The sequence below is a fragment of the Antechinus flavipes genome, chromosome 3 (assembly GCF_016432865.1).
Source record: "Antechinus flavipes isolate AdamAnt ecotype Samford, QLD, Australia chromosome 3, AdamAnt_v2, whole genome shotgun sequence".
Classification (NCBI taxonomy): Eukaryota; Metazoa; Chordata; class Mammalia; order Dasyuromorphia; family Dasyuridae; genus Antechinus; species Antechinus flavipes.
In genome coordinates, this window is record NC_067400.1 from 315,140,815 (window position 1) to 315,284,993 (window position 144,179).

The following is a 144,179-nucleotide window of genomic DNA, read 5'->3' on the forward strand; positions in this document are numbered from 1 at the left end:
GAGCTACCCTTCCAGCTTGAGCAAAATTAGGAACTTAGACTCAAAAAACCAAAACAAAACGAAACCTTAGGTATGGCTTTTGTCCAGGATTACCCTGAAATGCAAATAATAGGGTCTTTCCTCACAAAGATGCTTAATGCACAATATGGATATCAAATGAAAGACATATTTTTAAAAATTTCCTCCACCACACAAGGTACATCAGATGTAAAGTTTGAAAAGTTATGTATGGCTATATACAGATAACTTAAATCACACCAATTATTCTCACTATACTCCCCTCTCAAGAAAGGGGAGTACTCCCTAAGATTCATTTGTTAGAGTTTCCTTCATTGATCTGTGCTTAGAGAAGGAAACAGAAAGAGGAAGAGGGTGATAGCAATTGCAAGGTCTAGAAGTTTTCATCTTCATGCTACATGCAAGTATGTTTCATATGGCCATATGAATGAATGAATAAGTATTTATTAAGAGCTTACTGTGCACAAAGAAGTATTCTACATGCCAGAGATGCAAATTAAAAAGAGGGGATAGTCTCTTCTCTCAAGGGCTCACATAATGATGGGAGAGACACAACAAATCAAAGATTTTAGCTGAAAGTCAAACAGAATGGTCCTAATGGTTCAGCGGCAAAATAGATGATGATATTTCTTTATTGTCACTTGACTGATAAAATCATATCAGTTTGAGAATGCCAAGGACTTTGGTAGCAAGAATTTTCTTTTCTAAAGTAGTAGCTGTGGCTATAGCACCTCCAGGATTAATTGATAAACTTGGATTACTTCCTGGAATGATGGCCAGTGGGGCTGGATTGGAAGAAGGACTGGGGCTCTTTGAGGCTGCTGCCTCTTACAGAGTTCTTTGGGTATGTAAACCTGTCAATAGAACTAGTCAATAGTTGATATTTGTGGTGGTAAAGAAGGTGGCTCCTTCTCATAGTGATTATTCCTCTCAATGATGACTATGGAGTTTGGGCTGGAAACAGGATTTGTGGTTTGAGGGGGCATTGTACTTCCAAAGCTCTTGGGTTCAGGGTCCTTGATTATCTCCATCAGGGTGTGGAGGGAGATGATGGTTAGGGTAGTAGTAGTGATTTGACTTGCTTTTGATTTGATTTGACTTTAATGCTTTAGGCTGATTTGCCTGCCCCAAAAATTGCAATTGATAATATTGCTTGACCTCTTCTCCACAAGGATCATTCACCTCAATGATGGCTGCTAAGTCTAGCTATGAAGTAAGGTGAGGACAATTCCCAAGGCTCTTGTGGTTCAGGATCCTGGGATGTTCCAATAGGGCTTAGAGGAGATTTAACTTTCCTGTTATTTCAAGGTACCTTGCTACTTCTGTTATAAGTGATTATTTTTTGGCAGAAGGAGGAGAATTCATATATATATACACACATGCACACAGATTTTTTGCTGCAATTCCAAAGTCAGCAAGACCTCAGAAAGGAAAAATGATGCAAAAGTAATGGGTAGAGCCATTTTTCCTTGGATTTTTTATAGGCTATGGGGAGAGGTTCTTCCCACAAAACTTCATCTTCTTGTACCTCAGTTAACCAAATCAGAGGAGACAATTATATCTTTGGAAACCAATCAAAGGAGCTCACTATGTCATTACAGCAAGACTCCATTAAAGGTCCATCTCCTTTAACGTTATCATCTAGATTAGAGAGACCATCTTGTTCCAACAAGTTCTCTTGCCCCATCCCCTTGCTTCCTATAATCCACTTTTGAAGTGAACCTTTTTTTTTTCCAAGGAATTTTGAAGGTTTTACATATGTTTGAAGGAATGAATGACTTAGGTTGGGCAGTTTCTTTTGGAACATTTTCCCAGAGACCAGCAAGCCTGAATGTCCTCTGAATGTTCAAACCTATCATGTTACTTTTAATGTCTGAGCCATTTGGAGCCAATGCTTATTTAATTATTCTTAGCATTTGCTTCCAATCAAATATAGAGTGGCTGTTTTTAACTCCAGTTGGGTCCTAGAAGGGAGAATTGAAGTAATTCCATGGTTCTATGACTGAACTGTCAGCTCCACAATGGCAGGGACATTATCTAAACTATATGTTTCACTCAGTGTTGCACACATTTATATTATTCGGTAGGAGCTTAATTTTAAGTAAACAAAAGAATGAATTAATAAATAAATGTGCATACTTCCACGTATCTATATGTTAATTTATGATTTATTAGATTGTGAGCTCTCTCTCCCTATTTCCTTTTCTCCCTTCTTCCTTCTTTCCCTCCTTTCCTCCTCTTCAACCTTCTTTTCTTCCCTCTTTTTTATTTCTTCCCTCCTTCCCTTCCTCCCTTCCCCTTTCTCTTCATTTCCTTCCTTCCTTCTTTTCCTTCCTTCCTTCCTTCCTTTCTTCTTTCCTTACTTCTTTCATTCTTTCCTTCCTTCTTTTATATTAAGTGTTTATATACTTACATTCTTGCCCTGACTTTAATTGTGCTGCCTCTTCCTTAACAAAATCCAAAGAGGGCTAGCAATCATTTGTTTATAAGAAATTTTGAGTCCATGAAGTATTATATCAGAAGTTATTCTTGAGCCTAGAAAAATACTGCACATTGCATAAGGAAAGCATCATGGTACAGTATAAAGTCTTGTAAGCCTGTTTCTAGGCTTACAAGACCTGGATTCATATCTCTCCCTCAATACTTGCTGGAAATTTGGAGAACTGTTGGTTACTGATATGGATCTCCCCAATCCCTTCTTCAGGATCATTGTGATCATTTTGACTAAAGTTCTCTCTTGCAAAAGCAGATGTTCTGTCTTTCCCCATGGGATGCTTTGAGGATGTCTTCCTTTCCGGTGATGATCATCAGCATACTTCTGCTCATTCAGCATGCAGGTGAGTCAGTTTACAAAAAGGATTGTGAGTATTCCCTTGACTAGCTTTCTTTATCTGAGAATGGAATAGTTTCATTCTTTATTCTACTTGTTTTTGAGAAACCCATCTGGACTATCATGTACTATCATAGGGCTTCATATTGTAGCAATCTCAAACACACACACATACAACCCACAATGAAAAACTTTAAATTGCAGTGGACATATTTTCTAAACCCCAAATTTGGACGAACAGCCTAACAAGCATTATTATATTCTTTAGAAAGCTTTATTAAAACTATAAAAATAAATAACACAGCTGTAGAAGACTGAGACCCATTCTTGCATAGATAGATGGTTAATAACCGGAGTTGGAATTTTTTTAAAATAGGTCTGCCCTGGAAAATCCCATCTGTGGTCAACATACTATACCTAAAAACCATGGTTGGGGTAATTCAACCAACTGATCTAACCTGTCAACAATCCTCAGGCCCACAAATACTCTCTATGACTTCCAATAATTCTTCTTCTCTCTCCAAGGTTATGGAAACTAGATCCAACCCCAGGCCCACTCTAGTTTAAATAAAGCAGATCTACACTTTTCTTTAATGCAGGGACAGAAAAGGATTACTCAAGTGCACACATAAAATGGGAGTAGGAAGTAGCTAACCCATATAAGGAGAGTCAGAGAAAAGCCAACTAATTATAATTTGTGGTATCCTTTATATGGATCTGGTCCAATCTCGAGACCTGCCCTCAAAACATCATTCACTCTTCAGTTTGTTTTTCCTATCCAGAATTCTCTCTGGGAAATTTCAGATTAGCGTTCAACAAATATGACTAATAGAGTCCCCAAATCCGATACAAAAAGTGATAATAACTATACATATGTTGATCATATGACATAGGATTATATTTCAGAAAATATAATCGCAAGATAAATAGTTGTCCTTGAGCAGCTGGGTGATCTGAGTTCAAATTTAACCTCAGATAACTTAATTACTAGTATGATTATGAGCAATTAACCTCTGTTTACTCAATTAACTAATCTGTAAAAATGGCTGGAAAAGGAAATGAAGTCAGGAAGAGTCCTACTTAATGGAACAGCATAGTAGCCCATAACAATCAACAACAATTTCTTCCTCTTTTATGGGTTCTATCTTTCTTCCAGGTCCTAAAGTACTCCAAGCTAATAGTATTATAAGCTTGTGGTTTTAAATTTCCTTTAAAGAAAAGCAAACATGGAATTTCTGGAAAGGAATTACCACAAAATATCAGTGATTTCACTTTCCTCCAAAGACTTGTACACACATATCCTGAGTATCTGGACATACCCACAAGAAAAATAAACTTTGATGTGCTTAGAGGCATCCTTGCTGTATTCTTGTGGATATGACTTAAGGAAAAACGTCTTAAATTTCATATTCTTTGGCTCAGCCTTAAAGAGGCAATGGTATAACTTCTCAGTTTGAGAGACCATAGGTCTATGGACCAAATAGCTAAGTGGTGAATTTCTGAATCTCAGACTCCTGAACATAGGAAAGAAAAGTTCCTAGGAAGTTAAATCTTGGAATATAGCTTTCTAATGAGAGAAGGATAGATTTCCTGGCCAGGTCCATTCTTTCAGACTGTCAGCAACCACAAACTAAGAAATTTCAGAGTTTAGCTTCCTATCTAGAGAAAGGGAAAATTTTTGATGTTGGAAGATGATATTATAAAAAGAAATTAGAGGAGTAGCAAGGAACTTGGATAAATATTTAATAAATGCTTTTTTGGACTGATTTTTACCTTCCACTATTTGTTTTGAGTTATTCAGGCCTTATAAGTCCTTTGGAAAGGGGTTGTTCCTCTAGCAGGAGAGAACTCTGGGTGAAGACCACATGAGATAAAGAATGAAAAAAAGGGAGGTCATAACCCTCCTAGTCAGTCCTGGTGCATATAAATTCAAAATTTGGAATATTATACCATGGGTTGTATATTCCCAGCTTGGGAGAACTAACTACAATTTTTCAGTGTAAAATTTTCATTGTGAACATTTGTATTTTGTAAATCTGCAAATGCTACAAATAAGGACTTGATTTATCATTTTGTTGATTGTCTAGACTGAGAAAGTGATGGAGAAAAGGTTAATAATGAAGATTAAACTTAACAGTGTGTCCCATCGCTTTTTGGAAAGTCAGCTGTTAAACATTTACCAGCATTTCTTGTTACTTAACAAATGAGAGATTAGAGTATGGTTGTCAGTAGGTGAAGAGAGTATTATAATCACATTATAGGGATGCCAAAAGTTATTATGAGAAAAAGATTAAATATACTAATAGCTAAGATTTATATAACATGTATTATGTGCCAAACTTTGTGCATTTTTACAATTATTATCTCATTTCATCCTTACATCAACTCTGGGAAGTAGATGTTATTATTTTATAAAATTTTTTACCAATATTTTTACAAAAATTTGTTTTGTATTTTACAAATGAGAAAACTGGGGTATATAGAGGGCATATCTTGCCCATACAGATAATATAAAGATGTGAAATTAGATTTGAACTCAGGTCTTTGTACTGTAGGCCCAGTGCTTTATCTACTTTGCTACCTAGTTGTCTAATTATCCTCAAATATCTTTACTGAAAGTCTAGCTTCTTAGAATTTGTACAAAATTGTGTCTGCTTCTGTGGAATCTTACTTTTCTTAATGACCGAGTTCCACTTACAAAAAGCAAATGAAATTTCATGTGTCTGCAGAATTTCTCCTTAAAAGCTCTTTTTAGCCTTTTCTCAGATGAGAGATGAGCTGGATCTTTCCCACTGCCAGTAAGTCATCACTATAAAGTGGAGGCACAGTGTCATGGAAAAAGTATAGTGTCACAGAGAAGGAAGGGTTCTTGATTCTTCAACATTTACTAGCTATATGACTTAGGAGCAAATCACGGCACTCTTTTGACCTCATTTTTATCATCAATAAAATGGGAATGTTGGTTTAAATTCTTTCTAAGATTTCTTCCTTCTTAGATTTCCTCATGATCTATTTTTACTTTTTTATTTTTAGTCCAATTAGACATGTCACCCATAACCTCAAACTAGCCAGATCTTCCTTGCATCTCCTTGGGACACTTGTTCCTTACTTTCCCATTCTTTCCATTAAAAAAAGGGGGGCTCCCTTCTTTTATGAATCCCCATATTCACAATATGCAGACTCTACTCTTCTACCAAATGAAATATAGTAATCTTTGAGATCATAAAGTTTGGCAACCAGTAAGTGTCCTTTTTAGTTCCACAAGCCTGAATTCTAAGTTCAGCTTTGTCATTTACTATCTAGGTCATTTTATTTCCTTTCTTTGGGTGATGGGAGGGTTAGGGAGAAAGAAAAGGAGGGGTTTGAATGAAACATTTCTAATTCTAAAATTTCAATGCATTTCATCTGAAATTCTGTTTAGTGACATAAAGCCAGACCTCTGAGTTCCTGTAACCATTAGTCCTTGTAGAGCTACTATGTCCAGAGAAATTCAGAATCATTCATTTTGTGGGCATTTTACTTAACTTTATCTCCATTTCTGATGTTCCCAGTGGCTATCGATGAATTAAGAGTCCACCCTTACACTGATGTTACCTTGCCTTGCCATTTCTCCTTCGTGAAAGGCACAGACAACCTTGAGTTTTACTGGGAAAGAGAAGACATCGAGGAGGAATTTGAGGTGGAAGATGACAATGATTATTACCGTTTCTTCAGGTTCTATGATTTTTTTGAGATGTTCACAAAAGTGGTTTACCAGTTTAAAAATGACAAGGAACAAGTGGAGGAACAGAACTCCATGTATGAGAAAAGAGTTTCTGTGGATCTTGAAGAAATTTCTGAAGGAAGCTTATCTCTTTTGTTAAAAAATGTGAATTTCCAGGATCAAGCAATCTACAAGTGCTTTGCTAGCTCTCCAACTGGGCGGGGTGAAAGTAAAATTAAGCTAATTGTAGAAGGTAAGGGAATTACTTGGAGCTGTATCTGCAAACCCTAATATTTAAATAGTGCTTTAAAAATTACAAAGTGCTTTTCCTATGTTATTTAACTTGATCCTTATAATATATATAATGTACATTATATATCATATAATATTTAATCCTTATAATATATAATGTTAGATGGTACATATAATTGTTATCCACATTTTGCAGATGGGATAACCAAGGCTAAGAAAAATTACAGTCACACAGTAAGTGTTTGAGGCTGAATTTGAACTCAGATCTGCCTTACTCCACATTCATCACTATCTATTATATCACCTAACTGCTTTTAGAGAATTTCTGAATACTTGTCTCAGATTCATATTTTAGTTATGTTGTCAATTCATCAGTATACCTGAGATTCTAGAACTAAAAATAGAGGCTACTTGGTGCAACCCTCATTTTATGATTGCAGAGTTATTAAACTTGCCCAAAGCTTCAGTTTTTGCCAGTTAACAGCAGAATTGCAGGTAGAATCTCTTTTCTCCTACAGTTTGAACCATTTAATGCCTCTTCACAAAATCTTCCATACAGAAATCTTTTCAGTTTATATCTCTAACCCCCAACTTTCTCCTGTGATTAAGAGAGCTATCTCAAACAGAACTTTTGGAAGATGCTTTCCACTATTCATTTGAGTTATTCAGGCTCAATAAGTCCTTTAGAAAAGGGTTTTTCCTCTAGCAGGAGAGAACTCTGAGTGAGGAGTTCTTCCTGTATATTTCAAAATCAGTTTGGCTTAAATAAACTCAAGCTAAAATATTTTCCCCCAGTCTTGTTCCTCTGTAATATTTCTCTTTTTCTGATAGTGACACCACTATTCATTGAGTTATGAACATGGTCAGGTTAATGGATTTTCTTTAACTTTTCCATGATGGAACATGCCATGCGTAAGTTAGGTAATGAATTTAGAGTGCAGAATGAGTCATCTATTTTTACATATAGCCTTTGTGGGCATTTGCTTTGCTGTCCATATTTGTTATAACACTTTTTTTTTTTAATGAGATGGGAAGTGGAAGGGAAGAAAAATGGATTTCTGTTACCTTTCACATCTAATCAGTTATAAGATCTTGTGAATTCATTTATTAAAGCAGCTGTTAAATGCCTTCTATATGCCAGACATTGTGCTAGGTTGTGTAGCCTCCATTGACTATTTTGGATAGAGTGCTTGGTCAGGAATAAGGAAAACTCCTCTTTATTAATTCAAATCTAGCCTCAGACACTTACTAGTTATGTAACCCTGTTTTCCTTAGCTTCTTCATGTGAAGAAGCGAACTAGAGAGGGATATGATCAACCCCAACCCCTCTAGTATCTTTGCCAAGAAAATCCCAAATAGAGTCACAAAAAATTGGACAACTGAAAACTACTGAATAACAATGAATATATTGTTCTAGTATATTCCTTTATTGTCAACTGCCTGGAATATTGCAATAATCTCTTCACTTTTCTCCTCATCCACATTTTTCCAAACTCCATCCAACCAATCAAAAAGCATTTATTAAAGACTTACTATATGCTGGGCATTGTGCTAGGACAGGCACTGGAATTGTATGAATGAGATAAATTCCTAGTCTAAGAGAGTTTATATTCTAATAGGAAAGACAAAAATAATATATAAAAACCAATACAGTATAAATATAAAGTTAATATATTTTTGAGTAATGCCCAACTCTTTGTGACCCTATTTCAGTTTTTTTTGGCAAAGATACTGGGGTGGTATGCCCTATCTTTCCCCAGTTCATTTTACAATTGAGGAACCTGAGGCAAACAGTTAATGACAAATAGGAACTAGAACAGAATTTTGGAGCTAAAAAAGTCCGCTTGTTGGTTCCAAAACTGAGACAGAACAGTTAAGTATTAAATATTTGAGGTTAGATTTGAACTCAGGGAGATGTCTTCCTGATTCCATGTTTGGCATTCTATCTGTTCTAGGTGCCCTACTAATGCGTACAAAGTGTGTGGAATTTGTTCTAGTGATTGCAATTCCTAAGAATTGAGGCCTGAGAGAGGCAAGTGCCCTGACTTCAGTAATCAGCATATATCAGAGATAAGCCTTGAGTACAGGTCTTCTTGATTTTGAGTTAACGCTCTACTTTCTACGTGTATATTTTTCTATGCAGGGCTTGAAATGAAATCACAGATCCAGACCAAAACAGCAATAGATACAATAGAGATAGATGGCATTGTTACAAGATCAGTGGTTTTTTCCATTATGTTTCTACTCCCAGGAAGTCACACAGCACAAGGGGTTAACTTGAAAGTCAGCCCAAGATTCCTGCTTATCCCAGAGCACTCAAGGGCAGTTATCACTGGGGCTAAAATCAGAAAGCTAGTAATTGTTTTGTTATTTTGTATAATTAGATTCTGAAGAACCCCGAGTGGAATTCAAGGAAATCGATGATGAAACTGTGGCCACCTGCGTCTCTTCAGGCTGGTACTACTTGCCAAATGTGACTTGGCTGGACCGGGGAGAGAGGGATTTGTCCAATTACAGCACCGTGGAGATCTTCGAGGAGCAGATGAATGGTGCATATAGAGTGTATTCTGTCCTGAGATACCCGGTCAAACTCAATGAGAAATATGTTTGTCGCATAATAGAGACCGATGTGAATTTCCAACCATTTAGGACTATTCGAAAGTACCCTAGTAAGTGAAATTCATACTTAAAGAGACAGTGAAGCAATTCACCATTAAAAAAAAAAATCGTCATTAATGATAATTAACTGAATGTCTCTGTTGGGAATTCCTAGTTACTTTGACTGGAGAAAGGGGAGAATGAAAATTTTAAGAAAAAAGGAGAAAATGTTTATTATTTGAGGAAAATGGAAGATGGTGAGTTAAGGAATGAAAGAAAAGTATTTCTGAATATTTCTGAGACATATAGATTAGGCACAGTGCTCAGGATCTACTAAGTGTTTAATAATTTACAGACCCATCTGTAAATAAATCCAAGCTGTACTAGCACAGGTAAGAGTCACCTACTTATATTCTAAGTAAAATTTTTGAATTAGTAATCATTTATTAAGTATCTATTGTGTGTTAGGCATTATGGTAAATATTGTGAACATAAAAGCAAAATGAAAAATAAGTCTTACTCTCAGAAGACATTCATTCTACTGGAGACATACAACATTTCCATAGATAAGTAAGTGCTTAAGGATTTGAGAAGGAAGAGAACACTAATGACAAGGGCTTTAAGTAGGTGAAAGCTCCATGTTTTAACCTTATAGTTAAATATTTTAAGAAGTGGAGATAAGGAGGAGTACATTGGAACAGCATATGAAAAGGTGAGGAAGGGGGAAATGGAATGGAGAATATAGCTATCAGCCAGTTGGTCACTTTGTCTGGAATTCAGGGGAGTACCATAATGTAAGTCACAATGACTGTATCTGTTAAATGAAGTCTGACCACTCTGAGTGTTCCTGTTAGCACTTGTTCTCACCGTGTTCTATGAAAGTCTTAATATCATCATTGTTTTTGTTGAGTTGTTTCAGGTGGTCTGATTCTTTATCAGAGGTTTTCTTGGCAAAGATATTGAAGTGCTTTGTCATTCTCTTCTCCAGCTCGTTTGACAGATGAGGAAACTGAGGCAAATAGAATTAAGTGACTCGCCCAGAATTACCCAGCTAGTAAATGCCTAAAAACAGATTTGAGCTTGTTAGATAAGTCTTCCCAACTCCAGGCCTTGTATTCACTGAGCCACAACTGCCCTAAAATGTCATTAGACATTGTTTATATATATATTTTGAGACCTCTACAAAAATCCCCCTGCAATGTCTCTTGGTGTCATGGAAGTGACCTTGGGTTCTCAGAGATTATGCCAGTGATACACAAAGTTTAGCAGGCTCAACACAGCTGGAAAAACTAAAAGAGGGATTTGATGACAGACAGAATATTTAATTATCTAAGACCAACCTGGTTAAATCTTGGAGGCTGCATCATGGTGACTTTTTAAACCACAGAAAGTCTTAGTTTTTTTCCCTTTTAGGGATTATATCCAATATCATCAAAATGTTGAAATTTGCATTAGTGAATTAAATCTTTGTGGAATTGAAGTCAAGTCCTATGTACATACAAAATCCTGATAGAGCTGCAAAGCTTAGATAAACCATAGTATTTGTTCTCATGAAGTTTATATTCAATTCAGACAATTATATTAACTAAGTAATATGATGAATGAAAAATTCCAAGAGACAGAGTTTCTGGACAATCAATAGTCATTTTATTAATTAGGATAGCCAATAATCAATAAATCGATGGTTAGTGGTTTCACAATTAAAGACAAAAGATGTGGAAAGCCTGAAAGTTTTAAATAATACTTAAAAGTATTTAGGGAAGTAATACTTAAAAGTAATTAGGGAATATCCTAACTCTAAGATACAGACTTTTATATCTTGGATCTGCTTAATTAGAAGAGATTCCTTCAGTTTAGAATGTAAACAAAATCTAGTTTTTATGTGGGAGGGAAGCCCCTATTCCCTCAATTAGAGTTTATGTTGACCAGCTCATGAAGGAGAAAACTAACCAGAGCCATCTTGATGGAAATGGATTATCCTGTTTAGATTGCTGGAGGTGGCTGAGCCTTATGATCAAGCACATTAAAAAATTCCCTTTTAAGTTGTCCCTTGACAACTGAAAACCAAACCTAAATGGAGGAGTTGGGCTAGAAGTCTTCACTTACTCCTGCTGAGAATGTGCTTGATCATAAGGCTCAGCCACCTCCAGCAATCTAAACAGGATAATCCATTTCCATCAAGATGGCTCTGGTTAGTTTTCTCCTTCATGAGCTGGTCAACATAAACTCTAATTGAGGGAATAGGGGGCTTCCCTCCCACATAAAAACTAGATTTTGTTTACATTCTAAACTGAAGGAATCTCTTCTAATTAAGCAGATCCAAGATATAAAAGTCTGTATCTTAGAGTTAGGATATCATCTATCAAACACATTCTTCAGAGACTAACTTCTTACTGGAGCTGGACTTTAAATGAGGAAATAAAGGAAGAAAGTCTGGAACCCAATTGCTTATTAATATGATAGTTAAATATTTTAAGAAGTGGAGATAAGGAGGAGTACATTGGAACAGCATATGAAAAGGTGAGGAAGGGGGAAATGGAATGGAGAATATAGCTATCAGCCAGTTGGTCACTTTGTCTGGAATTCAGGGGAGTACCATAATGTAAGTCACAATGACTGTATCTGTTAAATGAAGTCTGACCACTCTGAGTGTTCCTGTTAGCACTTGTTCTCACCGTGTTCTATGAAAGTCTTAATATCATCATTGTTTTTGTTGAGTTGTTTCAGGTGGTCTGATTCTTTATCAGAGGTTTTCTTGGCAAAGATATTGAAGTGCTTTGTCATTCTCTTCTCCAGCTCGTTTGACAGATGAGGAAACTGAGGCAAATAGAATTAAGTGACTCGCCCAGAATTACCCAGCTAGTAAATGCCTAAAAACAGATTTGAGCTTGTTAGATAAGTCTTCCCAACTCCAGGCCTTGTATTCACTGAGCCACAACTGCCCTAAAATGTCATTAGACATTGTTTATATATATATTTTGAGACCTCTACAAAAATCCCCCTGCAATGTCTCTTGGTGTCATGGAAGTGACCTTGGGTTCTCAGAGATTATGCCAGTGATACACAAAGTTTAGCAGGCTCAACACAGCTGGAAAAACTAAAAGAGGGATTTGATGACAGACAGAATATTTAATTATCTAAGACCAACCTGGTTAAATCTTGGAGGCTGCATCATGGTGACTTTTTAAACCACAGAAAGTCTTAGTTTTTTTCCCTTTTAGGGATTATATCCAATATCATCAAAATGTTGAAATTTGCATTAGTGAATTAAATCTTTGTGGAATTGAAGTCAAGTCCTATGTACATACAAAATCCTGATAGAGCTGCAAAGCTTAGATAAACCATAGTATTTGTTCTCATGAAGTTTATATTCAATTCAGACAATTATATTAACTAAGTAATATGATGAATGAAAAATTCCAAGAGACAGAGTTTCTGGACAATCAATAGTCATTTTATTAATTAGGATAGCCAATAATCAATAAATCGATGGTTAGTGGTTTCACAATTAAAGACAAAAGATGTGGAAAGCCTGAAAGTTTTAAATAATACTTAAAAGTATTTAGGGAAGTAATACTTAAAAGTAATTAGGGAATATCCTAACTCTAAGATACAGACTTTTATATCTTGGATCTGCTTAATTAGAAGAGATTCCTTCAGTTTAGAATGTAAACAAAATCTAGTTTTTATGTGGGAGGGAAGCCCCTATTCCCTCAATTAGAGTTTATGTTGACCAGCTCATGAAGGAGAAAACTAACCAGAGCCATCTTGATGGAAATGGATTATCCTGTTTAGATTGCTGGAGGTGGCTGAGCCTTATGATCAAGCACATTAAAAAATTCCCTTTTAAGTTGTCCCTTGACAACTGAAAACCAAACCTAAATGGAGGAGTTGGGCTAGAAGTCTTCACTTACTCCTGCTGAGAATGTGCTTGATCATAAGGCTCAGCCACCTCCAGCAATCTAAACAGGATAATCCATTTCCATCAAGATGGCTCTGGTTAGTTTTCTCCTTCATGAGCTGGTCAACATAAACTCTAATTGAGGGAATAGGGGGCTTCCCTCCCACATAAAAACTAGATTTTGTTTACATTCTAAACTGAAGGAATCTCTTCTAATTAAGCAGATCCAAGATATAAAAGTCTGTATCTTAGAGTTAGGATATCATCTATCAAACACATTCTTCAGAGACTAACTTCTTACTGGAGCTGGACTTTAAATGAGGAAATAAAGGAAGAAAGTCTGGAACCCAATTGCTTATTAATATGATAGTAAAATAACTTCCCTCATTAATAATAGTAAATACCATATATTAGAAAATTAAAATACAAAATTCTATGCCAAGTCTGAGGATGAAGACAGTTGGAGCTAATAGGGAAGCCTTCAGAGAGGAAGTGGTAATTTAATTGAATTTTGAAAAATAGGCTAAAGTACTGGCATTTTGAAGAATGTATGATTAAATGTGTAATACTGGGGAAAGCAGAAAACTGAGTGAGCTTTCAGCTGTCCAACGTATAGTGCATTATCACATCATTGCATTCTAACCCATTTCTCAGCTGTACTGTCTCACTTCTAAATGGAGCTGTGCAGATGGGATTGGAGTGGGGAATGGATTCTGATAAAGACATTTTATAAAGTCAAGGAATGAGTATGTGTGTCTGAACTTGTTGAAACTCACATTCCTCCTCAGTCTCTACTTGATTTCACCCTCAAGATTGAAATATAAAATAAACTGGCAAATGTACAATTTTTGACAAATTTGCAAGTTGCCATCAATTATTTTCTAGTGTGCGTACTAGCAGTACATATTGGATGGGGAGAAAAGGATTGGTAAGACATATTATTTTGTGATCACTCCATTAGTTCTGGGCTCTGGTCCAGCATCAGATCAGGGGTGAGGTCCTGGGGCATGAAGAACAAAACACAGTGTTCCACAGCTCCTAAATAAGTTTTTGCTTGATAATTCACTCTTTCCTCTCTGTTGCTTACTTCCAATTTGTCCTCTATATGCTTTCTATATAGTTGTTTTATGTTTTCTCCTTCATTAAACTATGGCCCCTTGAGAACAGGAAATGTAAATGTAATGTAATGTTTTTATTTTTCTTTATGTCCCTGGCACTTAGCACAGTGTCTGGCACACAGTAGGTACTTCATAGCTTATTGAATGAGTCACTCTCTCAAAACAGCACATTTCACTTTTAGATACTTCTAATCACTACAAAGTTTTCCTTATATCAAATTTAAATCTTCCTCCCTGCAATTCTGGTTCCTACTTCTCTCCTCTGAGATCAAGCGAACCAATTCTAATCCTCACTATGGCAATGTCTCCCCTAAATCTCTTTTCTAGGTTGTCTCCCCTGTTTTTTTCAATTAATTCTCATATGATAATGATTTTGAGGTCCTTAACTACTCTTGTTAGTCTCTTTTGGATTCTGTCCAGTTTCTCAATGTCCTTCATAACTTTTGATACTTTGAACTGAACATAGTACACCAGGTATGTTCTGACCAGGGCACAATGTTCTCAGACCATTACTGGATTGGCCCTGTGCCCCATGTCTCTCCTCAAGCAGCAAAGATTGTAGCATCTTTGGTTGTCATATTACCATGGATGACTCACACTGAACTTGTAGTCCAATGAAATGCCCAGATCATTTTCTAGTAACACTTCTCTAGCTCTGTCCTATCCTTTTTCAAAGGGAAACAAAAAGAACCATTTTAAGGTCATTTATTCTTTGTCTACATGTTCTTCCCCACAAACTTGGAAATAACTAAGCACTTAGAGACATCATATAGCCTTTTGGACATCACCAAGGAACTATATGATTCTATCCCAGGGAAAGTTAAATATAGCTGGCTCTACTTTCTGTCAGTTTGACTTTCATTGATATGCTTATCAGCTAGTAGTCAGCAAATTCTATCACTAGCCTCTCTACCATCTACTAATTTATTGGTTCCAACCACTAATTTGTCATTTTTAATCAATGGTTCATCAATTTCCACTATTCTTTCTTTCTTCCTTATTGATACCCCCACAAATTTAGGCAGCATCTTGCCTTACAAACTCAAAAGAACCACTTTAAAAAGAAGAGGGCTTTTCACTATAAAATATCTATTTAAAAAGTTTCACTTTTCACCCTTCTGATTTTTCTATATGGTCTCTAGAGATCTATTCAGATGAGAAGTAGGGATTGCCTCTACTACCAAACTCCTTTTCCCTAAGTTTTTCTTTTTCCTTCTCCAGGAAGAAAGTTTCATCACACGTATGATCACTATTAACGACCTGAAGAAGAACCACAACCTTATCCTGCTGGCAGCCAACCTGGTTTCCTTTTCTCAGAGGCAACAATATTCACTACTGACACAGCTCTCCAGCTTCCTTACCAGCTGCCTTCCCAAGCTCAAGAAATCTCTCCTCCAGGCTTCTAATCAGTTACTATCTACTCCAACTTTTTAAAAGAGGGACTTGATCCACACTTCACATTATTCCCAGGACTTGTCTTGTGACTTTCTCTCAACCCTTGCCTCCACATTCCAGCTCACCTTTATATACCATCTTCCCTCATTAGAATACAAGCTTCTAAAGGTTAGAGACTGTCTTGCTTATTTGTACTTGTATTAAGAGTGCCTGGCACACATTAAATACCTAAGAAATGCTCTATTTGTCTGTCTGTCTACCTACTTATAGAGCAGCTAAATGGCTTAGAGTGCCAGGTCTCAAGTCAAATTTGTAAGTTCAGATCTGGGCTCAGATACTTCCTTGCTGTGTGATCCTGGCCAAATCACTTAATTCTATTTGCCTCTGTTTCCTCATCTATAAAATAAGCCGGAGAAGAAAATGGCAAACTACTATAGTATCTTTGTTAAGAAAACCCCAAATGGGATCACAAGAGTCAGACACGACTAAACAACAATCTAGCTAACAATCAATCAATCTAATCTAATTGATTTGTCTGTCATACAAAGAAGTAAACTGGCAGTAGGTACAATATTCACATTTGTGGTTTTATTATTTAGTGCCTCTGCATTTAATTATAATATACCTTTGTGTTCCTCCTTACACATGTAATTAATTCCTCAAGTAAAACTTAAAAGTCTTAAATGGGAAGAAATTGAATGATAATTAAAAATGTGGGAAGCTATCAATTTTGCATGTATTTCTTTTATTGAGACTTATATGCTCTGTTGACTGGGCACTTAAAGCAGAATAGTCTGATGGAGAGATGCCTGGATTTGGAATCAGACTAGTGGGAGTGAATGAAGGCCAGCTCTGCTGCAACTTGTCCAAGTATTCTCAGACAGGTCACTTCATTTCCCTGGGCCTGAGTTTTTACCTCCATAAACTAAAGGAGATGAACTAAATGAATCCCAAGGTCCCTTTATGCGATGATTTTATGATCCTATGTATGGTGCAGGAAACTTTTGAGGACTATAAAGAGCACTATAGAAGGAGGGGCATCTTCCTAAAAAGGAGTGAATGGTTGGGAAATGGTAATGCAGAACATACCAGTGTTTTATAGCATCATATATATAGAATCAGAAGGGATCTTAGACGTCATGGAGACAGGTTCTCTCATTTTATAGATGAAAAAACAGGCCCAGAGAGTTAGGTCACACAGCTAGTAAATGTGAGGTGGAATTTGAAGTCAAATCTTACTGACTCCAAGTCTGGTTCTCTATCGTATCATATTACCTCTCAGCTACAAAACACTGAATAGCTTTAATTGGCTAAAATCTAACCTTTTAAAATTTCTCCTACCTTTTAAAAATTTCATTTCTCCAAATTCTCTTGGCTCCTAGTCTTTTTCTATCCTTTCTTCTACCATCTCTCAGGCTAACATTCATGTAGAGACTCCAACTACCCATCTTTTTTTTTTTCATCTCATAGGGAATAATATTATGTATATGTGTATGTGTGTATATACATGTACATATATTCTTGCATACACACATATATACATTTGTTTTGGACTTGTAACTGGATTTAAATGAGGTAGAGTTGCATGAAGTTATTGGCTTCACTCTCTATATGAATATATACATATATTTATTTATGTCTAAATCTATTTTTATCATCTATCTATCTGTCTGTCTAGCTAGCTATCCTTTCTGTGCCCAGCCTGGCTATAATATAGAAACTTCTGATATTCAGTGAACTCAAGTGATGATATTTCTACTAGCACCTGAAAGAACATCACAAGTTCAAGGACACTGTGTTTTTTTTTTTTGTTGTTGTTGTTTTTCTGCCCCCATACTTGGTGTAGTCATTTATACACAAGAAGTACTTAATTTAACAAATGCTCTATGTTGCTATGTCTGTCTGTCTGTCTATATCTATCTATCTGTCTATTTATCTATCTATCTATCTTCTATCTTTCTGTCTATCTAGCTAGCTATCCTTTCCATATCAACTTGGATAATTGTTTACAGTAGCTTCTAATATTCAGTGATCTCAGGTGATGATATTTCTACTGGTTAAATATGAAAACCTTAACTTAAAAAGACCAAGATCTCCCATTGCATCCTGGGCCATCTCCAGTCATCCTGAGCTATAGCTGGCCACTGGACCCAGATGGCTCTGGAGGGGAACGTGAGCCAGGTGCCTTTGCATAGCCCTCTCTCCCTCCCTTAAATCCAGTTCACTTGCATGTTGTAGCATCTCCTCCCTGATAATCTCCTGGAGAATGAAGGTCAAACAACAACAACCTCTCATCCTAACACCTCTACAAAAGGCAAAAAGGAAAACCAGGAAGCAGGTCTCATGGGATTGGAGTAAACGATCCAGCCCATGCATTCTCTGACTGGGAAACAAGGATGCTTGGAGCAAAACAGATGTTTCCCTTGCCACATTCCTGAGGTCAGCCTTATTCAGCCCAAACCTCTGGAGCAGGGGAGGGGAGAAGACTGGGAAAGAGATTTGAGACTAATCTAGGCCAATTGGCCTTCAGGAAATTAACTCATTCCTGAAGCAGCAGCTCAGATGGCCAGAAGTGACTCCTACAAGCAACCAGCTTGGGGGGGTGGGGTGGATGGAGATTGGGTTGATTTAGCAGTTTATTGTTCATAGGATCTTGATACTGAAAAGCAAACTGGGCCCATATAACTTGTTAGGGAAACTAGAACCCCCTCCTGGATCCTGGAGCCAGCCCAATTGCACCAAGGTCCCACTCCAAAGTAACTGTTTTCTTTGGAAAGGGTTGCCATTTTAGGTTTCTGTTTCCAGAGCACTAAAGCAAATGTCTTTCCCATAATGAAGCATTCTCTTCTTCTCTGGAAGGAAAATAAATAAAAGTAAAAATGAAGTTGGCAAAAGACTGTGGAAATAAGGTAGGCTTGGGAAACATTAGAGCATTCACTTTTCTTTTTCCCACTTCTTCAAATCATCCTACAACCTCTGATGAAGAAAAAAAAATGAATTTGAAGTCAAGAGAAAGCAAATTAAGGGAAAAAGAATGAAATTCCATACATTAACAACCTTCCTTGTGTTTATTATGGTCATCTTCCAGGCCAAAGTACCTGCCACCTTACCTCCATCCCTAAGAATCCCTATTTTCTTTTAAGGCTCAGGTTAAGTGCCTCATTCAGCATTTAACATTTTCTGATCCCCCAGTGCTACTGCTTCTTATCCAAATCATCTTGTATCTCACAAATTTAAAGACCCAGAGCAGGAAGGGATCTTAGAGACCATTAAGTTCAAACCCCTTTTACATGCTGGGTAACTGAGGCACAGAAAGTTTAATGCTTTGCCTTTGTTTCCTTGGTGCTGGGACACTGCCTAGTGTATAGTAGATATTTAATAAGTGCTTTATTGATTGATTATATCCTAAAATGGCAAGTGACATCATGATCACTCCTTGGCTCAGATCTAATTATTTGGAGATGTAAAGAAGTCCCCAGACTTTAACTCATTTCTCTTGATGAATATCATGGCATTTTAAAATGATTTCTGCAATATCTACAAGTCTTCGTAGAAAGTCCATGGATAACAGGATGATATCCTTCCATGGATACCAAGATGGAATGCAAAGTGAAAGAAGCATGAAAAACTGGCACAGAATCCAAAAACTAGGGCATGATGAGTAGGACTTTGCCAAAGGGCACTTGCATTTCACTGGGCAGAACAGAAATAAGTCTATCACTTTGCACATAAACTGTGCAAAGGTTCAGAGATAGAAATATAGAGTCACATGTGAGAAATAGCAAGAAAGTCAGTTTGACAGGAATTTAAAAATGAAGGGTGAGGAATATAACTAGAAATAAGTAATAGAAATAAATAAATAGAAAAAAATAGATTGGCATTAGATTTTGGAAGTCTTTAAAAGCAAAGCATTGGAAAACAACAGCAAGCAGCAGCACACATACATATACATACACACATGTGCACACATGCACACACATACAGATACATACCTGAAGCTTGGGATAGTACCTGTCTACTCCCAGGTATATAATATTCAAAGTCAAAAATAGAAAGGAATAATAATCAATAAACAAAAAAATAAAAAAGGAAGGTCAATCATTTTTAGTTGTGTCTGACTGGGACACCATTTAGAGTTTTCTTTAAAAAGATACTGCAGTGGTTTTTATTTCTTCTCCAGTTTATTTTCCAGATAAGAAAACTTATGCAAAGAGGCTAAATGACTTGTTCAAGGTATCACAGGTTGTAATTGTCTGAGGCCAAATTTGAACTTAATTCTGGCACTCTATCCACTGCACCACCTAGTTGCCCAATATTAAAAGAATTTGACCATTAAAAGCTACTACAATGAGACCAAGACACAAACTCAGAAGATAGTACAATGAAATAGTCACAAGAAAATCTTCAAAGAAAAATGTTAAGTGGACACAAATCCAACAAGAGTTCCTGGAAGAGCTATGATGGAGGAAAAAGTGAGGAAAAAATGAGAGTAATACAAGAGAATTATAAAAAGAAAGTTACAAGAGATAAAAGACACACACACACACACACACAAATAAAGAAAATAACAAAATTGACCTAATGGTAAAAAACATAAAAATTTACTGAAGAAGAGAAACTATTAAACAGTAGAATAAGTCAAATGGAAAAGAAGGTACAAAAGCTCACTGAAGAAAATAATTTCTTAAGATTAGGATGGACTAAGTGGAACCCTATTGACTCTATGAGACATTGAGAAACACTAAACCAAGTCAAAAGAATTTAAAAAAGAAGAAAATGTGAACTATCTCATTAGAAAAACAGCTGATCTGGAAAATAGATTGAGGAGAGATAATTTAAGAATTATTAGACTGCCTGAAAATCATGATCAAAAAAGAGCCTACACATATTTCAGGAAATTACAAAGGAAAACAACCAATATTTTAGATTTAGGGGGTAAAATAAAAATTGAAAGAATTTACTGATCACCTCTTGACAAAGATCCCAAAGTAAAAACCAAATTTCAGAGCTCCCAGGTCAAAGAGAAAATACTGCAAGAAACCTGAAAGGAACAATTCAAATATTGTGGAGCCACAGTTAGAATCACACAAAATTTAGTAACTTCCATCATAAAAGAGTAGAGGGTTTGGGATATGATATTCTTGAAGGCAAAGAAGCTAAGATTACAACTAAGAATAATTTACTCAACCAAGAATAATACTCAACTGAATATAATCCTTCAGGAAAAAAAGCAACAAAAATATTTAATGAATAGAGGACTTTCAAGAATTCCTGATGAAAAGACAGAGCTAAATAGAAAATTTAATATTCATTTATATGATTCAAAAGAAGCATAAGGGGATCAATAAACTTAAACAGTTTACATTCCTATATGGGAAGATGATACATGTAATTTCTAAAAACTTTATTATTATTAGGACAATTATAAAGAACTTATATAGTGAGAAGGCATGAATATAAGCTGCTTATTTTGGAATGGTCTAAAAATGATGGGGTGAGAAAGAGGGATGTGCTGGGAAAAGGAGAGGAAGGGAGAGGTAGTATGGAGAAATGTTTCTCACATTAAAGTGCACAAGAAAGGTCTCTTATAGGAGAGAAAAAATGGAGGGATAGTAAAAAGTAAAAAAAAGAATGTGTGTGTGTGTGTGTGTGTGTGTGTGTGTGTGTGTGTGTGTGTGTGTGTGTGTGTGTGTGCGGTGTGTGTTTATATACACACATAGTTGTGTATAGAAATCTATCTTGCCCTACAGGGAAATAGGAAGAAAAAGGGTTAAGTGAGAGAGGGATAGGCTGATAGAAAGAAAGGTGGATTAAGGGAGATAAGGAGAAATTGATAAATAGTCAAAGAATATGAACAGGCAATTTTTAGATGAAGAAATTAAAGCTATCTATAATCACATAAAAATGCTTTAAATTGCTATTAGATCATATACCTATCAAAGTGGCTAATATGACCAAAAAAAATTAAGGGAAAGTGATAAATGTTGGAGAGGATGTGGGAAAATTGGACTATTACTGCATTGTAGATGGAGTTGTGAACTGATCCAAACATTCTGGAAAACAATTTGGAACTATGCATACTCTTTGATCCAATAGTACCACTACTAAGTCTGTATCCCAAAGAGCTCATAAAAGATTGGAAAGGACCCACATATATAAAAATATTTTAGCAACTCTCTTTGTGGTGGCAAAGAATTGGAAATTCAAAGGGTGCCGTCAATTGGGAAATAGCTGAACAAGTTGTGCTATATGAGGTTAATGGGATACTATTGTGCTATAAGAAATGATGAGCTGGCAGATTTCAGAAAAACATGAAAAGACTTACATGAACTGATGCTGAGTGAAGTGAGAAGAATCAGTAACATATATATAGTAATAGCAACATTGTATAATGATCTACTTTGATAGACTCAGCTTTTCTCAGAAATACACGGATCTAAGACAATTCCAGGACTCATGATGGATCCACGCTCAGAGAAAGAACTATATAGTCTGAATTAAGATCAAAGCATATACCATTTTCACTTTTTTCTTTTTTTTTTGGTGGAGGCAATTGGGGTTAAGTGACTTGCCCAGGGTCACCCAGCTAGATAGTGTTAAATGTTTAAAGTCTAATTTGAACTCAGGTCCTCCTGACTTCAGGGCTGGTGCTCTATCCCCTATACCAACAAGCTGCATCCTGGTATTTATTTTTATAGGAGAAGTAATTAAACTCATAGTAGCTCATGAGGCCACCAAGAGATAGAATATAGAAAGCAGAAAGTTCATGACTCAGGACAGAGCCTTGGGCCCCAAATTAAAGGAATAGAATATAGTGGCTGGTTCAACAAAGGAGATTGACCCTAAATCAAGCCATCTTTCTACTGTACCATGACTGCCTCTTAAATAGTTTAACCTCTACAATTAGTTCTACTAATTATAGAGAAGCAATTCTCTAACATTATAACTTAGAGTTGGATTGCCAATCTATTTCAATGGTAGGAAGGGGTATTCCTTCCTTATGAAATCTCAGGCCTGGCCCCCCCCTCAAATCTTGCTATGACATTTTTTGGCTATTTTATGTTTTTGAAGGACTGATCTTGGATTTTTAGCTTTTAACCTTCCTCTTCACAAAATTCTGCCTTTTTGTGTACTTAAAGCCTCTCTCTGTTAATGAAACACAGTATTTCCGGATTGGCTAAACTTAAAAAAAAATAGGGACTTTAGTGGATGGGTATTATTGATTTTTTAGGCTACCTGGTGATTATATCCTTATTCTGAGTATATGTTAGCATTAGGGGATTGAGACAGAAAGAAATGGCTATATTGTACATTCCAAGTCTTGATCCTTAACTCTCAACTCCAGAACTTCAAAAATGTGCAATTTTAATGGAATGGGCACACTTTCCATCAATGAAAATGATAGTTCCTCTTTCTTAAATGAGAGGCTGAGGTAAACAAAAAACATTTCTTATTGACTGCCCTTCTAATGGGAAGTCTCTGCTTCGGCTTATTCCATGGACTTAGTAATAGTATTCCTTTTGTAGCAATCCAGGAAATATGAAGTAATATTGCTCCTCTTTCCTGCTGTGCTCTACTATTCTCCTTTCATAAACACTGAACCTTGGCAGATGAGGGAGACAGCAATTCCAAGCTCCTATAGAAATCCTGTTTTCTCTTCAAGGTTCTGAATCTTTCATGGGTCGCTTAAGTCTCTTCTCAAGGTTCTGCAAACCCCAATCTTATATTTTCATAGTGGGACTTTTGTGAGGTCAGATAGTGGTCCAGAGTAGAATTTTATTTGGTCATACTTAGGAAAAGAAAAATAACAACAATGAAATCATTATTTTAATTTCTTTATTTGGCATTTATATCTCCAAAGGAAAAAGAAATGAACCTATCAGGAATTACAAAAAGAATTAAAATAAATGCAATATGAAAACCTACTACTGACTACAGAGACCTTTCACCAACACATTCTCACATGCACAAGAAACATAAGATTTTTTTTAGTTTTTTTGTATGCAAAAAATACGCATAAGAGAAAATGTCCCTGCAGTCCTTTCTTTGAGACAGCTACTGAGAACTTGGTGGATGATGGAAGTGAGGCTAATTAGTAAGAAGAAGACTCATCTGCTCTTGGGAAATGATCAGGCAGGGGATAGTTCTAACATCTCCATGGATAATTGTTTTTAACTTATTTTAACACATGAACATAGGTTTATAAGACCATAGTGGGGATGAGGAAAGAAGGTTGCCATGTTGCCCCTTTCCCAAAAGGACATAATTGTACCTTTATGAAATCCTCTTCCATTTATTGTGCAGAATTCTCTCCATAACCCCCAAGCTTAAGCCACAAAGTCCCTTCCATAAACTTTTGGGTTGCTCATAAGCAGTACTTTGATAGAACTGATTAGAGTTACTCTCAGTTTACAAACTAGGCCAGGTTGATTTTACATTTCACTTTTTAGACCCAAGTTGCCCCTGTGCTCTGAGAGATGGTGTTGGGGATAGGGAAATAGAATTTAAGTCAGACCTTAATTTGCGTCAAACATTTGGTAGCTGTGTAATCCTAGCCACGTCATTTAACATTTTGAGGATGACAATGTCCTCATCTGTAAAATGAGGAGGTTAAATTTTACCTCTGAGATCCTTTTCAGCTCTAAATCTATGATTTCATATGGTGATGGTAATTTTGAATTGTACCACTAATTAAGTGTGATGGTGGAATTGGCTGATAGGTCACTGCATTGGTAATTTCCTTCTAACCTCACGGCCAGACTCTACCTTCCTTCTCTCCTTAAGGATTCTGAGATGGGAAAAGGAATCCATTTTTTGCCAGTGAAAACTTATAGTTTGATTAAGGCTGGCTGTGAGGTTCTGTAAGGCACTTTAACAAATAGATGCTTAGATTTCAGGAATGAACAAGGGGGTTAACAATGCCTTAGACTAAAGATAGGAGAAAGATTAGAATTCTATGCAAAATGGATTTTTTCAGATTTGGAGTGTCTGAAATTACATACTTTTTCAATGAAAGGGAGAAAAGAAATCTATTTAGGGAAAATTCCCATTTAAACAGCTTTTCATCATTGCTCATGCATTACAACCCAAATCATTTAATTTTGAAGAAAAGATGGCTCCTTGTCTGTCTTTTACACACAGGAACTTGCTTGTTCTATTAGCCAATCAACAAATATTTACCATGCGAAAATTATGCTAGGTCCTGTGTATTGGTCTGAAATAGATGTAGTGCCAGAAAAGGAAAGTTAGAATTGAAATTCTCAGGAACAGAAAGTGTCTTTTCTCAAATATTTTTCCCAAGCCAGAGAGTGCCAGAGTTGTCTTTTTTTCCTCTGTTGAAATTAGAAGTCAAATTTTAATTCCATTCTCTAATGGTTCTGTGATCTTTTATAAGTGGGTATTCCTTTCAATGAAACAGATTTCAGTTCATCCATGCTTACCCATTCTGGGTGATTTTCTTTTATACAGAGTGAATGCCTGGCACATAATAGGTGTTTAAGAAATGTTTGTTGACTGATATCCTACCCATAAATTGCTACTGAAGATATTTTACTTTTGTTTCAAAGAATAACAAATCTAACATGAATTGAGGAAAAAAAAAACCCCTCAAAACAAATCAGATATATCTCCCCCTATTGTCTGCTGCCTCCATTGTTTTTTAGCATAATCTACCACCAGCATTAAATTCACCCCCTTGCTGCCAAACTTAGGGGATCATAACAGAGCTTCACTTTGTGGAAGGAAATTAAAATCACATGGATCTGAGTCATAAACTCAAAGACACTCAGAGTTTGAAGAAATTTCAAAGGATTAAGAGTAGACAAGTCTTCTTACACTCATGGAAACTTGGTTCCCTTCATAAGACTGTACCTCTGGCCACTATCTCTAGTACAAGATGTTCCCTCTTTCATTTCCCATTCCTGACAATCTGGGTCAGAAAAAGATGTAGTCTCCCTCCTTGACTCTCAACACTATGTCAGACCTTGCCTCTGTGGCCATCATTGAGTAATCTCTCCTTCTTGGAAGTTTACTCTATCCATTTGTATCACTTGCTATCCATCCTTTTGTTATAATCTCCCAACCCCAATCTCTATAGAAAGAGCTGTATTGTACTTTTTTAAAAAAAAACCTCTGACCTTCTTTAATATCTGAATTCTGATACAGATATCTTTTTGGAGCCCTCAAAATCATCCCCATGGAATCAAGTCTTCCTACACAGTTTCCTATGACAATGTTTCTTCTTCCATTGGCTTTTCTTTGAGGCAGTCCTTATTTCCACTCACAGACATCAATGTCCTTGGAAATGATGGAAGAAAACCCTGACCATCCAGTGTGCAATGTAGTGTGTAGTCTGGGCTGCAGGCATGATGAGGCCATGCATGGAATTAGACATTAAATAATAATAAATTCTTCCCTCCCCTCCAAAGTCTAAAAAGTACTGAAAAATATAAAAACTCAATTCCTAGTCCAGAAAATAAAATATTCATGAACAACAGGCAATGGTAATAACAATAAATGAAAAAAAAAAGAATCAACTTGTCAAAAAGTGTTTCAAGAAAAGATAGCACCTTTGTGAAAAATTATAAAAAAACAAATGAAAGAATGTGCCCAATGGAGTAGGGGGTGGTGGAAAAGATCTGGAATACAGGGATATGAGACTCCCAGGGCTCTTTGCCAAGAGGAAGTGTTGGTCTGGAGGATGTATGGTTACTAGCAGGTTGCCAGGGTCACAAGTAGAGGTACAGATTTCAGATCATGCTGACAGACAACTGGCCAATGGAAAGCTGCAGTGAGTTAGCCTGGATAAAGTGGGATAGCACAAACTGAGAGGGCATGGGTTCTTAGAAGACAAGTTACAGTATTGTTTCCCTGCCTCCAGTACCTTCTCTGGGGCCGAGATGTATTAACTCTTATATAATCTTCTGCCCTCCTCTTCCCATAACCCAGAATGGCCACCACCCACCTAACCCTCCTAACAGATTTCTCTGGCATTCTATTATTGCATTTCCTCTAGCTCACCTGAGAGCTGTATAGGACTGTGCTGTGGTTCTGATCCATGTGGGCTCCTCCAGCCTTTTTGGTGAGCCCTCCCAAATGCCAGTTCCAGTTTCCCTTAAAGCTTTCCTAAAAATGAAGGATATGGCCCCACCCCCTCTCTTCTCCCACCTCTTCCTTTATTATAAAAAATAAATGAAAAAAAAAACTCATTATACAATGTAAATATTGGTGATTTGGAAAATTCAGCAGACACTTGTGTATATGGAATTCAGCACTGAAGTAAATGGGCACAGGCTGAGCCTGCCGAGAGGCAGAATCCCTGGGTTCCTTCTTCAAGAGCTGGAAGCTTCTATTATATCTCTTTGGTGCTTGACTTTTTGTTCTTTTCTGCTGTCTCCTTTGAAAAGGAAGAGGAAAAAAGGAGCAGTTTTAGAGAATGCTGTCAAGCAATTTCCATTGTAGTCATCCTTTTGTCCCCCCTTAAAGCTACAATAGACACATTTTAAAAACTCAGTCTCACTTAAATGCATAAAGCTGACATGTGGGAAGGCTGCCATTGCTCCTGAAAGACAAGATGCTCCCTTTCCTCATCAATAGTTCATAAGATCATCAGATGTCAACCAAAAGAAATCCCCTTTCACCTCCTCCTCCTCTTCTTCCTGTGATTTGGAGTTGGCTGTCTGCCAAGGTGAAGTCTCCTCCTTCCTCTGATACTATTCAATGGTAGCCCACTATAATGAAGAATGGTGCAGCAAGATGCGGTAGTGGATAGTGTGCTAGACTTGAAATCAGGAAAACTCATATTCCTTATTTCAAATCCAGTTTCAGACACTCACTAGCTGTATGATCCTGCACAAGTCACTTCATTTTGCCCCAGTTTCCTCACCTGTAAAATGAGCTGGAGAAAGGAATGGCAAACCACTCCAATACCTTTTCTAAGAAAAACCCAAATGGGATCATAGAAAGTCATAATAATAGAAATGAATGAACAACAATAAAATAGTAGAGAGTATACCAGATTTAGTATCAGAGTACCTGGATTGGAATCTGGACGCTGTTGCTTACTATCTGGGTGGCCCTGAGCAAGGTAGGTAACTTCTCTGACCCAAAATGTCCTCATCCATAAAATGATTAAATGGAACTAAAGTTCTTTCCCACTCTAGATTTATGATCCTATGATTCTTCAGTCACTTTTTTCCAGCTGAGCTGTTCTTTTTTTTATGCTAAACATAAAACCAGGAAAAAAGAATAGAAATACTCTTTGCTCAATACTTCCTGACTCATCTTTGCTACCATCACTAAGAAATCTCTGATCCTTTGAGGTATACTCCATCCTTTTCTATCACTTGCCCTAGATTTTTCCTATTATAATCTACTGGCCTTCTGATCTGCTATGATCAGATGCTATGATTCTGTGGTCCATTATTCTGAATTAACACCATTTTCTACCATGCTGCAAGCTGCCATCATGAATAAAAACAAATCAATTAAAAAGTCAGCTAGGATAGAATCTGAATCTAATGGCTTTTACCATGGCAGCATCGGTTGAGTTCCCATGTCCTTGAGTCAATCCAGTTAATGTTTTTAAGAGGATAGATCACTTGGGTATTCTAGGGCAGCAGAGTTAAGAAGTGTAAATTAAATTGTTGGTCTTGGGTCTAACTTGGACAAAATGAAAGGCTTCTATTCACCTGATGCTTCTGTAGTTCTTGGACATATCTGGCCAGCTCCTCTTCAGTCAGATCCTCATTAGGCTGCTGCCCTTTCTGATTCTTTCCTGAAAGAAAAAAAAAGTCAGGTTCAGAGAATAGTGGAAGCAATTAAATGGTTTGGTAATCATATTAAGAGTTATCTGATTGGGGTCTCACAGAGATCATTAGTGTCTACATGGATCTATCTATACAAGTACATGATATGGTTTCTCTCTCTCTTTCTCTCTGTTTGTCTCACTGTATCTTTCTATCTCTGTCTGATCCCTATAACTAGGATGGAAGAGGCTTTGTGTCTAAGGGAAGAGCTATTTTCCTTACCCATTCTTGGTGTTTGGCTTATAAGAAGCAAAGTAGGTTTTGTTGATTGTGGAATGACTAAAGAAATGTTGGATCATGAATTTAGTAAAATATTACTGAAGAAATGATAGAATGAATAGAGAAGCAAGAGAAGATCTATGTGGAATGATGTAACAGAAACAGGAAAGCATACGTGGCAATTACATCAATGTACCAGGACATAATAAGAATAACAAAACTGAAAACTTAATGTTATACAATTCTAATGTCCAATCTTGGCCGAAAAGAAGAGATATGAAATTGTACTTTCCTCTCTTCTTTGCAGAGGTTAGAGACTAAAAGGGAGAAAAACTTCAGATGTCAGACTTTTTCATGTGTTGGCAAGTTTCTATTGGTAAGCTGATTTCATTGTTTTTATTCATGGGAGGAAGAAAATGCAGGGGAAATGTAGGTGATTAAAAACAAAAGATAAGGGGAAAGTTTATTTTAAGAAATAAATACATGATATCAAAGAAGAGGTTTTTTAGCTATAACTCCATTTCTTTGAATCTGAAGACAACTGGTGTCACATTCCACCCATTACCTTCAAAGTGTGAAACAACATAATGTAAAAGCAAACAATTTTTCAAGAGGAGGCAATGTAAAGTAATGGGTAAAGAGAACTCCTATTCTTTTAAAAGTCAGGAAGGTCTAAATTCTGATCCTGTTTCTGATATACACACAACCCTGAGCAAAGCATTTACTTGCTCAGTGCTTTAGACAAGTCTCTCTGATTCTAAATTGTTGAGGAGTTGATTTAGCACTTAGCACAGTGTCTGGAACATAGTAGGAATGTTTACTGATTGATTCAATGATTCACTAGAAAGGAAATTCTTCCTTATGCTGACAAAGATGTAAGTTTAGAAAAAATTTGCTATGAGAAAATATTGTGAATTTGGTGACATGGGATTACGTTCACTTATGCAAATAGTGCCTTGGTAGGTCTGGACAGTTTTCTGCTGAAGAGCCTCTTCCAACTTTACTAGACCAGTCCATGGAGGGCAGACACAGAGTCCATAGCTGGGATCATGTATGAAACCTTTCCAGTACTCTAGGTCTGCCAGAACTTGTGTCTTACTATTATTCTATAACCCAAGGTCATCTCCACATCATGATGAAGCATCCAAATAGTATTCTGGTCACCATTCTTTGTCTTGTAACTAGGATGGAAGATCAGTCTTTGTTTCTAGGGAAGAACTATTTTCCCCACTCATTCTTGGTATTTGGTTCTTGTTTGGTTTATGTTATAAGGCCTATTATTGCAGTGATTGTCATTATTTCTATGAAACAATTAAATTTTCACATTGGACCCAGTTATGCATTTTATGTCTGCTCTCTAAGGACTGATTTAGTTAAGTTGGAAGAGATTCATGCCAGAAAACTAATCATGCCTATTAAGGCGCTATTTGCATAAGTAGAAGTAATCCCCTGTCACCAAATTCACAATATTTTGATTAATTAATATTTTTAATTAATTTTAAATTAAAATTTTATTGGCTATTTTAAAATCTGAGGGCTACTCTTTTAAGAACAGCACAGAATCTGGCAAATGAACATACATACCCAGAAGCATCCTTTGAGTCTTTTGGCCCATGGAGATCATATCTTGGAAAGTTAGTTATTGCAAGAGTCTCTTCTCTTTTTACTTTGTGCTTACAGATCTTTGCTATGAGGAACTTCTCTTTCTTTTTCACCTATTATTTCTCCACTCTCCTACTGAATCTAGCTTCTGACTCAGCTAATCTGAGAGCAGTGCTAGGGTTGTTAATGATATGCTGACCATTACTTGAATATCTTACCTATGTCTCCTCAGACCTTTTCTCTAGGTCTTTGATGCCTCTATTTTGGGTTCCTGGTCCTTGTCTTGGCTGATATTTCTGCGTTTCATTCCATAGTTGTCTGACTTACAGTACTTGCCTATTTTCCCTAAGAATTAGTTACATTTTAGAATTTGACTTCTGGTCCACCTGATTTATGATACCTAGTCCTTTCTTGGCCATGTCCATCCTATTGCCACCTAAGTACTAGTGTGGCTTGAATAAATGTGTATATTCTGTATATATATAACAGAACATATGTTATATATATATATATGTCAATATATATTCACTTCTCTTGACCTCTAAATTATGAAATATCCTGAGTTCCTGCTGTCAACTACTTTTAAAAAAAATTCATTACTCCCATTTGGCCTTCAAGTTTTATATATTCATAAGATTATCCATTTAGAGTGAGAAGAGATCTCAGTGGCCAAAGTCTAACTTCTTCCCCTCTTCCCATCTTCAGATGAGGGAATTAAGGTACATAGATATTATTTGACTTATCCATGATCAAATAACTAATAAGTGTCTGAGGTTAGCATTAAAGCCCAGATACTCCTGATTACAAATATTCTGCCCAATATATCATTAATACTCAAACTTTCTCATTTTAGGCTCCTTTTATGCTCTACAAAACCATAGTGAACTCATTTCTCCAATTGCCTCCCTCCAAAGAACTTTTATTTATGTGACTCATAGCTGTCAATAATTTCTATATTAGATATTAAAATGTCTTAGTATTATTATGAAAATAGTTTTGATTTTAAAGACCTTCTGAAAAGGTTTCAGGGACCTCCAGACCATACTTTGAGACCTCTGAACCATTTCACACTGATTCTAAATTCTACCAACTCAGATCATTTACTTTTCTTGCCATCAATCTTAGTCTTTGTCTGGCACATTCTTTTCTAATGGTCCTATCTTACTAGTCCACCATTCTCCACTCTCATCTAGAATTCTGACTATATGACCTCGACAATTCCCTTTATATTCTAACCTTTCATGTTTATGCCTCCTAGCTAATCACACATTTCATAGGGTTTGCCAGTGTTTGTTCGTACCTGACGGACCTGTCCTAATTTTCCCTCTTTTATTCTTTGACTCTCAAACACCTGTGTACTTTTCACCTGCAGCACATCCACCTAATCCCTTAACCTCAGTACTATCAAACTTTTGATTATTGCCAAAGGTCCTGTCAACTCTTTTTCTCCAAAATCCAGGCCTCATATGCTCTCTGAATTCAGCATTTCTGGGATGAGACTGTCAGTACTCTTCCATACAAAAGTATGATCACACAAGTGTAATCTATTTTCTCTCTGTGTTCTAATAATTATCTCCTCTGAATTAGTTCCCCTGCTAATTATATGAAGGAACCTATCTTCTTTCTTGCATTTAGGTCAAAACTTACCCTCGCAGGTCATGGCAGTGCAGACCCAGTTCCCACAGGCACAGACACAGCGATTACATTCCACCTGTGTCTCAGCTCCATCTTCATAGGTTTCATCTTCCAGGGCACATTCTATTAGGGCAAAAAAAATGGGGGCAATGATTTTAGTAGACAGTTTGGAACTTGGACTTTTCTTTAGGACATTCCATTCTTCCTTTTGCATGAATCAAGAGGACATTGTGTCTTTATATCTCCTAAAAGACTCTACATAAAATAAGAACTTAATTCAATTAGAAAGTACTATTAGGGCAGATAAATGGTGCAGTGGATAGAGCACCAGTCCTGGAGTCAGGTGGACCTGAGTTCAAATGCAGTCTTAGACATTTAACACCTCCTAGCTATATAATTCTGGGAAAATTACTTACCCCCAATTGCCTCACTAAAAAAAAATACTATTGTTTACTAGACCTCCTATGTATAATGGCTGTAGATTTATAGTTGGAAGGGACCTAAGAGGTCATGTAGTCTAATTGTTTTATTTTAAAGTTGTGAAAATTGAAATTTTATAGAAGGTAAAAGACCTAACTATGGTCACAAGGCTACTATCAAAAGTAGCTTCTTTGACTTCTCTAGAGTCATTAATCTTTCCTACGGGGTTAGGTAGTAGAGAAAAATAAAAATGAAACAGTGCCTAATTGCAAGCAGCTTACATTCTATTAGAATGTAATGAATAAATGAAGGAATTTTTATCGACAAAATAGTGGTAAAGAAAATGTAAGCCCCAGAGGTCTGGCCTTTATAGCCTAACCTTCCAGCAGAGCAGCAGTACCTGCCACATAGTAGGTACTCCACAAATGCTTACTAAACGTTATTGTGGATCCCAGTATCCCGCAGTTCTATAAAAGTCTCTCTCAATATTTTTGTCCTTTATTCTTGAAGAGGACTATGAAATCAGGGAGATGATGCCATGACATGCAAGTGAACTGGATTTAAGTGAGGGAGGCTGTGCAAAGCCATCTGCCTCACTTTCCTCTCCAGAGCCATCTGGGTCCAGAGGCCAGATGTAGATCAGGAAACTAGAAATGGCCCTGGATGCAGTGGGAGATTTTGGCCTCTCTAAGCTAAAGTCTTCAACAGGTCTCAGTTTGTCTGAGGCTACATCTATTCAGTGATTAAGATGAGGTAGCAATTGAGGCAAAGACTCTCCTTTTTCAGTTAGTCAAAAACACCAACAAAAAAATCCTAAATAAATAAATCAATCCGGGAAGGGAAAACCTTCAGGATTTCTGAACCAAAGCAGAAATGGTTGCTATTTATATTCAATCTAAATCAACCAGAATCCAAACAATGACCAAATGGCACTTGGTCTGGGACTTTTTGGTGGCCAATCAATGAGAATCAAAGAGAGAAATCTATCTAGTAAACTCCAAAATATAAGGTAGGAAAGCTTACTCTTCTCAGGAGGGTTGAAAGAAGGGTTGAGGCACTTGAGGAATTCATGAAAACTGAGTTTCCAATCAGCATTTTCATCAGAAAGCTCAATGAGAGCATCGATGCAGAGTCCCCTGAAATAAAAAACAAGGAAGGACAAGGTTAGCAGGAAGACCTCAACCCCTTCTCCAAAGCTATTAGCCCTGGCATGAGAAAATAGCCAATAAGAATTGAGTTCCTTCAGTTCTACTGTGTACTCAATCTCTGTGAAGCCATTTATACCTGTCAAGTAATAGTCATCTTTACCATTTCAAGTCACTTTGCATTTTTAAGGCTCAGTATTTGTGAAATGATTTGGATCATTTGATCTCTTAGGTTCCTTCCAGCTCTAAATCTCATGATTATATAACTATAAATCCATGAATTAACCTATTAATGGATGTCAGAGTCTTTGGGCTGTCTAAATGTCCTTGTATACCATATCACATTTTCTGAATGATTTTTCCATTTTGGCCAACAGATGCTCCTGTCCTTGCAAATCTACCTTTAGTAGTGTTCTTTTCCACTGTGTTTTCTTTAAGTCAATCAAACCAGAAAATGCCAATTGTAGAAACTAAAGTCTAAAGGTGAACTTTGAAAGTAATAACCAAAACACAAAAGAACTCTGAAAGTAAGAGCCAAAACACGAAATGGTATTGTTAGAATTAGAAGGGACCTTGGAGAGCAGTGAGTTCAATCTTCTTCGCAGATGAGGAAAGTGAGACACATTAGTTGAATGACTTGCCCGGAGTCACACAGCTAGTAAATATCTGAGGCCATATTTGAAATCAGAAAGATGAATCTTCCTGACTCTAGACCTAAAGTTCAATCTACTAATATGCTATATAAATGTTAGTTATCATTACTACTCCATGTTGTCATTTAATAACTGAAAATATGACCTGATCTAACTAATATATAGTAGAAAGAACACTGGATTTAGGAGGAGGATGATCAAGTTCAAATCCCAGTTCTCTTCTCTATTATCTGTATGACATTGAACAAATCATAACCTTTTGGGGTCTGCTTCCTCAAGTAAAATGGGAATCAAGATAATTATGCTACCTATCTCACAGAGTTATTTTAAGTAAAATGCTCTGTAAACTGTAAATGTGAAACACTGGACAAACCCACAACAATAATAAATTAGAGAACAATAAATAGAACTGTTAGTGTGTCTCATATCCCTGTAGAAATAGTTCTTTTGCTTATGCTTTAACATGTTTAACATGTATTGGTCAACCTGCCATCTGGGGGAGGAGGTAGGGGGGAAGTGAAAAATTGGAACAAAGGGTTTTGCAATTGTCAATGCTGAAAAATTACCCATGCATATATCTTGTAAATAAAAAGCTATAATAAGAAAAGAAATAGTTCTTTTGATCAAAGAAAGGAACCTACTCCCATTCTCCCACCCAACCTTCCTACCTAAGCAGCTTGTTGGTCTCTTGGTTGACATAGGTAGTGATGTTGATTGCAGTTTCATTCTGTTCCACAAATTTCAAGAATTCATTGGAATCCAATCGGGAGTCTCCATCATCATAATTCTAGGGGAAAAAAAGGATGAAATGCACATTTAAGCAAATGTTAGACAATGGTGATTTCATCTTTCCTTCTATAGTCTGACTAAATAAATTCATCTTTAAAATATTTTGCTATTTATTTTTAATATTCTTTTCAAATTTTAAGTTCCAAATTCTCTCTCCTCCCCTTCCCATAAGCACTGAGAAGGCAAGCAATATAGCAATTATACATATGAAATCATGCAAAGCATATTTCCATATTAGCCATGTTTTTTAAAGCAAGAAAAATAAAGTGAGAAAATTGCATTTCAATTTGCACTCAGTTAATCAGTTCTTACTCTGAGGGTGGATATCATTATTTCATCATGAGACCTTTGGAAATGTCTTGGATCATCATATTGATTGTAATAGCAAAATCTTTCATCATTACAACATTGCTGGTACTGTGGACAATGATCTCCAATTTCTTCTCAGTTTATTTTGTATCAGTTCGTATAGTTCTTGCTACATTTCTTTGAAACTATCCCCTCATCATTTCTTATACCACAATAGTATTATATCACAATTATATACTACAACTTCCTCAGTCATTCCCCAACTGATGGGCATCCCCTTAATTTTTAGTTCTTTGTCACCACAAAAAAGCCACTTTAAATATTTTTATACATAGGTCATTTTCCTTTTCCTTTGATCTCTGGAATACAGACTTAGTAGTGGTATTGCTGAGTTCAAAAAGTATGCAGAGTTTTTATAGACCTTTGGGCATAGTTCCAAATTGTTCTTCAGAATGATTGGATTAGCTAACTAACCCACCAGCAGTTCATTTATGTACCTATTCTTCCATCATCCCTTTCAGTGAAGTGGTATTTCAGAGCTATTTTAATTTGCATTTCTCTGATCAATAATGTTTTAGAACATTTTTATATGACTGTAGATAGCTTTGATTTCTTCTGTTCATATCCTTTGATCATTTATCAATTGGGGAATGGCTCTTATTTTTATAAATTTGGCTCAGTTCTATATTCTATGTCTGAGAAATGGGACCTTTATCAAAGATATTACTTCATTATCCATGGTACTTTTTTTTTTTTTTGCAAATCTAGTTTCCCTAATCATTTCTTTTAATTGCCTAAATATATTCATCTTTTCACCTATAGTAGACACTTAGAAGATGATATCAAAGAAATTACTTCATTGTACATGGTATCTTTTAGCAAAATAGTTTCCCTAATTATTTCTTTTAATGAAATCTAAACATATTCATCTTTTCACTCCTACTAGACACTCAGAGGATGATAGGTATAATACTACAAATCAGTGAGACATTCAGCTAACTCTCTGGATTCCTCCATCTATTCACAGAAGATGAGATAGAATACCACTGAGGAGAAAGCTTGCTCAGACACCACTGAAGTACCATTGAATCTAAGAAGGGGCTGAGCAGATAGGGTAGAACTGCTTTAGAGAATCATGGAAATGCTAAAAGGGTCCTCAGTAATTGCCCATTACTCCTACTTTATAGAAGAGGACACTAACGCCCTGGGATGAGAAAGTTACATAATGACTAAGCAGCAGAACTAGGAATGAATAAGGCAGAAGATGTTCTGAAGCAGCTACAGGAGAAACTGCTATCATGGATCTGGACTGCTCAAAGATCATTGAAGCACTTTTATATCCAAGAAAGGACTGGTCAGTAGATGGAGACCTGGGTTTGAATTCAGAAAGAACTGAATATAAATTCTGTCTCAGATAGTTTCTATGTGACCATATGCAGGTCTCAATTTGTTCATTTGTAAGAGGAGGGGGTGCAGCTTGCTAATCTCTAAGCTCTCTTCCAGCTCTATGCTACTACAACCTCAATCTCCCGACAGTGTCCAAGTGTTTCTCTGAACTCTACTATGGTGCTTTCAATGGATGACCAACCCTCTTTTTTCCCCTTTCCTTTTTCCCTTTAAATCTTGATACTTTTTTTATTATAGCTTTTTATTATACAAAATATATGCATGAGTAATTTTTCAACATTGACCCTTGAAAAACTTCTATTTCAACTTTTCCCCTCCTTCCCTCTATCCCCTCCCCTAGATGGCAGGTACTCCCCTACATGTTAAATATGTTAAAGTATATGTTAAATACAATGTATGTTTCCATATTTGCAGTTATCTTGTTGCACAATAAAGATCGGATTTAGAAAGAAAGTAAAAGTAACCTGAGAAGAAAAACAAAAATGTAAGCAAAAAATAACAGAAAGAGTGGAAATGTTATGTTGTATTCCATACTCATTTCCCAGTGTTCTTTCTCTGGGGGTAGCCGATTTTGTTCATTACAGATCAATTGGAACTGATTTGGATCCTTTCATTGTTGAAAAGAGCCATGTCCACTTGATACATTTTTTTTGTTTTTACATCATCTTTATTTTAAAATATATCCTTTCTCCTTCCCTTCCCAGACAATGTAAGAATAAAAAGGAAAAAGAAAATCTGCAACCAAAAAAAACCAGTTCAATCTTTTCTGAGAGTTATTAAATTGCTATTTAAATGTTTTTATACACTTTAAAAACAACAGATTTTTTTACTTCTCAGTTACTATTTTTCCCTTCTTTTGTTCTCTCATCTCAAAATCCTCTCTCAAAACAAATATCACTAAACAGTTGCATGTTTCACCAACTTTGACCATTGAAATCACAATTAAAACTAATTTTTTTTTGCCCTTGACTTGACATCCGGACTCAACAATGACTGACCTAGCCTGTTCTATCATACTCTTTGCCTTGCAGTCAATATTTAACTCTTCATGAACCAATCTGTTGCATCTCAAGACAAACACAATTCTCAGCATGACTTGCTGTTTCAGGCCAAACAGCTCTAACCTAGTCATCTCCTCCTCCTCGGCCTTGGGGTTTCTGATAGTAAGCTGAAAAGGGAAAGGTTACAAATTAATGGCCTGTAGGCTCCAAGCAGCACAAAGTTCATCAGAACTGTCGTGTAAACCACAAGCTATCCTGAAGAACTGTCAACACAAATCCCAGGATGCATTTGCAATTTCAGCTCCAGCAAAATCTGTTCAGATAGATGAACAATGCAGTGGAAACTGGTGCTGCTACTTTCCTATAAGACATTAAATTGAAACCTGATCTATATGTGAACATTAAAGAGGCTACGGCACCATATGGAAGAAGTAGATGATGAATTTCACTGCTTTGAACAAAGTGCCAATTCGATGACTGGATCACAAAATCATAGACATGGAACTGAAAGAAAACTTAAAAGCCAACCCTTCTACTTCCTTCTTTGTATGGGAGGAAACTAAAAGAGACTCAGAAAGATGAAGAGGTCTTGTCCAAAGTCACACAGGTAGTAAAATGGCAGGGCTCGATCTGAACACCTGCCCTGTGGCTTCAAATTCACTGCCTTTTCCACCACATTAGACTGTGTCCCAAAATATTTCTCTTGCTATAAAGCATAAGTAATTATGCAAATATACAATAACATATCTTATATGTTACATATAAACCATAAATAAATATATCAAATATATACATATTGTATACCTTATGTATTAGATATATGCTATGTCATACTTATGTTATATATTATGCATATAGAGCATAAATAAATAAAGTATATAAAGCATAAGGCTTCTTGCTTTCAACTGTCATATTTTTTTGAAGACCATGGACCAATTTTTTATGGTCCCTCTTACATGACACCTAAGTCTGAGATGAAGGTGAACGTCTGAGACAGAACCCATTCTCTTTTCTCCTAAAAGTTTCTCCCCCTGCCAATATTCCCTATTACTGTGGATGGCAATATCACCCTCCCTGTCCTTGTGGTTCATAATCTAGAAGTCATCTTGGACTCCTCACTATTTCTCATTCTTTCATATCCAATCTGTTACCAAGGCCTCTTCATTTCATCATTTTGCAACATTCCTTGAATATGCTTCCTCCTCTCCTCTGACACTATTCCCACTCTAGTACAGGCCCTCATCACTTCACACTTGATATTGCAATATCACACCTCTCATAGGTCTGATTGCTTCAAGTCTCAATCCATCTTCCTTTCAGCCACTAACTTGATTTTTCCTAAAATATAGGTCTGATCATGTCATCCATCTACTCAATAAACTCCAGTACTCTGGAAAGTACAAAGTACTCTATTTAGTGTTCAAAGCCCTTTATGATCTAGCTCCTATATACCCTTTCTTATATCTTACTCCCCATTATGTACTCTTCTATGGAGTGGTATTGTCTTCCTAACTGTTCCAGGAACAACATATTCCATCTCTCATCTCCAGATATCTTCTCTGGTTGAACCCTATGCCTGGAAAGATCTTCCCTTCTCTGTTCTAACTACTGATCTCCCCCAATCTCCTTTTTGTCCCAACTAAAATTCCATTTTCTGCAGGAAGTCTTCTGTAACTCTCCTTACTTGCTGTGCTTTTCCTCTGTTAATTTTTTCAATTTACCCAAATATTACTTAATTTGTATATATTCATTTGCATGTTGTTTCCTCCACTGAATTGTAAACCCTTTGAAGGCAAAGACTGTCTTTTTGTATCCCTAGCACTTAGCATAATGCTTGGTACATAACTGATTGAAAAAAGAAATGGCTCCTGCCTTCCAGGAGCTTAAGTCCAGCCTTTACTCGAAAACTTTCAGGGATAGGGATTACATAGCCTCATAAGGCAACTTTTAGACAGCCTATTTATCAATCTTATTTTATCTTATAGCTACAACTAGCATTAATAGCACCATATCAAATAGCAGTGATAAATAATGGACATCTTTGCTTTGTCCCTGATCTTACTAGAAAGGACTCTACGTTATCCTATACAACAAGTGTGACTTAACTTGATTAATTCTTGAGATGAGTCACCTAACAATTCTGTTTCTCTCATTTCTCCAAAGGTGATAATAATACTTGTACTATCTCACAGGGTTGTTTTTAGAATTAAACTAGTTAATAATTATAGGTAACATGTTTGGATGAAAGTACTTTGTAAATTATAAAGGCAGTATTTGCTAGTGTAAAGGATTATTATTTTTGGGAAGGTAATATAATGTGGAACGAGTGTTGGATTTGGAATTCAAAATATCCATGTTTGAGTCCTGGCTCTAACCTTTATTAATCATATGATTGTGAGAAAGTCATTGAAGTTTTCTGGGTCCCAAACAGCTCATCTGTAAAAGTATGCTAATGACACCTGTACTGCCTATCTTATAGGGCTGTTATGAAAAAAGCCCTTTGTAAAGTATAGAACATCATATGATGTTGTATCTTAAAGCTGGAAGGATAGGAAACAGCATGATGTAATAAAGAGAGCTCTGAACTCTGACTCATAAAACCTGAATTTGATTTCTGACTCTGCTAGTTACCACCACTATGACTTTGAGAAGGTAATTTAATTTCTCTGAGACTTAGTTTCTTCACTTGTAAAATCAAGAGTTTGGATTAGATGATCTCTTAAAGATGTGATTCTCATAGCGTAGAACTTTCTTGAGCTATAAATGATAGTTTGATGGGGGAGGATTATTACATTAGGCACTTCCTAGGGATATAGTTTTGAATGGTGAAGGGTATTGATTTCTAAGTGAGTATAAACTAGAGTAACATATTTTCCCATCTATAAAATGGCAAGGAGAAGGAAATTGCAAATCACTAAAGTATCTTTGCCAAGGAAATCTCAAATGGAGTCATGGAGAGTCATTCTCAAGAGGTTCATCAAGAGCATCCAAAATGGATCTCTTGATAAACATCTTTTTTCACTATAACCTTGTACCAAGGGCAACTGGAAAATATTCTTTCTCCATAGTTAATAAAACTCAGAAAATAGAAACATGCAAAGAAGTATCCTTGGACTTGGATTGGAAAGTAAGGGAAGGAAGGAAGGGAAGTCTCTTAGCATTAGTGCCAAATACAAGTTTAGAGGTTTTTGAATGAAGAGTCAGGCCTCCATATTCATAAGTGAATGGCATTGCTCACTAAGTTAAGGAACACTTCAGGCTATAGCTGAGGTCAGAGAATAATTTAACACTAAGAAAACAGAAATAAGAAGTAAAAGTCTAGGTATATGTCCTTCAGGATATCTGTTATTATAACTAATTAGATATAGATTATTTATTTATAAAGATCTTTATGACTTTGTGATCTGCCTTCTTAGTTTGGATTTGGATTGAGCTTTAGATACTGTAATCCCAGCGATTGAAAGAAAAACAACGCCGTCATTTTCAAATCTTTCCTGTAAACATGCCAAGAAGATGTTTCACTGATGTTGTTAGGGGAGTGACTGAAAAGTAAGAGATGAGACATCTATCTTTGTTTTATAAGTTTAGACTTTGTCACTTTGAGCCACTTGAATCCATCACCAACTGACAGCTGCTTAAGACCTGTAGATGAGAGTTCCATCTTAAATCAACATTGATATCAATGATAATAATCTCTTAATTGGGTCAGCTGAAAATGGAAAGAGAAGTCCTCCAATCAACTCAGTGGAATTCCCAGAGCATTTGGTTCACAAATCAAGAAGAGAAATTCAATGATGGAAGTGGGAGAAGATCTTTTAGCATAGATTTTTTTCTCGAGAGAGCTTTTTTAAGATGAGAGCTGTTTCAGTATAGATTTGTAGGTGAGAGGTAGATGAAGATGTGTGGATATGGGAGTGTGATACAGGTACCCAGTAATCAAATCTAATTGTAGGTGTCTCTAATACCTGAGGCTTCATGTCACCAAAGGCCCATTATTAACACCACAAAGTTACAAATCCCTCCTTGTGGAGAGGTCTGAGTCTCAGAGCTCCCTGGTGCTGTAATTACCACAGAAATGCCTGTGTTACCAACAAACTCCTGTCAAGGGTGATTTATCTTGTTATCAAATGTCTTGTCCAAGTTTCTTTTTCTCTTCACCTTTTATTTCTAGCCCTGTTCTTTGATATGCTTTCCCTGCCAGGAATACTTCAACCTGAAGGGTCATTGGTGTGCTGAGCAATGGAGTAAGTGTAAGTCTGTTTTTCTATGAACATATTTGAGAAAGGACCGTCCCTAGAAGTTTGCATCTTTAGGACAGTTAAATAAAGTTGATTATTGAATCTTTGACCAAAATGAAGTGAGTATTTTGTTTCAACACTTTGATAAACTGCCTCTTTCTAACGAGTTTGTAGAGATGCCACTTTTGGCAGTAGCTACTGGATTTGGTTGCTCTGGAGCAGCCTAAGTCACCCAGCCCTATCTGTCTACACCCAGGGAAATCAGGCTACTCCTCCAATGACAGAAAGAGGGGAAGGGAACAAGCATTTATTAAGGAAGAATATGAAAGTTTTCCTCTCTGAGGCAGGCCTTCTCTTACTTCCAAAGTCTCTTTGTCTCTGGAGACTTGCCTAGCTTTGACCCTCTCTATCTTAACCTATTTAATGCCTGGCTGGCCACATTGTGATCTCTGCCTTCACTGCCAGGTTCCAGAATTATGCTTTTAATTAGCAAGGAGGTATTTCAGCAAGAATGGGTTAAGACACAAGCCAAGCAATAAGTAGGAATTTGTTCACTCAGGGAAATGGCACAAATATACTCTCATTTTGGGAAGTAGGGGAAATGTTGGTCAGGATATCCTTCTGTGATTAGGAGATAAAGATATCGAGGTTTGGGGGAGGTGTATTCTTGCTAATTAGGCACTGGCAAGTGATGTCACTTTAGCACTCTGGGGTAAGGTCCCAGTTGCCTTGTCCTGGTTAGGGCTCTAGACATTAGGTCAGCAAAGTAGTCAGGAAGGAGTCAGGGACCCTATATAAGCTGAAAAAAGAGCAGGCAATTATAAATAAAAACAAAAGGTGATGTAAAAACAAAGGCTCCATTACAGAAACAATCTTCCTTTGTGGCTAAGCCCAGCCCAGGTGCTTCTGGTCTCTAGGTAAGAAAAGAAAATTGGTGACACTTATTTCAGGTGGAGACTGCAGGGAACAAAAGGACCAGGGGCAGTTCCTGATAAGCAAATACTGACAGGTAATGAATTATTTAAGTCTCCTACATCTTTTCTTTCTCCTCTTTCTATCTTGCATGTTTCCAGAAAGCACTAGGAGCCTGCTGCTACAGCTCTGCTTCTTAAGTAACACTCCTCTAGGCAATCTCTGAGGGATGCCTAATTGTTATTCACTGTAGTTGTCTGTGTATCTAAAGGAGGATAATTGTCATTCACAGTTGTGTGTACCTGTGATGGTTTATCTCCGTGCATGTGTATTTATATTGGGGCATACCTCAGAGTGCCCAATTCAAACATATGCAGTGCTCTTTGTGTGTTTACATCTCTTCATATCTAAACGAAACTTTTTCTGGCCATTTGGCTTTGTGATTTATATTTAGGTATGTCTGTATCTCGGTGGATATAAATTTATAAATGTATTTGTATATGTTTGTGGGCATGTGCCTTTATTCCCTGAGATCCCCTTCCCTTTCACATTGTTAGTACCTTCCCACTGAGATTGCTTTCTATTTATACTATAGATATCTTGCGAATACTTTTTTTTTTTTTTCTGAGGCAATTGGGGTTAAGTGGCTTGTCCAGGGTTCCACAACTAGGAAGTATCTGAGGCCAGATTTGAACTCAGGTCCTCCTGACTTTAGGGCTCTATTCACTGCACCACTTATCTGGCCAAGTACACTTTTTTTAAAGGCAGAGACTCCCTCTCTCATCTCCTCCAGAGGCTATTCACAGACCCAGTCCTACTAAGATTAGTATGGAAGCTTTTACCTAGTCCTACTAAGATTAGTATGGAAGCTTTTATCTTCTCTAGTTTTCACATGTGCCAGTTTCTTCTTCTTTTGGGGCATCTCAGGACCCTCACTTCAGGAACTCACACATATTAGAGTTAGATAGTGGAGATGTGGGATCAGCTTAGCTAACTGCACTCAGAGCTGTTGAACTCCCTGGTAAAGCCTCCCTGGTAAAGTGCACTCAAAGGACACATTGTTTCTTCAATTGGAAAATGAGAGCAGGAAGCATGTTTATTAATTTGGGGATGAGCTAAAGACTAACTTGTTTTCTTTTCCTAATTTATAGCAATTCCAAAAGCTTTATAGTTAAAATTATACCCCAAAGCTAGAATAAGACATAAGAAAAAACCCACAGGTTCTAAAGATGTGGCCCTCCTACTCTTGAATACAATGTGTGTGTGTGTGCATGCACGCACTTTACATATGATGATTTTAAAGTAAATAAACATGCAGTGATCTTCCCACAAAGCCTGCAATCAGGAAATCCTAAGTTCAAATTTTATCTTAGACACTTAATTGACTGTGTGACTCTGAGCAAGTCAATAAACCCCTATTTGCTATAGTTCCTTATCTGTAAAATGGAAACACACTGAAGAAAGAAAAAGCAAACGATTTCTCTAGTATTTTTGCCTAGAATGCCCAAAAAGGGTCATGAAGAGTTGAATATGATTGAACAATTCAACAACAACATTTCTTACCTTAAAATATTTGTCTAAGATTTCGCTGTAGTTGCTTCCCTTAGAGAACCAGCCATCAGGTATGATCTCAGCCTCTAGCCACTGGATGATGCGCCTCCGGAGCTCATCACGGTCAGATTGATAGCAGACAACTGTAGAAGAAAGATGAAAAAAAGATTTTAAAAAAGGGGGTGGATATGATAGGGAGGATACAGGAAAAGTCAGAAATAAGTAAGAGAAAGAAAAATAGCATGCAACATAGGTAAGAGAAATGCAGGAAAGAAAAATATTTAAATGAACTTTTCATTAATCTTCATTTATAAGATTTTTACAGGAACAAATGTTTTGATTACAAGAAAAAGGGAAAAAATGCTTGGTAGGCCCACATTGTTTCTTGTGTTACAGATAGATATTAGCAAGGTAAAATGAAAAAAAAAATGATCCTATCCTGGCCAACTGCTATGTTGAAGCAGTTCACAAATAAAATGTCAATTTTACTATTACAACTGTTCAATCCACCTGATTCTGGGTCTTTAATGTGAACATTCTATCTCATCATATAAAGTAATATTCTGCAGGTTTCTCATCCTTATCAACTTATAAACCTGTTGTAGTTATTTACTTCCTTAAGATAATTTTCATGACCCTATTTGGGGTTTTATTGGCAGATACTGGAATAGTTTACCACTTCTTTCTTTATCACTTTAAAGATGAGGAAAATGAGGCAAATAGGGTTAAGTGATTTGCCCATTTTCACAGCTAATAAGAATCTGAGGCCAGATTTGAATTCAGGCTTCCTAAGTTCAGTTTCAGCATTTTATCCACTATTCCATATAGCTCCTCTATATATCATTTGAGATTGTTTTAATATAAACTGCAATTAAATATTCCCAAGAAAGCTTTACATTTGGCTCTAACTGGCTCAAGCTGATAATTAAATTCTCAGTGGGAGCATTTACATTCAGAAATTGGCAACTGCCCTCTATCAGGGCTTGACTTATTATTTTGTTGATTGTGTAAATTTAAGAAAGTGTTGATAATACAGATTAAATTTTAAAATGAAGGTGCATATAGTTTTTTAATAGAAATCCTGGTGGTTAAACATTTACCAGCCCACCCCTATTTTGCCTTATAAACATTGCTTAAGCTCAGCAAAAGCACAGTAGAATGCTTAGAGAAGGAAGTCTTCACCAGACTCTATGCCTGGTGACTGTAGGTTAACAACAACAACAACAACAACAACAACATAATAATAATAATAATTGGCTCTTATATAGCACTTTGAAGTTTTGCAAAGTGTTTTACATCCATGATTTCATTCAAGCCCTGAATACATCAGTATTTTTAAAATGTTATAGAATAGCTACCAGACATCACATTCAGGTTGAGGAAGTAGTGATTGGGAAACCTGAGTGGGAAAAATAGGATGAGAGGAGACCTGAAATACCCAAAGGTGGAAAGTCATGAAAAAAATACAAATGAGTTTAATGGAATTTCCAGCTATTACAGCTCTGAATACTAACTGTATGACTTTGGTGTGAGTCATTTAATCTTTCTCAGCCTCAGTTTTTTCAACTGTAAAAGGGAAATAAGCATACTTGTACTAATCACTTTACAGGTTTGTTGTAAGGAGAGCAATTAGTAAGTTTTAAAGCTCTATATACATGTTATTTAATAGGATTTACGTGTACAATTTAACTGTGTTGGTTATCTGATTTTTCAGGATCAACAACCACAGGACTCAGCAGACAAGTGAAAGAGAAATGGAAAACTCAATTATAATTCCTCTAAAGTTTAAATCTTGTTCACATCAATATAACCCACTGGTTCAATTTGATGTGTAAAATGCAGACTTGATCTTTTTGGATCAATACCCATTTCCACGCCATGTCCACTGAAGTCACTACTGATAATGACACAAACCTGATGTCAAGCATTAGGAAGTGGTTTCCTGGATGTGGGCTGGTAGGAAAGGCAGGTACTCACCTGGGCTTGCAGAAGGACTTGCTGGTTTCTTCTCTGCCAAAGGAAATGGGAAATTGTGTGACTTGCCAAAGTAGAAAATGAGATCATTTCATTATTATGGTTAATCCTCTCCTGGGAGGCAGTTGAGATATATGTAGCACTGTTATTATTTTCTACCTTAACTCTCCCTTCATTTCAATGAAACCAACTTCCAGAAAGAAGCCAACTGGATCCCCAGCATTTTATCAGATTGCCCAGGTCCTAATTCTTTGAGCATCCAAAGCCCAGGATACCTATTCTATTCTAGTTATAGGAAAGGAGTACAGGATGGGTTCAAAGGTCTTTTCACCTAAAAGGGAGATAGTTAAGGCATAAAACCAAGGTAACAGATATGCTGCAGTGTTCCCAAATTCCTTCATGTTTTATTCACAAGGATAGACAGAGAAAATTTTATAACATATAGAAATCAACTAGGGGCTCCACAAATGCAATATAAGGGAAAGAAGAATATACTTAGGATCAAGAAAACCTGGGTTCCATGCCAGCCTCAGATATTTACTGGCTAAGTGATCTTAGTCTTTTCATCTATAAATATGACGGGCTGGACTTAATGACTTGGGAGGTCCCTCCCAACTGTTAATCTATGGTCCTATGAGTCCAACCTATTACCCAGTTGGAGATAGGTCAAAAGACTTTTGTAGAGAATTTGACAGTCTGGCAGCAATGGTCAGAGACCTAGATAAACTAGTGTCATCTCTAGGAAGAAGACCAATGATTAATGAGAATTTGGGTAGAAGCTGGAAGGGAATGGGGAAGAATTGGCAAAGTCCAATGAATGTATTCTTTTTTTTAATCTGTTCAACTGGTCTAGCACCCATATCTCTGAGCCCAATTCAAGATCACAGACTATGTGAACACACTTTACCTTTGCAGTGTCCATCATGGTCCACCTGGATTTTGGATCCAGTGAGACACGCGTCACGGTGCAGCTCACAGTGGTTGAGGTAAGTCTTCCCATTACTGCCACACACAGGCCTCTTGTGAGGTTTGCATTGCTGGAACAGACCCAAGCATAAATACAATGTTCCTATAGCCTCTGACACAGGCATCAACCATCTCATCAGTAAACTTCCCTCTTAGATGGATAAGGCTTCTCCTTGTAGTGTGGTACAGCAGATTGAGGGCTGTAGTTAGAGCCAAGAAGCACTGAGTTTAATTTGCCTCTGGCATGTGCTTTCTATGTGTTCCTGGGCAATTCACCTCACTGTGTGCCTCAATTTCCTCATGTGTCAAATGAACCAGAGGAGGAAATGGCAAACCATTCTAATATCTTTGTCAAGGAAACCTTAAGAAGAATCAGATGTGGACAACAGAGTTTGTTTTTACATATTTATTTCCTGATCTTTCCAATTAGATTGTAAGCTCTTTAATAGAAGAGACCATCTTTTGCCTCTTTTTTTGTGCCCCTAGCACTTAGCAAATACCTGGCGCATGGTAGCACTTAATGTTTATTGATTGATCAAATGAGATATTTGTAAAGCCCTCTGCTGTATAAATGCTAGATATGATTTTTATTACTAAGACATGAAAAGGCTAAAAACCACAGAAATAGAGGAAATACCCACATGGATGTAATCATGGGTATCAAAATATATTTTCCAAAGAGCAACTACCAGGTTAAAGAGTATAAACAGCATGGTATATCTTCTTTTACATCTTGACAGCTTGCCACCCAGAAGGATTGGATGGATAGATGTCTATGGCCACTAGCAATGTTTTAGACTACCTCTTCCCATAAATAATACTTCAATATTGAGTTTTTATAATTCCAATTTGGTTTTGCTAGTTTAATAGGTATACAGTGGCATCTTGGAGTTGTTTTAATTTGCATTTTGTAATTGTTAACAAGGGCAGGCACTTCAAATGAAATAATATAGGTAGAGCCCTTTGTAAGTCTTAAAGTTATTTATAAATCTCAGTAATTATTGTCATCATTATCATTATTATTATCCCTATTATTCTATGTGATCATTTGCTTTTATCTCCTTTAACCACTTATTAAATGAACTCTGATATTGAGCACAAATATACATATAAATGCATAATACATGTCAATTCTTTCAATATTTGGAAAATCAAGCTTTTAGCCATTTTTTACATTTATTTCCTCCTTATATGTTGCTTTCCCTGAGATATTTACTTTATTGTGCTTCACTGTGCAAATTTTTTTATTTTTATTTTTTAATAAAACTGAATATCTGCATCTTGTCTTTTATGAAAATAGTCACTCCTTCAATAGCCAAGAGTCCATTTCCTTTCCACAGCTGTCATAAATATGCTCTCAAATTTTCTTTTGTTGTTATTTTGTTAAGTAAGCTGTTTTATTTTTATGTTTAGAACTAACCCATCTTGAATTTATTGCTATGTATAGTGTGAGGTATATGGATTCAAGTTAATTCTTCTCCATTCATAAATATCTCAATTGCCCTTCCCTTGAAATAGTTATTAAATAGTAAGTCTTTTTACCATTGTTGTATTATTTCGGTCTACTGCACATGAAGCCTTTATTATAATTTAACTTTATTTCTATAATTTTAATTGTATTTCACTGAAAAGTTTTCTGATTTTTCTTCAGGCTATAATGTGGTTTTTTGATAATGAACAGACTAGGGAAATGTTTAATCAGAAGGAAAGGCATAGGGTGATAGATTTAGAATTGGAATAGAACTTAAAAGGTAATATACTCCAATTTTTTTTATTTTACTGATGAAGAAACTGAGACCAAAGAGTTTAAATGACTTGACCTTTTGATTGGTAATAAGTTGCCAAGAAGGGAGCTGTACCCAGGTTTTCTCATTCCATATCCAGCACCATTACCACACGTCTCATGATGGTTCTGAGTCTGAGCATTATTGGCATACTCCTAATTCAGGAGTTTTGGACAAAGGCCTACAAGGCAGCTTTCCTATGGTAATTCATATCAGGAGCAGAGATTTATTTGCATGTCTCTTACAAGGAAGTAAATATGATATTTCTCTAATTCTTATTCTGATTCCCCAAGTATGAGTCTTCAGAAAATGCATTTATAACTACAATGAATCATTTAGGATTTGTTTTTACTCCAGAATGAAAAAAATCCCTGAGATCACTGAAATAGATGAAGGGCTATTCTTTTTCATTTCTAAATTAATGTGGATAGCAGTGTGGTACAAGAAAAAGAATCCTGGAATTCACCTAGGTGTCAGACCCAGCTTATTACCACTTATACCTCTGTGGCTTTGAGGAAACCGCTCTAGACCTCAATTTCTTGATCTAGAGCCAGTAAGGTGGATAGAACATTGATCAGAGAGAACTTAGCTTAAAAGCAGCTTCACATATTTACTAGCTGTGTGACCTTGGGCAAGGCACTTAATCTGTTTGCCTCAATTTCTTCAACTGTAAATGAGTATAATAACAGCACTTGAACTTCCAATATTACTCTGAGTTCTAAAACTGTGGACCTGTGAAGGATACACATATACACACATGCGTACGCACACATACACACATATATACACATACATGCATATATACATATAATCAGAAAAGGTGACCCAAGGACACTCTCTAAGAACTTTAGAATTGATTGTATGATATGGGAGATACTGGCACAAGACCGCCCAGTATGGTGTGCCCTCATTAGAGAAAGTTCTGTACTCTATGAGCAAAAGAAAATTGAAGTAGTTCAGGAGAAACTCAAGATGCACAAAATTAAAGAATCACCCGAAATATTCATAGGGACTATTTGTGTCCAACCTGTGGCAAATATTCTGAGCTCATATTGGTCTGATCAGCCACAGTTGGACACGCTGCAACTCTATTCTAACATAGTGTGTCATTTTGGTCATCTTTGAGAATTAAGGACAACTGACCAATCAACAACTCTCTCTCTCTCTCTCTCTCTCTCTCTCTCTCTCTCTCTCTCTCTCTCTCTCTCTTCCATTTTCCATATGCACACATATGTATACACATAAATACATACATACACACATATTCTACAGTATCCTGGTGAAAGCCAACCCTTAACAAAACAGCCACATGCCATTTCTGAAGCTACCCTTTTTTTCTGAATAACTTACCTCAATACAAAGACAGGTTGGTTCTCCCTTCTCAGTCACTGCACATTCCCGGCCTGCACCACAAAACACATTGGCACAAACTTTGGATTTGCTTTTTTGTTCTTCCTAAAACAGAAAAAGAAACAGAAACAAGGTGACCAAGAAAGATCCCATATGGGGGCAATTTGGGGTGAATTACAGATGATACAATATTCCCATTAAGTTTTTTCAGGTCTAGCTCTTTGAACTAGATTTAGCTGTTGATTTAAAATTCTGGATCATAGGTCTATAAGTAACATTCTTAATCATCAGACATCATCAGCTTTCACTATTATAGAATCTTAGTGGGTGAAACCTGAAAAGATCCTTAAGGAACAGCTAATTGAAGTTCATCACTCTGTCAAGAAAGAAACAGTCCTAGAGAAAGCGACCTCTCTAGGATAGCAAGTGCCAGAGTCAGAATTTAAATGTGAATGTTCTGATATCAAATCAGATATTTCTTTCCTTCAGTATTTCTTTCTTCAGTTGTTACAAAGCACAGCACTCCCTCCCCAATCACTACCTTGGGACAGTAGGTGAATACTAGAAACTATTTCCTGAAAAGTCAGCATCTGAAAGAGCTAGTGTTGATGGTTGATTAAATCTCATGATAAAGGTGGTAGGAGGAGGATGACAGGGGAGAACTGTTTCTTAAGGCAGTTCCGAACCACACTGAGCATTCTTTAAAACTCTATGCTTGGAAATTAAATTCCTTTTATCAGATGTTTACTCAGTGCCTTTCATGAGCTGGGCACTATGTAGTCATGGTTACTGTTATTACCCAATTTGGTAGCATCTGGTCAGCAGTCCCCAATTGTTGAATTCTACCTCCAGATACAAAATTAGTACATTATTAAATGTATCCCTCTCCAAACACATGGATAGCAGAAGTGATCAATCTGGGCATAAACTTGGTTTATGATATTAAAGCTGCTTTTCTTCATATATAAAATGATGGGACTGGATTAAATGATGTCTAAGTCATTTTTAATCCTAATATTCTATGACTCTAGTTTGTAGACTTGGAAAAATCTCCGAAATTCCATTAAATTCCAGTAACATTTAGGCACCAACTATATACTAGAAGAGAGGCAGCATGGAGTTTATTACTGATGATGATGAGTGCAACAAGGATAATGACTACACCCAGACTTTAACTCCAAGAAAGGCACTACTTTTTCCATAGCAGAATGCTGACCCCTCCCTCTTTGAGTAAAGGTAATGAGATCCTTTCAACCCCTTTCCTCGAACGACAGTGCTGGAATAGCAAAGCTTCATTGTACCTATAGCGTGCAACAACCTTGGGTGGGGTGGGGGTGAGAAATGGATAATGGCAAAATAGTGGCCGCAGCCACAGACGGGGCAATAGATTCAAACTTGCAGAAACTCAAATTAAACACAAATTCTTATGTACTTTATTTCCAATTCCCCAAATCTGCAACACTGAAATACAAGATTTAGTTACTTTATATCAAGGGAGAACTAACAGATAATATGTATCCTTCTATCTTTCTATCCTTCTCCCTGCCCCACCCCACCCCCATCCTCATCCCCATCCCCATCCCCATCCCCACCCAATGCGGGCAATTGGAAGCTGACAGGCAGCCGTCAATGCAGCTTGATCTGCTGCCATCTGCTGCCCGTTTTCTGAATTCTGTGCTTCAACTCTTGGAAAAGCTCATTTTCTTTGTCCTTGACATCTAAGATTCCCATTGGTTTAGCAACAACCTCTACGCTTGCATTTCATTGGATCATTGATTTTTTTTTTTGCTGAACCAATGATTGCCTAGGCCTTTTAGCTCTTGCTAAAGGAAAGGAGCCAATAAGGTTAATGGAAAGGAGAAGAAAGGGGGATGGAGGCTAGCAGCTTCTGCTTCCCGAACAGGGGGGAGAAATGGGGAAAAATAAGAATAAACAGCCTTCCCAGCAGGGTCACTCTTCCCTGGGAACAGGACCAAGAATATAAGGCTTAAGTAATGTTGCGGGGGGGAGAGGGGGGGGAGAAGAAGGGAGTTCGCAGCCCAGAGTTAAAAATCAATGAAGAGAAAATGTCTGCACGCTCTTTCTCTCCTTCTCTCATCTCTTTCTCTCTCCCCTCGCTCTTTCTCTTTCTCTATCTCTGTCTCCCTCATCTCTCTTTCATCTTTCTTTTTCTCTCCTTACCCCCCACCCCCCACCCCGTGTTGTCTGTCTATGTCTCTGTCTCTGTCTTTCTCTCACATATGTTCATCAAATATCAAGGTCAGACACAGCAACATCTCTAAACATTCACTGGCAAATCTGTACATTGTTAAGAGTTTTGTCTACAGATGCAACATACATATAGCTCCCAAATATACAGAAGAAGTCATTGTTTATATTTTAAAGCATGCTGCAGTTACAGAATGTTCTCTGTATACTTGGTTCTTAGCCGTAGGTGAAACAGTAATTATTACCTCACAAAATCATAGAGTCTCAAATCTTTCTGAGAGGCACTGTGGAATCATAGTTAATACCAAGGAATATAGAGCTCAGACTCTGTCTCCGATACTTAGTGACCTTGAGCCTTAGTTTCTTCAACTCTAAAATGGGGATGATTAATAGCATTTGGTTCAGAGTTGTATTGGGAAGAGCAAGGGAAATAATGAATATCATTCATTTAGTGCCCACTATGGGCAGCTAAAGGGCACACTGGGCAGAAGGCCCATTTCGAGTTCAAATCTGGCTTCAGACACTTACTAGCTGGGTCACCCTAGACAAATCACTTAACTCTGTTTACCTCAGTTTCCTCATCTGTAAAATAAGCTTTATAAAACTTGAGCCTTATATAAATATCTAGAAAAAGGATCAAAGATTTAAAAAGTTATTTAATCCCTCATTTCTCAGATAAGGGAACTGAGACCCAAGGAGGTTACAAGACTTGCTTACAATCACATAAGTAATAGGTAGGGAAGCCTGCATTTAAATGCAAGAACTCTGGCTTTAAATTTATTGATTTTTCTATTATACTATGCTTTCTCGCCAGTCCTCTTCTCTTATTTATCAGGACGATGGAGACCCAAAAAAGGGAAAATAACTTGATTCTGAGCTAGTCTTTTGTTGTTCAGTTGTTTTCAGCAGTATTTGACACTTCATGACTTTTCAGGGGGTTTCATGGTAAGGATAGTGGAGTGATTTGCTATTTCCATTGTTAGTTCATTTTACAGATGAGGACACTGAGGCAAATGGGATTAAGTGACTTGTTCAGGGTGACATGGCTAGTAAATATCTAAGGGCAGATTTGAACTCAGATTTTCATGACACTCTGTTGTGCCACCTAATTACCTCTTGAGCTAATATTTACTAGTATATTACAAAGCTTCTGATTCTTGAATTCAGTCCATACAGATGAGTATTGTTTTTCCATATACACCTTAATAGCATAAACAGCTCTAACTAATTTAGGATGAATGAGGTTTTACTTCACATGCCAACAACTGAAGGAGGGCATAGTTTTTCTCTCTCAGCAGTCCCTCCAACTGCCTCATATGGATTGAAGAGGAAGGTGTGCTCTAGGAAAGACTAAAGAAGTAATATCAAATCAGGAGAGAATAGGCAAGGAAGTAAGGAAAGTTGTCCCCTGTTTTTGTAAAACTATTCCTAGGAGACATAGTAAGCTGGGATTTGGTGCTTTGGAGTCTTCCTCATTTTGTTCAGATACTGTACAATATGCCCTTTGCTCCCTCTTGTGCTAGACAGTCTCACCCCATCCCTACAGTTTTTCCAAGAAAACCTAAATGGGGTCACAATGAACTGGACACAACTAAAACTGAACAACAATGTACCAGAAACTATCTTAAGTGACAGAGACACAAACAATGGCAAAATGTAGTCCCTTCTCTCAAGGAATTAACAAAAGCCCCTGGTGGAAAGAATCGGCTCCACTGCCCAGAAAAGCATGCCCCCTGTTGTTGGAATTCCTCCTTCCCCAATAAGAAGGAGCACATCTTGTATCCACAGAAGCATATCTTGTCTCCAAAACATCATCTGAGTTTCTCAGATGTTCTCAGAGTTCAGTCTTCTTTCTGCAACAGTTCTTAGTTTACAAAGAAGTTTCTTCTACCTGAAGCAACTCAGCCTACATCTGGAGATTCTAAGATGCTGAAATACCTCAATTCTCTTTCTCCTTTTCCATCTTCACATTCCCTTCTCTGTCATAGTACATATGAAGGGAGGGCTCTGCAGGACTGTTTTTGATGAAGAGTGAAAAAATTCCTGGTTGTATCATTATTTAAGAACCAAAGTTCCTTAGCCTAGGGTTTAACCTAACTTAAAAAATAAATATAAGAAATACAAGTTGTAAATAATATTTAAGCTTCTAATATTGAAAGTAAACTAAGACATGGGAAAATCTATATAATACAAGTGAATAAATAAAATATAATATTTTGATGCATTTCAGTATAATTGGTTTTCTTTGTAATCCTATACATTTTATCTTATGTGTTTAAAAGCATTATCCTGAGAAGGAGGTCATAGGTTTCTCCAAATTGCCAAAAAGGTCTAGGAAGGGGTCTAAAAGGCTCAGAATACTTGGCTTAAACATGAATACACTGATGCTGTGTTTACATATAGCCCTAATATTCACCCAGTCTCACATACATACAAAGACAAACACACTCAGTGTTTTTCTAAGGAAGGTATAGGCTTGAGACTCAGCTGCAGTGGTGGACAATCAGATGTCTGGTAGTTAGTTTGGCATAAATATTCTTGTACTATCATTCTGTGGATCCCTCCCTACTGTACGGTCTCACGGACAACAATATATCTGTAGCACTTACTTCACAGAGTCGTTATGAAGATTAAATGAGATAATGTCTCTAAAGAGCTTTGCAATTCCCAGACATCAGTTATTGCAATCTTTAATATACCCCAAGATGGTTCTTGGAGACTTTTAGAACAGTCTAGAATTGCAGTTTTAACTTTGAAAAATCTAAGCTTCTGGGTTTTTTAATTTAAAAATATAGTTTTAGACTATTTTGAAGATTTGACTTTGGGAAGGATGACTTTGAGGGAGTAGTAGCTACAAGATCTTATTCTTTCAAGCTTATGCTTGATGAGCTTATGCTGATGGATGCAACTACTCTGAACACAGACTGCTTCTTTGGTTGTATCTAAATGATAGGCCAAAAGGAACTAGAAATTGAGTGGATGCCCATCAATTGGGGAATGGCTGAGTGAGTTACGGTATATGAAGGTAATGGAATATAATTGTTCTATAAGAAATAATTAGCAGGCTGAATTCAGAAAAATCTGGAAAGACCTACATGAACTGATGCTAAGTGAAATGAGCAGAACCAGAGAACATTGTACATAGCAACACTATGATGGACTTGACTCTTTTCAACAATATGGTGATTCAAGGAAATTCCAACAGACTTGGGGTAAAAATGCCCCATCCAGAGAGAGAACTATGGACACTGAATACATATTAAAGCATATTATTTTCACCATTTTTTGTTTGTTTTCTTTATCATGATTTTTTTTCTTTTGGTATGATTTTTCTTGCATGGCATAACAAATATGGAAATATGTTTAAAAGGATTGCACATATTTAACCTTTATGAGATTGCTTGCTGTCTTGGGGAGGGGGATAGGGGAAGTAGAGAAGGGAGGGAGGAAAATTTATAACCCAAAATTTTACAAAAATAAATATTCAAAACTATCTTTATATGTATTTGGAAAAATAAAATACTATTAAAAGATATTGGATTTCCCCTGGCTTTCCCTACTATGGGCTTTCAACTTTTTTGGGGTCCTGGACCTCTTTGGCAATTTGGTATAACCTATGGATCCCATTTCAGAATAATCCCATTAAATACATATAATGAGATATATGATTACAAAAGAAAACAATTATGTTGAAACACATATATGTGTTATATATGTGCATATATACATATATACATATGTGAAAAGAAGTTCACAGACCTCAGATTAAAAACTCTTGAAATATAAATACACAAACACATATGGGTGCTCACATTTAAAGTAGGCAGATTATTAGGTACAAGGGTAAGAGTGCTGGGAGATTGTAGATGGAGAGGGTGAAAGGAGGAAGAATTTTAAACATCATATTGCTGAATATAAGAAATCATTTGGTTGTATCTTAGCTAGAGAAAGAAAAAATCCGAGCCGTAGCTTTCAAATGAGTAAATGGGCAGGCAGGTGATATGTCTGACAGTAGATGGCAATCTCTCTCCTTTTCTCAACACTCAGAAGCCTGCAATGCAGAAGTGTCTCTGTCTTCATACAGAGATCAGATTAACTTGCGCTTTTACTAAACTGAGGTTTAAGAAGTGGGGACCATCAATAGGCATTACACAACACAGACTTGGCAGTAGATATCAAGTTTGGATGCTTGCTAATTTGGAAAAAGAACATCTCAATTTCACTAACAAGACTCAATATCTCTATTTCTCTTTCTTTTTCCCTGGCATCCTCTGAAACACAAATCTACAATGATAATGATCTATTATAGAATGAAGGATGTGGGCTAGAGCTCTCCAAGGTCTCCTTCAGGTCTAACTTCAGTGATCCTAAATAGCCTGCTCCAGAGGAGGTTTTTTGGTTATCTGAATCCCTTCCAATTCCTTCCTTGCATTTCCTAAGAAGGGAAAAGCCTAGGATCACTCAGGTTGCCTTTAAGGGGAAGAAGTACCTTACTGTTCTTTCTGTCTCCCAGGATCTACTGTTCTTTCTCTGATGACTACAAACATGCTCAAGTCTCTCCAATACTGAAAAAATTCTCAGTGGATCTTACCATCACTCAAGCGATAGACTATTTTATTTCCAAAGGAGCTAGGAGGTACAGTGGATGGAGTACTCCACCTCAAGTCTGGCCTCAGATAGTTAGTTACTAGCCAGGTAACGGGCAAATTACTTAACCTATTTGCTTCAGTTTACTCAAATGTAATGGCTATAACGACAGCTCCTAACTCTCTGGTTTGTTGTTTGTTATGAGATAATATTTGTAAAGGACTTAGCATATGTTTGGCACATAGTAGGTATATATAAATATTAGCTTTATTATTACCTCTTCTTTTTGTATCCAATATTTTAGGAAAATCTGTCAGCATCTGTGCTTCCATATCTCAGAATGAAATAAAAAGGCATGGATACTGCCTAATACTATTCTTAATTCACTTAGTAGTCATTTAATAAATCCATGATGATAGATGGGTTGCAATACATACCAATAGAGGAAGTATATACATCAGTGGCAGATTCACTGAATTGTTAAAGTATCCCTCAATATAACATATAAAAGGTACCCAATAAATACTTATGCACAATAATCATTTCAAATTTATTCTGATGAAGTCCAAGATATATTAGAAGACAACGGGCTAATTTTTCAATAGCAGTAGAAAATGTAGGATCTCAAAGTGGCATTTTAAAGTCAAGAAAGTTGGAGCAGTTAATTTGTCCAGAGGATAGAGCACTAGTGCTCAAGTCAGGAGGACCTGAGTTCAAATATGACTTCGGGTACTTAACACTAAGCAAGTCACTTAACTCCAATTACTTTCCAAAAAAAACCAAATAAAATTAAGCACTCTCCAAATCTGAAGAAATTGTTCCTGAAAGGATTCTGAAATCCTGACTATGAGATAGAAAAACTTATATGTCCTCTTAAAGACATCTCTTCTCTTTGAGACAATAGAATCCATACTCAGTACCTACTTTTGGGAGTACTGGTGACAGGATATCTTTTCTTCCTAGCCCCCAAGAGCTATACTTTAATATGGCTGAGGGTTTTAGTTTCTTCATTTGTAAAATGGAAAAACAAACTTGATAATCCTAGTATCAATATTTTAAAAATTATATTTTTCTATATAAATTGATCCATCAAAACATTATATAGACCAGGGATCCTTACATCCTTTTTTGTATATAGACCTTTTTGACAGTCTGTTAAAGCTTATGGTCCCCTTTTTGGAATTAAATCTGTAAAAGCACAAAGTAAAATCCATAACTTTATAAAGGAAACCAATTATACTAAAATACATATATATATATATATATTTTTAAAGTTCACTTACATCAGGTTAAGAATCCCTGATGGGCCTTTACTATAACAAAGAAAGAAGGGAAAGGGATAAGTTATTTAGGCATTTTCTTTACATAATCCAAGATCTAAAGATTGGTTACACTATTTAGGAAGTCTAAGTTTCAATGAAATGACATACTTGCAAAGCATTTAGCACTGTGCCTGGCTTATAGTGGATATTTAATAAATATTTGTTATTTTTTCTTTCTCACTTTCTCCAGAGATACCACTAAACCTTACCCCTTCAATCAAACCTTCATTCCCTACTTTAGAACATGTAGGATGGGTCAATCTAGAGAATGGCATTGTCTTGTGCAAATATAAAGAGTTAATGAGTTGCAGGACTCTATTGATGAGGTAAAGGTTATGGGAGGAGTATAATTGCTTACTTCTATAGTAATACTTAATAGTTTTCTGGCAAGTCTGATGACATTTAACCTAACAACTATTTCTTCAGCTCATTACCATTATGTATTTGTTCCTCAAAGCAAACCTATGAAAAATCAACAAGCTTTTATCAAGTGTTTACTCTGTGATCCAAACACAAAAAAGAAGTTTAGTCCTTGACCTTGAGAAGCTTACATTCTCTGGGGGTTGGAGGTAGAGGTAGAGAACAACATGGAGAGGAAAAAAATTTAGAGAAAGACATGAGAAGAAAGGGGATAAAAATGAGATATTTTCTAAATTTTAGAAATCTCTAATCCCAATATAGAAAATACCAAAGAAGAGATATTAGACATGGTGTTTAGATGTAATTGTGAAAGAGTAATAATTGTTAAAACAGGATCATTTTCAGGCTTTTGTGGATTAGTCAGCATCCAAATTCACCTGCACCACTTTCTTTAGCTTACTCTTCACAGAGGCTATTCAAAAACTTCTCTTTTTTTCTCATTTCCCACACCAATTTCTCTCCCTTTTGTTCATCTATAGACCTTATGTTTTATTGAGAAATTAAAGACCATTCATAGTGAGTTTTCTCTTCTCTAAATAGAGAAAAACCCCTGGCATCATTTCCTATTCTCTCTTCTCTTAGCCCAATTTCTGATGGAGACATGGTGGCTCTTCTCACAAGGCCAACCTCTCTCCACATGCCTTTGACTCAATCCCCTTCTATCTTCTCTAATAGACTGTTCCCACAATCCTTCCCTTTCTTCCCTTTCTAATTTTTGCTTTCTCCTTGTCTTAACATTTTTTTCTTTCTGACTACAAACATGCTCAACATTTCCCCATACTGAAAAATATCCTCCATAGATCTGACTTTCATTTAAGATATAGGTGGTCCTGTGTCTTTCCTTTTCACCATCAAACTCCAATTTCTAACTTTAAAAAGCCCACACAAAGAGGCTCAGCCTACCTTCCCAAATCTATAACATAGTTATGTCATTCCTGAATTCTAAAACTCCAGCACAACTGGGCTTTCTTGTTCTTCATATATAGCCCTCTACTATACCTTCTATCATCATGTCTTTTGCCTGAGAGTTTGCCTAGAACTATACTCCTACGTCACCTCTACTTTTAGAATCCCTTCTTTCTTTCATGACTCTGCCCAAGTCACAAATTTCAGAAATACATATTTATTATGATTCAACTGTAACTGAGAAATGAGTCAAATTTGTAAGAATATAAGTCATTCCCCAATTGATAAATGGTCAAAGGATATGAGCAAGCAGTTTTCAGACAAAGAACATGTGAAAAAATGCTCTAAGCCACTACTGATTTGAAAAATGCAAATTAAAACAACTCTGAGGTACCATCTCACATATATCAGATTGGCTAATATGACAAAAATGGAAAATGATAAATGTTGAAGGGAATGTGGGGAAACTAGAACACTAATGCACTATTGATGGAATTGTGAATTGATCCATTCTGGAGAATAATTTGGGCTATGCCCAAAGGACTATAAAACCGTGCATATCCATTGATCTAACAATACCACTGCCAGACCTGTATCCCAAAGAAATTACAAAAAAAGGTCAGGTGGGGAGCAGGACCTATTTGTACAAAAATAATTATAGCCATTCTTTTTGTGGTATCACATTTTGCATTGCAAAATGACTAATAAGGAAAAGTTTGACATGATTGTATATGTATCACCTATAATTAGATTGCTTACTATCCCAGGAAGAAGGGAGGGAAGGGAGAGAAGGATAGAATGAGGAACTTGAATCTTAAACAAAACCCCCCAAAATGTCAAGAAGGAGAAGAAATTAAATATTATCAAAAAAGTGTATAATTTTATAATCAGTTGGCATATTAGTTACAAATAAACTTATTTATTAATTAATTAAATATAGGAACCTACAAGGGCAGCTAGGTGGTGTATTAGATAGTTCCCTGGAGTCCAGAAAACATAAATTCAAATCCAGATTCAGCCACTTCCTAGTTGCATAACCCTGGGCAACCCAATTAATTCTATTTGCCTCCATTTCTTCATCTGTAAAATTAGTTGGAGAAGGAAATGGGAAACAATTCCAGGATTTTTGCCAAGAAAACCCCAAATCGAATGATGAAGGGTTTCACAGGGCTCACCACCACTACTACCACCACCACTAGCAGCAGCATCCTGGCATTTATTAACTTTGAGAAGCCTAGACAAGTTTTTTTGTTTTTTAACAATAAGAAGATTTTGGGTTCCATGATCCCCAAGTACCTTCTCCATGAAATGTTTTTTTGTAGTACCATTTGCTAGTACCATCATCTTCTTCCAAAATTTATCTTTAATAGGACCATCAATTTAAATGTAAAAGGGATCTTAAAGGTCAAAGAGTCCATTTTAGAAATAAGTAACACATCATTGCCTAGGGTTACATAACAAGGAAGCATCAGAGGCAGGATTTGAACTTAGGTCTAATTAATCTTTGTCAGCTGTCTATCTAGTACAAACTACTATGCTACCTAACTCCTTGAAGGCAGGGGTGGTTGGTTCCCTTTTAGTCTCTGTATTATCAATACTTAGTACAATGCTTACCAAGGATAATTAATGAATGCTTGTTGGTTGATTGCTTGCTTGATAATAACATTGTTTCTATGGAAACATGCTTGCCTCTAGTTAAAATCAGACTTAAATATAAGTTGTTTGTATACTAGGGTTTGCTTAGATATACTAAAGCCTCAACAATGTGAGCAAATTGGCACATATAAATTAATGAAAATCTAAATTACAGAACATTATAAAACTAATGCTATTTTCTTAGTGTAATCTCTCAAGGTTGTTTCTAGCTCTAATGTGCTTTTCTTTCAAATGTGATAGCTTAAACTAGGCTAATAAAGTTATATCGCCTTAGGGGACATGCTTAAATTAATAAATAAAACATAACTAGTATACCAAGTGTTTATGTAACTGTATACTTATAAAGAGTATCAAGATGATTAAAAGTTTTTTTTTTAAAAGGAAACCTTTTAGTTACAATACCATGTCTTTAAAAATCCATTTTTTACCATTTAATTCAACAATCTGTACTACCCCAATGTAGGCTTCACTTTCCCTCAAATCTGACTTGTATGAAACACGAGGGTGATATAATCACACTCTTAGTATATAAACAACAAAAAAAGTCAGATAATGAAATCAGTAATGGCAAAAATGAATAAAGCATCTATAGTGAACTAGAAAAATATTTTAAAATAATATTCATTTAACTGTAAAAATATATTTATGAGTATAATATACATACATGTGTATGTGTATGTGCACTGTCTCTAAAGTCAGTGAAGTTTTAAGTTTTTAAGATATACATACATGCATATCTATAAAGGGTTTCCCAAAAGTGTTAGTATGTGTATACATGCATGTACAAGGATTTTATAGATTTTATATTTTTATATCCTTACCTATATACACAAGTATGCATACACATACATGTATATATAAACACATATATATGCATACACATACATATATAACTTTTAGGATACCCTGTATGGGTGTATTTATACTCACATATAGATTTATTTGTAAATACATACACAGATTTTTTTTAGACCAGTCTCTTAGACTGTGAATTGAAGAAAAGATGTCAACCTGCTTTGGTAGAGGAACTTTCCTCTATTAATATGGAGTTCTCCATATTAATGAAGACACAAGTCCAGTTTTTATATGTCTTTTGTTGTTGCTATTCAATCATTTCAGGCTTTCCCAGCTCTCCTTGACCCTATTTTGGGGTTTTCTTGGCAATGATTCCTTTTCTAGCTTGTTTGACACTCAAGGAAACTGAGGCAAAGAGGGTTAAATAACTTATTCACAGTCACACAGTAAGTATCTAAGGCCAGATTTGAACTCAGGAAAAAGACTCTTTTTGATTTCCAGTCCTGTGTTTGATCTAGAGCCACCTCGCGGCTTTCTTATATATATCGCGTTCAAATAAATCTCATTTTCAGAAGGTAGCATATATTTGGGCTGATATGGTATTAAGTGAGCTCTATTAGGAGGTGCCATTATATCATAGATAAACCAAAAGAATATGAGCCAAATAGAATTTGTAGCTGGAGGGGATTTTAGAGATCATCTAGCTCACATCATCCTTGTTATTAAAAAGCTTATAATCTAGTTGAAGAATGTAAAGCCATACACCCAGGAAATAGATACCTTGAGGCCGCCCATGACTAAATGCCCAAGTAAATGGTACAAACAATAAATGCTGCAGCTGTACAAGGAAGATAGAGCTCACTATTGACTAGAGTGGTCGGGAAAATATTTAAGAACGAAGGGGGAAGGCAGAATGGTACCATGGAATGGGTCCTAGTCTGGAGTCTGGGGACCTGGCTTCATCTGGATTCCTATCCTGTCCCTGACAGTTATTCTTTGGATGATCTTGGGTAAGATCCCTGATCTTCAGTTTCTTTATCTATATTATGAGTGGGGGAGGATCAAATGCCTTACTTTTCCTCCAGTTTTAGATCCATGAATTAAACTAGCTCTTAAGAGACATGGAGGATTTGGAAAGTCAGGAAGAAAAGGAGAGGGCATTCTATTTCATTTTCAGTCCACAATAATGCCTTCTGAATTAAGAGGGAAAGGCTTGTTAAGTGGGAGATGTGCTTCAACTTATTTCCCTTTCCAAATAAAAAGAAATACACAATTAGTAGAGCCCAGGGTTCACAATGACCATACCACATGACTTTTCATGTAGGTATAATGGAATATGTATGGGATAATAAACCTAAGGGATAGCTAGGTGGCATAGTAGATAGGAAATTGGACCTAGAATCAGGAAGCCCTGAGTTCAAATGTGATTTCAGGTACTTATTAGCTGTGTTGACCCTGAACAAGTCACTTAATCCTATGTACCTTAGTTTCCTCATCTCCTGCCTGGAGAAGGAAATGGCAAAACACTCTAGTATTTCTACCAAGAAAACCCCAAAAGGGGTCATGAAGAGTCAGATATGACTGAAAATGACTAAACAACAATAAACCTAAAGACTTTCAAGTCTTAAATATACAGAATCTGTAAGTTTATATGTATTTGAAATGATAGGTTAAGAAACTATTAGGATTCTACCAAATGAGACAGTGGCCCTCAAGGAATTCCAACTGAAATATTTCAAGCATCTGTGATCGTATTCTCTATCCTATGGTACTAGTAAATTACTCAGTTAAAAAAAAATCATCACTTAATTTTCTGATGAACTTCTTTTGATGAGTCAACCCCAAGATTGACAGCATTCATTTTTTTCTTCTCTCTCCTTCTCCCTCTCCTCCTTCTCCTTCTCCCTCTCTTCCTTCTCCTTCTTCTCCCCCTCCTCCTCTTCCTTCATCTTTTCCTTCTCTGTGCCTCCTCATCTTCTTCCTCCTTTTTGTCCTCATCTTCCTTTTTCTTCTTTACTTTTGTTCTTTCCTTCCTCCTCCTCCTATTTCTGCTCCTTCTTTTCTTCTTTCTTCTCCTTCTCCTCCTTCTTCACAGAGATTTTTTTCCTTGCAAGAATATCAGAATGGAGATAATTGCAAATGACCAGGATAGGTATCGGTAAACTTGATATATTTCAGCCCATCCAAATCTATGGTTTGGATATAAGAAATGAGATGTTACAAAGATTATGAACCTATGTCTTTGGCAGTGAAGAATTAACAGGAAGACCATGAGCTCTGGCTGGGGAGGAAGTTACAGTGCAAAGCCATAAAACTATCAGCTTAAAATATCATCGACCTCCCCAAAGTGGATTGGTTAGACCTTATCCCTGATCCTTTTCTTCCTTCCCAACTTTCCATTTCAACAGCCCTTTTTATGCCGGTATGAGATTTTGGCTCAATTTGCAAAAGCAATTCTGCAACAGAATTCTAAGAGGAGAATGGTTTTCTTTTCCTTGCCAAAATTAGTAATGGAAACTTCATGGAGCGACCAGACCAGCTCGGGCCCTCCTCCCCCCCCACCCCCCACCAGACAGAACGCTATGCAGCCTGAGAACAAAGGAATTCAAAGGACTGGGTGAAAGCCGGAGAGACTTCTCTGGAGGGTGGGGCTGCGCTGCAGTGAATAGCATGTTCTATGAGCCTGGGAGGCCAGGCCACACCCAGAGAGGGGCTGCTGGCAGCCTGGAGGAGAGGGGGCCGGCTGAATAACAGGACCCTGGATGATGGAAGGGATGGGAAAACAATCAACCTGAACAACTCTGGAGACTAGGAATGATGTTGTCTCAAATGCATTGAGAGTGTTCATTTTTATCTTGTTCAACTGTATGTCTCTTTAATTCAGGTTCTCTGGTGGAAGGTGCGTTGGTGTGCTGTATGCCCTCTCAGAAAGCAGGTGGGGAACGACAAGCAATGAGTTGTTGCAATCAGCCTGATGCCAGTGGCAGGTAATTTGTGTGGCTGCTGCAGAGATGGAGTCTTCCCCATTATGCATGTTTATAGCCCACATTGCATTTCAAGGTTAATGCTATCACCATCATCTTGTTTTTCTTCCCAAATAAAAAAAAAGGTCATTTCCCATCACATCAGATTTCCAGCATCCCTCCTTCTACCCAACAATAAGAATAGCTTACATTTTAAATGTACTTTATGATTACAAAGCAAAATAGGGCAGCTAAGGGGATAGACTATCTAGCCTAGAACTGGGAACACTGGAATTTGAATATGGCCTTAGATACTTCCTGATTGTGTGACCCTGAGCAAATCATTTAACTTCAGTTTCCTCATTAATAAAATGGGGATAGTAATAGTCCCCACCTCCTGGGTCATTGTGAGGATTAACTGAGAAAACAATCATAAAAGGTTTAGCACAGTGCCTAGCACATAATAAACACTACATATAAATGTTAGTTATTATTATTAATAGTCACATACCACTATTATCATCATTACAAAGCAAAAAGGGACAACTAGATAACATAGGGTGCCAGGTCTGGATTCAGAAAGACCTGAATTCAAAATCAGTTTTAGACATTAGGTAGGTGACCTCGGGCAAGTCACTCAACTCTGTCTCAGTTTCCTTATGAGCTGGAGAAGGAAATGACAAACCACTCTGGTAACTTTGCTAAGAAAATCCCAAAAGATCATGAAGAGTTGGATACAACTGACAACAATTAAACAACAGCAGCATACATCACCAGTAAATATTGATGATAAAAAATGATATTTAAAAACTCCATTTGTTTAAAGGAGAAACTTGGGGATCATTAACACCATTGCACAATTTCTCTAAAGCAACACAATGTAGTTCACTATCCTTTTTATTCAATTCTGGGCCCATCTGCAATAGCCATCCAATAAAATTTTATGGAATATTTGGGCTCTAAGTATTGGGGATGTATGATATGTTTCAATGGGCTCAGATGGATATGCCTGAGCCAGGATCTGGCTCAGAAATCCTAGTTGCAGGAGATCCCAGATTTAGTTGGTGAGCCTGGTTCTTTGGGAGCACAAAGATGTATGTAGAAAGGCTTCAGAATGAAGCCTTGCTTGTGTATTTAGACTAAATAATAGTCCTAAATCTGAAGCAAATTCTACAAAAATAAACAGAACTTTGATAACAAAACCTGGAGAGATATTATCTCTGAGTTGCAATTAGGTCCCAGGAACAGAAAACAAAAGAAAACGGAAAGTCTGGGAACGAGCTGACACAGCTAGGATTTGGAAATGAGAGACCCAGAAATGTGGGTCTGTTGTGACGGCTGAGAAGAGGAAGCTAGGAGCCAGGAAGGGAGCTAGATAAGTCTCATTTAAGTTACAGAAACAAGACCAGGAAAGTTCAGTGTCATGGAACCCAGTGGAAGGAATTTCAACAAGTGGATGATCAACAGAACCAAATGCTATGGATAAGATGAAAAAGATCAAAGCTGAGAAAAGATTATTTAATTTGACAAGAGAAGGGTCAGTACTAGCCATTTCACTCTGGCGGTTGCAATGGAAACTGAATTGCAGATGATTAAGAAGGGAGCAGGTAGGTAGAGAAATGAAGGCAAAGGAGTAAAGAGATACTGGGAAGTAAGAGGAGGGAGATTGTTCAGTAGCTAGAAGAAGGCATATATTTTTAAGGGCAGGGAGACTTTAAAGAGCTATCCCTTTAAAAGCAATAGGAGGGAAAGAGGGAATAAGGAAAGAGAGATGAAAGATGCTAGAGAAGAAAGGAATATTATGGAATTAAGAATGCACAAGACAAGGTGAAAAAAGAAGGGGTCCAAAACAGACACACTGAGGATTGCATTAGGGAGGAGTGAAAATTCTTCCACTGCAACTGGAAGGAAGACAAAATGAAAAATTTAGGGATTTGTTGAGAAGACAAAGGTATATGTGTGAGTTCATGACATTTTATTCTTTGTAAAAAGCGCATGAGGTTAGTAGATGAAGAAAGATGAGAAAGAGATGGAAGATGAAGAAGATGGTAAAGTTGGAACTAATGATTGGGGAGGGAATCCTAGGAAGTCATTGAGAAATGAATTAAAGGAGAGATAAGCAATACCCAGGCTTGAAGGTATTGGGTAAAAACCTAGAGGAAAAAGTTCTAGATTTGAGTTTTAATTTGAGTTGAAACCCATAATTGTCAAGGAAAAGTGATCAAATTGGGTCAGAGTACCTAGGTTTTAATCCAATTTTGCACCTCTAAGACTTTTGACAAGTAACTTAACCTATCTTGGCCTTAATTTCCTTATCTGTAAAAAGAAGGGAATACAGTTAAAAAAAAAACCTATCTAAATTAATCTATGCATTCAATACCACATCAGTCAAATTTTCTTATAAAGCTAGAAAATGTAACAGAATTTATCTCGAGGTACAAAAGGTCAAAAATATCAGATTTCAAATTCCCTTGTTAATTAATGGTGAAATGTACTAATTCAAGGGTCTGAATATGGAATTGAGTTCTGAATGACTCAGCAAATATATATGGAGGGGAAAAAACCTAATATACCTTTCAAAGTCTTTATGAAAACTCAATTTGAACCTCCCTAACAAGTGATAGGCCCAACGGAGCCTGTTTTCTGGATCATAATTACTTGGGTTTTAAAATATGACAGCAAAAATTACTACTGATATCCAAGATGACAGTGGGGAGATGATTCCTACAGGTGCTATTTTTAGTTTTATTAAAGTAGTATAGGATCACAGAAAGGATTTGGAATCAAAAGACTCCATATACTACAGTATATTATAAATACTCTGATGAATTATAAAGGACCTCTGAAGGAAGATGCTATTTACTTCCAGAGAAAATTGATAAATAGAAGTAGGCAGAGTATGGTTTTGCATGTATTTATAAATCTGTGTCACATGGTAGCCTTCTCTAGTGTGGGGTGAGGAGAGAGCGAGAGAAGAAGGCAATTTGGAATTTAAAATGTAATTTAAAATATAATAAGAGAAAAAGAGGGAAAGAAAGAGAGAGAATAATAAGAAGAAAGTGGCTAAAAGAAAGAAAAAAGAGCAGACAGATAGAACATTTATTGTACACTGACATGGTAGACACAAAGCAAAGGAGATTCAAGGAGTTTACTTTCTCTTTAGAGAAGACAATAAATAAAATATTTGCTTGAAGTATTTCTGGATGAGGATGATGCCCTGAAATCATTTAGTTCAACTCCCTCATTATACAGGTGGGGAAACTGAGGCCTTAGGGGTTAGTGACAGGCTGGAATTCAGACAGATAATAAGAGAAGAAGGGAATTAGAGTACATTATCCTTCCTTCTACTTGCAGTAGGCAAAATAAAAGCTGTGTTATCCAAGCCTTTGACAGGTCAAGAAATCACCACTTCAGATATTCCTGGATACAAGTGTCCAATTCATCCTTGACGCTAACTTGAATCTAAAATACCAATAGATTGGTTTATATGTTTAAATAAAACTATCACTGTGAGTCTTTTGGTGTTCACAAGCCTTTTAAAAATGTAAAAGTAATTTACATGCATTAAAAGAGAGACTAAACCTACATGAGTTCACTTATACTTAACTTGATGGAATCCCCTGCATCTCCACCCCACCCCCCAATATGCTAACAATGCAGGCTTTATAGTAACTTGTCTTAGAATTACAAGGAAAAAAAGTGAGAAAAGAACGGTAAGAAAATGGTTAGTGGAAATTCAAATGAGATTCTCAGGCAAATGATCTACAATCTTTCATTCTTGCCAAGAAACTGTCATTAAACTATGTTAAGGGTTGCCAGGGTTCACATTTACACAGCAATTCTTTCTCTAATTATTTCCACATGTGGCTCAAGGAGAACACACTGATTAAAAGTGTGTGTGTGTGTGTGGGAAGAAAGACAGACATCTCAAATCCTATACTCTGGACCAAAATGGGGAGAAGGAAAGAAGCAGTTAAATAGTACATTTCAAGGGGTATTTCAAAATATGGTCTCCAGATAGCTGATTTTTAGAAATATCTCCTGCTGGGGGACATCAAGCCTGAAGGACCATTTACCATCTCCTGTAGCTCTACCTGAAAAAAAACTCTAACCATAATTCTGGGCTTGATTAACACAGAGGTCTCAAATTCTTCAGAAGAAAAGAATGGTCTCCAAGTAGATTCATAAGGATATTGTCCAGTGATGGGGTCCAGGGAAGGAGGCTAAGGCAGGATTCCCAACTCTTGCTATCAAAAGTCAAATTAGTGAGTCCTTGACTGGGGCCCTGTCACATTATGTCTATTAGAAAAATTCAGTATCTTATCCTATTGTATTGAATGAATGCAGACACTAAACTATGAATTCAGTCACTAAAATTAGTTTAAGATTTCCATAGGGGTAAGTGAGCAGCCTATTCCTTTTTCCCCTTTAGAAAACCATATACACAACTCAGGTAATCCATAAACACAACTCAGGTAATCTATAAACAGACATTGCTCCTATGAAATTCTCCTGGTATCTTGGTTTCTTAAAGTCAGAGGGTTGGACAAAATAACCTCTCTGATCTTTGCCACTCTAAATCTATGGTGTGTTTTACTAGAAAGAGAGTAAACTGTTATTCATTCTTTATCCATTCAAAAATTCTCATGTAGTGTACTATTATTTCTTACAATGTTGCAAACTGATTCAGTGCAGGAATGTAAATGCATTATACTTTTTTCTTACAGTGTAACAATCATTTTTAAAGCACCTACTATGTACAGAGCATTGTACAGACACTTTAGGGACAAAAACAAAATTTAAAATCTGTTTCTGTCCTCAAAGAAGTTTTCACTCTGATTTTGCTGTTTTGCTTTTACAGGTGAAGTAAAATGTAAGGTAATTTAAAGAGTTCATTGCTGTCCAGGTATTTTTCAGAAATCTTGCTTATCTTGGCAAAGATACTGTAAGTTTCCATTTCCTTCTCCAGCTCATTTGACAGATAAAGAAACTGAGGCAAACACAGTAAAGTCACTTGCCCAGGGTCACATAGCTAAGGTCATATTTGAACTCAGAATTATACCTTGAAACACCTACTTGTCCCAATTTGAGAGGATACTAACTAACAGGACCAAGAAAAGTTTCCTCTGGACAGTGAAACTTTAGTTGAGCCTTGATTGAAAGCTAAAGATTCTAAGAGAAGGAAATAAGGAAAGAGGTTTCTGGGATAGTCTGGGAAGAGCCATAGAAGTGGGAGAATGAATGCTGAGTTGGGGAAACATCAAATAGAGGTTTCCTGGAACAAAGAGTGGGTGAAAATATGAGACAAGTCAAATTTACATTTTATCCTAGTAGCAATAGGAAGCCATCATAAATTTTTGAGGAGGGTAGTAATGCGGTCTGACCAGTGTTTCAGGAAGAACATTGTGGCAGCTGCTTCAAGGATAAATTTGGGAGGGAGGATACTGAAAACAAGAAAACTAATTAAGAATCTGTTGCAATAGTTGAGAGAAAAAATAATAAGGGGGCTGAATTCAGGGTGATAATTATAGAAGTAGAGAGAGGGAGATCATTCAAAGGGCATGTATGTGGAACTGAGCAGACTTAACTGATTTTCTAGGAAAGGGAGATGGTAAAAAGAGTCATGGTTGACTCTGAGGAAGTCATCCTTGTGTTTTACATTAAGTTGTACATAGTAGGTGTTTGGCTAACCTTTGTTAAATAAATAAACCATGAAGCAATCATACTTTCCACCACATGGAATCCAGAAATATTAAAACCCTGCATGGAGGCCCTGGTAAAAATGAAGACTCCATGTGTTGCTCAGTAGGGTTCGAGAGGAAGCAGACAGATGTAATTAGATGTTCTCATACAGTGCGTTACTATGGCAACTGATGGTCAGGAGAAAATGGAGGGGGGGGGGGACTTGAAATCCAAAGATTACAATCTTCCAAGGAGATGCCAGTGGATGGCTGAACAATAAAAGACTGCAGTAGGTTTAGGTTTCACAGATGGGGGTCTTGTTCCTTTATCTTGCCAGCTCTTGTGTACCTATAGGGCTGATCCCACTCAGTAGAAGGGACCCCTGCTGAGATTTTGCTAAAGGAGGTGGGATTCTGGCTGAGTCAGCTGTTGTAGGACAAGCGAGCAAGTGTGTTTAATAGAATACACAAAATATACCTTCTTTGTCCTGTGTCTTGGAGATTTCTGGTTCTAATTATTCTACTTTCCATCTGAGGTTCGGAGTATACATTAACAACTGAAAATTTTGTAGCTTTTTTTTAATTAAAGCTTCTTATTTACAAAGCATATGCATGGGTAGTTTTTCAACACTGACCCTTGCAAAATCTTCTATTCCAACGTTTCCCCTCTTTCCTCCCACTCCTTCCCCTGGATGGCAGGTAGTCCTATACATGTTAAATATGTTAAAGTATCACATAGCTGGTTTCAAAGTCTGACTATGGACAAATAGGTGGTCCAGTAGATAGCTGGGTCAGGGGTCAGGAAGACCTGAGTTCAAATATGGCCTCAGATACTTACTAGCTGTGTGATATGAAGCAAGTCATTTAGTATTTCCTAGATTCAGCTTTTTCATCTATGAAATGGGGATAACACAGCATCTACCCCACCTTCCCTAGGGTTGTTGTGAGAATTAAATAGGACAATATTTATATAACACTTTGCAAATCTTAATAGGTTAGAAAACTATTATTATTGATAATCATAATAAACTTAGGTCACACAGTAACTTAATGGCAAAGAATATTCTAGAAGCTAGTTCTGCTTTGTATTATTCATTCCTATCTTAGAAATGTGTCTTATTTTGTTTTGTATTCTTAATACTGAGAATAGAATTTAATAAATATTTTCTGTATTTCTACATGTTTAGTGAATTGCTGAATATTTGTTAACATGTATAGATTCCTGAGTTCAAATCTGGCTTTACTAATTGTATGATGCTGGTCAAATCACTTAACTCTGTTTGCCTTAGTTTCCTCATCTGTAATATGAGAAGGAAAAGGCAAAACACTCTAGTATCTTTGCCAAGAAAACCCCAAATGGGCTCATAAAGATTGAACATGATTGAAAATGACTGAACAACAACAATAGACTGACTCTTGAGGGTTTTCTTAATTGAGAGTTCACTATACCAATTAAAATCATAAGTCTGGTCTCCTCACCAAAAATATTTCCAGAGCATTGCTTCTTTTCCACCCTGTTCCATCTTCTCACTGTGCTACAGACATATTCTTACATAACACATGGCCTCAATGCTTGGAGATATACCAAGTAGCACCTTGCAGAACACAGATTTGAGTCAGGCACTTTGTTCATTTGGTTGTTTTATTTCAAACTCTTTGTGACCCCATTTGAGTTTTTTTTTAAGCTAAGATACTAGAGTCATTTGCCATTTTCTTCTCCACTTCATTTGATAGATAAGTAAACAGAGGCAAACAGGGTTAAGTGACTTGACCAGGGTCACCTAGATAGTAAGTGTCTGAGGTCTCTATTTGGTGCTACCCCAATAATATTAACTTTAATCCCATCTGTGACACAGGGCAAATCACTTTTCTTTTCTTCCAAGCTTAGCTTCCTCATTTATGAAGTGTGGAAGTGTGAATGCACGACCTCTGAGTTCCTTCCCAGTCCCAACAATTCTATGGTCTATGGATCTCTGATTCTATTGCCTTATCTTATTTAAAGTTAAAAATTTCTAAACATGTCTTCCCTCTAAAACTATGACTTTTTGAAAAATAATTCACTGAGTGGATGTATGAACTTGGAGTGGTATTGGAAACAACCCTACTGACATACCTGTGAGCATAAGGGGAAAATAACAGTGGAGACAGAGACCTAACCAAAACTATCTGACTGTGTGAGCTTTTTGCTTGACCAATGGAAGTAAGTAGGAATGTTTATTATTTACCTGAACTATCCTGCTCTCCAAGGGCTTACCATAGAGAGACATTCCCTCTAGAGAATAGAAATCATTCAATATGCTAATATTTTAACAAACTCATATAAATTGTTCCTAAAAATGGGTTTCCATATTCTCACCCTCAGTCATAAATTATTCATTTGGTGGCAATGAAAACCAATGCAAGTCCAAGAAATGGAGTACAAGTAGCATGGTTGGACTTTTCCATTTTTATTCAATACCTTTCTTGCAAGTAGCCTATCTTAAGATGACTGAGCCTCCAGTCAAGAAAAGGCTTCAGCCCAGCCTCAGACTTATTAGTTATATAATTCTGGGCAAGCCACTTAGTTAACTTCTATCTCGGTTTTGTTTTCTACAAAATAAGGATAATAACAGAAAGAGTTATGGTGAATTTCAAATGAGATAATATTTATAAAGTGCCTGACATATAGTAGGTGCTTAATAAATGGTTATTCCATTCCCTTCTTTAGATCCAGCCCAAGCCTCTTAAGGATCTTATTTAAGTATTGAGAAATTGATGTTTCTTCCCCTCATCCCACTCACCTCCAGTAAGTTATGGAACAAAATGTTTTGGAGAGAGTGTATATAAACACAATTAAGATGAAGCATTGGAATCAGAATAGAGAATGTTGAAGCCTGATAGGACCTTAGAGATCAGTCATGTAATCTAACTCTTTTCTTTTCCGATGAAGTAACTGAGGTCTGGAGAAATGAAGAACCTTGACCCCAGTTGCAGAGTAAGATAATCACAGAGATTTTATTATTAGTAGTATTCAGATAACTCCTAATGTAATAACCCTTCTTGAGGGTAGATCTAATTTCTTGTTGGAGAGCTCCATCTAGTTATCCCATCAGCCCCTAAATTTGCCATTTGTAGATCCTCTATTTTTGGCATCACCAACTTTCCTGTGTCTGAGACTGATAACCTCTGGGTCATTTTTGACTTCCCTTTCCTCACTCCTCATAGCAATTCAACGAAAAGTCTGACCTCCAAAGGGTCTCTCACATTCAGATCTTCCTTTCTATTCCCATTTCCCAATTCAAATCCTGGTCCTTTTGTCATTTATTTTTTGGTAATAGTTTCCTATTTGGTTTCCTTGCCTCCAAGTCCCCCCATCTATTTAACCTCAACTTTACTGCACAAGTGATATTTTTAATGTACTATTATGATGATGTCATACTCCCCTAGTGAAAAATACTGAATAGATAATTATTCACTGAAACAGAAAAATTTATTTTCTTTTCATCTTTCCTCCTTCCCTTCCCCCTTTCTTTCTTCTTTTCTTCTCTGCTTTCTTTCTCTCGCTCTCTTTCTTTTTTTCTTCTTTCCTCCCTTCTTTTCTAGCTTCCTTCCTTCCTTCTTTCCTTCTTTCCCTCCTTTTTTCTTTCTTCTTTTTTCTTTCTTTTTTTTCTGGATCTACCTCACATAGGGCTTGATTCCACTGCTGATCAATAGGGAAGTCTTAACCTACTCCAGCTATTCCAACCTGGACCACTTTTCCTCTTACTAACTAGCTTAGAGGCTTTCTGTTCCCAGAGCTCAGCATATTAGCACCAGTCTTAAGGCAAGCACCCAAATTCAGCCTTACTGCAGCTCAGAACCCATGAATTCAAGCAATCCACCAGCTTCAGGTTTCCTAGCACAGATTATAGACATGTGCCACTATGTCGGACAAGAATAAAATTTTGATCCTAGATTCGCTTTTTTTCTCTTATGGAGTGTTTATACTATTTAATTGTAAAATTGGAATTAAGTATCTGGTCACAGTCTATTTGGCAAGTAAATACCCAGCTTTACCATAGATAAACCTCTTTATCTCTTCTGTGTTTTGGGTAAACTGGACCACTCTCTATCCCTGTACCTTTGTTTATGTCATCTCCCAAGCCTAGAGCAGACTCCTCTGTTCCCTTAATCTCAGTTTGTTGAAATACTTTCCTTCAGGACTCAATTTAAATGTCACTTATTCCATGAAGGTTTCCATAATCTCATCAGGTAAAAGTGAATTTTTCCTCTTCAAAGTTTGCATAGCAGCGATTTGAATCTCTTCTTTATACTTGATTCATTCTCCTTTGTAGCATAGTTTTCTCTTATTTCCCCCTCACCTTTCACACATACTTCCCCATTAACTTCTTGAGAGGAGGGCTACCTTTGTAGGCCCTACAGAAATGTTTTCTGAATCCATCTGAACCAATAGTATAGACAGCTAGATGGTACAATGGGTAGAGCACCAGGCTTGGAGTTGGAAAAACTCATCTTCCTAAGTTAAAATCCAGTCTCAGATACTTACTAGATATGTGACCCTGGGCAAAACACTCACCCCTGTTTGACTCAGTTTCCTCATCTGTAAAATGAACTAGAGTAGAAAATGCAAATCAGGTAGTATTTTTTTGTCAAGAAAACCCCAAAATGGGATCACAGGGAGTTAGATATGACTGAACAACAACAACTACTACATATTATTACTAATATTTTGGGTTTTTTTGGCACAGAAATCCCTGAAAAAATTTGGCTAAGTAAATACATATTCCATAAAGCTTTCCCCTTTTTTTTAGACAACAGATTATTTGTCTCTGTCTCTTATTTTCAGCATCACCTACACACATTTTTGGTGGTTTGAAAAATCAAAGTCAGTTGAATCAAGTGCATTTTTTTCTCTTAGGATATTCTCAGCCCACATTCTTTCTTTGCAGCAGCTGTGAAGTCACAGCTGGGGGAAAAGGGCTGGAAAACAAACTGTGCTGGCCAATCAGACTTCACTTGCCAAAAGGTCCACCAATGAGAAACTGCCAGGTACTCTGGACTTTTATGGTCTAAGCTTCTGCTTTTACAAAGTACCAAAATCCCCTGAGATTCCCTCAAACAGAACCCACCAAAATGTAAAGAATTTTCTTTTCTTTTTTTTTTTTTTCTTTTTGTTGTGGCTCTCAAGGAATATAATGGAGATCACACACACTGTTTTTTAGGGATAAACTACCTTAAATGATCACTAAGAAAAAAGTTATAAGAGTTTAAAAACACAGCAAAGTACTTATATAGAAGCATTTTTCATTCTGGAAGTTTCCATCTCTTTGCTAATTAGATAAAGGAATATTATATATAATAGAAGACTGTACTATTTCCTTTTGGGACAAGTTTCCTCAAGTTTTTCGATCCTTTGGGAGGAAGTATAAGGTAACATAATAAGCACCAGACAAGAGACCTAGATTCTAGTCTCAGCTCATTGAGCTGTGTGACCTTGAGCAAATCATTCTTCTCTACCAGCCTCAGTTTCTTCATTTGTAAAATAAGAGAATCAAGCACATTGATTCTATGGTGTATGGTGAAATAAGAGAGGGTCATAGTTAATGTAATCATCACATTATACTATAATAATCCCTTTCACATTTTGGGGATTAGGGTACAGAATCCCCATGATACAAAAATTCCTATAAAAGTTTTTGACTCTTTCCCTTCATACTAGAGAAGAAGTCTAATTTTTTTTTTCTCTTATGGAGTGCTTACATTACTTAATTGTAAAATTGGGATTAAGTATCTGGTCATAGTCTATATGTGAGCAGGTCAATGTTAGATAAAAATGATATGTTTGTGTATTATCTGCTGGCTTTTGAATTATTTTTTGCAAACTTTAACTTTTTACTTATTTTAATTTTTATAATAAATCATAAATAAATTTAGTTTAAAATAATTCTTTGTATATATAATTTTTACTATTTATTAAAGATGAAAACAAATTTTTATAGAATAAAGATGGATGTGCTTGTTTATTTTTACATAAAGAATTAATATTTGATCTTATTTTAACTTTAAAAAAGAAATTGTATGTATTTATGATACTAAAAGATAAAATATACTGATACTATATGTATACTTTATGCATTCCTGAGTTTCTAAACTTTTTCTGTATCATCTGCTAGTCTTTGCATTTCACTTGAGGAAGCATTGGCTTCCTCAAAACTCACCCAAAATTCCCATTTAATTTCTTCTGCCAATCTGTGATATGCTGAAACCATTATGGGAAATTCATGATGTGGAAGGGATAACTATATTCACTTTACCCTTTGGTTTATGTAGTAGAGAGTGAGAGTTTGGGGAATGAGCCTATTAGTAAGCTCAGATAACCAGAGGACCATGAATTTTTTTTTTTAATTGGCAACAGCATTGCAATATAATTGATTTCTTTTGTAATTTTATGTGTTATAATTTTTGCATTTAAAAACATTATTCTGAGTGAAGGGTCCATAGGTTTCACTAGATAACCAAAGGGGTCCTTTCTGACACATTAAAAAGGACTAAGAACCCTTAAATTAGTAACTAAGTTCTTCAAGAGAGGGCTTTTTAAAAAAATATTTTTTCTTATCTTTTATCAGTTTATTTTGAATATATTCTGAACCATTTCCTTCTACTTGAGCCATCTCTTGTAATCAACTATAAAAAAGAGAATAAAAGCAATTGAGAAAAACCTAGAAACATTATCAACTATCATAGTATAGACATTATTCTACACTATAGTTCACTAAACTCTACCAAAAAAGGGAAGAAGGTATGCTATCTCAACTCTTTTCTGAAGCGAAGCTTGTGTGGGGGGGGGGTGGGGGAGGAGGGAGAAGGTGAGTGGTTTTACTTAAAGTAAAAATGATATAATCATCTTTATTCAAGGCAGAATTTATTATTCAGTCATTTTCCAGTTATGTCTGCCTCTTCATGTCCCTATTAAGGATCTTGGAAAAGATACTGAGTGGTTTGTCATTTTCTTCTCTCACTCATTTTACAGGTGAGGAAATTGAGGCAGATAGGGCTAAGTGACTTGCTTAGAGTCACATGACTACTAAGTATCAAGTGTCTGAGGCTCTATCTGAATTCAGATCCTTCTGACTCCAGGGCCAGTGCTCTATCCACTGCACCATCTAGCTATATTTGCATTTGACTTTTGACTAACTCTTTCTCTAGAAGATTTTTGATATCTACCTTGGCTGGTGGACATTTTATATGTAAAATCAAAACTCAGCACTAGTGTTCTTTCCCTCTAATTTAAACCAATTAAACTAGGTTATCCCTTAGCCACCATCGCTATAGAAGTGACTTAGAGATAAGGCTGTCAGGATGATATAGTGGTCAGGGAAAATGACAAAATGATTGAGAATTTTTGTTTGATTGATACCTGGCAAGCAGGATTGAAGATTGCTTTCACATTTCTGAGTGCTTCTACATTCTCTAGACTTAGTAACTGACAGTGTAGTGTAATCATTAACATTTCATGCTGAGGCAATAAAACAATTTTTGGATGGATTGGACAGGTGAGAGATAGACGAGAAATTAGTTTTATATGGGAACAGACAGTAAAATGTATCGTCCATCTAGTGCAGATGCTTAAGTCGGGAGGAGTGCCCAATTAGGACAGAAATGCCAGCTGTAGAAAAAAAGAGCAAAGATATTTTTACCATTCTGTCAATCTTGAGGCCATTTACAAATTGGCTTGGAGCTGAGAGTATCAGAATCTGGAGGCAGCCCAGCAATATTAGAGTGCTTATTGAGAGTTGAGATGTAAAAGAGAGGGGAGGAAGACCACAGACCAATGAAGGTTCAAATGTGCCCAGCCTGTCTGATTCTATTCTTGTAGCCAAAAGAAGACTGTTACAAGAGCTACCTGAAGGAAGATTAGGAGGAAAATGCTAGAGGAGATGTGGAAAAACACTAATGCACTCTTGGAGGGGTTGTGAAGAAGTCTAAGCATTCCAAAGAACATTTTGAAACTAGACCCAAAGGGCTATCAAACTGGGCATACTTTTTGATTTATAGCAATACTATTATTATATTAGAAAGAAATCAAAGGAAAAAGAAAAAGAATCTATCTGTCCAAATTATTTATAGCAGTTCTTTGTGGTGGTGAAGAATTGGAAATTGAGTGGATGTCTATCAATTGGGAAAGCCTGAACAAATTATGGCATATGATTGTGATTGAATACTATTGGACTATAAGAAGTGATAAAGAAGAAGGAAAAACTTGGAAAGCCTTATGTGAATTGATGTAGAGTGAAACAAGCAGAACCAGGAAAATACTGTACTTTTTTTTTGTAATATTGTAACAATGATTAACCTTGAAAGACTTAGCTAATCTGATCAAGACAATGATTCAAGATAATTCCAAAGGACTCATAATAAAAAATGCTTCTTACTTCCAGAGAGAGAGAACTGATGAACTGAATGCAGATTGAATGTAATTTTTTCATTTTATTTTCCTTGCTTTTTTGTTTTTGTTTTTAAAACATGGCTAATATGGAATAATGTCTTGTGTAACTTAACATGTAAAAAAAGAAAGTGTGTGCTTTCTCTCAAAAAAAAAAGAATTTGAGAATTAGAAAACAAAGATTTCAGGGAGTACAGCTATTCTATCTTCCAACCTTGTATCCTCAAGAACTAAGCAATTCCCTCAAGGTGCTGGTCAGGGAGACACAAGCTTATGCTCTAAGCCAGGGTTCTTCCAGGAGGGTCAGTATGGCTTCAGGCTAATCTTTAAGGGTAAGAAAATTCTAGGAAATTCAAAGTAAAATTTTTGATGCACTTTAGTAGACAGGCAGAAATGGATCAAGGAATCAATGAGCTTTCTTGGAAGCTCACGATGGGGACTAATGCCTAGACAATATTTTCTTTTTAATTAGAGATCTGGCTGACACATAAATTCAGTTTTAAAAGATCACCCACTGCCTGGTTGTATGTTGAATGCAGATGTCATCAGCTTGTGCTCTGAATGCCTAAATTACTCTCTTAGGTATTATTTGCCCCTTACCAGACTATTGGTGCTGTTGTTATTCAGTTGCTTCAATCATGTCTGACTCTTTGAGACCACTTTTGGTGTTTTTCTTTGCAAAGATACTATAGTGATTTGCCATTTCCTTCTCCAGCTCATTTTACAGATGAGGAAACTGAGGCAAGCAGAATAAAGTGATTTATTTGCTCAGAGTCATATAGTTAAAAAATATCTGAGGACAAATTCCTCTTGACTCTAAGCCTAGCATTCTATCCACTGTGCTACCTAGCTGCCCAAAGACTGACTATTGGGGCTGCAGTTGGGGTTTGCTTTTGGCTCTCCATTTTTAGTGTCAGGTTTCTAAATGATTTCCAAAAAACAAAACCAAAATGAAATAAAGTAGGAAAGCACAATGAATGATTGTGGAAATTATTAATGTAAAAAAATCAAAATGTTAAAAGTTAAAAACCAAAATAAGGAGATTAGACTAAACAATCTCTAAGGTCTAGTCCAGCTATAAAACTCTGTGATATGCCGATCCCTGTGGACCATCCCTACCAACTTTTAAAAACTAATTTTATTCCTCATATGTCTATTCTAACCTACTTTTAAGCTCAGAACCATTTAAGCTTCACTACCTAGTCTGAAAACCACTGACTTTGAAATCTCTGACTTTTCCTTCTCCGCCAGAGATAATGTCAATGATTCCCTTGAGAACTGCCATTGTCACATTTGAGTATGTGTTACCCAATATATACATATACACCTCTCTCTCTCTTGCTCTCTCTCTCTTTCACACACACACACACACACACACACACACACACACACACACACATACACAAGCTCTCTAATCTAGTCAGGCAGAGGAAAGGCTTTTTACCTAGAATGAAACAGAAAATCAATGGAGAATGAGTAAGTCTCTTCCTCTCAAGATATTGCAATAACTATGGACCATACTATAATGGAGCCCAATAAACCATACATTCAATTTACACTGCATAGAAGGTTATAACAGTATAAAGAGGCATCTTTTCCTGAAGTGCAGCTCTCAGAGAGGAGCAGCACAGTTGTTCTCCAGTCTTAAAAATAACTATGGGCATCAATTTTAGGACAGGAGATAAAGCCTCATTTATTTGATTGAAATACCAAAGGCATATGAAGTAGGATGCAATTTTCCAAGCTGGAATATGATCAAGTCACTCATGTTAATAATCTCTATTTCAAAAAAGTCATTTTTACTTTTATCTATATGATAACATCATCATGATTTTCATATTTTGTCTGAAACAGAAGAAGGCCTATAATGGGGGTCCTTAGCATAACCTTTTAACTTTTAAACTGAAAGGACACAGAAATATCTTTTAAAATTTCCACCAAATCACTACACACTTCTCAGATTGACTAAGAAGACAGGAAAAGATAATGATGAATATTGGAGGGAATATGGAAAAACTGGAACACTGATACATTGTTGGTGAAGTTGTGAACTGATCCAACTATTCTGGAAAACAATATGGAACTAAGCCCAAAGGGCATACCCTTTGATCCAGCAGTGTCTCTACTGGGCTTATATCCCAAAGATAAGGAGGGAAAGGGACCCACATATGCAAAAATGTTTGTAGCAGCTCTTTTTGTATTGGCCAGAAACTGGAAACTGAGTAGATGCTCATCAGCTGGAAAATGGTTGAATAAGTTATGGTATATGAATGTTATGGAATATTATTGTTCTGTAAGAAATGACCAGCAGAATTAATACAGAGAGGACTGGAGAGACTTACATGAACTGATGCTGAGAGAATGAGTAGAACCAGGAGATCATTGTACACGGTAACAACAAGACTATATGATGATCAATTCTGATGGATGTGGATCTTTTGAACAATGAGATGGTCCAGACCACTTCCAAGAGACTTTGATAGAGAGAGCCATCTGCACCCACAAGATGACTATGGGGACTGAGTATGGATCATAGCCTAGTATTTTCAACTTTTTGTTGTTGTTTACTTGCTTTTTTCCTCTCATTTTTTTTTCTTTTTTGATCTGATTTTTCTTGTAAGTATGATAATTGTGGAAATATTATAGAAGAATTGCACATATCTAACATATACTGGATTACTTGCCGTCTAGGGGAAGAGGTGGGAGAAGGGAGGGAAAAAATTTGGAATACAAGGTTTTGCTAGAGTGAATATTGAAACTTATCTACACATATGTTTTGAAAATAAAAAAGCTTAAAAAAAATCTCCACCAAAAAGTTTGTGTATAATGAATACAAAAAGGTTACAGTTCATCTGTATCACCAGGACAACCTTAACTTGAAGGCCCAGTTAATTTTCAGTGCAAATCAACACGCACAAAAATCTTTCCAGGCTTCTTTACTCCCCCTTTCTTTACCCTGAGCCCTGCTTTTTAGTTTCTCCTCTAAGGCAATCAAGAAAGAAACTCATAGAATCAAAGGTGTGTTTCCACCTAATGTGGGTCTTTCCAAGTGAGTCAGTTTACATTGAACATCAGCCAGACTCTTTGGCCAATGTTGGATGGGAGTTTGCTATTGAATGCTATATTGGTTACGACTATAGCCTTGAGGAGAAGCCTTAACCTTAAAAATGAAAAACTAAATTACGAGAAGAACTTCTCAGTATGTGGCTGTATTTGAGGTCAAGGATACACAAAAGAAGAGAAAGAACCAAAAAAAATTGAGAGAGTGGAAGAAAAGAAGAGAACAAAAACTCCAAACATTTCTTCAATTAATTCCAAAATCCTCAGATAAAAACTCATGTGTATATTTTGTTTTTGAATCTATCACTCTCTGTCCCCTAAATAATCAATCATTCAATTAACAAGCATTAATTACATGCTTCCTGGATGTCAAACACTGTGCTAATCAACTAATCAACATTTATTAAGCATCTACCATATGCCAGGCACTATGCTAATAGCTGGGAATGAAAAAAAGGGGCAAAAGATATTACCTCCCCTCAAAGAGCTTACAATTTAATGGGGGACACAGGAACTGTATTTTCTATATAAACTCTTGAAAAGTGACATTCATAATAGAAGAGAAGTTGAATATAGAGAAATTCTTGTAAATGAGTACAGAATCTCAAACAAGCAGCAAAGGCAGTTATGAACCAATACACAAAAGAAAACATTAACAATCTAAGAAAAGTACCCCTTATTTTGTGATTCTTACAAAAATAGGAAGTTAGGCCATGATCAGGAGCAATAGTGAACATAATAATTATTGCTAGATGTATTAGTTTTGCATTAAGAATAGGAGAAATTTAGAGATAAATATGAGGAATTCAAGAAACATGGGGAAAATTACATGAATTGATGCAGAGTAAAATATGCATAATGAGGTACAACTGTATATGAACTGTATATGAACATTGTAAATGAAAATTGAATTAAGAGGGAGCTAAATCCTGTTTCATAAAAAAAAAACAATGATGGTTTTGGACAAGGGAAAATATATGAATTCTCTGGATACAAAGAGGATGAATTGATCAGAAAGAGAGAAGTAGTAGGACATAATAGTGAACCAGGAGAATTAGTAGGGCAGAATAAAGCATATAGCCAGATTTTTTCCTTAAACTCTTTGTTAGAAGGGAGATTTCATTCTGATGGTGGGGTGGTGGGGAAGGGGAGTTTAAGTGGGATGATCTGGGAACTGCCTGAAAGAAACAAAAGGTAAAAAATTTTTTAAGTTGCATTAGAGATGAGATTAATTGGGCACATCTGGACTGATCAGGAGTCTCTCTGGCTACTTCTTTTTAAGGTAATGACCATTTAATTTTACTATATAAACTGATTATGCCATAGACTTAATTGCTTCTATTTAGTTTTACAATATACTTAACGTATTCAAATAAATTCTGGTTGACAGGATTGCCTCTGCTTTGTCGTATTTCTAAAAAAATGCATAAATCAGTTTCAAAATATTATTAGAATAATATTACAGTGATGAAAATAAGCCTTGATTTATATACCTGTTATGGAAATAACAACAAAACAGGGTAGTGAGATGGAAATCAAGAAGTAGGCCAAATAATAATTTGACAGTGATTTGAAAAAGAAATCTAAAGACCACATTCTTCTCTGTGGTTTCTATGAGCATATGTTTTGCTTGTGTTATTTCTTTTAAAACCTTTATATTGGGTAAAAGATGTTAATATTTTCCTGAGCCTAAAGAGATGGGGACATTCATTTAGTAACTGAGAGATGAGGAGGAAGAGTATTTCAGGAATGTGGGACAGGAAAAATGTACAAATGGGAAATGGGAGATCTTGTTCAAGGAACAGCAGGAAGATGTGCCATTGACACTGGAATACAAATTATAGTGAAGATTGGGCTGGGTGGGAGGGACTAAGGTATAGGAAGACTGGAAAGGTAGGAAGAGGTAAGTTGAGAAGGACTTTGAACACTGAACAGAAGGTTATATATTTTATCTTGGAGGTGATAAGGTATTGATGGGGGAGGAAAGAAGAGGAGCATAAGTGACAGAATAGGAGTCTCTATGGACATTGTTCTCCATATAATCACCTCATGGATATACTAAGTTCTAGGGAATAGATTGTCTGCTGCTCTGGCCCCCACTCTCGAACCTCAGTTTGGGTCCGAACTACTTTTAGTTGCTTCTCTTTGGATTGTTAGTTTTAAACAGAAGTAATCATAGATACTGTACCACAGAATCAGAGAATGTCAGAGCTGATCAAGACCTTAGAGATCATTTAGTCTCTTCTCCATTTTACGTAAAATATAAATGAAATGACCCAACTAATATCACGTAGCTAGATAAAAGCTTTATTCATTTGTTTACTTTCTCATCACTATTTAAATCCTCTCTTATGGTATCTGCAAACCTGGTAAGTATACCATAATTTTATCATTTTAGGATCTCTTGCATTTCTTCTTCTGTACACCTGATAAATATGCCTTCTATTCTTTCATTTAAATAGATGATAAAAAGTGAAAAAAATAGATAAATACAAAATGATTGAGAATTCTGGTTCCCACCACTTAACCAGTTCCAAATCCACCTGATTTTTCCTATCATGAAGCCCACATTTCTCCACAAGTATAATATGACAGACTTAATCAAATGTTCAGCTAAAATCTAATTATACCAGATCTATAGGCTTTTTTGGATCTCTCAATTCAAATATTATATCCAAAAAAAGAAAACAAGATTAATCTGGTATGACTTGCCCCTAATGAAGCCATGATGGTCCTTTATGATCACTGCTTCCTTTTCTACACCCACTAACCATCTTTTTAATAATAAATCCTAGTTTCCCTACCCCTCCAAGAATTAAATTCAGTTCCTGAATCTATAGGTTACAGATTCCATTATCTCTTGCCCCCATTTTTTATCTGTCTTTCTTGTCTGCCCCTCTTTTTCTCTTCCCACTCTTTCCCCTTCTATATCCCTCTTCTCCTTTTTCTCTCTCTCATCTCTTCTTTTCCCTTCTTTCTATCACACTCTCTCTGTCCCTTTCTGTCTCTGCGACTCTCTTTCTCTGTTTAATCAAGATAATACTTGCCCTTTACATCTTCAGCCCTCTGCTTTCAAAGATAAATGAATATGATTCAGCAAATAATATCAGCTGGGTAATTTCATACCCTTGCCAGGCCTGAACTAATCAAGGACAGCTAGAGCCTCTCTTAGTACCTTTTTTTTCCCTTACTTTGGGTAACTAATTCCATTATATCCATTCTATCTTTTTATCCTTAAAATTATTCCTTTAAAAAGAAAATAAATTAAGAGATTTGTCTTTCCTTAATTGTCAGTTATCGTGATCTCATCTACTTCCAGAAGTGGTCTAAATTCTTTTACTTTCCTCTTTTTCCCCCAATATAGTATTTTAAAAACCCATTTTTTGGTTATCTTTAGCTTTCTCAGACTCATTCTGAACTTCAGCCCTTCTGATATTATTCTTATGAGACCGTCCCATGCTTTTGTATTCCTCTTTAATGATCTGCTTTTTACTCCCTCTTTTGTACATGCCTTTGTAAAATCTAAGTTTGTTCCTAAGGTCTCTGTGCATCTATAGGTCTTTTTAGACAGTGCTTTTTAAATTCCTCATCAAAATTATTTCTCTTTATGTCTTCAGAATTTCACTCTTAAAAGATTTCCATCCTTCCTAGAATTTCTCCCCCTATGAAATTTTACTTCATAAGATACTACCTATACTTCCTCTGAACCCTTTGAATTCTGTTCTCCCTAAAAGTAGGATGAATGCAAGACTATTCTTGTCTTTCCTCTCCTTTAATTTTCCTTTTCTATTACAAATTCCAAGATAGAATGGTCCCTTTTCCCCAAGGTTCTTATCATTTCCACCTTAACTGCCAATTTTTCTTTTTTTGGGTGAGCATCAGATACAGAATAGTTTCCCCCTGTTGATTCCTCTACTTTATGAGAGATGAGATACTTTATATCTGGATTTCTAAAAGGCTTTTGGTAAAATCTTTCATGATATCCTTGCATACACATGGAAGGATATAGTCTGGGTGATGATGCGGTTAAGTGGATTTAAAAGTGGTTCAACAACCAGACTTCAACCCATTTAATCAATAAACACTTATTAGGCAGCTAGATGGTACAGTGCATAAAGTGTTGGGTATGAAGTTTGGAAGACTTGAATTCAATTCTGGCCTTAGAAATTTACTACCTGTCCAACTCTGGACAAATGACTTAACATCTGTCTGTTTCAGTTTCCTCAACTGGAAAATGGGGATAATAACACCTATCCACCTGAGTTGCAAGGATAAAATGAGATAATATTTGTAAAGTGCTTATTACAGTATCTAGCATATAGTGAGCTCTATATGAATACTAGTTATTATTATTATGCATCTACTATGTATCAGGTGCTCTGGTGCTGTAAGAGTGATAATCAATAAATCCATTTTTAACTGGTACTGTGGAAACAGAACTAAGCATTAAAATGTGACCTCCAGAGGTTACTGTCTATTTTTGCTTTCCTTTGTATTTCCAATATTTAACATAGTGTCTGACATATAATAAGTGCTAAATAAGTGCTTGGTGATTTAACTGAGCATTGAAGTCCACTGAATTCAAACCCCACCTCTGGTACTAGTAATATAGTATTATATATAGTAATATAGTAATATTTGGACAAATCACTTATTCTCTCTAAGTCTCAGTTTCCAGATCTGCAAAAAGAGTTTGGACTACATCAGTAGTATCAAATTCAAATAGAAACAGATCCCTGCTGCTACATATTGATTTAGAAAACCACACATTAACATTATTTGTGTTGTATTACATTTTTATTTATTTTATTAAAATTTTATAATTCCATTTTAATCTGATTTGGCAGCACTGGGATTTGTGAGTCACTAGTTTTACACTTCCAGAATAGATTACTTCTAACATTCCTCTTTCAATTCTAAAACTATGATTTTGTAACTTGGAAGGTTATCTCTGAAGCAATGTTATGGAACTCTACTATTAGTCCATTTTTATGTAATATCTAAATAAATGACTTGAAGGAAGACATAGATTTTTGCATGCTGTTTAAATCTGAGATAAAACAAGGATGGATGGGATGATTAACATATTAGATGACAAAATAGGAAACCTCAAAAAGCTTCAGCAAATTAAACTCTTGGATCAAATGTAATTAGATCAAATTTAATAAGCATAAATATAAAAACCTACACTTGGATTAAAAAAAAAACAACCGTTTAATTTAAGTTAAAAGTATGACATAGAATGGAGGCAGCTAAATGGCATGGTGGAAGGAATGCTGGCCATGGATTAAGGAAGACTCATCTGAGTTCAAATATGACTGCAAACATTTATTAGCTGAGTGAGACCTTGAGCAAGACATTCAACCTTCTTTACATCAGTTTCTTCATCTGTAAAATGAATTGGAGAAGAAAATGGCAAACCACCCTGTTATCTGTGCCCAGAAAACTGCAAATGGGGTCAAAAAGAGTCAGGCTTGACTGAAAAATAACATGACACATCAGTCAAAATGTTAATGGCAATTCATGGTTCCTTAACCACACACCATGGACACATTTTCCCAAAATATATTGAACAAAAGAGGTGACAGTCCTACTGTACCCTGTCTTGGTCAGAACCCATTTGGGATATACTGTTTAATTTTGAATGACATATCTTAGGAAGGATGTTGACAAACTAGAAGGCATTCAGGGGAGGGAAAATAGAATGTGAAGAGACTTGAAACTATGCCATAAGAAAATAAATTTTAAAAGAATTTAGGATAATTTAATCCAGAGAAGGGAATTCTTGAGTGAGATGGGAACCTAAATGTTGTCTTTAGGTATTAAAAAAGCTATTATATGAAAAAAAGAAATAAATTTGCTATGCTTGGCCCCAGAGGGCAGAATTAAGAACAAAAAGAATTCATCACATAGAGGCCAATTTCTGCTTAATGTAAGGAAAAGCTTCTTACCAATTAAAGCTATCTCAATATGGAAGAGACCAACTCAGGAGGCACTGGAGGCTGAAAATTTCTGATTCAGCAAGGAACTGAAATGCACAACCCTTTAAAGTCCCTTCAGCTCTGGGAGGTCATTCTAAGATCTAGCCAATTCTTATTTTACAAATGAGAATACTGAGGCTTGGAGAAATGAAAAGACTTCCAAGATCCCAAAATGGCAGAGCAGATGCCAGAATCCAAGGCTTCAGATTCCCATCCACATTAGTACACTAGAAGAACACAAAATCATAGACTGAAAGAGATCTTAGAGACCATCTAACTGAAAACCTTCATTTCACAGATAATTAAACTGAGGCAAACAGGGTTAAGTGACTCACACAGCTAGCATCTGAGGATAGACTTGAATTCAGGAAGACTTTAGGCCTGACATTCCATACACTAGCTGCTCATAGAGTACCACATAGTAGGTACTTAATAAAATGATTGCTGAATTGAATTTAACTGAAGACTTTCTACCACACCACACTAAAGCTTCTCAACACTTTGTCCTCTGGCTTATTAGCTCAGCCCTTCTCCTGCTGACAAACAGAGGCTTATTTGAAGCCAGCTCACATCAGGGATCTCTGTAAACTCAACAACAGTCCCAGCTAGCATTGCTGCTATTTTTTAAACTTCATACTTCTTAGGGCTTACTGAATTCACAGTGCATCATAAATTAACTCCACCTGCCTCTACAGAGTACAACCCCTGCCAATCCCATGAGGTATCTCCAGCACAGCTAACAGTGTTGAAGAAACAAGCAACAAGAAAATAACTAAATTCAGAGAGCATTAACTGTGCTGGTTGAACTGGAGGGATATATTGCCAAGCAGACACTGTCTAGACTTTATAACTGGCCTCTCCCAAAGGAATGGAGATCAGGGAAGAGGGAACCCGACCAGCCAGGAAACATGCTTGGTTTTTGTTCAGCTAATACAAACACATGACATAACTTCTTAAGCCTCAGGGCAAAGGGTTCATTGGTGAAAATATTCTTCGGAGCTGGAATTTAGCTGTTGGAGTTGAGTGAAGAATCTGCTCATAGATCAGAAAGAAAAGATAATAAAATGTAAAGCTGAAAGAGAGAGGACTTTAGAGACTATCCAGTTCAATCTCCTAATTTTTTGATGATGAAACTGGCTCAATGACGTGCCTGAAATAGATAGTTAAATAAGGGATCCAAAACTTAAACCCAGGCTGTCTGGCTCCAAATTAAGTGTCCACTATATTTTATCTAATTACTGGAATCTGGGACTTCCTGTCTGAATTCTTGAAGAAATCCTACTTCCTAGAGTGGGTATTCCCAAAGACTGGAAAATAACCAACGTATGTTTAATGGTTCCTTTAAGTGGTAGGATATTACATAGTTTGCAGAGTATTCTCACATCCATTATCCCATTCGATCTGCCCTATCCATATGCTATAATCCCATCTCTGATATACTTACTACCTGTGTGACCTAAGGAAAATCACTTTATCAACCTGGGTCTGAGTTTTCTCAACTGTAAATGAGAGGACTGGACCATATGGTCTCTGGAATTCCTTGTAACTCTAGCTATATGTTCCATTAGTTCTGTGCTCCAAATAAGAAACTAGAAATTAGTACAAGTAACTTGCAGTCACATAGTCAGTGAGTGGTAGAGCAACATCTGGTTGTTTAGTTGTTTTTCAGTCAGTCTGACTTTTTGTGACCCCTTTTGAGGTTTTCTTGACAAAGATACTGGAATGGTTTGCCATTTTCTTCTCTAGCTCATTTTACAGATGAAGAAATTGAAGTGAACAGGGTTTAATCTAGGGTCACACAGCTAGTAAATGTCTGAGGCCAGATTTGAACTCAGAAAGATAAATCTTCCTGACTCCAGGCCACTGTCTCACCTAACCATATACAATTATTATGTATTTTAGCTTTGAGAGATTTGTTTATTTGTTCAGCCATGTCTAATTCTTTGTGACTCCATTTGGGGTTTCTTGGCAAAGATACTGGATTGGTTTACCATTTTCTCTTCCAGTGGATCTATTTTGTCAAGCAATTAGAAGGTAAGTGCCCTGGGTTCCAAAGTTAAACCAAATCACCAATGAAGATGACTAAAGTTATCAAATTTTCCACTATTCTATCAGCTGATCATTCTGGTCAGTAGTGTTAAACTCAAATAGAAACAGCAGTCACCATAAGGATTCCCTTTGCAATATATTGATTTGGAAAACCATATATTAATATTCTATTCTGTTATAAATTTTCTATATTCTATTCTATATTCTTATTCTTTTATAGTCTATCATATTCTATTATATATTTTTGGAGACAGCTGGTGGCTCAGTAGAAAATGTGCCAGGCCTGGAGTCAGGAAGATCTGAGTTCAAATCTAGCTTCAGATACTTCCTAGAAATGTAACTTGAATATATTAGTTAACTTCTGTTTGTCTCAGTTTCCTTATCTGTAAAATGGGAATAGTAATGGCAATAATTATAAATTCAGGGTTTTGTGAGGACCAAATGAGATAAATTTGTAAAGTGCCTGTCACTTTAGTGAAAGTGCTTAATAAATGCTTATTTCCTTCTTTCTTGTGAATAGTCTTCTCCAATTGCTTGCAAAGTCACTACTTCTAATTTGAAAAAAAAATGTCCTTTACCTCAAATGGGTAAGCAAAAATAAGAACTAAGGATGAGTGCTAACTCAAGGTTTTCCCCACTTGTATAACTCCAGATCATATCTTCTAAAATCCATGCTTCTATGTTGAGTGTGAGTGTAGTCTAGCTCATGGAAAGGATGGCAATCTTTGCAGCAGTACAAGACAAGTCAACATCACAGTGATTTTTCTTTGAAACAGGAAAAGGGAAGAGGAGATTATAGAGAACAACAAAGGACAAGAGAAGAAACAGTAAAAAGTAAAAAGGGAAGAAAAAATAAGGAAAAAGAGTCTATAAAGTATAACTATAACATAGATATAAAATAAAAAAGGACCTTACAGACTATTTAGATCAACTTTTTCACATTACAAATGGGGAAACTGAAGCCCAGATTCATACAGATAGTATCATATATACATATGCTGGAGGCCTGGAGTGAAGTTGTAATCTTGCCTCTGGCATTTTGAGCAAGTCACTTAACTTCAGTCAAACTTTGGTTTCTTCATGAGGAAAATTAAGAGTTGGAATTAAGGGCCTCCTTTCCAGGTCTAAATCTATGACTCAAGCTGGGATTTGAACCCAAGTTCATCAATAAGAGCCAAAGTCATTTCCACTGTATCTTATTGTCTTCTAACTCCTTGTCCTGGGAAATAGCTGCTGCAGATATACATTGGCAGACAGAAGGAAGGAATACACTTCCTGAAGTTCACATTCAGCAAAGAAGGGTGGGTGGTATGTATTAAGAGGAACAGGAGTAGCCTCCAGTATAAGCTGAAATCCTCAGCAATTTTCAGGACTATTTCCTGGCCTGCCCCGTGGGCAAATCTTGGTTTTATGCCAATGAAGGTAAAAGGCTCTTTATACAAAATGCAGAGGAAATTAAAGTGAACAAAAGACAAAAACAAAATATGAAAGAATGATAGAGATGTTTCATAAATTCTTATTATAATTTTCCTCACTTTGCTTCTTCTCCCATCATTCTCCATTTTCAGAAGAAGCACATCACAGGGAATTGTGGCAGAATTGATGCTCAGTAACATTCACAATACATTAATTGGAAGAATCAGGACTGGAACCCATATATGAGGAGAAATTTAGAGAAGATACTGGTTTGGTGGAAAAATACATAGGTAAAAATTTGGGACCATCAAGCAGAGATTTCAAAAAGGATCCACTTATCCTTTGTTATTTACAAAATAAATACCTCTGTATTCCTGTAATTCGGTTAGAATTTACAGATATGGAGAGAGCCAAAAAAAAAAAAAGAGGGCAGTTAGAAGATAATATTTTTGGAACTTTTTCTGATTCAAGCTTGCTCTCTTCCTCTGCCTTTTATAGTTTTTAAAATAATAATAATGATAATGATAGCAAAGCTCTTCACATATTTTATATAATTTGATCCTTGTGATGTTTATATAATTTGTTATATATGTTTGTTATAATTATGTTTATATAATTTGATCCTTTAGTTATGTCTGACTTTTGTGACCTCATTTAGGTCCCTATTTGGAGTTGTCTGGTGAAGATATTGGAGTGGTTTTCCACTTTCTGTTTTAATTCATTTTATAGATGAGGAAACTGAAGCAAACAGGGTTAAATCTCTTTTCCAGAGTCACACAGATAGTAAGTATCCAAGGCTGGATTTGAACTCAGGAAAGTCTTTCTGACTTTAGGTCCAACCCTTTCTCTATTGTGCCACCTAAGTTGCCCTAGTTTGACTTTACAATAATCTTATTCTATCATTATCCTCATTTTATGGAAGATAAAATGAGGCAGAGAGCTGCTAAAGATACATACGAATATGCATCATCATCATCATCACCATCATCATCATCATCATCATAGGTGTTTATAAAAGACGTTAAGATTTACAAAATACTTCACTTCTATCATCTCCTTTGAGTCTCATGTTTTATTATCCCCATTTAAGAAACAGGAATACCAAGGCATAGAGAGTTTAGAAGGCTTGCAAACCATACATTTAATAAGTGTCTGAGAGTATTTGAACTCTACAATGCTCTTTCCATCATGACATCTCATTGGAGTAATTCAATTCTGTTACTGGAATACAATAAATTGAATCAATTATTCAGAGAGTGCAGAATTCCTATAAGTTGAATGAAGTTAAGCCCTGGATAAATCAGTGTTTGATAAGGCTTTAGAATCTGAGTAAATAGCCCTCCATAAATTAATGAGAATCTTAGAATTGGCAATGATGATTGTAATAATTCCATTTCTGGGATCCTTTACATCTACATTTGGAAAACACTGCTCTAAGCAGAAGCTTTTTCTAGGAAAAAGCATTAATAAAATTTTAATTGCTTCTTTGTTAACAGATAGAGATAAAACAGGAAGACCTCAGAAGAGGACACAAGAAAAGGAAGAAACCAGTTAACAAGTTTAAGTAAATTGAGAAAGTAATATTGAAGATAGAGATGGGCACAAGGTGTAGAATATAAGCTTCTTGAAGGCAGGGACAGATACTTCATTTTTTCTTTGTATTCTCAATGCCTAAGAGTCACTCAAGAAATGCTTTTTGAATCTTGAATGCATAAAGATGAAGGAAAATAACGCCATTTTGATGTTAAATATTAAGGAGTGCACTTTAACTGCTGACCGACTAGACAAATTAAAAATCACATGATGTATCCCTCTGATGTAATAGAGTAGAAAAAGAATTAGGAATCAGTAGTTCTCTAGTTCAAATTCTGCTCCAGACACTTACATGTAACCTTGGAAAGTTACTTTACTCTCAGCCTTAGTTTTCTCATCTGTAAAAAGGGAATTATAATAACATGTTTCATAGGATTGTTGTGAGGATCAAATGAAATAACATATGTAAAGCATTGTGCAAACTTTAAAGAGATATATGCATATCAATTATACATAAATCTGTCTTTCTCTGTCTCTCTGTTTCTCAGAGTAGCAGCTAAATGGCTCAGTGAATAGAGAACTGGGATCTGGAGTGAGGAAGACACCTCTCCCTGAGTCCAAATCTATCCTCAAATATTTACTATCTATGTGATCCTGGACAACTCACTTAATCCTGTTTGCCTCAGTTACCTCTTCTATAAAATGAGCTACAGCAACAAATGGTGCCCCATTCTTTGCCAAGAAAACACCAAAAGGGTCACAAATATACATACATACAAATATCTATGATTTCATTGATATTGAGAACTCCCAATGCAGATAAGCCATGATAGTCTTAGAATTGGTTGCAGGCACTGAGAAATTATTTTACTTGTCCAGGGTCACAAAATTAGCATACATTAGAGATGGGACTAGAATCCTAGTCTTTCTAATTTTGAGACTAGTTTTCCATCTACATTGCCATACTTCTCCATAGGAAAAAAATATATATATATGTAAATTTTTTTTATTTGCTGAGGCTATTGGGGTTGAGTGACTTGCCCAAGGTCACACAGCTAGGAAATGTTAAGTGTCTGAGACCAGATTTAAACTCAAATCCTCCTGACTTCAGAGCTGACGCTCTATTCACTGCACCACCTAGCTGCCCTGAAATGATATATCTTAATAATACATAGCTTTTCTATGTGGTTTTGAGTTTTCAAAGCACTATATATATATGTGTGTGTGTGTGTGTGTGTGTGTGTGTGTGTGTATGTATGTGTATATATATATATATATATATATCCTCCCATTTTGTATTCACAACAATCTTGTGAGATAGATGCTACTGTTGCCTCCATTTTTATAGGAGTTGGGCTTGATGGCCTCAAAGATCCTTTTTTAGCTCTAAATTTATGAGCCACAGTGGAATTTCAACACAGGTCCACTGACTTGAGAACCAGTAGAGAAAAATGAGGCTGAGACAAATAAAATAACTTTACAGGGTCACATAATTGGCAAGTGACTGGAATAGTGACCTCAAGTATTCCTGATTCAAATGCGATACTATGTCCACTGGACTACTTAGTTATCTATTATTATAACTCTAGGTCCAAAGACCTTTCCTAAGGCTCTGAGACTGTAATCATTATGCTGTTGATATAGCCCTGGGTTTTCGGAATGGATCATTTAGTTCCAGAGAAGAGGATGTCAGGCAGTGGTAGCCATCAGACTTTCAAGTTGGCAAGGGATATTTCATCTTTCACCCTGTTTTTAGTTAACATACTATATGATGACATATAGTCTTGATAGAGCTACTGAATGGCTAAGCATCATGGGAATTTGGGTAATTTCTGATGTAGAAGCCCGATCCTCCCTGAATCAACCCAAATCAATTTTCAGATTACACTTTCATATCATAGCAGCTACAAAGGTCCTGGAATGAGACCAAGATGAGGTCACCAAAAGCCAACCAAATACTGAGCCCAAAAAGCTCAGAACTCTTCATGGATATTGCCTGCTTATCCACTTTCAGGAAAGCTGAAAAAATGAGCATTGGCTATGATAATGAAAGTGCCATTAGAAACAGTTATCCTCTACTTCCTCTTTCTCTCCAATAGTGGCTAATAGGGCATTCAGAATACAAGTAATGCACAACAAATGCTACTATGTAATTACTCTTGTGGGAAGAAGCAGAGAATAAGTCTCTCTCATTCTCTGAAGTCTTAAATCTTGGAGCAATAAATAACAAAGAGAGAGAGAGTCAGAGACACTTTTCTCTTAAACAACCTTAAGGAACAGTCCACTGCAGGGCTTACACAAAGGAGACTGGGTCCCGCAAAGTGTCTTGTCTGATGCCCCATATCACATAGCTTGTTTTTGGCAAGAACGCTGTCCTAAATGGTGTCCACTATTATTCAGGGAACATATTATAGCCCATAAATTCAGGCTTAATCCCCAGAACAGCATATTGGTGACGGCTGCTAAATTAGCATATAAAGAGTGTGGGAAGAGATGACATGGAAGCCTCCAACCCCGTCAGTGGATGGAGATTTATTGGATAACTCTCTTGAGCTGGCTCCCCAAGAGAGCCTTGCCATGACTCTGCTGCCAATATAAAAGCCATTATGTGTGTTAATGGCAGCTTACAGGAATCTTGAAGGGGGGCAGTTAGAGGGTGTGTGTGTGCGCCTCTGTGTAGAGTGATTACTTTCTCTAAAAAGAATAAGCTACATCTCATTATTCATATCGAGTTAATAAACCTTAATTAAACAATTACTATGTGTTAGGCATTGGGGAAATAAAGACAAAAATTATTTAAAGGCTTTGCCCTCTTTGAGCTTATATACTGGAAAAAGGAGGAGAAAATATTGTTCAGTCACTTTATAGTCACCTCTGATTCTTCATGGCACCATTTGGGATTTTCTTGGAAAAGATGCTGAGTGGTCTGCCCATTCTTTATCCAGTTCATTTTAAAAATGAGGAAACTAAGGCAAACAGGGCTAAGTGACTAGGGTAACACAGTAAGTGTCTCAAGCTAGATTTGAATTCAGGAGGATGAATCTTCCTGACTCCGTGCCCAGGTGCTCTATCTACTGTACCATCTAATTACCCAGGAAAGGAAGACCGATATACAAACAAGTGAATATAAAGTATCTCTAAAATAATTTAGGAGTGGGTAGTGACTACTAGTCAGTAAAAACAAAAGAGCTGGTGCTTCCAAATCCAGAAATACTAAAATCCAAATTCAGTGTCTGCTAATTGCTAGGATAGCTATGGGGCAAATGTTCTCTCTTTTTTTTTTAACTGATTATGGGTCCCCTTAACTATCTGGTGAAGTGTATGGATCCCTTTTCTAAATATTTTTAAGTGTATAAAGTAAAATAGGTAATAATGAATATCAAAAAAGAGGTGATGCTTGACCTAAACCATAAGGGAGTTGACACTGCCAGAGATAGAAGTGGGGCTGTGCTGGAGTCTGCTCACAATGGTGACTCAGGAAAGTCAACTTGTTTTCAATGTAAGTATTTATACTTCCACTATTGACAAATACTACAGACCAAGGCTTAATTGATTATTTTTTTATTGTTTAGACATAAGAAAGTGATGATAAAATGTTAATACTGCAAATTACAATGACCCTGGACAAGTTACTTAACCCCAACTGCCTCACCAAAAAAAATAATGCAAATTACACTTCAGAATGTACTGTCCCAATTTGGAGAACCAGTTGCTAAAATTTTCCAAGCACATCCATGAATAGAAGTGAGAAAGGAAGGCAATCCAGACATAGAGAATGTACTAAGATGGGACATCCTGTACAGAGAAGGGTGGGTAGTCTATTTCGTCTAGAATATAGAGTATGTGATGAAGAATCATATGAAATAAATTAGGAAAAATAATCTAAGCCAGATTGTGAAGGAATTTATAAGCTCAGTCAGACATGTGGAGCTTGAGATTCTAGTGAGACATCTAGGCAAAGATGTCCAGCAGGCCCCTGAAGATGTGAGGCTGGAGATTGGAGCAAAAATTAGAGCTGCATATGTAGATTTGGGTGTCAATCACTTCGAAGTGATAACTGAATTTATGGGAGTAAATGAGGTCACCAAAGGAGAAAAGAAAGGAGAAGACCCAGAACAAAACCTTGGAACACACACATACTCAGAGGCAGGAAGAGGACTACAGAGGAGATAGCTCTCAAATTAGCCATGATTTATGGGGGAGGAACCTCAAAGAGAAGACAGGAAAGAAAGAACTGAAATCTACACATCTTTAAGTCTCATTTTAATTTCAAACTTTCTCCTTTACTGAATTAGCATAAAAATCATTGATATCTTCTTATATCACCTTCTTTTCTAAATATACATACCCCTCCACTTTTTACCCTATGAACCATCCTCTGCAGCAAGCATTAAGCAAACAAAAATATGGACAGGAAGCAAATCCAACCAACACTTCAAATGAGCTGACCACATGTGCAATATTTCACATCCACAGTCCTACTTTTTCTACTTGCAACCCCTTTTCCCCTAAAAAATTTTAACATGATCCCAGGTACCTATGTTTATAAAATAGGTATACAACTCAAACATTTACTGATAATAAATCATAATTTTTCAGCCTCCACATTCAGTTATAAGAGCCCATGTGGAGCTGCAAACCACAGTTTAAGAACCAGGGCTTTATATCATGGGAGGAAAAGAAATGCAATACATTTTCTTCACTTTTCCAAGGTCATCCCTGTTTTTTAAACAATGCCTACTAGGCAGCATAATGAATATATTGCCTTTCTTTTGACTTTCTTTTTATCCCCAGTACTTAGCACAGTGCCTGTCTTATAGTAGGTCTATTGTATACTTGGGACTGACTGACTGCTAAATTGTAAAATGGACTGATTTGGGTTTTTCCTTTACCTCATTTGTTCTTCAATCTCTGGCATGTGCTGTCAAGACCAATGAGCTGACAAAAGCCAATGTGTAGAATTTAAACAGATGAGAAGTAAAGGGGTTGCATAATGCATAAAATAATCAGCTTCTCAAGCTGGCTCACAGTGTTTCACTACTGAAAGAAAGGAAAGTCTTATGGAAAAATAAATGACCACAAAGAAAAAAGTTAATTTTATAAATATATCAATAGCTTACCACTGTAATGATAAATATTTTAAAGACAAATAATACTCTGCTGAATTTTAAATAATTTGGATATGCAGATCAGGTCTTTTCTTTCATGTATTGTTGTTCTGTCATTTTCAGTTATGTCCAATTCTTCATGACTCCATTTGGGATTTTCTTGGCAAAGATACTGGAATGGTATGTTATTTCCTTCTCCAGGTCATTTTATAGATGAGAAAACTGAGGCAAACAAAGTTAAGTGACTTGCCCAGGGTCATACAACCAGTAAATGTGTGGGGCCAGATTTCAAATTAGGAAGATGATGTTCCAGATTCTAAGACAGACATTCTATCCAGTGAGCCACCTTGCTGCCCCTTCCTCCTCCCTAGCCACTTCCTGTATAAGTTTCCAAAGTACTCAACACATGCTCTATGTATCAAAGGATTCTGGTGAATTTTACCAACTAAGACTTTTCTCTTTCTGCTGCACTGGTGATTCTCCCCTGGACTTTCTCTACTATGTCAAAGAAACCTCTTCAGTCTGGAAGTTCACTCTACATCATTGGATTTCTTACACTGGAAAGACTCTCCAAATCTGTGGCCCCTTCCTCTGCTTGACTGGCTTTTCTAAGATCCTCCATTTAAAGGAGGACTCCCAAGCCAGTCATATCTTCATTAGTTTTCATACTATATTTCTCTCTCTCCTTCTAGACATTCTCTATCATTCCTCCATGGAGAGTGCCTTCATCTTTTCCTGTCCCCCAATCCAAGCTTTTGTTTAACTTTCTTTTAGGTGTTGGCTTCCTCTATTAGAATGCAACCTGCCTGAGGGCGGGAATGACATTTTTTTTCTGCTATATTTGTATTCCAAGTACTTAACACAATTCTGGATACATAGGAAGTACTTAATAAATATTTGTTGATGACTTAAGGAAAGGATTATGGTGGTGGGTCAATAATGAGCCAAGAGACTTCTATCTGAACAAAGAACTCACTTTTTCCAAGGCACCACAAGATCCTCTGATACATTCCAATCTCTGGAAAGAGAATGGAGTACCATCTGAATTCAATGCTATATCCACAAGCCATCTGGCCACCTAAGCAAAAATTAGTTCTAAATATGGGATCAACAACAAATTATATTTGTGATTTGAGGACCAGTTTAGTTAAATGTAGAAATATTCCCTGTCCTGAAGATTAATTATTAAATCATGAATTTTTCTGACTTTTTGTTGTTCAGTTATGACGCCATTTGGGGTTTTCTTAGCAAAGATGCTAGAATGATTTGTTATTTCCTTCTTCAGTTGATGAGGAAACTGATGCAGAGTTAAGTGACTTGCCCAAGTCACATAGTGAATTAATATTTCTGAGGACAAATTGAATTCCAGAACATGAGTCTTTATAGTTCGGGCCATAGCATGGCACTCTATCCATTGCATCACTTAGCTGCTCCTTGCTGGCCTAAGCAACTCATAAAGACATTCTTACCAAGGTAACAAGGATGGGGATGGTTGTCTGTCTCAGTGGAGGAAATAACTAGACTGATGAAGTCATAAATCTTTTGGAGCATGAAAGAAAGTAACATAAGTCTTCTAATGCTCTTTTTTATTTTAAATGCCAGAAACTCTTTATGATCCTCAGAGGAAGGATAACAAGGTTGAAGATTCAAAGGAAAGGTCATATATAACCAGAATTTCAGATCTCCTTTTCATCTTCATTCATGATTTGATTTTTTAATAGCTGTGGGATTAATCCTTTTCTAGCAGTTCCAGCACCTACATAGCATTCATTGTCATTATTCCTGGATGGTCATTCATTCTCTCTCTCTCTCTCTCTCTCTCTCTCTCTCTCTCTCTCTCTCTCTCACACACACACACACACACACACACACACACACACACACACACACACTTTTTTGATTCTCATCATATACTGTATATTGGCAACTAGGTGGTACAGAGGATGAAGGGCTGGACCAGACATTAGAATAGTTTGAAGGCAAAACTAGCCTAAGATACTTACTAGCTAGTTACGTGACCTTGCATGTGTCACTTGACCAGCCTCAATTTTTTAACCTACTGCTTGGGTTGTTGTCAATATAGAAGGAAAGAATATTTATAAAGCACTTTGAAAACCTTAAAGTAGATGGTAACTATTATTACTATGGTTGCTAACTGTTATTCACAAGGCAGTGGAGCACAGCGGATAGTGAGCCTGTTTTGGAGCCACAAAGACTTGAGTTGGAGGCAAAGGCATATTCAGAATCTCTCTGTGGAATTTTCTGAGTCTGGGTCTGGAAGAGGAGATAAGAGCCTTAACTCTATTATGATATCAGCAAAGCAGACATGTTGAAAAACTCTCACAACTTCCAGCTCTGCTTGGAAAAAAAAAAGCCAATAGTCTCTACGGAGTGCCAGTATCCTGGGTATCAGGAAAATGTGAGAGAAAATGAGGAACAAGACCAGCCAAGGTGGAGCACATTTAATGGAAGCAATTTCTCTAATGAGCTTCCCAGATCTGAAGTGTGACTTGGAAGCAAAATATTCTGGCTCCCAAATGCCCAATGTTTGGAAGATAGGATTCTTGCCTAAAAGTAATGTGTTTTGTGGGCTAGCAGCATAAAGTCCACTAACTCTCTGTTCATTCCAGCTACTTTTTTTCAGGCTTATATCAAAATCCTGTTGGCATCTGTACAGAGCTGGTAGAATCAGAAACCTTCCTATTAGTTTATGCAGTCAGAAGCCATTGTTTGTTTTGAGAGGACGCTTTTTAACGATATTCAGATTTATTTGATTTGTTGAGTGGTAGATAGCGTTGGACTTAAAGTCAGAAAGACCTGAGTTCAAACCCTCCTGCAAAGATTTCCTAGCTGTGTGCCTCCAGGCAAATTACTTAACCACTATCAGCCTCAGTTGCCTCATCTGAAAAATGGGGACAAAAATAACATCCATCTTCCTGGGTTGTTTTGAGGTACAAATGAGATAACTGTAGAGTAATCACAGTGCCTACAACATAGTAAATGCTATATAAATGCTAGCCATTATTATTTTGCAAATATTAAAGTTCCATATAAATTCTGGTCCAAACAAGTAGCCTAGGTCAAAAGGCAGCTTTCCAACCTAATAAAAATACAGTCATAAGTGATTTGTTATAAATATTTGACCCAGAGTATTGATTGTTGTGCATAAAATATTGCAAAGGTATCTATCACTTCAAACTGCTCTAGAAAATAGGAAGGTTATTGCTTCATGTGGAGCTGGAGGGGAAGAGAAAACTTAACTGTCTATCTGGGCACTCTGACCATAGTCATCACTTAAATAGGAATAATAATTTTGTTGTTGTTCATTCACTTCAGTCATGCCTGGCTCTTCATGTCCTCATTTGGGGTTTTCTTGACAAAGATATTGATTTATTATTTACCTTCTCCAGTTATTTTTATAAAGAAATTGAAGAACACAGGCTTGTGTGGGGTCACACCCGAGTGCCTTGAACTCAGGTCTTCTTGACTACAAGCCTGATGCTCTATTCACTCTGTCACCTGGCTGCCCTGTTAATAATAATAGCTGACATTTATGTATACCATAAAACATTCAAGGCATTTTCCTAAGAGAGAAGTAGTTAATACAATCTTTGTTTTGTCAGTCAACCATTATTTTTTAAGTGCTCAGCATATGCTAAATGTGGTGCAAAAAGTCCCTGTTTTGATTTTATTGATTTATTTTTGCTAGAGGGAGTTTCCAGTAAGCAATTTCCTCTACCAACTTCAACTCACAATCCCAAGGTGCCATTATTAGTCCCATTTTTAGCAGTGAGACAATTGAGGCAGACAAAGGTTACATAAGTTGATTAGTGACATATAGCTTAAGTATCTGAGGCAGCATTTGAACATTTGAACTCTAATATTCACTTTTCTCCCTAAAATGTAGATGGTAGTAAAGAAAGAACATTGGCTTTTCTTTTTAGACCTCAATATTTCAAGGCTCTATGATTTTGCCACATCAGAATTCCTTCCACAAACATGGATTGAAACCCCTCTGTGACTCAATGGTCTTTGAGAGTTGCTGTGGACCAAAAAATGGATCCTTTTTTGACCATCCTAGTAAGGAATCTCTCCAAACCCAGCTAGGGGTTGAATACAATCATACAGTCTATCACCAAGACCTATTTGAAGTCTTTCCAGTTTGAATTAATTTGTTAGGGCTTGGCTGAAGGCAACTTTAGAAATGATTTAGCTAAGCTCTTTCATAAGATATATGAGCAAAGTGTCACACATAATGTTAGCGATGGCAAAAGGGATAGACTCCAGTATTTCTGACTGCTATTGTGGGGTTATTTTCACTCTATCACTGATAAGAAGAGAAATGCAAATTAAAACTTACTTATGATGAATTCAATAAAGGAAGAGATATGTAGAATATAGTAATGAAAGCCTTGAAAACAGAGGTCAATCAATCAACAGACATTTATTAAGTTTCTATTAATACATGACACTGTATAAGACACTAGTGATGTGGAGACAAAAATGAGAGTTTCTGCAATCAAGGACTTTTGGTGGAGATAGCATGAATACATAAGTATACTGTATACAGAATAAATGTAAAATTATATGCAGGGCTTTTTTGGGGGGTGGAGTAGGCTCTAGCTGTTTGGTGAACCAGGGGTCTAGGGAGAAACTGAAACAGGAAGTAGAAATTTCTAACCATCCTCAAATGCCATTATTATTGCTGAATCACATTATTTTAATGTATTGATATATTACTTCATATATTAACATATTATTTTTAAAATTCATGATTTGATTATTAGGTAGATATTATTAACTCACAACAGAACTCATAATAAAAATAATATTTATGACAATTATAGTATCACTTCCTATCCTTGGTTTCTATTCCAAGTGTTCTTTCCATTATACCATAACAATTTGAAATGATTAAGAATAAGATGATGCTTTATTATTTACAAAAAATTTCATATGTGTTATATCTAACAACCTTTCCAGTTCTAAAGCCTACAGTTTCCTCTGATCTTCACTACTCTATAAGGAAAGTGGGACATGTAAACAATAGATTAAACAAACCTCCCTTCTTTCAGTGAAGAGGTGGATGACTACATTTGCAGAATACTGCATATACCCTCAGATGTGATAACTTTGTTAGTTGATTCTGCTTAATTGTTTTTTCTTTGTTATTTAGAAGGATTCAATTTAAAATAGAATGGGTCAGTAAGGAAAAAATAAACCTTTAAAGAAAAGCAAAGTAGAATAGGTGAGAGTGGCTAGTTGTCTGTGATTCTATAGTTAAATATTTAACAGCTGAACTAGAATAATACCAGCTCTTTTTGTTGCCTAATTTGTGTATACCTGAGAATGAAGGATATATTACAATTTCTTTAAATCAATTCAAGGACAGAAAAGCAATCCAATTCTGAAACTGTATAGGCATATCATTTTAAAACATTCACTGACCACTAGAGGGTTCAGATAACTGAAATTTAAGACTGCTTCTGGGCAGTTCACTCCCAGTAAACCACAAGGAATAATTAGAATGAAAACCTATTCTAGCTACCAAAAGTACCATAATTTCCATTGGTCCAAGGGTTTTTGGAGAGAGCTGTGGGTTCTGCCCACTACACCTACTTGGTACTAATTGCTTCTGTTCTGGTATTATATGATAGTGAACTGATTCTCCTTTTGACTCCAGAGAATCAAAGCATATTTTGATTGAAGACCTTAGGGATAATTTAATTCAATCCATCCATCAGACTCATATCAGTTTAATCGCTGAGAGGCAAAGTATCACACATTAAATTAGCAGAAAACATAGACCCTTTGCTCCTGGTTTCTATTCCAAGTGTTCTTTCCATTATACCATAACAATTTGAAATGATTAAGAATAAGAAAAATAAAAATGAAAACTCCTCTGAAGCCTCACTTTATTTTCCAACAGCTGTTCTGCTTGGTTTTGACTCCAGGTATATCCTGCTTCCCCAACGATAATTATTTGATATCTCATCATCACAAAGATTGACTCAACTTTGATACTCAACACCTCCTCAGCACCATCAGCTGCCTCTCCCTTCTAAATGGAGGGCAGAGCAACAAATTCCTCCAAAGCCTTCCTTTATAGAGGGTTCCAGATGTTCCAACTAACTTCTTTTTTGTTCCATCAGCTGCTCTGCTTAATTTCCACTTCATCATGGGGTACCCTCTGGCAAGCCCCCTACTTCTTTTCAGCTCCTTTTTGAATATTATCTTCTCTATTAGACTATAAGCTCCTTGAAGGTAGAAGCAGTCTTTTTCTTATTTGTATCCTCAGCTTTTGGTACAATATTTTGAAATATAGTAGGCACTTAATAAATCTTTATTGCTTATTGACCTCATAAGTAGCAAACTGACAAAGATGACAAAAAGATGGAAATAGTCAATGTTGGAGGGGCTATGAGAAGATAGGCTTATTAATATACTGTTGTTAGAATTGCCCAAATTGTTATTGATAGAGTCTAAGTAAAAGGAAGATGTAAGAAGATTGGAAAGCCTGGATGGGATCAGGCAGAAATTAATACAACTATTCTGAAAAGCAATTTAGAGTTATGTGATAAAAAGACACCAATCAATCACCATTCTTGGATACAGTGATTGAGTTACTAAATATGTATCTCCAAGATGGTCAAAAATAGAAAGAAGAGCCTCATATAAATCAATATATTTAAAACTTCACCTTTTTTGCAATAACAAAAAATGGAAACCAAGTAGGTTCTAAGTTATTCAAAAATAGTTGAACAAATTTTGTGACTTGAATTTAGTAGTATATTAAAATACTATAAAAATGAGAATAAAAGATATTCAGAGAAGCACATGAAGATGCCTATGAGCTGGGGGAAGTAAGTAGAACCAATAGAAAAATATACTTATCTAATGACTAGACAACAACAAATTAAAAGGAAGTTGAATGATAAATAAAGGAATGAGCAGTCTTGGTCAGGAGATTATGTTGGGATAGAGAGGAATGGAGGACAGAATGCTTGGTAGGTTAAATACAGTCTTTTTGTTAGTTTTGCTTAACTTTTTCTTTGTTTCCAAAGATTCCTGGTGGCCAAGGAAAAGGATATAAGACACATGTGGAAAGGAAATGTGGAAATAAAAGAGAACTGGATAAATTAGAAGTGTGGCCACAAGAATTAAAAGCCCAAACACAAAGAGAGTTGTGAAGTTCTGTTATTCCTTGTCTTCTAGGTTATAATGATCTCAGATTCTTTGCTGAGAAAATCTTTACCATAAAATACAAACAGATCTATTCAATTTGGTTGGAATCTTGTAGAATCATGCCTATACAAGTAGCCAATCATTTCAAATTGTCCAAGCTACAGTCATTCTCTTAATTCTGGAATGTGGTCTCTTAGGGGCTAGTAGCATGAAGAATAGAAAAAGGAAGGCATTTATAAGAATGAAATCATTGAAGCTTCAGGGAACATAATAATCCTGATTTTAGGAAAAAAAGTTTAGAAATGCAGTTTATAACTTGAAATTGAGAAGAAATTATTATTAGTCTGTTTGTTAATAAGTATTCTTGATCTTCCATATAGAGGATTGCGTGTGGGGCCTGGAGTCAGGAAAACTCATCTTCCTGAATTCAAATCTGACTCCACACACTTCTTAGTTGTGTGATCCTGAGTAAGCCATTTAATTCTGTTTGCCTTTGTTTCCTCATTTGTAAAATGAATTAGACAAGAAAATGGTGAAGCACTCCAGTGTCTTTGCCAAGAAAACACTATTGAAATGACTGAATGAGAGTCATTAAATAATTCAGCTCTTCTGTGGCCTGGCCAGGCTTTTATCCTCTCTTACCTAGACTATTAAAATAGTTTCTTAATTGACTTTTCTGCCTCAAGTCTCTCTCTAGTCTAATAAATCTTCCACACTTTGATCAAAGGGATTTTCCTACAACACAAGTCTGAACATGTCATTCCACTTCTCAATAAACTGTAGTGGCTCCCTATTACCATAGGATTAAATATAAAACCCTTCCTAAGGTATTCAAAGTCCTTTCTAATATGGATTCTTCCTGCCTTTCCAGTCATCTTACTACTATGCTTCTCACATTGTCCTTACTGTATTCCAGTCCCATTAGCTTCCTTCCTGTTTCTTCACACCCGAGTCACTATACAGTGCTTGAAATGACCTCCTTCCTTAACCTGCCTCTTAGAATTCCTAATGTTCCTCAAGGCACAGTTAAGCTCCAACTATGACATAAAGCCTTTACTGATTCTTCCAATTTTAAGTGCCCTTCCATTTCCCCAAAGTCCAGTTGCATCAATTTCCCATCGATAGAATATAAGATCTTTGAGAGCAGAGATAAGTTATTTCAAAATTCTCTAATACATGGCATACAGTAGGAGCTTAATACTTGTAGACTGATTACCTGATTTACATATTCAGCAGACTGTAGCTGTTGGACAGCTCTATAATGGTCTCTAGGCTTAATGAAAAGGAATTCTTGGAGCTGTAATTAGACATAGTAAACTGAATTCTTCCTCACTACAGTGGGTAATGTCATCAGCTTAGGTAAACTTAACCTGTCACAAAGTCTAGTTCTAAGATTGCAGGAGCCCTTTCCAGAAAGGGCTCTCTGCAGAAGGGTCATCTATATTTGGTATAAAACTCAACCTTTTAACAGTGAATAGTAGACAGAAAACAGGAAACATGTGAAGAATTATTTTCTTCATGGTTGAAAAGGTTTTTAGTATTCTGGAATATAGAATTGGAGAAAGAGAAATTGGAATTTGCATTAGTCTTAATGATGGTTTGTTAAACTGCAATCCACCTCTCCAAAAGAACTACTAGGAAGTCCCAAGGCCAGACTTTCATTAGGAGCACCCCTTTCCGTTAGACTGATCTTGAATGTGACTGTCACTGAGTGATAAAGAAAACAGGGAAGAAGTCAGAAAGTCTTGCAGATAAAATATATCTGTCTCTGCATGAATGTGTGTATATAAGTGTGCACATGCACACTCATGTGTTGGCAGGGGGAGGCAGTAAGGGAAGGCAGTGAATGACCCAGACATTTATTCATCTGATTTCCTCTTTGAAGAAGATATTTGTCTAATTAAATAAGTGATACTTCCCTCCTCTAGTTTCCCCCAGGGAGGCAACAGGGGCTCAGATTCAACATACCCTGAAAGAGCCATATTACATCTGCAAAGAGGAGGGGTTTGTAGAGAACTAGATCCTGCAGTTTAGGTCCCTGTCACTGAAAGAGACAGAGCTGGGACTCAAACCCAGGCTTCTTCCTTTCTCAGACTAGTGTTCTGTGCACGGCATCCTAGCTCTGCCTTTCGAAGCTGTCCCTCTTCCCCTCCTAGCTCTTTCATCTCCTTCCATTACTCCACCCCTCTCCCCCTTTCTCTGTTTCTTTCTCTGCCATTCTTTTCCCTTAACTACCCATAATATGGAACTGAAGTGTATTTAGTAAAGGCAACAAACAATAAAACCATTTTATGTTCCATCTTCTCAAATTAAATGGTGAGTTAAATGTTTAAAGTGCTTTCTCTATCCTCCCCTGCCCGGTTCAGTGAAATTGCTTTTTAAAATTTGTGCATAGCCCTAGAATGATTTCCTCCCTAGTGGGTGAATGGCTTTATATTGTAAAGATAACCTTTATATTTTAAAGATAAAAGATAGTAAAAAGAATTACGATTCTTTCACCCATCCAGATTTGTACCTTTGGAATCATCTTAAATTCTTTTCTTTTCCTCAATACCATGTCCAATAAATTGGCAGGTCTTGTCCACCCCATCAGCACTTCTTGCATCTCTTCTCCTTTGTCCTTACACTTTAACTTCCATTGCCCTAAAATGATGAAGGGGTAACTTTCTGAAATTTTTAAATGGCTGAAATGAATCATAGATTTTAGAACTGGGAAGGACCATAGAAATCAGGCAAGTGAAGTTCTAACTAGGGTGGAGTGACTGAAAATTTACCCCAAGGCAATAAAAACTAGAGGTTACTGGCAAAACTGACATTCTTCAGACACATAGAAACAGAAGAATTTAGCACCAAGAATTTGGAACAAAGGGGAAGCTAGATGGCACAGTGGATAGAACACCAACTGGAGTCCAAATTTGGAGTCAAGACAATTAACACTTCTCAGCTGTATGACCTGGATTAGTCACTTAACTTCAATTGCTTTACCCCCACCCCCACCCCCAAAAAGGATTCAGTATAAAAGCCATGAAAAGCATCCTGAATAAGATAAGAGATAGATAAACAGTGTTATAGTTAGTAAGATCTAGAATAAATTTTCACCTCTCCTACATACTAGCTGCCTAGGAAAGAAACAATATCTCAATGCCCCAAGAAAACTCTAAGATCTAGAAGTCCAGAAGATACCCACCTGCATTAATAGAAATAGATGCTTTTTTCTGGAAGTCACCTGTTTTACCATGTTCTCATTGGATCCTAGACTCTACCCTTGGGACCTTAGCTAGGTAAGCCTTATCTTGCTCTACTTTACTTCTTGGTCACTTCCCAACTCTCCTGCCTGCACTTGGGTCATCCTCTTCTCACTGGGTCCCATGGAGATTCCCTATATTATCTTCTCTTCCCATCAGAATGTAAACTCTTTGAAGGCAGACTCTGTCTTGCTAGTTTGCTACATAATATATATGTTTCTAGTTAGTATGTGGTAAGCACTTAATAAATACTTTTTCACTCATTCAGGCTTCGAGTTAAAATAAGCAACTTCCTAATAGTGATTTCCTTTCCCTGGACAGAACTCACCAGGAAGCTGAGATTCAGAGTTTTGAAATAACTTTTTCAAGGTAAGACAGGAAGTAGCAGATCCAGGATTCAAATTCAAGTCCTCTGACTCCAATCTTTCAGCTCTTTCTAATATAACTGTTATTGTTGTTGTTCAGTCATGTTTGACTCTCCATGACTCCATTTGGGGTTTTCTTGGCAAAGATATTGGACTGTTTCTCCATTTCCTTTTCTAGCTTATTCAATAGACAGAGCAAGTGAGGCAAATAAGATTAAGTGACTTGTCCAGGGTCACACAGCTAGTTAGTGTCTGAGGCCAGATTTGAATTCAGGAAGTAAAGTTTCCTAGTTCCAGTCCCAATACTCTACCCACTTTGCCACTTAGTGGTCCCTGATACAATCTACTGGCTCTTAACACTGTCCTTGACCCTTGTATTCTTCGTTCCAGTTTCTTATCGTAATTTTTTTTCTAGACCTCAACAATATACTACTGCCTTTGTCGATCTTTTTCCCTCAGAATAAGATGGTTCTTCTCCTTGCTAATACAAATCCATTCCCATTTCCTCTGGATTTCAGCTCTGTTTTCTTTCTCCATGATTTTCAAAATCTTCCTATCAATGGATTCCTTTCTTTTCTGTTTACAAATATGTCTAGCTCCGCCTAATCCAGTGACTTGCCCAAAGTCATTCAGTTAATATATAGGAAAGGTAAAAATTGATTCCAAGTCTCATTGATTTTAACATTGGCTCTTTATCCACTACTTCAGGCTGCCTTTCACATGTTTTATCCTGAATTATAACTCATTAGGTACTAAGTTCAGTTGTTTCTATGCTGCTGAAGAGTATCAGTTTTGCCAGCAACCTCTAAATATTTTCTGGAGTCAGCTCATACTGGCTCCAAAGTTAATTATTAAATTTTCAACATGAGCATTTATACCTTAGAAATCAGAAAAGCTACAAATCAGGACTTGATTTGTAGTTTTGTTAATTGTATAGATTTTAAAAAGTGATGGAGAAAATGTTAATGATGCAGGTTAAACTTAAAAGTATGTCAAAAATTTTGGAGAGCCTGTTGTTAAATATTGAGAAGCATACACACACACACACACACACACACACACACACACACACACACGGTAGGGCACAGAATAGCACATAGGAAGAATGCTAGATACGGCGTCAGTGTATTTCAATTCAAACCAAAGTTTTGCTATACAGTACTATGAAACCTCGAGTAAGATATTTTGCCTTAGTTTCCTCATTTGTAAAATGAGAGGGTTGTTCTCTGAGATGTCTTCTGGTCCTAAATCTATGCTCTTAGAAACTTTCACCTGACTCATCAGACTCAAGATATTGCCCCAATTCTCTTTCCTTTCACAGTTAAACTCCTAGGGGGGGAGAGTAATCTGCATTCATTGTCCCTACTTTTGCACCTTCCCTCATTTTTCAATTAATTCCCCTACAAAATTGTTTTTGGGTTGACAAATAACCAAAACTGCTTTCTCCTGGGTAACCAATGATCTCATTATTACAAAATCCAGTAGTATTTTCTCAATCCTCATCCTTCTTAACTTCATTGCACTTTTGGACATTGCTCCGTGGTAATTTACTTTATACCTTTTTGACAGAAACTTCTCCCACACCTTTGTAGGCACATCACTCATGTATGGCATTGGTATATTCCTGGCCCCTAACCTGGGGCCTCTCCTCCTTTTTTCAGTTCCTACCTATTCAACTGTCATCTTCTTAAATAACTTTAATTTGTTCTGAACTTCAGATACACATTTCCAAATATCTACAGGCATAGTATAGCTACCTCCAACTCTGCTAATTCTGTCTTTCTCCTTAATCCCATTTTTTCTACTTTCACTATTTTTAAAGCAAGAATCACCATTCTTCCAGTAAGCCAAGTTTGTAGCTTTGGAATCATCCTAAATTCTTTCCTTTTCCTCAATAAATTGGTAAGTCTCATCTACTCCTTCAACATCTTTTGCATCTTTCCTCCTCTATTCTCATACCATAGTAATCACTCCAGTCCAGACCTTTATCACCCCATCACCTAAATTGTTCTAATAATCTTATATTTGGTTTCCCTGCATCCAGTCTCTCTCTTGTATAAACTACCCTTCATATAGCTTCAAAATGGATATTTCTGATGTATAGATGCTACTACATTACTCCTTTACTCAAGAAACTTTCAAGATTCCCTTCTGATTTTAGGGAAAAAATATAAACTCTTCTGTTTGGCATTAGAAATCTTTCTCAAATTGGCCAAAGCCTACCTTTCTAGGCTGAATACATATTATTCCCCTTCATATATACTACATGCTAGCTAGAGTAGCCTATTTCTATATACTAGCTTCAATGGCCAATTTAGTTTCCTATACTCCTCTGTGCCTTTGAAGAGGATGTCCCTCATGCCTGGAATGCCCTTTTTCCTTGTGTCCATCTCTTGAAGCTCTTCCAAGTTCAAATCAAATATCATCTTCTTTAGGAAACCTTGCCTGATTTCTCAGTTGTTATTGCCCCTTTCCAAATCATTTTGTATCTATTTTCTATATAAAATATTTACTTATCTGTAAGCATATATATGCCTAATAGAGCTTAATCTCCTTGAGGGAAAGGACTGTCTATATTTCTATCCTCAGTACCTAGTACAGGCTCTGGCTTTCAGAATATCTGCTAATAAATTGATTGCCCTACAAATAGGTCTTAAAAATAATTCATTTCCCCTTTTATCAGATTTAATTCTTAGCAAGAAATCTTCAAGTTTTTCATCTGGTTTTCTTTTAAAACTTGTTTACCATGAGGGGAGAGAGCAAAACAGGGAATAAAGTCAATCAACTAGCATTTATTAACTGACTATAATATTCCAGGTACTATATAAAGTGTTGGAAAAAGAAAGGGTAATTTATAGGGAGTGCCAGGAGGGAGCTATGTTAAATTTTGATTCTTAGGTCAAGTCTCACTGAAAATTAATATATTTATTATATTCTTGAATTTTAAATCAGCCACTTATGGATTATAAATTTATTGTAAAACCCTTCCATTTTAGGTGAGTTGATAAAATTGAGCTTCAAGAAGATTGAGACTAAGAATTTATCCTAGAGCAGATGTAACCACAAAACCCTTCAGGGCAGCTAATAACTAATGATACTCACCAAGGTTGACATGTCCTTCAGTCAAGCTGTACTCATTACAGCTGGCAGTTTTACTAGAAGCAGTTACTTCAGCTTGCTATCTAGGATCACAGATTTAAATTTGGAAATCAATTTAATCCAACCCCTTCATTTTGGAGATGAGGAGAGAAATGACTTGCTCACAGTCACTCAGCCCCAGAACCAGGATGTAAGCCTAGGTTAGCTAACTGCAAATCCAACCCTGTTTCCACAACATTATGCTTTCCTCTTTGATGATTAATCACCAGAGAACAGACACACATTCTAAAGAGTTCCAAGAGTGTATGATTTGCTGGACAGTAGAAAGTATGGAGGAATTGATGGATCTGCTGGAAGCTAGGTGGGGTTAAGTACATTATTGGAATGAATTACAGAAAATGAGTTGTGTAATCTGCAGAAATCCACAGAGGCCTTGTGAAAAAGATGGCAAGAATATGAAATAGTATCATTTCCCTTACCCCTCCCAAATCTTTTTTCTCCAAAAACTTTTTGTGAGCTACAGTTTTTATAGTCAATTGATTCATTAATTAAATAATTTATTAAATATCTACTATGTGCAAAACATAGCAGCTTGCTGGTACAGTGGATAGATAGCTGGACTTGGGAGTCAGGAAGCCCTGAGTTTAAATCTAACCTCAAACACTAACTATATGTGTGGCCTTAACAAGTCACCTGTTTGCCTCAGTTTCCTCATCTGTAAAATAAGCTGGAGAAGGATGGCAAATCACTCCAGTATCTTTGCCAAGAAAAGCCCAAATGGAATGTTGAAGAGTTAAACACAACTGAAACGACTGAACAAAAACAATGTGCAAAACCTTAGGATAAGGTATCAGAATTTAATGTGTGTATCATTAGAGCACTTTTAAGTTCTAATGACCAAACATAGTCATCACCCTTTCCAGACCTGGATCTTTTCTAGTTTTGAAGGTCAACCATCTCCCTGTTTCTTCACAACTGGCCTTTTTTTCCTCCTGAGATTTTGCCATGGCCAGGAATTCCCAGTGTGGGAACTCCCACCACAAGAGCATGACTCATTTATGACTTGGTAGCTGGAAACTAAGGAAGAATTGGACCAAAGTCAGTTGGACCAAACTCATTCAGTCAGTGAATAAGGACATAAGTTCAAATTATGGCTCAGACATTTAATACTTGTATGATTTTAGGAAAATCACCTAACCTCTTTGGGATTCACTTTCTTCAACAGTAAAATGAAAGGGTTGAATCAGAGGACCTGGAAAGTCTTCCATATTCAAACTTATGATCCCAGAGAGTTGTCTGGCCCATGATAAGTCTCTGGCTGTCCAAGAATACATAGCTAGTAAATAATGCATCGAATTCCTGACTCTAACCACTATATAGCCCTGCTTTAGGATTTAAGAATGCAGCATAGTGCTGCAGAATGAACCTTAAATTTGGAGCCAGAGACCATGGATTTGAATCTTGGTTCTACTACTTGCTGCCTGCATGACCTTGGGGAAAGAATTCAACCTTTCATTCCATCATCTGCAAATGTGTAAAGAGGTACCATTTTTTCAGAAAATATCTTTTAAGGCTCCTTATGTCCTCAAATCTATGATCCTATGGTATACCTTTTAAATTAATATATTTTCACCTCAGTCAGGCAACATCTTTCAAAATATTCAGAGGTAAGACAAAGACCATTAAAAAAAACCCACAGCCTATATTTTCCAAGAAAACATTCTAAAACATCACTTCTATGTTAGTTAATGGGAAAAAAGTTTTTGTGACTTTCCAAAGCTTTAAAAACTCTTTAAAGGTAGTTATTACTCCACAATTATACCTATATCTGTCTCTCCATAAATATATATATGTGTGTGTATACATATAGATATAAATACATGCATAATATACATACATAGGTATGTATTTACATATGTATATATCATATTTATAAGTATTAGATTCCTTTGTAACTAACAACTAACTGTATTTTTCTACCCATGAGCTAGAGTCAGGATAAGGACTGGAACCATAATTGCCTTGGTATAACAGGGAGCTTCTGAGGGATTCAATTTCCAACCAATGTAGATGGGCACTTTGTAGTTTATAGCAGAGGTTCTTCACCTATTTTGTGTTATGGACAATTTTGTCAGTCATGTCAAACCTATGAACCTCTTCTCAGAAAAAAAATTTTAAGCACAGAAACACATTATCAAAATACTAAAAATATTTTCTCTAATTCAGAATTTGGGAGTTTCCCTGGATCATTAAGTGACTTGGCCGAGTCATACAGTATCATTGATGGGCCCTGAACTAAGGTTTTCCTCCTTTTAAGAAGGGTTCTCTATTGACTCAACCTCTTTGCCTCTCTATCATAACAGCCAATAACTATAAGGTGCACTAAACAAATCGATGCCACATGGAGACAACTGATCTGTTGCTTGATGAGATATGATTCATTATCATTAAAAACATGGATAAAAACATATTTGTTTTTTCAATTTCAAGTCCATCCTAGTAAAGGTATCCTTAAAAGTGATCTGCACTAATGTCATTCAGTACCTGACACTTTAAGAAATTGACTGATGGATAAGAGGGATAAGCACGGGCCCCTAAAATTATATCTTTTGTCACTAACTTGTTACTTGACCTCTTACCTATTTTCATATACATTTTGCTAAGAGCCTCCCTCTTATGCAACTACCCTCACTTTCCAAGTCTTAGCTTCTTTTTCATAATATCTCTTCTTTTTACTTCCTTTTTACCCCCAAGAATTTTAAGAATGACTTCTGTAAGACAGGGCAGCTAGGTGGTGCTGTGGATAGAGAGAAGCCAAGAATCAGGAATATTTGAATTCAAATTTAGCCCCAGACACTTACTGCCTGACACTTAACCCTGTTTGCCTCATCTGTAAAATGAGCTAGAAAAGGAAATGGCAAATCATTCCAGTATCTTTGCCAAAAAAAAAACCCTAACTGGAGTGATGAAGAGTTAGACACAACTCAACAATGACAATATGTAAGACTTAACAATTCTCCATGCTTTTTCATCTCCATCAGGAAACTGCCACTCTGGGAGAACAGTTCAGACTTTCTGAATAGCATAATAATTACAGAAGAACAAGCAGCCTGGACAGCATAAATAGTTCTATATTTCTCAAAAGGAACACAGAGGGTGGGTGGAGCAACATAGCAGAGACAGACTTCCTGCTTTAAATCTATGATCCTAAGAATTTGCCAAAAAATGCAGGGATCCATTATAATAATTTTTAAGCTTGGTGAAAAACTAATTTAAACACATCTGCTTCTTGGCAACAGCTGTTTTTGTTTTCCAAGTCCCCGAAATCACCAGGTTTTGTCGGAAAATCGGGGATTCCTCTATTACAGACAGTGGACTCAGAAGTGGTCACTCATATGTGAGCTCAAACCACTGGCTACTTTGGGTCAAGCACTACAAATCAGTGATTATGCCTTGCTTTTCTAATTCAATCAACGAGATGACTGGGAAGAAGTTAAGAACGAGTTTGAAGACTTTTCTGTCTTAAGCAAATCATCTGTGCTTATGATTTGTCTGGGCAGAGTCAAGAAGTGATTTGAAGAAGGGTGGAGCAAAGCTGTAACATGAAGGGAAAAGAAATACCCACCAGGGACCTACTTTTGTAATGCACATTCCATTTTCTCTCCCTCATGTAACTGGGTTCGTGCTTTTTAATTCCTTCCACATTTTCTGTAGTAATTGTCAAATACTTGGCTTCTGACTTCACTTGTTCTTGGACGCCAGAGCCCCCTGGGAATATTGTTTATTTTCGGAAAATAAACCTTAGAGTTCATGAGGGATGAGTGAAGGGGCTCCTGGGGGCAGGGTCTGTCGGTTCCTAATGACAAGAAAGGGGCCTCAAAGTTCAAAAGGAAACATTTGCAAAAAGAAAAGTTCTGAAATACTTTCACTGATAATCCTGGAGCCCCCAAAGTGAATTCAAGAGATATATCACTAACATTCATGAAGTCAATGCTTTTAAGGGATCATTTTCATTCTGGTATTTGGGAGGGTGTAAGTCTGCCCCTGTAAATATCTGAGACGTGAATACTAAGCTCGAGAAAGGGCACGAGCACTCCTGCACAATGAGCAGGAAGGGAAACAATCTCAGGGAAATCTAACTCACTTCAGAAAGAACTTTTTCACCTCCGGAAAAAAAAGAGAGGCATTTTCTTTCATTTCAGCCTAGCTTTTTTCTTTGTGGGCAGATAATATTGGCGGGCGGTTAGGAATGGGGGAGGCGGGGAATGGAGAAGGAAGGCTTCCCCATTGAGAGGGCAGTTCGAGATGCCTTTTGGAGCTCGGTGGCATGTGGGACATCTCCTCCGCTCTCGGTTGGATTCTGGTGGTTCTCTCCCTCTCCCTCCATGTTAATGCTATGTGTGCGCGCTCGAGTGCCCGTCTTCCTCTGCCCGGCCGACTTTTGCCAATTTAGGGTTCATACTAAACTTTCCCAAGAGGAGGAGGCACACGCAGCCTAGAGGGGCCGCTCGTTCAATCCTCCTCTCCCCCCTCCCTCCCCACCTCACTTCTCTGGAGTCTGCAGCAGCTTTAGGGTTAGCCCGGGGCGGCGCAGCCAGCCGCAGGAATGACCCAGCTGCAGCGGCTCCAGTGGCTCCGCCGGACTGGGGGGCAGTTCACATACCTCAGCGTGGACCCAGGCAACGGCCACCAAGGCGAGCACCGGCAGGCTTTTCCAGATCTGCGAAAGAGAAAGCATCATGGGGAGACTGGTGTGTAGTGGGGTGGGGGTAGAGAGAAAAAGAAATGCAGCTCTCCTCCCCCCCCCCCCCCTCTCTCTCTCTCTCTCTCTCTCTCTCTCTCTCTCTCTCTCACACACACACACACACACACACACACACACACACACACACACACACACACACCAATCCCCACCCTGCAAACTTCCTCCCGTTGCCCCTTTCCTGTCCTTTCTCCTCTCCCGGAGCTCCCCTGAGCTCAGCCACCCCAAAACCCTGGGCGGGCCGGCCGTGAGGTCGGCGCCCCGCTAGTTCCCTCACCATCCTGGGGCTCCTAGAGTCCCGGGCGGACGGCGCAGAACAGAGAGGCAGGAGGCGAGCCCACTCGGGCCAGGCAGAGGGAAGTGAAGGTGGGATCTTTGCTTTTTCTTCTGCCTCTAGAGGAAATCTGATCGGGGCTCCAGGGGAGGAGAAACTCTTCCACCCTCCGCCTCCCCATTAAGACCCCTCCCTTCCTGACTGCCACCCCGCGGAGCTCCTCCCTATCCTCCTCCCCCCATCAGCATCAGCTGCCCCCACAGCTCTCGGCTCCCTCTCCTTCTTTCCCTCCTCCTTTTCCCCCGCTCAGCTTCAGTGATTCCGTCGCTTACCCCTTAGTTCGCCTGTCTCACTCCCTTCCGTAACCCAACTCATCCCCATCCCTCAAGCTCCCGAACCCCAAAAGAGACTCCTGCGTGGGTGGGTGAGGGTGCTGCTAAGGGCCACAAAGGAAAGGAGGGAAGGGAAGGTGGGGAAGGGGACCCGAAGCTGAGAAACCCTTCTTCCTCTATATCCCCCCCCCCCACGCACTCCGGAGTCTCCTGCTGCAACCTAGCTCCCCCATCCCGGGGCGCCCGCAGAGGCAGCCAGGTGGGCGGTACCCGAGGGTACTGGAAACCTAGGCAGCGGGGAGGGGACAGGGAGAGTAAGTAGCCTTTGGAAGGGGAGGAGTGGCGCTTCTCGATTTAGGGGAACGATTGAGGGAGGGAGAGAAGAGGTTTCTCTGCAGCTGGGGCCAAAGTGGGAGAGGGGCCTCTGCAGTGGGGCTTTGGGAGGGAGGTGCCCCTGAAAATGGACTGAGGAGAAAGAGGGAGAGGTAAGGGAATGGAAAGCGGGAGGAGAGCTCTGTAGCTAGTTTGGGGGATAACTGGAGAATCATTTCCCTCTGTTAATTGAGGAAAAGGTGAAAATCTCTCCTACTATACTTACTATACAATTTTGTAAGAGCTTTAACATTTAACTTATCACCATCGCAACTCATCTTAACCTTTCCCTCCAGTTTCAGAAAGTGCTGTGTCTCTCTCTCCTACTCTGTAAGCCAACTATCTACTTGTGCCCTTAAAGCTATGCCCTTCTGGCTCCTGAGAGGATTCTATTTCCCCTATTATGTCAACCCCTCCAGCATCTTCCATAGCTCCCTCTCCACCAGAGAGGTGGAGCTCTTTTTCCTTTGCCTTGCATGGTATTCTCCTGTATTTAAACAACAACAAAACCCTCACTTGGCCCTGCTGTCACATTTAGTACTGTATACATAATTTTCCCTGTCAAAACCTCTCAACCAGTTTCCTGTTTCTTCTTCCTCCTGAACATCCTGCAATCTGCTTCCATTGTATTCCTGAAACTGCTCTCTTAAAGGTAGTGATGATTTCACTATCCAGTTCTCATTCTCTTGCACCTCTTAGTTACATTGAATTGTCAGTTAATCAACAGACATTTATTGCATGGTAAAGCCTGGGATGGAGGAGAAAAAATCCCAGAGTAAAGCAAAGTCCTTGACCTCTTTAAGTTTACAATCTGGAGAAAGAGATATGTGTATACAATACAAGGTCATGTATAAGTGTCATCTGAATACTATGATAATAAATACTCTAGGTAGACATCCAATAAAAATGTTTTTTGGATGAAAAAAAGTGAGAATTCAAAGAAAGATGATTTTAGTTGGGATGCTAAGGAAAGACTTCACAATGAGTTTGTCACTGTAGACAACTCAATTCATTTTGGAAAACTCTCTTCTTTTGATTTCCATGATGCCATATTATTCTAATTTTCCTACTATTACTTCTTATTTTCTTTCTTTAATGATTCCTCTTTATCCCATTATCTTTTTACTGTGGTTTTTCCTCACATTCAGTCTCTAATTCTCTGCCTTTTCTGCTTCACAATATCTCTCCCTTTTAAGATAATATCAGTTCATGAGGTCATCATCTTTATGATAAAGTCTACCCAGTGTATAGACAGCATTGTAAATGGCAAGGAAGATTGGAAAAGGAAAAATAAGGGAAAGGATTTGGCTTCATTCTAGTTCTATTTCCTTCCTAACTATATGACTTTATACAAGTCACTCAGCTTCTAAGAATCTGAACTTCTTTATCTGTAGAGGAAATAATGATATTCATCATTACTTAACTCATGGAGTTGTCTTGCATCAAATGAAATAAGCATGTAAATTTCAATATAACTGTTACTTGTCCATACTTATTATTCCCGTTTTTCAGTTGAAGAAACTGTAGGGATTAATTGATTTACTTGTTCAGATTCAGAGGTGAGCATTTGAAGTTGGATCTTTTTGACTCCAAACAGAATTCTCTATCCACTAGACATGATTCTCTATAAACTTTACTACTTAACTGTCAAATTTAGCATTCCACCAGGCTTCCAAGGCCATCTTAGCCATCTTGACTTTTGTCTTATCACTAGTGTGTGTTGACTCTCAAGGAGAAAATGAGGTGATGACTTTGTGCAGCTTTACCTCACTTGAATCCAATACACACACAAAAAAAATCAAGATATCACCATGTATTGTAATAGGTCTTTCTTTGAAAATGAAGGACAAACAACAAAGCACTTTGCATATATAAAATCCAGCAATAATAAACCACTTCAGGGCCAAATAGAGTAGGACACTGTACCCATTTCTCTTAAGGGGCCCTTCTATTATAGTTCCATTCTCTTTGTCTAACTAGATTGGTTCCTCACAAAAGCTGTCCCTGGGCAAGTCAATTAACCCCATTTGTCTCTATTTCCTCATTTATCAAATGAATTGGAGGAGAAAATGTTAAATCATTCTGGTATCTTTATCAAGAAAATCTCAAATGGGTCATGATGACCTTGAAATGACTAAACAAGAAGAATCAAAATGGTACCAAAGCTATGAATCTAATTTCTGAGTCACAAGAGGTACTGAAGCAGTCAGGAAGCTTCCATTTGGGGAGGAACCCAGACTAGCTAATCTTAATTCCCCTCCTAGCTTTGCTCCTGACTTTCTAGACTTGGACACCATACTCTCACTCAGTACCTCCTTCCCCTCACCCCACCTCTGCTTATGGCTTCCTCTTGTGTGTTGTCTCATTCCATCAGACTATAAATCCTCTGAGAGCAGGGAATATCTTTTTGCTTGTCATTTCCCACCTCCCACATCCTAGTCCTTAGTAATGCCTAATAAATGCTTTTTGCTTTGCCTCTAACTTCTTTTTGTTAATGACATAAACATTTCTTCAGTCTTCCAAAAGTCAAAATCTTTGATTCATTTTTGACTTTTCTCTGTCCTTCATCCTACATGTCCTGTTAATATTTCCTTTGAACTATTTCTCATCTGTTCTTTGTTCTCCTTGTCCAATATCTAAATATAAATCTTTATTTCCTTATACCTGAATGTTTGCAAGTCTTCCCAGATTCTTCCTTCTGTAATCCATAATGAACAGCAGAGCCCAGCAGTTTAATCCTTCCTAAACAACAGTTCCTTGTTCCTTAACCCTCCCTCTCAAAAACCTTCAGTGTGTCTCTATTTTCATTGATTGAGGTAGGTAATTGGCACACTGGGTCTGGAATCAGGAACCTTTGAGGCTTAGTACTAGAAGTGTGACCCTGAACAAGTCATTAAACTTTCATTTACCTTAGTTTCCTCAAATGCAAAATGGAGATATTAATAGTACATATTTCACAGGGTTGTTGTGAGCATCAAATGACATAATATTTATAAAGCATTTAGCACATCACTTGGCACAGAGAAAGTACCATATAAATGTTAGCTGTTATTATCATTATCATTTTTATCATCATCATCATTATCATCATCATCCCACATTGAAAGTCTCTGTTTTAGGGCCTCCATTTCTTGTACCATTTTACTAATCCAAGTTAATTTTCTACTACTTCCCAGAATATACCTCTATTTTTGTTATGCTAAATTTCTCCTGATTAAGTCCTACTATCAATGCACAAGTGTGAGAATCTTTTGTATTTTATTATTTTCTTCATGAGTAGAAAATAAATGCCTGTATCATACCTGATTTGTATTTTATATTGAATAAAATGTACTTCCTATTTCCCTCTTCTGGAAAAACTCTAGATGTAAGCCTAAACTTAAGGTTTAAACTAAGCTTTTAAACCTATTATGCTACCTTGTATCTCTATACTTTCATTTTTATTTCCCACTCCCATGCTCAAAATGACTCTCTTTCAACTTTTCCTATCTAAATCCTACCAGCTGCTCATAATCCATCTTGATTTTCTTCATCTGAATACTATTGCATCTATCTTCTTTATCAGAATTAGCATATATTTTAGAAAAATATTTTTACCCTTGTTTATTGTGTTGTGTTGAGTAGTGTATCCTCAACTGTAGATTACAAACTCTTTGAGGGCAGGGACTATGTTTTAAATTGTATTTACTGTTCCTATAGCACCACAGAATATAAGCATTTCTTTTTTTTAAATTAAGACTTTATTAGAAATTTAATATTGCTCATCAGCACAATCAATTTAAATTTAATCAAGAACATCTAGGTGACAGTGAATAAAGAGCCAGGCCTGCTGTAAAGAGGACCTGAGTTAAAATTCTAATTCAGACACATACTAGTTTAGTTATATGACCCTGGACAAGTTACTTAATGCAGTTTTCCTCAGTTTCCTCATCTGGGAGAAAGAAATGGCAAACCACTCCAGTATCTTTGCCAAGAAAACCCCCAAATTCACAGAGAGTCAGACATGACTGAAACAACTCAACAACAACAAAAACTTAGTCAATGATTACTAATTATCGAATCTTAGTTAATTTGCTAGTACATGAAATTAGTTTTGGTGCATAAAGTAACCATATACTTTGGGAATCATTCTCTCTAAATCATCATTAGAAGTCTTTGTTTATTAATTGTCATTTGCTTTCTCCCTTACATACTTCTAATTAGTATGTACTACATTCCCCCCATCCCAATTTTTCCACTTTGCATAATTTTACAAAAATCTTTCCACGTAGCTCTGTTTTCCTCATGCTTGTTAGTCTTGATTGCATTTTGGCATTGTTACATTAATATGAATTGTTTAACTATTCTTCTGTTATTTAAAATATGTTTTTAAAAATGTAATTAATGTAATGTTGCTATGAAATTTTTCAACATAAAATTTGTCTTTTTATTTTGTCTATCAAAAATATTCATTAAGTTCTTACTATGTGCCATACTCTGTGCTAAGTACTGAGGATAAAAAAAAAAAAAAAAAAGGCAAATGACAATCTCTTCTTCCAAAGAGCTCAATCTAATGAGGGAAACAACATGCAAACAATTATGTACAGACAAGATATGTACAGGATAAATTGAAAATAATCGACAGAGAAAAAGTCACCAGATTTAAGAAGGACCGGGTTTCTATGGAAGGTGAGATTTTAGAAGAATTTGAAGGAAGCCAGCTCTTTTGGGGGTATGTTCCCAGCAATGGGATTAATGGGTCAAACATATGATTATTTTGGTAATTTTTACTTCTTGCAATTTCTTTTTATTAAATTTTATAGGTTTTTTTGTTGTTCTTATTGTTTTATTTTGCTAGCTGTGAGTATGACTCTGTGGTTGTGAGAAGCCCCTTCATCTATAACCTCATGATGGGCATCCTCACCTATAACCTCATCATAGAGTCCTTGAGAGTTGCTTGAACTCAAGTAGGTTTAAAAGTCTTGCAAAAGACTTGCCCATGATTACACAGCTAATAAATGTTAATTGTGTGATTTGAACACGGGTCAGGAGAAGAGCTACCTTGAGAGAGAAAAGTCCTTCTTTTCCTAAATGCATAGGCTTCCAAACAAAAGGCTTTGGTGAGTCTGAGTATATTACTATTGGAACTCTGCTATATTTCCTTTTTAATGCCCTATAAACCTTCTTAAGGCAGGGATTAGATGAAAAAGTCTCTGGGTACCAGAGAGTGATGAGGATTATCAATTAGTTAATGTACATTTTTGAGTGCTTTCTATGAGCCAGGGTCTATGCTAGGATTGTATTCAGAATGGAGAAATAAAGTGGGATAGAAACTGAGGCATCCTGTAAATCACAGGGATTCTTTGTGATTGTGTATCTCTCCTCTACTCTCAATCATCTATCTATACCTTTTCTGATCCATTGGAATCCTGATGAGCTCTTAACCTAGCTTGCATTTCTGTAGCTTTATGAGCAGAGAAAAGGTACTGGGGAAGGCACTGAAGACTAGTGTTTGTCAGAAAACTTTTACCAAAGGTATCTGGAAACCCAAAAACAAGTCATAATGCCATTGAAGTAATTGTTGATATTTCTACTATTACCTTCACCATTTCTACTAGCTAGCTAGTATTTATATAGCATTTTAAGGCTGGCAAAGCACTTTACAAATATGTCATTTTATTTTCACAACAACACTGAGAAGTAGGTACTATTATTACCTTCACTTTTATGGATGAGGAAAACTGAAGCAGAGATAAAGTAACTTATCTGGTATAACATAGCTAGTAGATTTCTGAGTCTGGTTTCAAACTTCTTGGTACTAAGTCTAGTACTATCTACTGTACCACCTAGCTATTCTTCAATCTAACACATTCAGAGAAATTGGTCAATTTTACATAACTTTTTTATTATAAGGGAGGGTTCACTTGGAAAAGTGCAGTATATTGGAAGTGATTATTATTATAAAAAAAAACAGAATGCATCAATAAAACTTTTAAAAATAATCAAATCAATGTTTGAAAAAAAAAAACTTCATACAACTGAATCCATGCAAACTGACAAGCCCATGGGGGGAGGGCTTGCCCACTCCACATGGCACTATTCTCTATTAGATCTGAAAAGGCATCTTCCATTTGTTTCTCTCTCAAATCTGGTTATAGTGTGTTGCCCCTGACCCCTCCTCTCACAGATCTGTTTTCCTTATGCAGCTGATCCCATGGTTTAAGTGCAGAAAATATCGACCCTGCATTAAATGGGCTCATGTTTATTCTTTGTATGATCCTGAGAAACAAATGCTGTTCCCTTCCAGTTCTAAATTCATGCACCTATTAAATTCATATTCCAGGAGAAAACCCTGTAAAAGAGATTCATTTATCTTATCTATCTTCCATACTAGGGCACCCTGCGCTGTTCTAGGGTGGCGAGAGGGCACCAGGAAATTGCCCACATATGAAACTAGGAACTTTTTGAGGAAACCTGAGTTAAATCTCACCTCTGCCATTTGCTATCTCTAATGTATCAGACAAATCATTTTATCTCTCTGGCAGAAGATAGTTCTTCAATTATAAAAAAAAATCGATTAGTCCCATCTAACTTTAACAATCCCAAGGAAATCATGTTTACTGCAGAAGGAAGAGAGGAAAATAGGAGGGGAGAACAAAGTGCATACAGATAAATGTATAAGATAAATCCATAGTATGGACAAAATAGTGGTGGTTGGTTGTTGTTGTTCATTATTGAAGAGGACCAAAATGATGTCACCATGTGAGTCAAGTTACAGTGTGTCCGACTGATCAGACTAGTACGAGCTCAGAACGCTCTACCACAGGTTGGACACAATAGTTCCTATGAACATCTGGGGTGGATTCTCTAACTCTGCACATCTCACATTTCTTCTAAACTAATTCAATTCTCTTTTGCTCATAGCACACTGCACCTTTTCAATTGAGGGCATGCCATGCTGGATGGTCCTATGCCATGTCTTTTATGTTATACAATCAATTCTAAAGTGTTTAAGAGATACCTGGAGAGTATCCTTGTATGACTTTTTCTGACCATGTGGGGAGTGCTTGCCTTGTGTGATTTTTCATAAAAATTTGTTTTGCAAGTGTACATTGGCTCCAAGAAGCCGTAGCATGCACAGTGGCCACATCATGGTAAACCATTTCAGCAAATGGGATAAACCAGTTTGAAGGTAACCAAAGGGTCTCAAACCATATGGTGAATTAGGGAGGTTCTACCCCAAGCATGTAAAGACTTCCCCTGGTGGAATGGGCAGATAAGAACAATTTGTTCCAATGGTCATGAAAGCAGATGTTGTGGAGCACTTAGAGCTTGGTTAGACAACAAAGACATCAGTGTGGTCATGCACTGCATCTTGAGTCATCACCAGTCATCTTGACTCTGTCCTGCCATTGGACAGTGGTGGCTTTAGAAAAGAGAATGAGGTTGACCACTTCATGCAACTCTGCCTCGCTTAAATCCAATTTATACACGAATAAAAGGAAAAAAAAATAGGGGGCAGCTAAATGGCACTGTGGATACGGCCCTGGATTCAGGAAGATCTGAGTTCAAATTTGACACTTGACACTTAATAGCTATGTGATTACTTAATCTTGACTGCCTTGCAGCAATAAATAAATAAATAAATAAAAGCTTTCTCTCCTCCTCTCCCCCTAGAACCAATCTGTGATTGGGCACAAGGGCACATATATATCTTTATTACTGAGTATCCTGAGTATCTATATATACTTCTCTCTCTTTGAGCTTCAGTTTCTCATTTTTTAAAAATGTAAAAGAGATCATTTTTTAAAAAGGGGAAGAACCTATATGTACAAACATATTTATAGCAACTCCCTTTGTGGTGACAAAGAATTGGAAACGGAGGGCATGCCCATCAATTGGGGAATGACTGAACAAATTGTGGCATATGAATGTAATGGAATACCATTGTTCTATAAGAAATGACAGTCAGTCAGATTTCAGAAAAACCTGGAAAGACTTACATGAATTGATACTGACTGAAGTGAGCAGAATCAGGAGAACATTGTATATAGTAACAGCAACATTGTGCAATAATCAATTTTGATAGTTTGCTATTCTCCACAATATAGTGATCTAAGACAATTCCAAAAGACTCACAACAGAGAATGCTATCCACATCCAAAGGAAAAAAAATTATGTAATCTGAATGCTAACCAAAGTATACTGTTTTCACTTTTTTGTTGTTTTTTCTTCCATGCAGTTTTCCCCTTTTGTTCTGATTGTCCTTTTATAACATGACTAATGTGGCAATATGAATTGTATATGCTTGTGTATATATATATATATAAAACAATATATCAGATTGCTTACCATCTTGGGGAGGGAGAAAGAAAGGGATGAAGGGAGAAAGAAAAAAATTGAAATCAAAATTTTAATAAAAGTCAGTATTGAAATCTATCTTTATATATGATTGGAAGAAATAAAATGCTATTAAGTATAGAAAAACTAACTTTAAAAAATTTCAAAATAAAAACATACAAACATGTGGGCTAGACAGGATGACCCCTATAAGCTCTCTTCAAAGTCCACACATATGATTGAATATAATCCTATGAAATTCAGCCACTTCCCTGGTGGAATCAACAGATCCTCTATTGGACCCTTTATATCTTAAATTAATTATTTAAAATCTCCTAGAAAGCTTTTAAAGTTTGTTAAGAGAGATGATTATCCATCAGTTAAGGAGTGGCCCTTACAGGCTGAGATCTCAAAGGTACCTGAATACTCTACTTGACCAATGGTCAGAGATCATATTCAAATGGGCAACAAACCCAGAAAGATATACAGCAGACTACAGGTATTCCTGAGGAAGAACCCAATAAGCAGCTTGTTCCCTGGTGTAACTTGGTTTGAAGTCTAGCATGATTTTCATTTAGGGTGGTCACTTTGGCTCAAAGTTTGGTATTCCTGGTCATAGGTGAGTTAGTTCCTTATAGGAGATAATATATGTGAATTGACCACAGGGGTTTAAAGATTCCACTGGATTCTCCAAGAATTCCCCCTACGGAGGAAATCTCTCTTGTCCCAAAGAACAGGAAAAATTGAGTCCATGGACTCAAATATTATTGTTGTTTCTGCTTTGTTTTTAAAGAAGACCAATCCTGTTACTGCTGATGTCTTGATTAGTGTGTAGATTGGATTTAAATAAGGCAGAGTTGCACAAAGTCATCAGTCTCACTCTCTCTTCCAGAGTCATCAAAGTTCAATAGCAGGACAAAAGTCAAGATGACTGGCAATGGCCAGGAATATATTGGATAACTTTAGCATTTGTTTTTTATATCTGACCAAATTCTAAGCACTCTGTAGTGCCTGCTTTTAGCTGCCATCATGACTGTTGGAACAAATTGTTTTCATCCACCCATTCTGTTAGGGAAAATCTTCATGTTTGAGATAACATCCCCTTAACTCACCAACAGATTTGAGGTCTATCACTTATTCTCAACCTGATTTAGCTCATCTACTGAGATGGTTTCACAGGATGTGGTTATGGTACATGCTACAGCTTCTTGAAGTGCCAGATGAGAGTCGAGTGAAGGTGAACACCAAAAGTGAATGAGCAACCTTGAAAAGAACTTGGTTAGCTTTCCTTTTCTTTCTTCTTTCCTTCTTCTTCCCCCTCCTACAAGCCTATTCATATATATAAATGATTTGCTAAGAGTATAAAAATATTATTTTGACCCAAACAACTTGCCCTTTGCCTAGCCAGATAGCCAGATAAGTTGAGTTCTCTTTATCTTTAAGATAGTCCCAGTTTTGAAAATACGTAGGATAGGATCTTCCTATTGCCATTACCTATTGGGTTGATCAATTTGGCATCTGGAAATGTAGGGCAATGTGGAATGGGAAAGACTTGTCATGATCCAGAGCATTCACAGCCATTCTAGCCCTGGACCCTCACTGGCCAGTCCTATATTGAATATATAAGACTGGATTGATTTGGATTGGACCCGTGATTTCATTGGGATAGGGGATTTCTTCTACCAATAAAGATTGAGTTGTCTTCTGCCAATAAAGAGAGTTGTCTAGATAGTTGTCTAGTTGTCTAGATAGAGACCATTCTTAAGTGCACCTAAACCAGTTTAAATTATAATTGGGAAGTATTTGACAAAATAAATAAGCCTACAATAAAAACATAGATAGCATTACATTTAAAAATCAAGTCAATATTTAACAGGCAGAAGAAATCCCCATGGACAGATTAATGGCCCCTGTTTCTGTTTGAGTTTGACACCAATGCCCTAGGCAACTCTCTTAGACTTCAAGTTGCAGAACTGTTTGCCTCTATTAGTAGAGGGAGTTGCTCAGTGGGAGCTTACTGTTCTTCAGTGAAATCACAAACATAGTTCCTATTTTATTATTAACTTAAGGTCCTATAAATATGGCATTGTCTCTCCTTTTGATTATATCTAGATTTGGGTCATCATCTATTCAGATACTCACATTAAACTTCACCTAATATATCTCTGAACAAGGTAATACTAAATGATACATTAATACAGAAGCAGAAAGGCATTTATTTAAAACAAGATAGCAAGGTAAATAATAGGGTTTGAGTCAGATAATAACCAATGATATTTATACAATACTTAGCAAAGTACCTGACATATAGTAGACAGTTCATAAATGTTTGTGTCCTCCTTCCCTACCCTTCTCCATATAACCTTATACAAATAGCTACTCTTTCTCACAACTTCAGGGAGTGCAGATCAGTTTTCTATTTCATCCTTTTTAGCCCTCCACACAGAAAGAGAAGACTATAATCAAGTAAAGATAATGGTGAAACTTAAGAATTCAAAGCTTCTCTGCCTACTTACTTCCCATTTAATCTCAGTGCAGTGGTCAACACTGGGTTTTCTTAATCTTTTTTTGTGTGTTTTATGGACCCCTTTGGCAGTTTGGTGAAGCCTACATACTTAGCAGAAAAAAAATTTAAATTCATGCAATAATAGGATTATAATGGAAGTCAAATATATTGAAATAGAGTTATTAAAATATTTTTAAAAACAAGTTCATGAACCTCAGTGTAAACACCTTATCTAGAAAGTATTCCTCTCTTGGCTTGGTTGACTGCTAGAGTCTGTGCTCCATTTTCATAGCAATTAGGAATATGTACTTCATTTTGTAAAATCAAGATCGTGACGTTTAGGATTTCATGGTGAAATCTGAATCACTTGCTACCTCTCCTTGTGACAACTATTTCTCTCTGTCTCTTCCATGACTACTGACCCTGGTCTTAGTACTGACACTATTCACCCTACTCTTGCAACCTCAGCTTTTTAAACATCTCGTGTTGCAGAGAACCTTCACCAGATCAGTTTTCACTAGATGCTATCACCATGATATGGAGTAAGACATAGTCTTCTGGAAGTGATTCCCTAAGAATTTCTCCTAAGAAATAAGTTTTTCTCAGTCCCAAGCAAAGTAGAAAATGTAGATTTCGGTTTGATATTTTGCCATGGCCCATATTCATTACCTAAAAGGCCACCTACTAGTGATTTCTCTTAGTACTTAGCAATTCTGCTTTTGACTAGAGATATGGTTCATAATGAAGAACATTCTTCCACTCTTACCAGCTTGATAGAATTTGCCAGAATTTTAATTATGCAGGTTTCAGGGTTCTGTCCATGCTATTAATAGACATGGAGATAAGATTTTTATAAAGGTTGTTTAGTTCTACTTTATTAAATTATTCAGCATAATGCATTAAGAGTTTTATGTATGATTTTGTTCCTTATTTTGCATATATATTTGATTACTTTTGCTGTTGGTTATTAAGTTTATAATTTTAAAAAATGTATTCCCAGTCTCATCTATACCTATTGTTGTTGTTTTTAAGTCAGTTCATTTAGGGAAAGTCATCTTGGCAAATTATTTGCACTCATTTACACATTGAATTCAGAAGACTGATTTAAGGTTATTGAATTGTATCAAATAAGGCTGGGGAAAGCTATTATTTTGCATAAATAGTAATGCAAATTTACATAATTTTGCATTTTGGTAGTTTACAATCTGTATCTATCTATAAATATATAAAACAAGTATAACCCATGACTCAGAACTAGAGCTCTGAGCTCACATGGACTGAATTCCCTTCTTTATTTATTTATTTAAGACTTAAGTACAAAATAGAAAAAGAAGAAATAATTGCCATATGCACAGCATAAGAGTGGATTCAAAATATGGAGCTAAATTTTCATTTAAAGAAAGCCCATATAATAAATACCACATATTGAGATCTCACTTCTTCCCCCCTCCCAATTTCTTTTAAACATTTTTATTTAAACTTTTGAGATTCAAATTCAATATATTCCTTCCTCTTTCCCTCCCCTCCCCATTCCTTGAGACAGTAAACAATCAAATACACATTATACATGGACAATTGTGTAAAACATTTCCACATTAGTCATTTTGTACAAGAAGATTTAAAAGAAAGTAAAAAATAGTGTAAAACATTTCCATATTAGTCATTTTGTACAAGAAGATTTAAAAGAAAGAAAGTAAAAAATAGTTTGCTCCAATCTGTATTCAAATAATATTAGTTCTTTCTCTGCAGGCAGATAATATGCTTCATCATTAGTCCTTTGAGATTGTCTTGGATCATTGTATTGCTGAGAATAATTAAGTCATTCACACATCTTCATCAAACAATATTACTGTCACTGTATAAAGTGTTCTTCTGGTTCTGCTCACTTCGCCATGCATCAGTTCATATAAGTCTTTCCAGGTTTTTCTGAAATTATCCTATTTTGCCATTTCTTATAGCAAAACAATATTCCATTACAATCATATAAACCACAGCTTGTTTAGTCTTTCCTTAATTGATGTGCATTCCTTCCATTTCCAATTCTTAGCACCACAAAAAGATCTGCTATAATTTTTTTTTGTACAAATAGGTCCTTCCTTCCCTTTTTTTGGATGACTTTAGGATATATTACTAGCAGTATTTTTTTTTTCTGGATCAAAGTAATTAATGTCCCAGCTTCCTCACATTCCTTTCTACATCCAATGTTTTCCTTTTTGTCGTATTAGCCACTATGACAGATGTGAGGTAGTACTTCAGAGTTGTTTTAATTTTCTTTTACTGGATCAATGATGATTTAGAACATTTTTTCATATGACTACAGAAAATTTTGAGTTCTTTGTAAACTGCCTATTCCTGTCTTTTGACCATTTATAAATTGAGGAATAAATCATATTTTTATAAATTTAAGTCAGCTTTCTATATATTTGAGAAATGAGGCCTTTCTCAAAGACACTTATTGCAGAATTTTCTCCCAGTTTTTTGCTTTTCTTATAACTTTTGTTGCATTGATTTTATTTGTGCAAAAACACTTTTAAATTTTATATGATCAAAATTATCTATTTTATATTTTGTAATATACTTCTTTGGTCCTAAATTCTTCCCTTATCCATAAATCTGACAAATAAACTATTACATGCTCTCTTAATTTGCTTATGGTATCCTCCTTTATGTGTAAATTATGTACCCATTTTGATCTTATCTTGGCATATGGTATGATATGTTGGTCTATAGTATTGGGGTTAATTGTTGTTTAAATGCTTGGTAGAATTCACATATAAATCCATCTGGTCCTAGGGATTAATAACTAATTCTATTTCTTTTTCTGAAATGGGACTATTTAAACAATTTGCTTCCTCCTCTGTTAATCTGGACAACCTATATTTTTGTAGGTATTCATCCATTTCACTTAAAATTTTAGATTTTTAAATTTCTAAATTTAGATTTCTAGATTTAGATGTGTTTTCAAATTTATTGGCATAAAGTTGGGCAAAGTAACTCCTAATTATCACTCTAATTTTCTCTTCATTAGTGGAAAGTTCTCCCTTTTCATTTTTAAGACTAAAATTTGATTTTCTTCTTTCCTTTTTCTAATCAAATTTACCAAAGGTTTATCTATTTTGTTTTTTTTTCATAAAACCAACTCTTAGCTTTGTTTATTAATTCAATAGTTTTTTTAACTTTCAAATTTATTAATCTCTTCTTTTATTTTTAGAATTTCAAATTTAGTATTTGATTGGAGGGTTTTAATTTGCTCTTTTTCTGAGCTTTTTTAGTTGTAAGCCCAATTCATTGATCTTTTCTTTCTCTATTTTATGCAAGCAAGTCTCTAGAGATATAAAATTTCCCCTTCTTACTGCTTTGACTGCATCTCACAAATTTTAGTATGTTGTCTCATTATTGTCATTCTCTTGGATGAAATTATTAATTGTATCTATGATTTTCTGTTTCACCCATTTATTCTTTAGGATGAGATTATTTAAAAACCAGGTTTCATAAGAGAATATCAGAATTTGGTTTGTGTCTAAGAATTCCCAATAAAAGGAAAAGGAAATGGTCCCTGAACTGTTATGTAAGCATTCAACCATCATGACCTTGAATATAGAACAGATTTAATTAATGAAACAGAAACTATAAAGTACTATAGCTGAGCCCAATAGCAATTAAAATGTACAAGTGTTGACTTTTCCCAGGGACCTGTACAATCCACATAACTCACTCAACCATTAGAGAAAGAAGCCAGTTTCTTTCCTCTATACCTTGGTTCTTTCTGTTCTATGAGGCTGTATACATTTAGAAGGCTCTCTCTAGGGAATCCAGTCTGTCCTAGTTCTTCTCTTATATCACTTCATCCTCATTCTTGGCTCTCATTCCTTTTTAAAAATTTATTTTCTGAACAATAGCCTTTTATTTACAAAATGTATTTAAACATAGTTTTCAACATTCACCCTTGCATAATTTTGTGTTCCAAATTTTTGTCCCTTTCTTTCCCCTACCCCCTCTCCTAGACAGCGAGTAATCTAATATATATTGAATATGTGCAATTCTTATATATGTATTTTCACATTTATCATGCTGCACAAGAAAAATTAGATCAGTAAGGAAAAAATGAGAAAAAAAGCAAGCAAACAACAACAAAAACTGAAAATATTATGTTGTGATCCACACTCAGTCCCCAGAGTTCTCTCTCTGGATGCAGATGGCTCTCTTCATCACAAGACCATTGGAACTGGCCTGAATCACCTCATTGTTGAAAAGACACATCCATCAGAATTTATCATCATATAATCTTGCTGTTGCTATGTACAATATTCTCCTGGTTCTACTCACTTCACTTAGCATCAATTCAAGTAAGTCTCTCCAGGCCTCTGAAATCATCCTGCTGATTGTTTCTTATAGAACAGTAATATTCCATAACATTCATTATATATAAGTTATAATATATAACTTATTCAACCATTCTCTAACTGATGGGTATTCACTCAGTTTCCAGTTCCTTGCCACTACAAAAAGGACTTCAGCTCCTATTTCTAGTGAGTCTGTATTTGCTGCTCTGCTACTCTTGGACAATTTCTTTACCTTTCCTTGACATTTAGTTTCTTCATCTATAAAATGAAAAAATTGTACTACACAGACTGGGGTCTCTTTTAACTTTAAATGTATGGTCCTATTAACTTGCAAAATGCTACATAATAATATGATATATGACAACCCTTTAAATAACTTGAAGATAGTAGTGATAGTTTTTCTCTAAAATTTTTTCTTTTCAAGGTGAAATATATACCATGTTTTGAGATTTTTTAAGTGGCCCTTTGTGAAATGATTTCAATCCTATCTTTCTCACTGTGCTTCAGTTTGACAGTATGCCTTCTGAAATATGATATCTAGAGCTGAATTCATTTTGGGAAGAGAGGCCTCAACCTTCTGGTCTAGGAAAAAAAAGAGGTTTCAACAAAATTAAGAGTGCTTCTAGGTCTATTTAGACCTAGACCCAAATTCTTAGAGGCAGTAATGGAGAGGTACCAAATAAAATACCATGAAATGCCATGAAAAAAAGGAATCTACTATGCACCCTAGATAGATTCAGCACCAAAACTCTTGGGACAGTGCTGGATCAACTCTTATATATCTTTTTATATCTTCACAGCAGCCCTATGAAATAGATGCTCTTATTATGCCCATTTTACAGTTGATGAAACTGAGGCAAACAGAATTAAGTGACTTGTACAGGGTCATATGGCTAGAAAGTGTTTGAGGCTGAATTCGAACTTAGGTCTTCCTAACTTCAGGTCCAGACTGCCCTATTCACTATGCTATCTAATTGCCTGGTAGCACACTAAAGCATGTAATGTTCAAATCTCACATAACAACAATAACAACAATGACAGTAATTAGTATTTATTGTTGTCATTATTATTATAGCTAGTATTTATATAGATTGCTAGATGACATAGTGGATTGAATGCTGGGCCTGGAGTACAATGCAGCCTTGGACACTTATTAGCTGTGTGACTCTGGGCAAGTCCCTTAACCCTGTTGCCTCAATTTTCTTATCTGTAAAATGAGCTGAAGAACTTAAAGCCAAGTATTAGTGTCAAACCACTATAATATCTCTGCCAAGAAAACCCCAAATAAGGTCATAAAGAGTCAGATACAATTGAACAACAACAAAGAATTTCTACAGTTCTTTTAAGTTTTATAAAACATATGTATGTTTTACATATACAAGTAAGCCTGTGAGATAGATGATATTATTATCCTCATTTTACAGATGAAGAAATTGGGACTGAGAAAGATCATGACTTGCTTTCAGGTAGTAATTGTCAGAGGTAGAATTTAAACTCAGATCCCAAGTTGGACACTCCATCCCCTAGCCTTTTAGCTGTCTATAAAAGACTTTTCCCTAAGTCAGCTTGGAAATTGGTTTCTAGATAGTAAGCCAAAGTAGGTGACAGACACCAAAGTTAGCCACAGTCTCCTTTATAGTCTGCTTACTGGCAGTTCCTGATTCTCAGATCAAAGTCAGGAATGATACTGTAAACTCATCAAAAAGTTTTCTCTGTCCCAGGGCGGTTGCTGGGGACAGTATATCTGACTTCTGGGGAAGCTGAGGAAGAATTTAAAAATATGACTTTTGGGTTTGGGATTCTTCCTTCATCACTTCCTTATTTTGTAGGTATTGAAATATTCTTCTCCTCTTTCTTCCCTCCCCCTTTTTTGTCCTCCCCAGGCTTTTGATCAATGAGGTTGTGACACTATTATCTCAATTTGCAAACAGTGATATCTTTCCCATGCCTGCTGATATCAGAATATCAAACTGTGGTGTCCTGCCCTTGAAGCCATCAGCCATCTGCTCCAAGTACAGCTGAAATAACAGAACCCTGAAAATTCAGCATTCCTTCAGCAATTAGAATCAGTGACCCAGACATAGCACCTTTCATAGGCACCTGAGGGGGTGAATTATTAACTCATTGTTGATCTGTTCCCTTAAAGTAGATGTTGAGCTGGTAAAGTGAAGAAGGAAGGGAAGGTTGGCAATGGCTCTCAAGGTTGGGCTTGAAACATCCTTACCTGGAGGAGATGGGAGATAGTTTGGTTTGGACTGTTGAGAATGTTTGGGATAATGAATTTCTTTTTATCATTTTTATGCTGCATTTCTATTTTAAGTAAACTGGTTTCCTGCCTCATCCCCAATCCCGTTACAATGGAATATCATGTGAGTAATGTAGCAGCTGGTTGTGAGGACAAGATACAAAAGGAATGGGGCTCAGAGCGTTAATTCAAGTGAAGAAGAACTTAAAGCCAAGGACTAGAGATTTGGGTGTAAAAGTGGGCAATCACAGAATAAAACCAAACTCTTAATGAGACAAGATGTAAAGAAAAATGTTTCTTTGAACTAATTTAGTCCTGGATTTTCTAGGATTCACTGCCTGTTCTTCACAAAAGAAGCCTTCTACTCATTATTATTGATTTATTACATATAGCATAGTTGCCCATTGAATATAGTCTCTTAATAAGCCATTCACCATGGATAAGTGGACAAGGAATATGAACAAATGATTCTCTGGGGGGAAAATAAATACTATTAACAACCATATTGAAGAATGCTGCAAATTACTACTAATAAGAAAAAAGTAATCAAAACAACCTTGAGACTTTACCTCACACTCAGAAAAGTAACAAAGATGACAAAAGATAAGAATAATTGGTATTGAAGAGGCAATGAAGTCTAGCACAGTAATGCATTGCTGCTGAAGCTATTTTCATTTATGAAAATCATCTGAAATTATGTAGATAAATATGTCCATGTGCTTTGACTCAGATATTTCATTATTTGGGATATACCTCAAGGAGGTTATTGACTAAAAGAAAGTTTCCTTAATCCAAAATATTTACAGTGTGTGTGTGTGTGTGTGTGTGTGTGTGTGTGTGTATGTGTGCGCGCGTGTGTGTATGCATGTAGCTAGCTGGTGTTATGAATAAGGTGCCAGACATGCAGTCAAGAAGGCTCATCTTCCTGAGTTTAGATCTGATCTCAGACACTTACTGGTTGTGTAACTGTGGGCAAGTCGTTTAACCATGTTTGCCTCAGTTTTCACACCTTACTTTCCTCATTTTAACATGAACTGAAGAAGGAAATGACAAACCCCTCCAGGATCTCAGCCAAGAAAATCTCAAATAGGGTCTATTATTTGGAAACAAAGTTGATAATCATCAATTGGAAAATGACAAACAAAACATAGAAAGGTATGTGAATGTAATTATTCTATAAGCAATGACAACTACAACTGATCACAAAGAACCATGAAAAGATTTACATGAACTCATGCAAAGTAAAGTAATCAGAGCCAGTAAACAATATCCACCATGACAGTTACAATTTAAATAGAAAGAATGATACTATGAAACTATGAAAAAAATAAATGTTGCAGAATTGTAATTGTAAATAACAAGATTGGTCCTAAAGAAGAGTTAAGAGGAGACTACTTCCTTCACTCCTTCCTTTAAAAAAAAATATTGAGTCGTTTTGCTGAACTTTCTTGTTTTCTTTTTAAAAAATTATTTCTAAGAAGAATGGCTTTCTGGGAGGATTAGGAAGCAGGGGTCTAAGGGAAATGCAGGCAACATAAAAGCTTAAGATACCTTCAAAAATCTATTTTTTAAAGAGTCACCTACTGACCTACTGTGCTCATTTGCTATATTGCTGTTTGAAATAAAAGAATTGTCAAATACAAATTTACAACAAAAAATTTATCTGGTGTGAAAACACTGACTAAGAACTGAGGAGATAAAAAGTTTAGGTGAATCATGGTTCTTTCCCTCAAGGAGCTTACAGACAAGCTGGAAACTAAGTCCCCAAAACAAACTATTGCAGTATACACAATTATAGTGTCAGTGCATTTCAGGGCTTCTTAAACTTTTTCCACTCGTGATCCCTTTTTACTTGAGAAAATTTTTTGTGACCTTGAGTAAAGAGGTATGTAAAATAGATATATAAATGAAACGCTTGCTGATAATGTAATAATTTTAAGACCCCTACATTCAGTTATGAGACCCCATATGAGGTTATGAATCATTCTTTAAAAAGCTGAACATTAGATGAAGACAAGAATAACAAAAAATATGTAAGATCTTTGGGGTTAAGCTCTTAACAGCTGGGAAGATCAGGAAAGCCTTCATAGAAAGAGTGAGTTTTTGAATTGATATTTAAGGAATGAGTATTTCTTAACTAAAGGAAAGGAAAGAGATCTTTCAAAGCATCAGGGCATTCAAGAGGAAGAGTGAAGATTATGTTCAGGCGGCAAATTTGTTCAGTTTGGTTGAGTTCAAAAACTGCAAAAAATAAGAGGAAATTAAGCTGGAAAAGCAGAGAGGTATCAAATTATGGGGCACTTTGAAGATGAAACAAATGAGCTTGAACTTTACTTGGGACAAAAAGGATCCATTGGAGATTTTTGAATGTAGTAATGACCTGACCAGATCTATGACGTGAGAAAGATTATCTTGGTGGGGTAGAAAGGAAGGATTGGAGTTGGAAAAGAATGGAAATAGGAAGACCTATTAGAAAGCTATTGTAATAATCAGTTGATAATGCAATTCTAATTTTAATAGATTCTGATCTCCTTTTAATCTTTCCCCATGAATCATTATCTATCCTTATTTAGCAAGGAATCCTGATACTGGGGAAAGTTTTGGTGCTACTTAAAGATAATACTAAATGATTGATTTGGGAGCAATTAAATGATGCAGCTGGGCCTGGAGTCAGGAAGACATCTTTTCCTGAGTTCAGATGTTACTAGCTATATGACCCTGAGCAAGTCACTTAATCCTGTTTGCCTCAGTTTCCTCATCTGTAAAATGAGCTGAAGGAAGAAAAACATTTCAGTATCTTTGCCAAGAAAACCCCAAAAGGATTCCCAGAGAAAGATACAATTGAAAAATGACTAAACAAAAGAGCAGTTTAGAACTATGGCCAAAGGGTTATCAAACTGGGCATACCCTTTGATCCAGCAGTTTCTCTATTGGGTCTATATCCCAAAGAGATCATGAAAAAGGGAAAGGGACCCACATATTAAAAAATGTTTATAGCAGCCCTTCTTGTAGTGGCAAGGAAGTGGAAACTGAGAGGATGTCCATCAGTTTGGGAATGTCTGAATAAGTCATGATATATGAATGAAACGGAATATTATTGTTCTATAAGAAACAATCAACAGGATGATTTCAGGAAGGCCTGGAGAGCTTACATGAACTGATACTAAGTGAAGTGGTAGAACCAAGAAAACATGGTATATAATAACCAGATTATATGATGATTAACAGAAATGGACTTAGCTCTTTTCAACAATGAAGTGATTTAGGCCAATTCTAATAGACTTGTGATGGAGAGAGACATCTGCATCCAGGGAGAGGATTATAAGAATTGAATATTGATCACAACATAGGATTTCATCTTTTGTTGTTGCTGTTGTTGTTGTTTGCTTTTTTTTCTTTCTCATTTTTCCCCTTTGGTTTGATTTTTCTTGTGTATTATGATAAATGTGGAAATATATTTAGTAGAATTACACATCTTTAAGCTATATTGGATTACTTGCTTTCTAGGGGAGGGAGAATGGAGGGAGAGAAAGAGAAGAAAATTTGGACCATGGGGTTTTGCAGGAATGAATGTTAAAAAGCTATCTTTGCATGTGTTTTGAAGAATAAAAAGTTATTATATATAAAAAAGAAATATCCAGTTTTGATGTTATGGATATTAGCATCATTTGTTACCAAAATCAGGCCAACACTCCCAGCCTGGGCAAAGAGGGACTTACTGATGAGGGATTTACATATTGGCCCATTCAGGAGACAGTTATACTGATATGAGAATTGTTCTCTGTGTATGGGTATTAAAAATACAGGTAATGTAATTTTGTATAATGCTAACTTCATTTGATGCTCACTTTCACTTACCACTTAACAAGGTTGAAAAGTATAGACAAAGAAACTAAGGGTCTGTGAGGTTACATGACAAACCTATGGAGTTAGAACTTGAACTCAGATAAAAGCAATGTCTTTTTTGCTTCACAAATATAGAACTCTATGGAAACTCTAAGAAAGTCAGGATAGTGTAATGTAAATGTATCAGATTCAAAGATAAAAAGGAGTCAGTATTTTATATATAAAGGGGCAGTGGAATGGTGTAGTGGAGAGAACACAACATTGGAATAGTCAAGAATATCTGTGTTCACATCTAGCTTGAGAAACTTACCAACTGTGTAATCCTGGGCAAATCACTTATTTCCTATGTTCTTCATCTGTAAAATGGGGACAATCTAGAAAAAGAAATGGAAACCACTTTTGTCATGTAGAGCAGATGTGACTGAATGACTAAACAACAATCTATGTATAATCTGTATGTATCTGACATAGTCTTCAAATGTAGTATTATGTATGTTTTATTGTATTTTTAGTTATTTTCTCATGTATTTCCCAAATACATTTGAATCTGATTCAGGTCACATTCAGGAGTGTTATGTGCCACCTATGACATATAGGTCATAATGTTTGACAGTTTTGGTGTAGTGGGGAAAAACTATCCTTGAAATCAGGAATATGTAGGTTTAAATTCTACCTGAGATGCATACTGTATATGTGACTCTGGGGAAATCATCTAACTTTCCAATACCTCCAGGCAACTGTCTAAGACTAAATTGCAGAAAAGTTGTTGGTCTGTATTTGGAGAGGGAGCTTTCGATACCAATGAACTCACTAGTCTGGATCAAAAGAAAAAAAAAATTCTGTATCAAATTGATCTCTCCCTGTCTAGCACAATTTGGGCTGTTCCAGAAGCATATATAACTCAGAGAAGTGATTCAAACTTCAAACTATCATATGCCTGTATTCTCTACTGTTTTTCTTTTGACAGTAGCATTGATCCAAGATCCAGGATCCAGGAGGGGAAGGAGTAAGATGCTGGAAAAAGGAAGACTTAGAGTTGGTATTTTTAAAAGTTTATATTTTTTGGCTATGTATATTTGTTAGAAGAGTTTTCCTTTCCCTTTTCTTTTTCTTTTTCCCCACAGAGGAGAAGGGAGATTAAAAAGTAGAGAGAATGGGGTTTTTGTTATTTGAAAAGATTGATTAAAAATTTTGAGGTTTTGAGAAATAAAGTTCAATATTTGGTAATCAAGTTGCGTGGACCAGTAAATATTTGCTGTGGATTAAAAATGAAAAAATATTGGTCCTGAGTGAAAAGATGTGAAAAGATAGGTATGGGTCTTTGCCAAGGTAGGTATTGGGAAAAATTATGAATCACAGTAACATTTCCCACATCTGGAAGTCAAGCTCTATAATCCTCACCTATCTGAACACAGTGGAGAAACAGGAAGGAAGCAAAAAATCCTCAAAAATACATCTTACTCATGCTAAACCTCAACCTCACAACTCAAAGAAGAACCTAACAGAGCCCACTCAGCATCTACATGTTTTTTTTTCTTTGCACACTATTCTAACAATGTTTGTTTTTCTGCTTTTCAAACTTATTGTGCATAAACCTGGAGTTTAGGGGAAGTTAGGGGAATAAAAGGGCCACTACAGGAGGATACCTTGACATAAGCTAGAAAGGATAGCTGACTGAAGGAAGCAGCAAACTATTAAATTAAAACATAAACACCAATAAGAATATAGCAATCTGAGGCCATTGAGTGTCCTGGAAAATATCCCTTCAACCTCATTAGCTCCTGAAAGTAGCACTGTGTTTCATCTTAGTATAGTAATTGATGTTCATAATGATGATTCAGAAAAGGCTAAATTGAATCCATTATCCTCTTGTGAAATGTAGCATATTTTCTCTCCTTACATAAGTTCTTTGAGGCCAAGAATCATGATTTTTACTTCATTGTATCATCTACAATATTTTATGTAACATTAAGTACTTAATACATGCTTGCATAAAGATAAAAAATATTTCTTTTATATATATCATGTACAGATGATGGACTCCTAGAATCTCATTAATTCATTTAATTTCTTTTTTTAATTTTAATAAATATTTTATTTATATAAATACATGCACATTTAAAAAAAATTTCATCATTTACCTTTACAAAATTTATGTTCCAAATTTTTCTCCCTCTCTTTTCCCCCTCCCCAAGACAGCAAGCAATCCAATATAGGTAAAACACATTTTGTTTATTCTTAATTTCAGATTCAAGGATTTTTGTAAAATCTGCTTACATGCACGTATATAAGTAAACATGTAAATATACATACTCATGTATATATAGGCATATATAGTATATAATGCTATGTATAGAATATTACATAGACATACATAGACATACATACATATATGCTTGTAATTTGAGACCTCTTTGATAATCATTGAAATCTGAAAATCTGGCTAAACCTTTTCTGTGTCCAGTAAGAAGAAGGAAGACAGGAGAGAGTCATAGCTAAGATTTCAAAGAACACAAGTAATAACCAGATATAAATAATAATATATAAGTAATAACCTGGGAACAAAGAATGGAAAGGATAATATTATACAAAATAGAAAATGACTCTCTTAGATTTTCTTTGTTCTCAATAATGTGATATAGTTTCCCCCCATATATTGAATATTTATTGTTTCATTCACTTTTTAAAAAGCATCCATTTATTTATTACTTTTATTTTTAATAACAGAGGGGAAAAATAATGGACTAAATGTTGTTGTCGTCTGCAGCCCAGTACAGTCCAAAGTGAATGAGAACAGAACAATCCCAAGCATTACTATGGTAACATTATAGCCAAATTGGTAAAATAAAGAAAACAGGTTTGAAGACCTGGGCTCAAATCTAAACTAGCTTTGTGACTTCAGGCAACTTATTTATCCACTCAGTTTCCTTATCTGAATGTAACTCAAAACTCGGGTCCATTTCCATAAGACTTTCCTCACTGATGAAAATTCATCATTGGATACTCCATGCCAAGAAAGATGGTGATATATGCTATAGGCATCTCAATTTCAAAATGTCCAAAAAACTCTTCATTATCTTTTGCCATAAAGATTATCCCTTTTGCTAACTTCCATTTTTGAGTATACCATTATCTTTCTAGTCATTCAGATTAAAAATCTTAGCATTATTCTAATACTTTACTAATGTATTAAGATTAGTGTCAAATTTGTTGATTCTACCTTTACAACATTTCTCATATTCATTCCTTTCTCTCCACTCACACAGGCACCACCCCAGTTCAGACCATCCTCACCCCTTGCTTGTATTATTTCTATAGCCTTCTAAATTGGTCTCTCTTCCTCAAGTGCTTCCTCTCTTCAATATATCCCCTCTGTGGCTGCAAAATTGATATTCCTAAGGCACAAGTCTGCTTGTGTAATTCCTTTGGAAACTTTAATGATTCCTATATCTCTGGTGTTAAAATAAAAACATCCCTGGCATTTAAAGTCTTTCATAATGACTCCATTTACTCTGATTTGTCATTACTCTCCCTTATGCATATTCTAGTTAAACTATCCTATTTGATGCTACCCAAACTCAGGATTCTATCATCTACTTCTTGAGCTTTGCACAAGCTGTTCTCCATATTTATGTAATGGATATTTTGGCAATTTGGCAACCTAATCTCCTTCACTGATGCTATTCCATCTCATCTAGTACAAGTTTCATGTCCAGAGCTAACAGGATGAGGCTTTCAAGATGGAGGTAAAATGAGATGGTCACTCCATTCTGCAGCTGCTCTGCCTGAAGAATAAGATGCCTTTTGCCACTTCCAATCTCACCACCATGCTTCTAACTCAAGCCTGGACTAATATAACACCCCCCTGCCTCCTCTACCCTATGATTAGAAAGCTGGAGGGTAGAGTCTCAAATTTTTTCCAAAGCCTTCCTTTATAGAGGGCAGATACTGGACTTTGGAGCTCACTCGATGTAATATCTGTTGCTCTGTCTGGTTTTAGCTCCTCAGAACAAGATATCCCCTGGAATCTCCTCCTTCCCCTTTCTTGCCTGCTTTTGTGTATTGTCTTTCTCTTTTAGACTGTAAGCTTCTTAAGGGCAGGGACTATCTTTATCAATTGTATCCCCAGACATTAGCACAATGCCTGGCACATTGTAAGTGTTTAATAAATGTTTATTGGATTTGGGTATCCCCATAGGAAATGGACATTTTCATTCTCACAGATACAGGGTAGCAACTAGGGGAAAGCTTCCCAGAACAGGAATTCAATGCCTTGCATCTAAAACTGACAAGGACAAATGAAACAGTCCAAAGCCTTAAGCCTTTCTCTTATGGCCACAGGACCTAAGGAGAAGGGTAGTTAGCTCTCAGGCTCTTCTCCATTGGTTCAGCTGACAGCATGATGAGTGACCAGTCCTTTGATTCTGTACAATGTAGGAAGAGACAGGCAGATTTAAAGCTACAAGTAGTATAGCAATGTAGACAATGACAAGAGACTACTTTCAGCGATCCAGAAGCAGGTTCCTAGGATCTCCCATATGGGGACTTCCATCTTCTCACGCTCTAGACATGCATCAAATACTCATTATACGTAGTATATGTC

The 144,179-nt window shown here is 36.5% G+C and overlaps 1 protein-coding gene across 1 annotated transcript; it reads right to left on the bottom strand.

Annotated features, from left to right (window-relative positions):
* Positions 1-23,634: 23,634 nt before the first annotated feature.
* FSTL1 (follistatin like 1) lies at positions 23,635-117,781 on the bottom strand. The gene is made up of 11 exons (XM_051985364.1): positions 117,617-117,781; positions 117,241-117,297; positions 50,577-50,681; positions 47,384-47,513; positions 46,480-46,512; positions 44,515-44,645; positions 34,964-35,082; positions 33,521-33,633; positions 32,090-32,200; positions 28,505-28,590; positions 23,635-27,210 (listed from the first exon to the last, which is right to left on the bottom strand). The coding sequence occupies exons 1-11, from the start codon at positions 117,617-117,619 to the stop codon at positions 27,166-27,168; spliced, it is 933 nt and encodes a 310-aa protein (XP_051841324.1). The 5' UTR covers positions 117,620-117,781; the 3' UTR covers positions 23,635-27,165.
* Positions 117,782-144,179: the final 26,398 nt, after the last annotated feature.

Coding starts and splice junctions, on each gene's coding strand:
- FSTL1 (XM_051985364.1), bottom strand. Junction 44,646..46,479: donor AAGTCCTTCTGCAAGCCCAG/GTGAGTACCTGC, acceptor TTTCTTCTACAG/TTGTCTGCTATCAATCTGAC. Junction 33,634..34,963: donor GAGACCAACAAGCTGCTTAG/GTAGGAAGGTTG, acceptor TTTTTATTTCAG/GGGACTCTGCATCGATGCTC.